This window comes from Dermacentor andersoni, chromosome 11, assembly GCF_023375885.2.
Source record: "Dermacentor andersoni chromosome 11, qqDerAnde1_hic_scaffold, whole genome shotgun sequence".
In the NCBI taxonomy this organism is placed as follows: Eukaryota; Metazoa; Arthropoda; class Arachnida; order Ixodida; family Ixodidae; genus Dermacentor; species Dermacentor andersoni.
Window position 1 is genome coordinate 94,809,102 of NC_092824.1, and position 144,179 is coordinate 94,953,280.

Genomic DNA, 144,179 nt, shown 5'->3' on the forward strand with positions numbered 1-144,179 from the left:
TTTTCGTTCTTAAGTGTCCCTTTTAGATATGCTCCTCTTGCCGATATTCCATTAGCGAGGCTGGCCTTGAGGGGACACAGGCAGACATTACATCAATTAAGCAAAAAGATTTGACTATTGCTCAACAATGTCAAAAGCGCCACCTTTGCGATGAGTACAATTTGCACAAGCGAGGATGTTGGCGAAAACGTACGTACCATTTAGCACAGTATAAGCTTTCATACCGTAATATTCATTTTTTAGTTTAACTCGGTTTACTGCGCTGGCTTGCGCATGAAAGACAGGTTGATAGTTGCGCAGTAATGTTGTAAAGCGAATGCTCTCGTAATGCCGCCTAGGCCCCAGTTGAAGAATTTTTGAATGCAATTAGTCACTGGACATAAACAGTCGATTACATAGAAAAAAAAAGACGTGTAGTGTCGAGAGTTTGGTTCAATTTTTTTTTTTTTTTGCGACGTTCGGTCTCGATGTACAGGCTTTCAAGGTTGTCGCAGAGGTAGACTGTTCGTCGCGATTTTCTCAACAACTCTTATCTCTTAACATAGTACAAATGCTGCGAGCTTTCCGAAAAGGACAATCCACCATTTTAGTTTGATTCAATGCTTGCCTTTGATTTCCCCTTTAGGACGTCCCGCCATATCACTCGCCTTGCTCATAGCCGCTAGCGTCGCCGCCAAGCACCGGCTTTGAAGGTGCGTGTGCAATCACGGGGCCCCTGCAGTGGTTATTAAAGGGAAGCTGAAACACCTTTCGAAAAAAAAAAAAAAAAAAATGAGTTCCCAGCGGCATTCTACAGTTTTGAGTCCACTGAACACGAATATCTCGTTTAAAAAGGGCGTAAACAAACGCAAGCGGCTGCTTTTTTTTTTCAAGAAAACGCGCACCAGCGCCTCAGGGCATCGCGCGAACGCCGCTGTTGCCCGTGATTGGTCGGGACCACTGTAACGTCATTCACGGGGATCGCCGGTCGGCGCCGCCGTTTCAGAGCGTAGCACGCTGTTCTGGTCTGGCTTCACAGCTGAGTTGTAAGCATTATGGAACGTTCTCGCTGTCTCGGGCAGGTTGTACTTTCGCCGTACATGTTCGAACCGACAGCCGATACGGAAAACGATGGCGGCAACGGCGATGTTGAGTGTGCCAACAGCGAGAGCGATGTGTGCACCTTCTCGCGCGTTGGAAATCTTAGCTGGTACGTTTTTTTAACGTAGCTGCACGTTCCAATGACGGCAGAAAAAAACGCGCTAGAGTGTCACTGGGAACTTGCTGCTGGAAGGATGCCGAAGCACTAACTTCTCATTAGATTGTATACACGGGTGCGATTCCGCGATGTCAAGCACCTTGCTTCTGCTTGTCTAAAGTCCCGTCCCGTGGTTTTATGCGTGTTGATACACGATCGCGAACATAAGTGCCGCGTTTCAAAGCGCGCACATACAGTGCTGCGAGGTACAGTCATGGAAGTTGCTTATCACACACATCCAGAGACGGCCTGGGGGATTATGCGTGCAATATTCATACTATGGTTCGACGACTTTGCGATTGTGGCTCGATCAAGAATCGGCGGCATGCGTGCAGCATGCTAGTGTTGACATAAAGATGGATGGATGGATGATTGAGGCTCAACCCTTCAAATCGGGCGGCGGCGCGCGCCACCTAGCTTTGAGTGGTACTATATGCATGCATACTTATGTATTAGGCATATAGAGTTAGGCATACCCAAGATATTGGGCAGTTTTAGCACCGCCGTGTGGTAAACACGGTAACATTACGGTAACTGCAACCGTACGTCGAATGTCGCTAGGCAAGCCTATACTCCATTTCATACCTCAGGTGCAACGCTGTGGAAAGCTACGCAAGAAATCCGGTCACCAAAATTTATTACTCCGCGCGTTTCCGTCTATGCTTCGCAGCGTGCCAGCGACGTTTGCTCGCGCGAGCATGCATGTGAAGCTGCCGCGACGGGCTGCAATTAAAAAATACCGAAATGCAAATTGATTTAAAACAACGTGTTAGCAGCCGTATAAGTACACGGATTGTTTCTATGGGTAAATTCTTTTTTTTTTCATTCGTAACTGAGCTTATATAACGAAAATTTTCCCAAAATACGGATCAAGAAACACTGAACTCTTTCTAGGTGCGAATGCAGCCACTGCAAGAAGTATCTCTAGCCTCCACAGCGTTGCACTTGATGTATGAAACGGAGTATAACAACGCTAGCAACAAAGCGTTTCCGCATTTGTCTTAAGGCTATCCGGCTACGCTAAAACTGTGTTACCAGACGTTCATGGCTGAAAATGTTCGCATTTCTCGAGTGCATCAATGTGGGCCTAATCGGGCTTTCATTAAACTAGGTGTACCTGCATGTGCTGCGTATTGGTGGAAGATGAAGAGAACTGCTTCGGTGCTGCCAGGAGGTGCAAGGGATTAGGAATACAGAGAAGCGCGGGCAGTGCGTAACAAGTTCAAGACTATTCAGGACTGTGTGCCTCAGCAGGGCAGTACTGGAAGTAGCACTTGCCCAGTGTTACGTTTCGCCTACGACGCGCGGTATAGCCGGCGCGGATGCAACGGACGCCGGGGCTTCATTCAAAGCGGCGGACATTTTGGCCCGTTCAGCGCCGCCGATACGCCTCCCCGTCAAGCGCGTCCAGGCATGTTTCAATGCCACGTCTCTTCGTGTGCGCGTGTGTGTGCATGTTGGTGCCCACGCTTGTCAAGGCGCGGCAGCCGGGGAGAGGAGCTCCCCAAGTGTGAAGCGAGGAGGTCTGACCGGCGCCGGCCCGGCGGATGCGTCACCTTCTAGTCTCGACGTGCCCGAGCGCCGCCGTCACGTGGTCTCATCCAGAGACGTTCCTTCTTGCCCGCGAAAGTATAAAAGCAGCTGCCCCCGGACGCCAAGAGAGAGGCTCCGATTTCTTCCGTCGAGATACGTGCTCTCCTGTCTCTCCACTTCGGTCGATCTGACCGGCCGTTCTTTTGCGATGCTAGAATAAACAAGTTGTTCTGTTAGCAGTCGACTCATGCTTTGCCAGGACCTTCGGATGCTTGCAGTTGTGCCCCAGGCCGCCAGGCCAACGCTACCCTTGGGGCTTGCGACCCATTTGCAACAACGGGTGTCAGCGCTGAGATTCCAACACCAGAAAGGAGTCGAACCGGCTGGACAAGGCAAGAAGTTTACAAACAGGTGTGAAAATTATCTAGCCAATGGAAAAAGAGTGAGGCATAAGCAATTTTTTTACAGGAAGTTGAGGTATACAGCATACCGCTGCCAAGCAGTGTGCTTGAAGTTGTTCGGAAGAAATACCCCTCCAGAACTGGCTCATGTACAGGCTTCAAACATTTCTGCGATTCCATTTAGGCGAGTGCACATAGATGTGCTAATGTATTAATGAAATGCTCTACAAAATGCAGGAAGTTAGTTTTTCTCTATTTGAATTATTTTGCGTGTTTCCAAAGAGCATTTCATGAAATTTTTTCCATTGCCATTATGTATTCATCAGAGTACAACTCTTTTTTTTCACTGTACTTAAATCTCCCAGATATGAAATCATTTCTTGTATGTGTAATAACAGCAGCTGATCAACTTTGCTTGCACTAATGCGCTATGTAGTTCTGCTTTTTTAAATACAAGTGAGGAATAACATTGTTAGTATGCAAACATCAATATGGAGCATTTGCTAAACTCAGTGTAAGTTGTCAAAATTGCAGCTTGAAACATTATAACAGTAAGCATCATTCAGTTTTGGTAGGTGCGAACAAAGCTACTAATGTTGCTTGATATTTAGTCTTTACTGTCTGATTACAGATGGTACCTGGAAGAGATGCCTCAAATTAGAGGAATTTTGCAGAAATAAATAAATGAGGACTGCCAGGATTGTCAGGACTGTAACCGTCGTCGAAATCAGAAGCAGGTTCACTGTCACTTAGGCTGTCACTCTCATAACATGGCTCTGCCACATTCATCACCTGAGTGCAACATCTACCATGAAGATGCCCCCAACCTGGACACCTGAAAAGAAAAAAAAAAAATCAATTCTTGAAACGTTCATGCAATTATTTCATAGCCCACTATTATCCCACCATCATTCTCATAAGGTCTAGAGAATGTCCGGGAACCCATTCGTTTCAAATTAATTTGCAACTCAGGCTATTACTGAAAAACTATGCTGCACATTCTTATTCATAAAATTATCTTCATGAAAACATGAATTGCTTCAATGTGCACAAAGAAGCAGACTAATGTCAGGTGATCTTACCGACAGGAACACACCGAGGCTTTGTCTGCGTCCCATGTGAAATGAAGTTGCGCTTTCTTTTTATGTCTGCTTGTGATGCCCTGAAAGATTTGGCTGGTTGTATCAGAACTTGAACGCTCTTGTCTGCAGTTTCGGGGCAATTCTGTTCAACACCAGCTGCCTGTGCCACAATGGCTGCTTCAACATCTTCGATTGGCGATGGTAGTGGAACAGGTTCATCAGGGGCTCGGTTCTCAAGGAGCTCTGCTAGTACCTGAAAGAGTGCAAGGCATGGATGTCATGAATTTCAGCATATCAGCATACATGACAGCAGTTGGATTACTTACAATTGAAATACTTTTTCAGTAATTTATGTGATGGATTAGTTGTGTAGTGATTTAGTAATGTGAATTATTTTGTAATTTCATGGCTAAAGTAATTTATTAATTGCGTTAAATATGCGCCAGTAAGCTGTGTACGGCGCCAGAACATTGGTAGTGTGGTGAGGCGTCGTGGAGAAACATGGGGGGAGGGCATGAAATGTTGGCAAGTGTATGTTACCTTGAAGAAAGGTTGGCGTCCCTTTATACTTTGCTTTTTGCTTCTTGTCTGCATGAAAACTTTTTGGAAGCAATCGTTAAGTAATACCATTACCTTTTTTAAAGTGGTAATGTAATTCAAATCAATGAGCGTAATAAGGCAGTAATGAGTAATGTAATTACTTTCAAATAATAATTTTACCTTTCGTTATGCATAGCTAGTTCTCTAGGTGCGAGGGCAAGAAAACATTTTTTGTCCAGCAGCGATGCCTGTATTGGGCTAGACCAACGCTACTAGACTAGCTTCAGTTGTAAAACTCCCCGCCCGCGCGCTTACAGCCGCTGTCGCCACTTCTGTGACAGCCGCCAGATGGCAACGCTGTTCCATCAGGCTCCACTGCAGACGCCTCGTCACAGCCTTGAGCTCGTGCGGACGGGCAGTTTGCGCATGTTTCGCGCTCGCTGGCGTTCTCCCTTGTCCGAAATAGTGATACCACGAGAAAGCGGTATCCACCTACAGCAATAAGATTTATCACGCCAGTTCGTTAATACTGAAAGAAGGGTAAACTGCACGAAAGGAAGAAACACATACAGCGAAGCGCAGAATCTGCGTTTCTAAATGTCGTGTGTTTCTTCCTCTCGTCTTAACATTTCGCGCAGTTTAGGCTTACGAGCCTGAATATCTGGCCAAAGTGCGCGACTGTAGGATGATCATCTTCCCCACCGAAGCTTCTCACCACGCCAAAGAATTAAGCGCTACAGAAGAAAGATGAGGTCAGTCTTTGTACACGCAAGCCCCAGAAAATAAAAAAAAAGTCGAATTTTTATTCCGTGAAGATAGGCTACAGTTCCACGGATGACATGCTTGCTGAAATTCGCTGTCAACAACGAATCACGGAATACACCAACGCTGCACTGCGTGCTTAATCCGGCCCGCCCACAGGCCCGCCCGCGTAGCCGGCTAGTGTAGTGAAGCCGGGCGCGACTGCAGCGCCACGAAGGCGCGGGCGGGTGGCGGTTCCGCGCAACAGCGCAGAGTTTTAAAACTGAAACTAGTCTAGTAACGTTGGGCTGGACCACGTCGAACGCTGACAAGTTGAATACCTCACTATGGTGGCTAGACCCATAACCTCACAACTCCATGCCTCACAACGTTACTTCATTATTTGAGCCCGTTCGCCTTGCCACGGGCGCGGCTGTGCCGACGCTCGTTTTTGCGGCATTTCGCTGCTGGTAGCAAGCTGTGAGTGCGAAATCTATGGAACGAAGTTTTTACACGCCGAGTTCAACTACTCTAACGCGAGCATGAAAATATTACCGTAACACCTGATGTCGCGCGATTTGAACACGAATGCTGAACAGCTAAACCTGCGGGCACCGCGTGGTAGGACGAATAACAAACATCGCTGAATGCGCAAGCGTACCCCGGCCAGTTATTTCACCGTATCAAGACAGCGCCGAACAAACAGATGTAGTACAATGTTCCGTGACAAAGCGGAGTGGCAAAACAGTATGAACACGGCAAGCACTTTGCACGCATGTACAGTACATATTCCCGGCTGTGTCTCCACCTCGCTTCGTCATAGGCCGCTGTAAGGCCGTTTGTTCGACACTCAGGTGATCACTTGTTTAAAAAATTGCCCGTGTGCACATTAAACCCTTACCTCAAGCTTTCTCCTCTTGGCGAAGGCCGCTCTTGGAGGTGGCGAGGTGTTTCTATTGTGGGAGAATATAGACGGAACAACGCCGGGCTTCAGTCGCGCCGATTTAACGGGAAAACCGAGTGCCCGCATCGTTGTCAAGCTCCGATAATAATCACTGTCGCGGAAATGGTCCGAGCACAGCACAGTTGATTTCGTCGGCACGAAATTATCTCTCCTCACCGCACGGACCCACTGCGCTGCAAGCTTCTTGTCCTTCGGGAACAAGTGAAACACCACATCGTCTCGGCCGCCTGTGTTCGCGCAGCCGAATGCTGCACAGAACGAGGGCATGTTGGGCGCCTTTGGCTGTAGGCACTCACGCAGCACAGAAAGGAAGAACAGTTTACGAAAATCGCAAAAGAAAACAAACGTGAGCGGCGGCAGATCTCTCGTAGCGTCGTTTAGTAAAGCGCAGGGCAGAAAGAAACATGCCAGCACGCCGGTCCGGCAGCGCGGTCCCCGGGAATGACGTCACTGTCGCCGGTTCTCTTCGCCGGCTGCCTCCTCACCCGGCGCTCCGGGAAGCGACGAGGGCGTTTCCGTGGGGGGGATTTAGAAAGCTATTTCCGCCCCTTATATAACCAAACGAAGAAGAAAAAAAATTCATAACCGTAAATTTTGAGGCCTGTTCTTACCAACCGCAGCAATTCATGGAAAATGAAAACCGCTTCAGCTTCCCTTTAACACCGAATTCTGCAACACCACTCATCGAAGAAGCCATGTTCAAGCACGTGTAAGCGATTGCCCCTACCTTGTTCCATCTATTCCGGCGACTGCGATATATCCAGTTTGATCCCCCGATCAAGCCATGATCTGAATATGTTGATTGAGAATAAAGCCGCATGATTTTCTTTCGTAGCTTTGTGCAAGTTCTACGAGGATTCCAACTACCTGTTTTGCGACGTCACTGGGAAGCGGGCATTTACAAAAATAATGAGGCAACACCTTACAGACAAGGCATGTCAGGAAGCTTGGAAGTCAATTTTAGATGACTTTACGACGTGGCTGAGCTAGGAACTATGACATCCATGGTAGATAAGGTTAATCTTTAGCCTGTCAAATAATGTATTATGGAATACTTTTTACATTATAAACAGATGCTACCACCTCATGACGTCGGCCACAAGGTAGCCAGAACTATAATGGCAACGACCATGTGCTAACAACCTGGTGGTGCAAAAGCGTTAGCAGCAAAATTGTTTTTATCACATTGTAGTTGGACAAATCATAAGATGGTGCTACCAGTGCTGTTGCCATTTCTGGTGCTCCAGACTTCCGCAACATGCAATGTGTTTACGGAGACCATAAAGCTGTTTAATGTGTACTGACGCATGCATTCCCTGACAAGGTGTGTTGCCCGAGATTTCGAATCACTCTGAGAAACAAGCAACAGGGCGAAGCTGTTCCCAGTATCACCTTTTGTTTACATAGTGAACTGAAGCTATTCACTAAGGCATGCAGTTAATGAAAGTTGTGCTGATTTCTCCACTCTTTCCAATTTTTCAATTCATCAAAAGTCGCTCTTGCCTGTATCAATGCATGTTGCGGAAGAGACAGAAGGCCGGCGTAGAAAATGGAATTGAATTGGGTTTTACGTGACAGAACCATGAGTTATGAAGCCATCCGTACTGGGGGACTCCAGATTAATTTTGACCAGCAGGAGATCGTCAATGTGCCCTCAACACACAAGACATGGGTGCATTGTAGAAAAAGGATTTGACACAAGAGTCCCTGGACATGTTTATTGGATACACTACAACAGACACGAGCCAATCTTGTGGCACAAGGAGGAACACGCAGTTATTCGGAGCAGCTCGTATCTTCGTGCCTCTGTGGGCTTTTTCAACACAGCGAGTTCTTCCCAAAACTGGGATTATTTTTTACTTTTTTCAAAGTTCCTGAATGGGCATAGTGCCATCTGTGCGATATTCTCCCCTCTTTGGTGACTGTTATGACAGCTAATCAGAACATATTCTTCTAGCTGCCATTCAATTCATGAAAGTTTTGCACCGAGATGTCAAAGAAAAGGAAAAAAAGTGGCACAGTATACACCAATGACAGTTACCCCCCGCATGCCACCTTCAGGGCATGCAGGATGTTTGTAAAGATCTTAACAATCAACATTCCAGTATGAAAACATAGTAGGCAATATAAATAAATCACTTCTAGCTGATAAAAAGGATTCATTTGATCAAACAGCAAAAGTCTAAAACTTAGAAAGTCACTAACTCTAAGGGCAAATAAATGGCTTTGTAGAGAAAGCATGTAGAAACAATCCACGATTTGTTCTATGAGCAGCAGAAAAAGCGCCACTACTACTACTGTGAGTTACAATAATGGAAATAATAATAACATTGAAAAAAAAAAAAGATGCACAATGAAAGATGCTTCTGAAGACCATTAAAAAATGCAAGAACATAAAGATAAGGACACAGAAGGAACTCTCTCAGATTGCTGGCCACCAATTGGTAGTGCGACGACATAACCACATGCACACGAACCTGGCAATCGCCACATGTCTCGCACTGTGTTAAGCTGCACAAATACACAGTGGCACTGAATTCCCGTACGACACGCGTCCGCAAGGCATGTGAGTTTATATAGGGCACCACAGTTTTCTCCCAACGACTTTTCACCACACACTGTTGACGAGCACACGGTAAAACGAAGATCCTATTCCTTTCTCGGCGTAACACACTTATGTCACAACCTCGTTTTCTTTAAGTATGTCAGTGCGTAAGGGTCGAGGATGCTATGGGTCGGCCGCTGTACGGAGCCGACGAAAGAGAAAACCACTACGTGATGATATGTCCCTAAGAAGAAGCTCTCGGAGGCCGTGACATGCAACCCATGATTATGTGTTGGCTAACCGGCAAGTGTCTCCAACAGACCACGGAGAAGCCTGATTCCTCCACGGTCAAAGTCGATTGGGGGGGGAGTTGTGTTGCACAAAGTGCAACAAAGGGATGCAACCTTGAGAGATGACTTCGTCGTGGTCAGCTGCCACACACAGCAGCGCCCAAACACTACAGCTCTAAGTCACGTGCACAGTTTATGTACAAAAGAGCGCAGGCCAGCTCGTTAGAAACCATCTCCTCTTTTCTACTTTTTCTTCCTTGATAATTGAAACGAGCGGGCGCAGAAACGCAAAGTTAGCGGGGAGCACACGCAAGTCGGTAAAGCTGTCAAGGTGTCTCCGCCCGCTCTTGGCGTGACGCAAACTAACGCCGCTGCTTCTGGTAAAAATAGCTACCTGGTCGCAACTTACAAAGGGCTTCTCTGTTAATGTAACAGAATTGCGCACACATACAAACCGGCTTCAGACGCAAAAGTACAAACACAGCTTCTCTCTTTCTCCCCTGCACACCACAGGCATGCTTTGCAAAGATACAAGCGGGGCTTATACCACAGTTTCGTGCATATAACCCACCCTTTGCATGCAATGGCACAAACACATAAATTCCTTCAACTATCAAAAAAAAAAAAAAAAAGAGAGAGAGAGAGAGAGAGAGAGAGAGAGAGTGGATTGGAGAGTGGGTCGGGAATGCTTACATACTTCTGCAAATAACTGCATACAATGATTCAATCTTCGTCAAAAACAACTCGCAACAACTAACACAAAGCAATGCTCCAGAAACAATATATTTTTATAATGCTCAGTTATCACGACATTATTGGTGCTCAGCATTGAAGTAAGAACCAGCTTTGCATTGCTTTAATGCCACACCATGAGGATAAATTCACATACTAGTCGCACTGCCGCTTTGTACTCAAGTTTTTTGAATTTCTGGTGTGGGTAATACGCACGAAAATGTAGTATGCTGTGCTAAACGAAAAGGTGGGGCTGAAAAACCCACACAACTGTATGTTCACAAGGCAGATGCTAAAAAAAAGCTGCAACAGACATAGCAAACAAGTAAAACGAAGTGATGTGCCACATCTACAGTACGCAGAAAAAAATGTGCATTCACACGCATCTGCACTCTGTGCAGGCCATAAAAGTTCATTCTCATAGAAGACTGCTGTAAAAGGCAACACAAGAGAGAAAAAATACTAAAATGTATAAATAAGAAGAGAAATAAAACACTTGTAAGGAGGCTTTAGCCTCACAGTAAGAAAAAATTTGCTCATCATAACTATTCTGTCCACGCACACACAGTTACAGCAAGCAGGCTGCCTAAATTGAAATAGTGACCTAAGTAAAAAAAAAAAAAAAATACGAGTGCACAATTCATTCCAAACAAGACTTGCAAAAGTGCAGGCCGCTGCCATATCTACATGTGATGTGGCACCATCTATTGGACTTTCAGCAAAACAATGGTTTCATGCTAGCAGCACCATGTTATATAACTTGGCCAGAGTGACACTTCGAGCTAGTCTTTAGGGATCAAGTTTTATAGCACCTGATTGTTACGGTGAAATACAATGGCTCGTGAGGCATGTCATCACGAAATGTGGCAGCTCAGAGCCTTTTTCAAAATTGTACTTTCAACAGACGGCGCCGCATCTACTAACAGACACTGCAGCGGCGTGCCCTGATCAATATTGTTTAGAACTGCGCGACAATCCAGGCCTTTGTTTACCGATTTTCTGTCCACCCTCAATGTTTCGTGGAAGTCAACCTGCACTGCAAAGTGATCCAGGGTCTGCAGAGTGCTCATCAACTCGTGACCATTCTCGTTTCCACCATCGAAAAAACCGCAATGTCCTTCCCGCGGCAACAGTTCTTGACCACGCGTGACATGGGTGCACATGACTATGTACAGAAAATCATACTGAGAGACACTCCCACGCTCTCAACACAATATAAACATATACCAGTGTGAGTGTGTGATGCGGTATGATACAATGAAAGATGACGACGTTAAAGAAAAAGCCTATTGAACATTATATTAGCTTGGCGCCTTGCCGCATGGCTGCAGTTTGTGCTGCGCAGGCTCCACATGGAGGAACCGCGTGCTGATAAAAATAAAGACGTCAATGTGGATGCCGAAGGAACGCTGCGAAAAGAAGTAGACGCAGGGAGGCGAAGAAGAACGGTCAAACTTGAACAGAAGTCTAAAACGCTTATTTTCTGCGCCTTAGCTGACGGGGTTGCTGACGAAATCTCACTGCTATTGCCTTGATGAATATCTGAGCAACAAGGGAGGGAGGGGGAGGGGGGGAAGGAGGAAAGAAATAGAAAGGAAGAAAGAAAAGCACTGGCTTGCAGAGGATGCAAATTAAGGTGACGTTGCCTTGAGGTAGGGACGTCAGGAGGGGGGCTCGCATTTTTTCCATAACACGCCAGCAGCTTTGGGCCGCGCCCCCCTCACACCATTTTGCTCCGACCAGCTTGAGCGCTGTGTAAAACATTTGTAGAGGGGCATTGAAGAGAGAAAGACGAGTCCTACTGGAGGGCTGTTTTCTCTCAGTTTCTTCCAGCCTCTTCCCTTGAAATGCAGAAAGTGGTTAACCTGAGTGACTAGGAAGCCAGACGACACTGCTCATCTTCTATTACTCATAGATTGCCGCCTTCTCCGACCATTTTGGATACATTTTTTTCCCTCTTTTGCTTTAGCCTGTGACACAGCAGTACACCTGACGGTGCTGGGGCACTCTTTCCCTTGATGCTTCTTTTGATAGTGAACACAGTGGTGTCGCGAATATCCAATGTCACGTGCTAAGCAATTCTGTTAGTGCCTTTCGGGTGTGGGCACGGGTGCGACGACAGCAAGACAGGCTTTAAAAAAATGAGATCGTACTAGTGGGTGCTCTAAGAACGGCAGCAGTTGAAATACTATCGAATTTAGGAATGACACGTATGCTTCCCAGGCATGAAACCGAAATGTATGCTCAAGAAACCACACCAGGCAACACGTTCCACCTCGCTTCAGGACAGATCCAAATACGAGCTTGTCAACATAACCCCATTGAAACATTTTGTATGCCTCCCAGCAATGTGTACGTTTTCCATACTCTTCTTGCGGAAATGATGTGGAAGCGATGCGGAATCCACAATTTCTGTGTGAATGAAGCAGAAATTTGTGCGGAACAAGTGGAACATGAACGGAGACGTTTCAACAAGGAAACTAAACGTAAAACTAGAATCTCGCAAAGGAGCAAGTGTTGATTCAGTGTGTGCGCGGTGTGAAGAGGCATGCCCCCTGAACTGCGCCAGCACTTTTCCACGGCACATCCAGCACGCACTTTTTTTGTCCACACAGCAGTACGTGCCGAGAGTGCACGGGAAAGCATGGGGAGGATCATTTAGGTATGCGGGCCTTGGAAGTCCGCAAGGAGCTCAGCTTGTTTGCAAGGCTCTCCGGTTCAATTTGCATAGTGGTCAAAGCTGCTCATGTACTCCAGTGCAGCTCTGTAGCAGAACTGGTACTGATCCTGCAAAAAGAAAAGAAACATCCTGTTCAGTCAGGTGATACCCTTTGCGACGAGTTGAGAGCTACAGAGCATGTGCAAGTCTTCCATTCAGGCAAACATAATAAGGCTCAAAATTTTAATTGATGATGTTAGCTTTCTTGCAAGTCCAATCTGACTCCCTCATAAATGTCTTATCAGTCAGTGCAGCTGACTATAAGTACAGTAATCTATTGAGAAACATGGAGAGGTGCCCGACCATATAACTCGTATTATATGCGGATAAAATTATTTTTTTTTTTTTTTGCCCGTTACGCGTCCCAGTAATCTAAAGCCTCGTACTATATGTGGGTTCGTATTATACACGGGTTTTTATGGTAGTACATGTTAGAAATCTATCAAAGAAAACAAACGGCTTTTTCTGACTTTTTTTTTGTGTGCGGTGAAATATACGACACACATGTGGTTTCGGACAAGATTACATGAACCAGTGCAAAAACATGAGTATAAGACGGTATCACAAGGTAAAAAAAAAAAGCAAGCCCAGCATTGCATATAGACAAGCAGAATTGAAATGAAATACAGGGTAAACCAAAGTTAAAAGGCACATTGCTGTCATGCTGGGAAAGCGTTAAGCCACAAAAAGCAGACGTGACATTAAACGTCTGCACAATGAACACATGTGACACAAGTGCAAGTATGGAACAATGACTACAAGTATGGGACACTGACCTCACTCTGGACCATGCCCGGGCGCTGGGTGCGAAGCGTACGCACTGTCTGGAATATGTCTAGGACACCCTCGCTTTGCAGGCGCTCCAGTACAATGCTCAGCGTGATAAACACGCCTGTCCGGCCAACACCCGCACTGGAATGAGAAAGTTGGAAAAATACATTTAGGAAGGCGGGAACGAATGCTTTCAGAGCTCTTCCAATTAACCAAAAATGAAATTAAAGAATGCAAAGCAATAAAAAAAAAAAAGAAACTGGTGAAGAAAGGAAAATGTCTTCTTGCCCCCCATCCCCACCACCACTGGCTGGCATGATGTCAAGCCTTTGTTACTGCCTAATCCCGGCCCCACGCTGTAATGAGTGATAGGAGATGAATAGAATTTAAGGAAAAGAATATAGCTCCAGGAATACCTGCTTCGAAGTACCATACTTCTGCATACGCAAGCTTGTACACCCAAACCTTGATACAGTAAGCTCTCATCAATTCGATCCCAGCCGAAGGTTCCGGCCTGTGTTCATTTATTTCTATGAGCTCAAAATTTCATTACTTCGATCCTAAAATTGGACTTTGCCGGATTATTCAAACTTCACCCCAACTGTGACCTCAATAGCAAGCAGTGTCTGTCTCCGCAGAGCTTACAGGACAGTGACACACGTCAAAATCTCCAGTCGGGGGGAAAAAAAAAAAAAAAAAAAAAAAAAAAAAAAAAAAAAAAAAGAGAGAGAGAGAGAGATGTATATTCGGACTGCCCTAAGAAGGTTTTCAAGCAATAACAGTAGCTCCCAATGTTCGATTACAGAATTTGGCCTATTTTCAAGTGCAACTTTTAATTTTTTTCCCAAGTAAGTTAGGCTGAAAACCGTGTTAGCGGCATTCGTATGCCTTGCCTCATAACACAGCTGTACTGTGACGAAACTGCCTTTAAAGAAAACTGGCCACCATTGTGCAACGCATATTAGACCCTTGCCCATATTTCTTGCTAAAAAGTTGGATGCCTGCTGGATTTCTGGTTTGTTTAGGAACTTTAATGTTATTTCTGTGTTAGTTTTCTAGTTCGGACAAATAAGAAATGGCTGCGCATTTGATTCGGGCAAATACTGCCAAATGAATCAGTAGTGTGTTTTGACGTTTTTTTTCTGCATCTTATCTAAATCATTTTTTTTAAACTGTTCCTAATGTCTTCCTATATTATTTGCACTGTACACATTGCACTTATGCTTGCCCTTTTCCCCCCCCCCCCCCCTATGTAAGGCCCGAACGGGCCGTGAGGGTACTAAATAAATAAATAAATAAATAAACAAATAAACAAACAAATAAATAAATAAATCAACCCACCAGATAATTCAATCAATTTCGTCAGTCCTGTCAAAGTCAATTTAACGGAAGTAAACTGTAGAACGAACATGGTTATGTTGAACTATCAGATGTATAAAGGAAATCTAAAACATTTCTCGCCGATATCAGGATGTAATGAATGCATACTTCTAATGACTCCTATACATAACGAAGGCACTTTCATATTGGATCTGACTTCGTTCAACTGTAATGTCAAGCCAGGTAAAGGAATGGGGAAGCTATCACAATACACAATCGCTTACCTGCAATGCACCGTGATCGGTCCCTCCTGTCCAAACTGCTCCTTGGTCTTGTGCACCTGGCCGAGGAACTCGAGGTAACCCTCGGATGTCTTCGGAACACCCTGCTCGGGCCAGTCGGTGAAGTGGAATTGCCGGATGGTCCGCGATTGGCCGTCCTGCATTGTAAAGGCCGCAATGAGACCAGTATGAAGCAGCCACCACCGTATAGACCTGCTAACTTTAACATTTGAAAAATTAATACCGTCGAAACCAAAAGGTACTAAAATTTGGTGATAAACACTAAGGATTGTTTCATTGGTTGTGATGACGACTGATTATTAGATATTTTGCAGACTGTTCTGTAGGAATGCTGTGAACAGGTCCTCTACCCTATATTCGCAAGAAGCATCAGCGCCACTAACAGAAATGTTCATGAAATTTATTAATGAAATATTCATGTAATGGCAACCGAAATTGTCGTTCGATTATAAATTGGTTTTACACATTTGTGCTGCTGCTGCACAGGTACGTCTGTATAATCAACAGACCCGAAAAAATTTAGGCTATATGATATTGGTAGGTGACTGTGTTTGTATATTTTGGAATAAGTTATGCCTTAAAACAGATGCAAATGAAATATTGTTAAATTATTGGTGCAAATACGACAATTACAAACAAGATCTAAAAATTGGGCATCTTACGAAAGAATGGTAAAAATTGGCTGGTAAAAATTGGCAACTATCACTGCAGTACTGGCATCCTATGCAATCCCTCTCTTTCCAAAGATTCTGAAGCATTCAGAAGTTGTCACAGTATTTTTACATAATACCACTGTCACCTTCTCAACTTTCATTTCTGCTTTGAATACCAACATACGAATGACTTCAGTGGACAGTATGGTTCATACTCAGAAGGAAACAATAATTAGTATTCAAGTCACTTCTTCGAATTGAACTTCACAAAACTCAAGCATATCAATAGTAACTTCATTGCACACTATGATTCAGTCTTAAAGAGAAGCAAGAATTATCCAAGACAGCATAGACATTTTTCTTTTCAACTTCACTGAGCCAAACGGATGTGATTTGTTTGGTAGAGACACAATGGTAAAATATATTTCACCAGGCCTTCATGTAAGGTCTTACCTGCTACAGGGCTGACATATTAGTACGAACAACATCCAATGTCTCGGACTCCCTAGGGTCGGGGAAAACGTTCAAAAGGTAGGGCAGTCAGGAAAAACGAATGCATGCCTTTTACTGTCCTTAAAGGCTCTAATCGCTACAGCGACAAAGTAGTCTGAACGCCTGCCATTGCACTTATTACGCTCTTCTAAAGCTGGTTATCGTGCCATCTATTACTGTTTGAGATTCCCGACACCTTGAAACTTTTGACAACAGCCTCAAACGAAACTGCACGCCCCGTATTCAAAATTCGTGCACGCGTTGCTTGCAGCAATGCCCGCTCAATGCGCCCACAAGCACAATGCAGCTAAACCTGCTAAACAGCATGCCTCAGCACGACCGATACCATTTAGGCATGCTGTATCTATGCTATGCAATTGTGCTCTAGTGGTATACGATGATGATGACGATGCCATTGTTGGCGGGAGAGTATAAGTAACCAAAATATGGGCGCGGCCTCCAAGATTGCAGGAGAAATCTTGTAAGCCACGCACGCGGGTATGCGCGTGGCACTTAGTGAAACACTTTTTCCAAACACAGTTCAACATCAATATAACAAGCTTCAATATAACAAAATTCTCAATATAACGAAGTGCATTTGTATGCGATTTAAATACAGTCAAACCTCGATATATAGAACATGAAGATATCGAATTATTGCACATATGAAACACTTTCTATAGCACCTGGAAAATTGCATGCATATAAAATTTTTTATTTCGAAGGGGGTCGGACGTAAAATGGATATATCGAACTCCGACATTCCAGATCATGTGCGCTCTGTGGAAAGGTGGTGAGCTTTCCCGCAATGCCCTCAAAAATAGCGATGGGCATTCTCGAGTGCTGCGCACTATAGCTTGAGGTAACCTTACTTCCAAATGCTGTTGTTGTAGTATACAGAGTTGTTACTCGATAGGAAATGTTGCACATAAAAAACAACGCACAGCAAACGGTGCCAAGCGAGACCAGTGTGACGGCACTACATGTGTAGCTTGCACACTGTTGCTTGGTAAGTGTAAAACAGAGTACAGCGTGTTTCTAGGCTACTAGACTTATTAGCAGCTCATTTCCGGGGGGAGCAGAATGCAGGGGAATCACCTTGGCGTCGGTGACTTTGAACTCCCTCAGGATGTACTGGGGCATGTTGTACTCTGTTATCGGGTCAACCACGTAGTAGAGATACCGTTGAGAGTGCTCCGACGGCCAGTACTGGTGGCACTTTTCCTGGGGGCAAAAAAAAAAAAGAAGAAAATAAGGTCAAGTACGGCCAATCGTGAAAAGAAACAACCACATCAATCCCACAAAGCTTAAACACCATTCCACAACAAGGGAAAAAGAAATTGTGCGGAACCCACACATGTGGGATTCGGCATAAGTGAAGCTTTGGTGAGCCAGAGAAGCAAAATGGTGCATCAGGACAAGAGATGCGCGGCAGGTTTCAGTGACAAACACCTGTAACTTCTATCTTTATAGTCAGCTAGAAGATGTAAACACATACTCAGACATGCACCTTGATAAGAAACCTTGATACCAACACTTCTTTAGAGTTTATTATTTCAAAATTGAAAGAGACACTGAAGAGAAAGCCTAGGTATGTTTAGACTGACCTAGCATTTAGGTCAGTTAGTCAGTTTCCAATGCTAAGTCTGTTAGACTGACCAAGCATTTCCTATGCTAGTCTGTTGTGCAGTAAAATCTATTGAATCTTAAGGCACGTTCACACCGAAGGCGGAGCGGACAAGCGAACAAGCAGATCCGGCCAAGCGGCCGTGGATTTTCCGCTTTGTGGAAAATACGCGGCCGCTTGGCCAGATTGCGCCCAGACCGATTTTTTCCGCGCGGACAAGTTGGCCGCATTGGCCGCAGCCAATCAGAGCCCGACACTGCGGAAGCGCTGGTGAACGAATGTAAACGAATGTCTTTCTCTGGGCTTTTCGCTTCTGTTCTTGAAAAGCGTCAAAACGGCAAGTCCGGCCAGTTGGTTGGGATTCATAGTAAGGTTTGTTACAGCGCAACACAAGACAAGGACAAAAGAAGGTATAAAGCTATGACACGGCACCGTGCCGTCGTTTTATACTTTCTTTTGTCCTTGTCTTGTGTTGCACTGTAACAAATCTTGAAAAGCGGCTAGACAAGTGGCGAGTAAAATGCCAACGATCTCGTCTTCTTCGTCTGAGTTCATCATTTTGTAGAAGTAGATAGCGGACGGGAGTGCGCCCAAATTGCTGCGAGATGGAGGCACGTCCTTGACATTGCTCAAGAAATTGCGAGATGCCCCGCCTTCCCGGCGGCGTGGGCAGCCAGACAAGCCGGTTGGTCTGAACAGGCGCTCGCGCCTGTTCAGACCAACCTTAAATTTTTGGCTTCTGTAGAATACAATCTTATCCATCATTACAGACAAATATATTGACTAGCCCCCCAACCCCCTTGCAATAAGACACCATTATTATCTGTAACATAATAGCGAGGTGGTACGGGAACGTCAAGGAAGTGTCTTCACCTGTCTTTCATTTTTACGTCTTTTGTGGCCCATGAAGCTTCATCATGTGGTAAGGGGGGCTTTCTTGGTATTGCAGTAGAGTAATTTACTAATATAGCTCAACCTCTAGTGTCTAGGGTTAAATCGGTCCGGTAGCTATCACCGAGGGTGTGCTACAATGACTTACACGGCCCATCTCCTTGAGCTTGGTAAGCATGACAATGATGTTGGAGTTGTGTTCCCAGACCATCCGCCAGAAGTCGTCTGCGGTCTCTGCCATCGGTCCCTGCGTTGCTATATATGCATTGCGGTACCGGTAGCCCTGAAATCAAAATAAAGACTGTGAGGATACTGAGCCCACGCCAGGTGGCAGAGCCTCATGCACGTGCAGGAGGCAGACAACCATGGTTTGAGCGGGTGGCATGCACTGGAAGTCTGTGGTGCATGCACCTGGACCGAAGATGGTGCAGCTTATGAGTGAAGTCTGTTTGCAAGGAAGCGGCCTTGGCGAAGTGAGCAGTGGGCGGTGCGGTGGAACGGGACCTGAACTATGTGTGTGGGTAAGCCCCGGAATCCCACCAGACTAAACAAAATATATGTGACAAGACAGTCGAAGGGCAGTGTTGTTGCAAGCAAGGGAGCCAAGCGAAGGCACACAAAGTGAGATTTACACTTCATTACAAACACACCATTTGTACATGGTTGGAGCTGTGACAAGGGGGGTAGGGGTCGCCTAACTTTGCAATGAAAAAATTCAGTGCCCTTCCACTTTGTGAAGAAGGATGACCAGCGAAGCTGTGTATGGGCCCCTCAATGCTGAACTGCACCTCCGTTGTGGGTTGGCCCAGTATTGCACTATATTTGGGATTTGCCCATGTATGGGGAGTGCTTAAGGCCTGCTTCACCTCCGCTGCGGGTCGGCCTGGTATTACACTATCTTTGAGATTGGCCCGCACATGGGCAGTGTTTAAAGCCTGCTCCACGCCCACCGCGGGTCGGCCCGGTAGTGCACTATTGTCATGTGGTGGTGATGGTCAAGAAAACAGTAGAAATAGCCACAGCTACCATACAACTACTGCATACTATAAATAGTATGCAGCTACTCGGACGGTCCCGAGCCAGTCCGGGACGACAAATCGAAGAGCACCCACTGCGAACTACATATGGAAGACATATGGGGTGACGGACGTGAACGTTTAAAGTGGGGGCAGCAGCAGCTGCCGCCATGTTGCGTAAGCAGGGAGGCAGCTGTTGGTGGCGCCACCGATTCCTTGACCGCATTCTTGTGCAAGCTCCTGCTGGTGCTCGGGACGAACGGATTCCATCTTTCGAAATGGCGCGTCGCACAGAAACACCTGCCCATTGCCTCTCCTCCTCGCACCCTGCGCGGCCTCTCATCAGTTGCCTCCTCCTCCTTCACCTTCGCTTCTCTTCTTCGGGAGAAAGCACCATCCTAGATCTGCCCATCTTATTGGTGGATCGGACACTGATCCCGCCGGCGCATGCTGCATCTCTCAACTAGCAGTGCATGTGCTGGTCAGAGCATAGGTCATCGCTTGGCACAGTCAATCCCCCACTGCGTGCCTCCTCACCCAAACACCTGTGCTGCAGTGCGCGCTCCTAGCTGTTGCCTCTCTATGTCTCGCCTGGCCTTTCCTCCTCTCCACTTCAATTCGAATAGCTGCGCTGAGTTTTCAGCGGACGCCGGGCACAGCTGGAACTCAAGCTTAAACAGCTGCTGCAAGACACGTTCGTTGGAACATGATCACCATAATAGGCCTGAGATACCTTTACTGTAGAGGCATGTGATGCAACATTATCCTCCGATACCAGAACTCTCACTACCAAGAATCAAGACCCTTAACAAAACAGCGTGACATGGAAACATTATGAGACTGTGACTGACGCAATCTGTTTTCATGTTAAGGACTCCTACAGTAAGATACAAGAAACAAGCTTGACCTGAAGGAACCTATACACTAAAGAAAGGAAGTAAACAAACTAATACAGTCGACTTACATTATTTTAAAAAGATCAGAACGCATAGCTCATTCACTTAGCAGTATTTGCCCAATTCTAATGTGCCTCCAAATCAAATGCGTGCCTGCTTTCGATGTGTAAAAAGTGGACAACTAATGTAGAGATAACATTAAAGCTCCTAAAAAAAATTAGAAATCAAGCGAATCTGATTTTTTTAGGAAGAAAAATGAGGAAGGGCCTAATATGTGCTGCACAGAGGCAGCCAATTTTCTAAAGTTGGCTTCGCCGCAATACAGGCGTGTTATACGCTGCAAATGCGGGTTTTGGCACAATTTTCTAGGAGGGAGGAGAAGAAAAAGAAAGGTGCGCGTTAGAATCGGGTAAATGCCACAATCAGACAATGTGTGCTACCGTTATTGGTTGAAAAGCTTCCTAGGGCAGGCTGAAAAAAAGACATCTTTTCATGGGAGATGATGTGTGTTCCATGAATTCACTGCTGCCAAAGCTCTGCCAAGACAGACGCTGCCAGGTGTATGCATGCTGACTGGTCAAGTTTGAATTATCTAGCGAAGGCCAATTTTAGGATCGAAATAATGAAAGTTCGGGACCATAGCAATAAATGAGCACAGGATGGGAGATTTGGTTGGGATTAAATTAACTGGAGTTGAATCAACAGAAGTTTATCATACTTGAAGGAAGGGTAATCATAGAAGGGATTCAAGGGTCAAGGCCATCAACAAGTTGGACATCCTTCAACTTACATCAATGAAGCTTGCATTGATGTAATCTGACCCGTCCACACCCCTTATAGGCTGTAGACAGACCCGGGTTGATTCATCTGCAATGTACATGAAAAACAAATCAATTGTGAGAACTGCCACAAAAAAAAGGTTTTTGATTTACTTGCAAACAAAGACAGCCCCCTGTAGTCTACTAAACCCCTTCCAACGCAATAATTTCTCCTTTACAGCCATCAACAAAAGGACTGGAGCATACAGTATAGTCCATTATACAAAGGAACATCTAGCTGGTAATAAAGATAACATAATTGGAACACTTCTGTTTTATTAAAGGATAGAAAAAAGGTTAATACAGTGCATATTAGGCTTATATCTATGCATTAAAAATAGTAATCTGATTTCCTTCTGTCACAAAAAGCTATAATTGGGTCCAAAGTAATATTTGAGTGTTCCCTTATCGAGTGAGCCATACTGTATAGCACAATGCTTAAAAGATGGTGCAATCAAGAAGCTTAAAACAGTCCTTCAGTTGTCATGGTCTTTGAAGATGGACAAATATGAAGTTGAATAAAAACATGAGAGCCCAGTTACATCTATGTATTTTAGGCTGTTGAGATGACAAGTGGAAATGACATTTAATTTTTTTATAAACTTTTGATGTCTCATTGCCGAATCAGTGAATTAAGTAGTGATGCCTATGCACAGTAACCCAAGCGTCGGCGATCACGTTACATTTCCGATTAGAGTACCTGATTTCTTAAACTGGTGCATGCAAACTCAAAACCAGCATATAAAAGAAATTTTTTTTTTAGACCAACCATCTACCTACTACACAAGAGCACCTCAGCCATTTTAGGATTGCAAGACAAAAGCAGAATCATGGGAACTTACAAGGCAGTATGTTCATCAGCCGGTTCTTGAATTTGTTCACGGGGAGGTTTGCACTGACAAACTTGTTGGCTTGCGTCTTCATGTTGGCCAACTTCTGTAATGACAAAACATAAAACACAATGAGAGATACATGGAAGAAACTACACACAAGTATTAGATGTCAGTCTCCTATAGGTCACCCCACCAGGTTCTGGCATTGCAAATAGCCAGTCATGGTGCATGAATCATGCAGAGACGATCAGTGTCTCACCATGAGGGTCACAACCCGTGTGCGGCCCAAAAAACCGCTGATAATTATAATGAAAGCCCGCAGATTCTTTTCATCAAAGGAGCCAATTTGGTGGCAAGTGAGATTATGTCATGTGCAGGAATGTTGGTTACGAGCACTGGTCAAGGTGACTTGGAGAGAGGCTCCTCGAGGGGAGGGTAGCTTGCCACCTTGTACCACTGCTCTATGATATTTTCTTACTTTTATCTTGGCTACTACTAGACCCCTTTTAAAATGATTGTAATGGAACACATTTGCATTCATTCGAATCTAGGCCGATAGTCTTTTCATCAAATAATCATATACCAAACTCTAGGGTCGGCTTAGATTCAAGAATTTAAAAAAAATGCGCCAGTTTGTAATTGAAAATGATAAATATGGTGCATAGCTAGTGTCATCTAGAAAGGTCAGTATCGCAGCTGCTACTAGCCATGTCAGTAGCCAACCGAAGTACACAAGCCACGTAACCATTTTGACCTGTGTCGTATCGCTATGGTGGCTAAGTACCGACGTGCAGCGTGGCGTTATCATAATGGCACCAAACAGGCGATACCTCAAATGAAAAGTTGTACTAGCAGTAGAGGCACTGTCAAATGTTCAAGCTGGGCGGGACATCAGCATCGATGAGAAAAACGTCCGTCGTATGAGGGGGCAACGGGAGACGCCTGCAATGGGAGCAGCTGTTTACGCGGTCTATGCGATCTGGGGTCAACGTCTCCCTCCGGGCCATAACAATGTTGCCAGCCGTCGAAAACAACTTTTCACTTGGTACACTCATTGCTGGAATGCCTATGTACTTCATGGCCATCGTGCACAGTCCTGGGAAGTGTGGCTTGCCTGTTTTTTTCCAGAATGCTAGAGGGTCTTGGTCCTCACTGCAAGTGGTCTCTCGCAGGTGCCGCTGAAACTCCTCAATGTTGGCTGTTTAGGGGGAGTGTCTTCTTTCTGATGACGCTTCCGGCTTCTCAATGCCGTCCCAGGCACTGCTGATGCGCTCCTTGTGAGCTGTAGATGTTGATGCTTCAGTACAATCACTTGATGCTTCTCCTGGAAAGCTCTGCAACTCAGTTCTTGCAAGCTCCAGTTTCCTGGAACGTCTGAGCACAAAAGAGGTTCTTAAACCTTGGGTCACAGGCTGTTTCTAACACACTCCTTTTGCTCATCCTGTCCTTGAAACCAAGTCCTCATCCTATTCAGCAAGTTCCTGCAAACTCTGAAGTGTCATCATCGGCAATGCAGTCTTTCAGGACCATTTGTTTTCCATAAAGAAATGGTACTACTGACGACGAAGTTGCGTACTTCTGGCCACTGAGACCTTTAGTTGTCAATGCGATTGGTTCAAGAGCTTTGACGAGCCCAGCCACTGCGTTACACTCCTGTGGTGTCAGGTTGGGCACAGTTGTCTCAGAGGTGGCAAGCTCTAAACAGACGGCTTCTTTCAGCTGCACAAGTTGTGAGAGCATGTCGTGCTCACTGTTCCATCTTGTTTCCACGTCTTGAATAAGTTCCAAAACTGAGAGCTCCATCCGTCGCTGGCAATCCTGCAGTCTTGCCGCAGCTTGGGCACTGTGTCTGTGATGACCAACAATTGCGTGACACTTCTTGAGAATGGCAGGAACTCCTGCTGTTTCTTCCTTGGCATCATTTATAGCTAGTTGCAGCGTATGGCCCGTACACTGCATTGGGACGCAAGAAATGCCCCTAAGAGCCGCACGGAAGTTTCGTGCATTGTTTGACACCACGCAGACTGGCACTTCCCTGCAGCGGTAGCTCCGAATTATCAGCTTGCAGATGCTCCAGGATGTTGCAAGCAGAGTGGCTCTCGGTCACGCTCCGGTTGTCCAGTGCAATGCTTCACATCTCGAAGATGCAGGTCAAGTAGTAGCAGGTGAGGCTGATGTAACTTTGGTCAGACCTCGATGCCCACATGCCACTAGTAAATGAGATCGACTCTATGCCTTCCTGGAAGTCCGCATGCATTCTCTCCTTGACAGCCGTGACTGTGTCCCTATACAACTCTCCGGGATGATTGTCCTCGAAAATGTTGTCCGGCTGGTTATCTTGTACAATGGCTCCATGTGGTTCATCAGCTCTTTGAAACCTCGATTTTCAACACAGATGTAAGGCTGAAGGTTGAGCGCCAGCATTCGGGCAATCCTAGTGGTTATCGCCGTTCTCTCGCACTGCTATAGGTCCTTGCCAGACTTCAGCACACTTTTGATGAGTGGCTGTGCATCGTCTAGTCTTCCTTGCTCCCTGCTGTCTCAAAAACACACTGTGCAAAGAAAAATGCTTGTTCTTGAGATGGTTCGAAAGATGGTTTGATGGCGTTCAAAGTTTCATTTCACAGCTTTTGCACGTTGCCTCTTGGGCCGAGTTCTTTACAAAATGTCTCCGAATGCACTTTTCGTTCGTTCAGTCATGTCGCCCCTGACCGAGAACAGAATCGTCGGACTACATTTTCCGACAGATAACGCAGATGAAATTCTGGAGCAGAACGCGTCGACTAGGTTTCTGATAGCGTCCAGGGACTTGGTGGTTTCGAATTGCCCGGCGAAACGATGGCAACGACGCGGAGCATGCCAGGAAAACGGGGGAAGAGAAACCGGCGCCACCTCTATCTCGCTTTCAAAAGCAGGAGGGAAATTGGTTGGCTCTGCAGCCGAGAGAAGGCACGGGTGCCGCCCGCACCGGCCATGCACCAACGCGACACAGCCAACGCAGCACGCTGTGGTTTCTGTGGGGCCGTAGTGCGCGCTTTCACGGTTCGCAATGGCGCGCTTTCGTTTTGTGCTCGCAAATTGCAGTCTCCGATTCCTCTCAAGTGTATCTACAACTTTTACTTCTGAAGGAAATGAGACATGGTGCAGCTAGTGCGAGCGGCGCAGGCAAAAGGCTGTTTTAGTTGAGTTTCACGGTTTGGCTGTGTCACGACCACAAATAAATCTACATGCTATCAGGTTTCCGGCATTCAAACTTTGTGTATTTAGAGTTTGTGCGCTACACCATGATGCAACAGTACAACCGAAATGTGTTTCGCATATTACTCGCCAAACAGGCTCGCCGAATATATAGAATATTCGAGTAACCGACTACTACAGATTCGATTCGCGAATCGAACAATTCAAGAAGTTACAATTAGATTCGTATTCTCATATTTGCGTATTCGCACACCCACAAGAAAAAGTGTTGCACAAGGGTGAGTGGTTTTCTAAAGTCAGCTTTGCCAGGCGATTTTTAAAAGACAGCTTCGCCGCAATACTTCCGTGTTAAGCAGATAAGCATGCAAACATGGCGAAAGTGGTGTTGGTTTTGTATGGCATGCAATCTTCGGCCCAATGAAATAAATTTAAAGAGAGAGAGAAAAGAAAAAAAAAAGAAAGACACATAGAAGAAAACAAAAAGAAAGAGAGGTGTGCATTAGAATGGCTTATATGCCGTAATGAAACATGAGGAGCTACGGTTATTGCTTGAAAACCTTTCTAGGCTGCGCTAAAAATAGGTGTTTCTGAGGAGGGATGGCATGGGTTCAACACATTTACTGTCCCCTAAGCTCTGCTGAGACAGATGGTGCAGCTAAAGGGGTCGCTATCGGAGTTACCATAGGGGGTCAGGTCAGGCGTGTGCGTGCTAACTGCTCCAGTTCGAATTACCCGGTGAAGGCTAATTTTAGGATCGAAATAACGCAAGTATGGGCCCATACAAATGCATGGGCACCAGTCGGCCTCTTTGGCCGGGATCGAACTAACCGAAAGATCAAATTAGTCGGAGTTGAATTAATGAAAGTCTACTGTATTCTATTCTCCCCATTAAGTCAAACTAGACACGGTGTCAGGAAGACCGCGTCACGCACCTTAAACTCGAGCTCCATGCCCGTGCAGGCCTCTCCGGGCACCAGCTGCAGCAGGGACTGGAGGTGGGCTGCCAGGGCACGGGCGGGAACCTCCGTGTTGCCCGCCAGCACGGCCTCCAGCAGCGCGTCGTGGATGAACAGGTACTGGTCCTCCGTCTGGACCATGTAGTTTCGCTGCGCTCGCAGGCACGTCACATGCCCGTAGATGTCCACTGTGCCCTCGTGCCGCATACGCTCCAGCATCGAGTCGATCACCACGAAGCAGCCCGTCCGGCCAACACCGGCACTGTTGGAAGCACGGAGATAGCGAGAATTGAGTCGTTGTCTATCTGGCGCACCACCCCTTGTCATCAACGTTATCGATGGTTGATTGATTGACAGATGCAGTTTGACCACTCAAAGCGACACCAGGGCTGATGAGCGACATTGTTCGGGGTTGATTTTGGCCACCCAGATTTCCTTAACTACCCGTTAACGAAGTATGCAAGCACTGTATTGATTACGCCCTCAATATAACGCGGTTGATACAGCCAGGACTCGAATCTGTGACCCCATGCCCAGCTGCATCATTAATGATGCAGCTAAATACAATGAAGAACAAAGGCGTTTCCTTCTAGTCGATTTGGTGCCACACATCGCCACTACGCCTGCAAATGGCTTTAGGTACCTGACGTGTTCGCAGTTTCCCACCATGTAAGTAGACTGAAAAGCTTCATGATCGTGACTCTCATGATTGAGCTGCTCCTGGACCATCGCGCAGAAACATCCGTGTGAGGTTATCGCTACATGAAGCTGCTGCGGGCACAAACAGGAGAAGTGCATGTAGTGTCGCCACATTACCTGCAATGAACGATGAGGGGACCAGCCTCTGGCGGGTTCATCGTCCTCACGCGCTTCAGGAACATGAGGAACGGTGTTGGGTGGTCGGGAACGCCGTGGTCGGGCCACGCCGTAAACTGGAACTGCCGCACTTCACGGCGCTCGAGGTAACCGGACTGGTGGGATCGAGATGAGAACGACCAGTGAGGAAAGCAGCCAGCAAGTAAGTAATGTGGGGTGAAAGCAAGAAAAGGCTTTAAAATGCTCAGCAGTACACAATTAAGAGCTCTCAATTGTCAAACTCAATTGTCAGACTGAAGGCTGAAAGGAAGGCGTCGATCATCCTCTGCGTCTCTTGAGCATCTGAATGTTTTCAGTGACACAGATGACGCACTGAATGCATGAGTGTTAGTGAGCAGCCGACTTCCCAAAACATAACATCCAGCCCTCTCACAAGCTCCATTACATTCCATACTAATGGAAACTATCTGCAGCATTACCCATGCTACCCACTTGATGTCCACCACTGTCCACAGCCAACAATAGCATAGAACAATTGTTTTACCCTTGATATTAGACTCACAATACACCCTAAGTGGCCTACACACCAATTTAGATGACTAGAGAAATAACAAAGGTTATTAAAAACATCATTACCAGGTGCCAGTCAGCACTCTAGACGCAAACGTAAATTAACTAATGGGATAGCAGGAACAAGCTTAATGTAACTGCAAAGCATCCAAAATATCTATTAGTTTACTAGCAGTAAGAGAATACGGCGCATGTGTACATAAGCGGTAATCACTAGGGGCGTGCGAATATCGAATATCATCGAATCGAATGGAATAGCAAACGTTCGAAAAAATTTATTTGCCAATTGCATCTACTATTTAATTTTTTTTGAATATTCAATATATATTCAGTCTAGAGGCCTGTGCAGTACCATATGTCGCATGAGCCACTGAGCCTCTCATGCTCGGTGCTGCCGAAGCGAGCGTCTCACTTAGTTTTTGGCACAAAAAGAGCGCCAAGGGCCCTGTGGACAGGCCGCCCCGGCCGACACAATAGCGGACTTTGTCACTGTGGATGCTCCCCAACGTCGGCCAAATGCGGGGATCACACACCCAGTGCTCGAATGCCGCAAGTCGCAGAACGGCACCGCATCGGCCGGGGCCGCCTCTGTTGGTACAAGCTCCATTTGGGTCGACAGGACCAATTGAAATGATAATGCGACACGGAAAGAGGGAACGGCAACAAAAGCAGCGCATGTTTTTTAAAGTGTGAAGATTGTGTCGATTACAACAGGCACGCAGATTGTGCTGGATACATGGCGATGAACTTTGCACCACTTGAACAGCCGTCAATACAACCTCCACGCATGAACCTCGGGACCGATAACATGGTGAGCCACCCGTATAATCATACTAGCAGCAAGCATTCTGTGACAGCTTGTGGCCGATTCCCACATTGGCTGGCAGCGAATATTTGTCACAGCCACACCACGGACGACTCAAATTGGTTGCGAAGCTTCGAGCAAAAAGTCCAGAATCAATGTTAACAATGTTAAGAAAAACTTCTTTTTAATGAAAAACAGGACAGAACTTGTATTTATTCAATGAAAGTAAAATTATAATCAATTTCGTACGATGTGGTGAGCACGGAAAATAATTTTTCTTGCTTTACAATTATGAATGAACACCTGTTTTCTAGCACCTGCTAAAAAAAAAGGAGATAGATAGATAGATAGATAGATAGATAGATAGATAGATAGATAGATAGATAGATAGATAGATAGGGATGTTCCAATGCAATTCAGATGGTATAGCATGCAGAAAGGTGCGCTCGTAGAGTTCACTGCTATGCGCTTCTTTCACATGTTGTTTTTCTTGTCAACGTTTGTCTTGAGTTCTGGTGGCGTTGTGCTTGCACGTTGTGTTTCATCGTGGTAATGTGTTTAGTCACAAGTACTCGGTGATGGGCGCAATATAATCTTTCACTTAGCTACGTTCATGCAGCTGTGCTGGCCAATGTGCTTGGCATCTGACGATGTGATGAGTACTGAGCTCCGAAAAACTTTCTTCTGTCCACAATGAAACAATGCTCCCTACAACGGGTGTGATTGTGACACCTGTATGGGTGGTGTTTCGCTGTATTATTGTTTGCCGCGCTAGACCCTCAAAACGGCCGTTGTGTTGAATTGTGAGACATTTGAAAATACTGCCCTAACCGCAGGCCACGAAAATAAATGTCCCACCTTTGACAACTAAAATGACGTCACATCCTTTTTTAACGGACATGGCACATCCTTATTTTTTCTCACGCCGGATGTGTTCCCTTGTCGCACAGACGGCGCTATGCCCCACGGACCACTGCTGAACCGCCACATATTGAATATATGGGCTTCTATGGAAGCTTTGCTGCCAGTTATAATTTACCTTGGCCACGCTGGCTTGGCCATTAGGCCTAATCAGTGCTTCTACATTAGGCGTCGTCGATTAAAGTTACGGTTTGGTGCATAAGCCAGACAGATCTATTCACAACAGCCGCATGACACTCGGAAACCTGAAAAACCACCTTGCAAACAAAAGCGTGGGCACAGGATGGGAACAAAGTTGTTCAGGGCCGTCATCTTCATGACACATCTCTTGTTAGCAACGCCACTTCTGCGTCACTTTTGTGTCGTGTGCTAAACAGGGGCTGTATTTTGAAATGACAACATTCGGTGATAATATTGCCTTGGCCACGCCTTCGCCATAGGTGCGCAGATTGGCTGGTTGAGCACTATGTACCGTATTTACTCGCATAATGATCGCACCCCTGAATTTTGTCGTCAAAATTCGATTTTCTTTTATTTCCCGCGTAATGATCGCACCCCGAACTTGCCGCAGCGATATGTCGTGTGCCAAGTCTAGCTAATAATGATTGCGCTTACCATCTGTTAAATGCTACGCGAACGACTATTCAAGACGAACCAGGCGGTCTGCACGCACCAAACACTCTTAAGTAGATGCCTCATTTCATTACTTTCATCACTTTCCGCACTTCCATGACAAAAAGAGGTACAACCAAAATTTCCTTTATTATGTGTAGGCTTTATAATGGTTGTGGTCAACAACAAAAAAGGCGCCTTTCGATTCTTCTCATCTGCACTCGTGGGCAAGCAACAAATCGCAAGCGGCAACGATAGTAGCCACGTTTACACTGATACGTTAAAAGTGTACCTTATTCATACGCCAACGCTTGTAACACAGCTAAGATATTCGCCCACCCTTAGCGCAAACGTGCGGTATTAGGATAGTAGTGAAGACAGATGCCGCAGTTTCCGCAGCATGCCCGCAATGTGTTTCTATGTCACTGGCAGCTAAGCGCGCCCATCTGTTCCTGCCCCCTCAAAGTGGACATGGCTATGTTATTGCCGCAAACTTACCGATATTAACGATATTATTCATTACTGATACGGAAAAAACTGTTTCAATGCATGTAATGTACTCACGAGAAAAAAAAAAAAAAAAAAAAAAAAAAAAAAAGCGTTCGGCGCTTTCGGCTTGCTCAGCCGGCCGCCATTTTCGTTTTGGTGTCCCGCACCCACATCCCGCAGCAAACGGGGGACGAAAAAAAATTTTTTTTTTCGCGGGAAATTTAACCCGCGTAATGATCGCACCCTTGAATTTGCGTCAATTTTTTCTGACAAAAAAGTACGATCATTATGCGAGTAAATACGGTAATCTGATCTTGCTCAACCAGACTATCAGTGTGCGCCTGATGGCCATACTATCGCCTTCGTGATAGTATTGCCGATATGGATCGTTTCAGAATACGTCCCCTGCTTCGCTGGTCATTCACCTTCACAGAGTAGAATGGCTCATGTTTTTTTACAAGGCGGGCACCAAAGTCTCATGATGTGGTTGCATGTACTGGCGCTGACGGCGAATACACGAGGGAGGAGGGAGTGTCGTGCAAGCCTGCCGTGACCCTGTAGATTTTGGAACCTTTGACAGGTGACAAATCACACTAAACATGACAATGAAACAGCGAGCATGGCACCTACTCTCTACTGTCAGCGCTGGCTACTAGAGTCATCTGATGTGTGGCCCTTTGTCTGATGCACAGATTGGCCTAACCCATAGAGTTTCTCACTATAACACCTAGAGGGAAATCTGGCGCCACCGTCTATGGGAGTTTCTTAAAGGGGCACCGTGCTGTCATGGGAATGACGGTATATGTGTCTGCGAGGCTCATGTTGGCTGGCTGGTGTTGTACGAGGCTTCGTCTAAAACGTGGATATGGCTACACAAATAACGCGTTCTCAAAATAAAATCTTCATAAAATGTTTCCATTCACGCAAATTGCTTCTTTACTCACCTACAATGCACGACCAAGCGAAGAAAAGCAAGAACAGACGACAAACTGTTTCAAAGCGAGCGCGAACCTTGTCGTCTGTCCTACAACTTTAGCGGCCCGCTGATACTTTTTACGTAACATATAATCGTACATGCAATAACAAGTTCTCATAGTTAAACAAAACATGTTTTTGCGGAATAATAAAACCAAAACAGCTTTTCACGTGCTGTTTTAGTAGAAAATGAATTATTGTGACAGACGGAACGGTGCTTGCCAAGCGCGTCTTCAAGGTGTCCTGTCTCTCCGAGAACGATGCCAATCCGAAGTCACAATATACCGGCCTTCCCATGCATACCACAGCACAGCAGCGCCAGATTTCCCTCTAGGTAATGTAGTGAGAAACTCTATGGCCTAACCCAACTGCCATCAAGTTGACATAGCCCTGCATTTTGGAGAAGAACTAAAACAAAACTTTCTATGCAATAAACAAAAGATTGCTGGGAAACACAGGTCTACAATTAAACTGAGAACTTCAAAAGTATTTCTTACAATAGAACGTCACTCATTCAATAGTTTCGGAGGAAACAAAGCACTTACAACTTTTCAACAGAAATTCTATCAATAATAATAATAAAAAAAAATCTTTCAGGCCTTCACATACTATGACTGAGCTATAATCAGTGCCAACATACCAATTCGGTGTTCCCCTGAACAAGAGTAGATCATACTGAATATCTTGATTTCTGAGTACTTATGTTACTCATAACTTGCTACATTCTTGCTATGCGATTGCTAGGAGACTCCCGAGCAAGTGTAACACTGTATTTTCTCACCCAAAATTAGTAATCATTAAATTTTGTAAAAAATTTTGTGCTCTTTGATATTCAATTAGATATTGGGCTTTTTTTCTTGATACAATTCAATATTTGATTGAAAATGTATTATTTGGTATTCAAACACCCCCTAGGTATCACGACCAGTAATCATGCAGAAGAATAAGAGGGGGGGGGATAGAAAAGAAATGAAGAAAGATGATAGCCAATGAAGACACTCACTCTTTTTAGGCTGAATGTCCGAATACAGTATGTTGCCAGCTCCTGAACATCCTCTAGGGTCACTTCCATGAGGCCATAGGTTTCAGAACCTCTAGACGGCCAGTACTGGTCACACTGCAATGAAATGGTTTGTGCATGCAAACACATGTACGGAAAAAACACTTTGCAAGCAAGGCAAATGAATTTGGAAATTCCTCAGTCATCTCGGTTGCTTCTGAATGGTGCAGAAACAAATGTTAAGTACCGTTATCTGCCCTTGTTTCCTGCGCTCGCAAACTTTCATGGCTAAGAAGCGTGACGAATCCGCACTGTTTTTATGGCTATGTTTGACAGGTGAAGTGGGATGACATACCGTATTTATTCGCGTATAACCCGCACCAAAATGTGAAAAAACGCGTTTAAAAAGTGGGGGTGCGGGTTATCTGCGAATTTTTTCCTTGGGAGGGGGGGGGGGGGGGGGGGGGTCGGCTTCACCGCAATGTGCGGCGGCCTCCCCGTGTAGTCCGCCATCCCCATCGTCATCGACGCTTGTCAAGCCGATGAAGGGCCAACGAAAGGCCAGCATTGTTGAGCCTCGCGTTAGGCGCTGTTTAGTGTACTTACCCCAGTTTGCACTGTTTGCCTGCTTTGTTTTGGCATCATGAGTGCGACTCGACGGCAGTGTTTCACAGCGAAAGAGAAGCTAAAGATTATAGCCGCTGCCGAAGAAATCGGCAACAGAGCTGCTGCAAGACAGCATGACGTCGACGAGTCGTGCATTCGCGACTGGAGGAAGAAAAAAGAGAGTCTCGAAGCAACGAACCGGGACAGGCGAGCGTTTCGGGGTCCGAAGACTGGCGCGTACCCCCACCTCGAGACGCAGCTTGCGAAGTTCATTGAGGAGCAGAGAAGTCGTGGCCACGCTGTTTCGACTGAGATGGCGCAAATGGAAGCCCTGAAGTTGGCCCGGGAATTGAACATTCCACGTGAGTTTCGTGCAAGCCGTGGATGGCTTCAGCGCTTCATGCGAAGACATGGATTTTCTATGCGGCGGCGAACAACCATGTGCCAGCGGCTTCCTGAAGCCTACGAGGAAAAGTTGTTGAACTTTCAACGATATGTGATCGCACTTCGGAAGGAGCACAGCTATTTGCTGTCTCAGGTGGGAAATGCTGATCAAACACCTGTGTACTTTGAGATGCCGATGGACACGACCATGGAAAAAAAGGGCTCCAAATCAGTCAGCGTGCTGACCGGCGGAAATGCCAAGCTGCGCTGCACAGTCATGCTATGCGCTTTGGCTGACGGCACGAAACTGCGCCCGTATGTCATTTTCAAACGCAAGACGCTACCTAGCATTCCACTGCCCCCAGGAATCGTTGTGCGTGCGGAAGAAAATTCGTGGATGAACAGTGGCCTAGTCGGTGACTGGCTTCGAGTAATCTGGGAGCGAAGACCAGGTGCCTTGCTGGCACGCCGGTCGATGCTCGTACTAGATTCCTTCAGAGGCCACTGCACTGATGCGGTGAAGGCTCGCCTTGCCGAGACCAGCACCGACCTCGTCATAATACCTGGCGGCATGACGTCCATGCTACAGCCACTCGACGTGTGCCTGAACAAGCCGTTCAAGGCACACGTGAAGCGGCTGTATGCCCAGTGGATGGCCGACGGCATTTACGCCCTCACACCGACGGGACGCGTGCGAAGGCCTGATATTCCATTGCTGTGCCAGTGGATCGTGGATGCGTGGAAAGCGATACCGGCCGATTTGGTGCGGAAAAGCTTTAAAAAATGTGCGATCAGTAATAGTTTGGATGGTTCCGAGGACGACTACGTCTTTGAGAGTGGCGATGAAGCCTCGGATGGCAGTAGTGAGAGCGGCGACGATTAAGAATCGGATAACCAGTGACGTGGTGGCGGTCGTTTGAATAAATGTTCTGAAAACGAAATGATCACTGAGTGTGAGTTGCATCTTTCTAGCGCTCATTTTTTTTTTCAGGTAAACGTGCGGGTTATACGCGAGTTTTTTTTTTTTTTTTCCGCCGAGTTCAAAGTTAGGGGTGCGGGTTATACGCAGGGGCGGGTTATACGCGGGTAAATACGGTATTAACTGCCACTCAGTTTAGAAGAATGCGTGAAGTAACCTTCATGGCACTAACAAAAAAAGAAGGGGGGGGGGGGGGGGACACGAAACACTGCTCAAGCAAGACAATCATGTAGAGACTTACTACCACCCTTTAGATTTTTTTTTTGTAAGCCTGTAATAGTCCTTGACAGGACTAAAGAAAACTAACTGCCAAGAAATTTTCGTCAAGGTCTAGCAGCAGGTCCAGACATCAGCATGTCTTATGGCTTTAGGAAAGCACAATGGCCTCTGAAATCGTACCTGCCAACCTGTGAACATTAAAATTCGTAGACATCCCATGCACACACAAAAAAAAAAAAAAAAAAAAAAAAAAAAAACCAGGAACAGAGGGACAAAGCAAAGATTTTTTTCCCCCCTGATCACCCACCTTTTGTGGGACATGAAGGCACTTTATTAACAATTATTTACCTCTAGACACAGCACAAAAGAATGCACAAACTTGGAACAGCAGTGACTCGCAACCAAGATGTTCACTTTTTCAACGATTGCACTGTAGCCAATTTGCCTGCTTCAAGAGGAGGAGGAGGAGGAACTTTATTACTACAGAAGTCGTTGCGTGGTTTATTCCCGGGTGGTTCGCTCTGACAGAGCTCCACTGGCGATCGCAGCTCGCCGGGCCTGGTCGAGGGTCGCCAGTTGGCTTCCCAAATCCAGTTCGGAGAGTCTCGCCTCCCAAGAGCACGGAGTGAGTGCGTGTGTTGTGACTCGTGGCGAAATTGCGTCGCCCGGACGGTCGGTGCATTCGTGTGTTACGTGCGCGAGTGTCGCTGTGTGGTTGCTACACCAGGGACATGTCTGGGACGTATATCTGTCTGGGGAGGTTGCGTGTAGATGAGACAAGTGTGGGTACGTGTTCGTTTGCAGGCGGCGCCAGTCCCTTGCCTGGAGTTTATTGAGAGCTTTGTGCGGAGGAGCGTATTGCCTTCTTTCAAGAACTTGTCAGAATCAACTAGCCCGAAGGAAGTGCCCCTCTGTATCTTTTGCAGCGACAAGAGGGCAGTGCCGTTACCCCCACAATGTGTTTCTTGCATGCATATATGCCCCTCCGTCTTTTAAAACCCCCCTGAAACTTTTTGAGAACAGCAATTATTTTTCGTAAAACTTGACCCGACATTCCTAAAATCGTAGAACGAGCCGAACTTCGTAAACATTATGAAAAAAATTCGGGAGAGTTGGCAAGCACGTGAAAAACTTGCGCTTCAATTGGAACTGGAACGTCTTGTGCCTTTGGCGTTCACGAATGGTTAAGACTCTGCTCACCTTGACCCTCGTTCGTTCCTCCAGCTTGGTCATCATGACTATGGTGACACTGTGCTGCTCCCAGACCATGCGCCAGAAGTCACTGCAGGTCTCGGGCAGCGGGCCCTGGGTGGCAATGTAGGCGTTGCGGCGGCGGTAACCGTCGCAGTAGTTTGCGTTGATGTAGTCCGAGCCGGGGATGCCGTCGATGGGCTGCAGCACCACGCGGCTGTGGTCGTAGGCGACCACATTGGCGTACCGGTTCTTCGGCTTGTTCGACTCCAGGTTCGAGTGCTCCCAGGTAAACTGCTGGCCCGGGTCGATAGACTATGCATGTGCAAGAGTGAAACGTAAGCAAGAACAAGGTATTCTAAGAGTGTGTGCGAGTAACGTTCCTAGGGTCTGATGCTAACGCATCCTAACTTTTATTTTGCTCTTTCAATGTGCGGCTTACAAACACACAACAGCTGAACTACACTAAGCCGAGGCGCACAATACCCCTCCCATGGTTGCAATTGCACAACTTGACACTACTCCTAGACTACAAACTACTCCTGCAAACGAACTACTGCCCAAATCCGGCATCCCTTAACAGCATATATCCCGAGATTTATGCGAATTGTTCTTGCGTGGCCTGTGGTGAGGTTGCTACTTTGCCTCATATGCTCTGGGAGTGCGGGTCGCTGGGCCCAAAGTTCACCAAGGAAGAGTGGGACGCGCTCCTGCGAAGTCTCGTCTTTGAGGGCCAAATCCTGACCGTCCAGCGTGCCCGCGATCGGGCCGGCAGACTAGATCTGCCAGTCCCGCCGTGGGATTAGCCGGGTGCGCGTTTTATCGCGTTTTGTTGGACCAAATAAAAGTTTATTCACTCACTCACTCCTAGACTGCAATGTACTGACGACAGTACCGTCTCTAGAATGAAGTCATCACTGTCGTTCGATAACACTCTACATGGTTACTTGAGAACTGAGCAAGCAAAAGGGGATAAGGGTATGACCGGACACCCCTTGCACAGCGCCTCCTCACCTATTTGTGCAATGAGGAGCTGCTTAAAAATTATGTCCAAGCTGGCAATTTTTGACAGGTGCCTGAAGTGCCGCATTATTTCTAGCTCAGGAATCAGTGAGCAACGTTAGTGAAGTAGTGATTAGCTTGAATTGATAGCCTTCGTCGTCGCCATCTATTTAGCAGAGCTCAGCAGTTGCATTGTGCTGGTGTAGTACACTTACAAATGCAGCCAACAGACTCAACAAATATGTATGACATCACTTTTTCCCTTTTCTTGCTAAAACCGTAGCGAGAGTGCTAGACAAAGAGTAATTCACAACTTTGGCTAAATTTTAACATTTACGATGTCCCTTAGGAACAAACAGCTTTCCCGCACCTCATACTCCTGGGAGAAGCGCAGGTTGTCGTTTGCCTTCAGTGTCTCGATGTGCCCCGCCAGCTGGCTCACAGGAATGGGCGGGTGGCCGACCATCGCGGGCGTCTGGTAGTTGAGGCGCCGCAGCTCCACGGGGTCCGCACCCGCTCCCCCGACTCCGCCGGGGTGGGAGGATGCCAGGTCCCCCGAGTTCATCAGCAGCTTCATGGTCGTCTCCCCCGCAGGCGCCTTGGCCTGCTGTCGTCTCCTGCATAGCGATCAGTTGACTGACTAATCCATGGCGTTTAACGTATTTAATGTAATGTGGGGCAGTGCTCTGGATTTTGATCACCTGTTTCTTTATTGTGCACCACAAGAGTTTTTTACTTTCTCCCTAACCGAAATGCAGGTACCACGGCTGGGGATCAAACCTGCAACCTCACACTAGGCTGAAGAACGCCGCAGCCAATGGGCTACTATTCTGGAGTCTTGTGCCGAGGCTAGTAGCCAGACGACAAGTTTAGCAAGTGGACTTTTATGATGGCACCAATGGCACACGCAATCCCCGTGATTTGTCTCTGAAATGGCCCCTCACCAGGCCCCATCGAAAGTTTTGCTTCTGCACTGAAACTTGTAAATGGCTCTCTAGGGATAGTTTTACCGTAAGCACTTTCCAAACTGGCTTCAGGCCTGATCCTGATTACCCAATTGCAATTTTGCCTCTCATTGCTTCCACGAGGCGGGCTCCACTGTACACAGACAATCCCTGCCTTTATCTAGACCACCGTCTGGAAACGAGCGAAGCCGAGGGAGGGTGTCAAGTTTACGTCACAAGTACTATTCTCCCCTTTCTATTTCTTCTCTTCGTTTCTTATTTTTGCTGCACGGCACACTTCCAGTGGCAGGGTTGCACATTCTTCATTGAATGGTTTACCAAAGTAACGAGCCACAATCGGTGACGTTGCAGGCAGCGCAGTGCTCCTGAATTCTTAAGAGGCGTCTATGCGTGTGAACTCGGTCCTGACCTTTTCATGAGGATGAAAAAGAGCGTGAGGAAGAGGGCCATGAAGACAATGAGCAGCACGGGGCCGACGATCCAGCCCACGTCGGTGCGGGCACGCTCGATGTGTGACACGTTGGGCACGTCATCGGCCGAGGGAAGCCGAACCTGGGGCAGCATCTCCAGGCTCAGCTCGTCCGAGAATGGGCTTGTTGTGAACAGGTTCTGGGAAAGCCAGAGAGAGATTGTTCATACAATCACGTTTGACATGATGTTGCTCCCCTGATGCAGACAATCAGTTCTGAATGGTTATATTTACAATGTGCTCACGTTAGTTCTAACTTGTAAGGATGGCAGAATTTCGTTTGAATTATCAGAAGAATGAATTATTTAACATTGGATAAGATACACTCTTAAATATAATGTTTGTTAAATATATAAGTACCACACTCAGTCATATTTTATGACATGTAGGGATAGAACTGCCCAAGGTGCATGACCCAGTCACTGGTTGCTGACCAGGTCACCGATGGCCACAGAGATCGCTGGTGACTCAGTCAATGACCAAAGACTCATTCACTGACCAGTTACCGGGTCCATCAGTGGCCATAAATTACCTGGTCAATGGAGTCATCAAGCAGCCCAAGACAACATACATGTATACAAAGAAACCTGGATGCTTAACATCTTTTCACTATTTATGCTCAACGAACGTTTGATCATGGCTTGTACTTGCCTAAGTTGTCCTGCCTTAAGTAGGGACAATCAGCTTTTACATCGCGATCCCCCCCCCCCCCCCCCCCCCCCCTCAATAACGATGCGGAAAAAAAAAAAAAAAACCTTTCTGTAACTCTTTTTCTATGTTATCCTGAAATATCTTACCTAAAAAATACATAGAAGTGCTTTAAATTTTTTTTTTCTATCACTTAAGGCGGTGAAATCTCCCACAGAAATTGCGAAAGAACGGCGTTTTTCAAACCTCAATATTTCCCTGTCTTCAAATTTGCAGCTTCAGCTATCCCCTCCATACAGACACAAGTGCAAAAAAAGCAAATTAATGAAAGCCTGCTCTGGAGTCTCCAACTGGCTGCGCCCGCCACGTGACTTCAACCTGTTTCGCTATTGGCCCGGTGCTCGCTCTGTAAGGGCAGCATCGTCTGCGCTTTGCACCGCGTGAGCTCTTGACGTCTCAACCAGCGTGATCTCAATTAGCACCGAAACGGGTGCAGTGCAGCTGATCCCTCCGTTTCTGAATGTCTCAGATTCGTGGCCAAGTGTTCTGATCACTGGTGATGGCGCAGTTAAGCCTTTCGAGTATCTGTGCTTTGAAAACCGCGTACAAGTACGTTGCACACGCAATTTTCGGATCCGGGGCTAAGCCTTTCGAGTCTCGGTGCTTTGGACGTCGCGCGCATACTCTTTAGACCCGCAGCTAGGCACTTCGTGCATCAGTGCCTTGGTCTCAGCAATCGAGCACACTGTGCCCCGAAGTCGGGCTTTAATTTAAATTTATTTATTTATTTTTCTTGGTCATGGTTTTTTGGGCTACAGTGTAGGTCAGGACATTTCAGCTTTTTCGGCCTGGTTATTTCATTTAATTTGCACCTAAAGCGTGTATCTGATGCAAAGGTGCCAAGAAAAATGGAAAGTGCAAATTCGAAAAAAATAAAGGAGAGGGGGGGAGGGGACCAAGAACGTCCCATTTAGCTATGCTCACAATATTCAACAAACTTTCCACTGCATTTCATAAGCTCTCCAGGCCCTTACAAAGTTCAAAGGAGAAAGGTCTGTACGATACAATGTTCTCAAGATATGGTAGCTGGTGCAAACATTAGGCTGCAAAAGCACAGGGTAAACCCCCATTGCTGCCATGTGCCATCCTTAAAAGAAAGAATGAAAGGAAGAAGAAGACGAAGCTGCTGAAAGCCTTTGTTTAGTCACTGGTCACTGCTACAAAAGGACGCAAATGGGCCACTGAATGCGACAGAAACCTTATGTGAGTGATGTCGTCAACAGGCCAGTATGCAAATACAATTCTGGGACCTGCTGTGCTTTTGTGGGATATTGCGCAACATTCGGTCTGCAACCTGGCCAACATGCTCTTCACAGGGCAAACAGAGAAGGATGTCTTGAGCGAAAAAAAAGCTAATGCAAAGCACTTCAGGCTAAAGGCAGGAAACTCCAGAAGCCCTGCATCTGATAAGATGTCAATGACTACAACCCTGACGCCTTTTCATAATGTAAAGTTTAAGGCACAACTTCGAAACTAATTTTCTCAAAACTGCCTTTCTTGCCTCCTGCTCATTTTCCCGCTGATTTCTTCGAGACTGCTAGGTCTATGTCAATTCATTTTTATTTTACTATGTTCTTACTATGTACTAAGTGTTGTTCAGGGTGTGACATTTTCGCTTTTCCAGTGTGACTTTTCCTGAATTAACGATTCAACTACTTGTTGACAGTCTAGATGCCTGTTGTACAGTCACCTTATAAAGAATGAGCACTAAGAAAGTCATGCTGTGGAAAAAAAAGAAAATATTGTCACGCCCTCAACCATTCATCTTGGAATGCACATAGCACTTTGAATCAATGTTCTGTCACATTTTGTAAGTGATTCAGGCTTAGGCAAAGTCCCCCCCTTCCCCAAAAATAAATTATATTTGAAAAACATAAATAATAATAAACGGTTTTGGAGATATAAGTTTGAAGTGCCATGATAATATCGCACAAACCTTACCACTACATGTGCCAATTTCCCTCAAAAGTCCATGATGAAATAAGGCAGCTGATTTTGAAAGCCACGTCCCCCTTTAAATGTTGCCCTAAATTATGAATTATGTAACCTAAGGAATTGCTCAAATTAGTCAGTTTAAGCATGTCTTAAAGAGATAGCAAGTCAACTAAGGCTCTGATGCTTGCTTGAATTAACTAGACATACGCTTGTAAGGTTTAAAGTCCCAAAATGGCATAGTGGGCTACGAGAGATGCCATAGTAGGAAGCTCCGGATGAATTTTGACCACTTGGAGTTTTTCACCATACACCTATATCAGACCACAGCACATGAGCGTTCTTGCACTTTGCCCCCACCGAAATGTGACTGTCTTGGCCGAGAAATAAACCTGTTATATTGTGCTCAGTAGCAGAGTGACATAACCACTGAGCTACCACCGCGGGTAATTAACTGGAATTTTGAATTACCCAAGCTTCAATTAGCACTTTATTTTCAAGCATACAAGATGATCATGAATAAAGGGAAAATCAGACATCCACCCGTTCGTAGCAATTGCTACAAAGGAAACCCATACAGGTTCCTCGAAAGAAAAGCCTCATAGTTGAAGAAAAATTCGTCCTGGTCCGGGACTCGAACCCGGGACCACCGCCTTTCCGGGGCAGCCGCTCTACCATCTGAGCTAACCAGGCGGCTAGCAGATGGCAGGGCGAAGTCGAATTTGTCGACAACATGAAGCAAAAGCGAGAGTTTGACGTAGTAGTTCTGCGGAAACCCGCAGGGTGGAGAGAAGTAATGAATAAAGGGAAAATCAGACATAAAGGGAAAATTCGACTTCGCCCTGCCATCTGCTAGCCGCCTGGTCAGCTCAGATGGTAGAGCGGCTGCCCCGGAAAGGCGGTGGTTCCGGGTTCGAGTCCCGGACCAGGATGAATTTTTCTTCAACTATGAGGCTTTTCTTTCGAGGAACCCGTATGGGTTTCCTTTGTAGCAATTGCTACGAACGGGTGGATGTCTGATTTTCCCTTTATTCATTACTTCTCTCCACCCTGCGGGTTTCCGCAGAACTACTACGTCAAACAAGATGATCATGAATGCAATCTGGAGGGCAACTTTCTGGGCCTCGAACAGGAGAATTCTGTGTTCCGACAGTCAACAGGTGACTGTCGGATATAGCCATGACGGCCAAGGTGTTAATAATACAAAACAACGAGCAGACGCTAGCAAAGAGAAGTTTTTTACAGAAAGGCATGCTTCAGTCACCTCCTTGTCGCAATCTCACCTTTTGCAGAGTGTCCACAACGGCTCGTACGAAAATTCGGTACCGCCGGTACGGTTGTAGCTTGCGGTTTCGGAAACCACCGTTCACTTTCATGTCTCCCAGAACAAACCGTTCAGGCATGTTCTGGCGAACGAACGCTGCCGCTATGTAGGGACCATCTTCGTCCAAAGGTGTAGACATCAACTGCAGGACAAGGCCTCAAAGTTACACGAAAATCAAATTATGGGATTTAACGTGCCTAAGCGAAGCACACGAGGGCAAGCCTCACAAGAGTAAGTACGTAGTTGGTGCATTGTACCAGTGCTACATCTAATAAATTACATCAAAAATAAGGGGTGGGCATATACCGAACACCAGTAGATCGAATCAAAAAAGAAAATCTGAATATCGAATATTGGAAAATTTTATCAGAACATTTATGCTTTCGAACGTTGTGCGAGAAACACAGGGCTTCACATGCTCAAGACGCTCATCCCGTTACTTAACAAGAATCTTGCTAGCTATCAGTAACTCAGGCACCTATTAACCGAGATGTATAGTATGCTTTACTCCTATTAAAGGGAACACCAAATCTGCATGCCAGCACTAATAACAACTCAGTTCGTGTATCAAGGTCTCGAAAATGCTTTTATTGATAGAATGTCTGTCAATAAAAATTAAGCGCTTTTTTCCCCCTGAAACTGAGGAAATAGCAAAGTGCCTAATGGCAACCTTCAATTGCTTAGAAAGTATTGCTTTCCAGTTTTCTTTCCGAAAACAGGAGGGTCTTTCCATCTTTATGGCAGGCAGTTTCTGTCGGTTATCGTAAGCGCTAGTTAAAGACCAATCTGCACGACACACAAAAGGCATCACTCTGCGGGCATCACGTCACCAGGCATCACGCTGCGCGGTCATTGGCACCGCAAAAGCATCGACCGTGGTCGGCGTCAGCAGTAAGGAGTTTTCAAATCGGGAGGCCCACGGCAAGTTCGTGCGACACCCCCCCCCCCCCCCCCCCTATTGCCCCTTTATTTTTTCGTCGGCGTCCATCTGTCGTATCATTAAATGTGTCGGCAGCAAGGCATCTGCAGCCTGCCATGTAAGGAGGCGAGAGCAGAAGTAAGAGAATGAATTCTAGTTAGACCTAGCATGTAAATATTACAGATTGGTGAATATTATAGATTTTCATCAAAATAACTATGACATGACAATTTTGTTTGGCTGCATTCATCCTGTTGTATATGCTATAATAGACCATAACCTATATTTACAGAGTTGCTTCTTCACTTTGGCACAGATGATGGCTTTCGATATGTTACAATACTCTGCGGCATTCACCTTGTGTTACATTCTTCGATGGACTTACTTAGCATATCACCAACTGCCTGATTGGTGTACAGGTACACTGTACATAGACGAACCAACTGGATGCTGTTTGCAACAGTCATTTTCGAAATAAAATCAACAGAATCATAATTTGCACTTCATTTTATAAAGATAGTAAAGTGCTTTCAAGAAACGTCACATTTATGGGGTAGCCATCATTTTGTTAAAGTGAGGCCTTCCTCCATACCGGAGGGCCTTCTTCACAGGAAGCTTCCCTCGCAGTTTTGAACCACAGGACCTCACTCCTCCAGTTCTGTACTGCTTGATAGCGGATTTCAAACTGCCACGTAAAAGACACAGCCAAGCCTGGACATACCTCTTCTATCTTGTAATCGTCCGGCTCCTTGGTGGCAAACTCTGAAGGGACGACGACAAGGTAGTACTGTTTGATGGGACCATACTCTTCCGAGGCTTTGGGCAGAATGACGGTGATCTCGTCCCCATTGCTGATTGGCCACAGAGCATCCGGCTTCACCATTGGTTTTGGAGCTACAGAAAAGACAGCCCAAATGTCAGTTCATCCTCACTTGAAGATTTTCTGAAAATTTTATAACATTTTTTTTTTCTTTTTTTTCCTGCGAGGTATGAAGAATAAAATGAAACTTGTTAGCCTTGATGTAGTTATATGTGCATTTTTGTAGCATCCAAACGTTTCTGGTCTGCACCAATTAAAAGAAACACTTCAGGCAGTGTAGGAAAAATAGCACGTATAGATTCTCAGTTTTTACGTGCCACAACCATATTCTGATCATGAGGCAAGCTGTAATGGAGACTCCGGATTAATTTTGGCCCCATCCGAGGTTCTTTAGCATGCATGCAATACACAGTACACGCATTTTTGCATTCTGCCGGCACGGTCGGAATCCAAGGCGCAACCTGGATCTAAGCAGTGCAATGAGCCATAGCCACTGAGCCACCGTGGCAGATGGTGCATGCAAAGATACACTGTGTGCCACCATAGATAATGTTAAGGTATTACTTTCCATTTTTTGTTAACCTCTTATAGCCTTAATTCTTAGCCTGAAGAAAAAACATTTGATCTGCAGATAAAAAATACTGTGCGACATTAGAACATCCCAAAATCATTTTCACGCCATTTGGCGAGTACAGTCGCAGACTGATTTTCCGGGCTCCAAAAATTCGGACATGCCTGATTATTCGGTCAGCTTCGTGACAGCGCCATTCTCCCCATAGACCACAATGTATAACAACTGCCGAAAGTTCGGACACCTTGCAACCTCTCGTCTGATTTTTCGGACACTCCTTGAGCCAACTCGATCGAGAGCACCATGCACCGACTCTGACCGGTGCATGGTTCGACTTGCTGAACGCCATTTTTGTTTTGAATGGAGCCTCCTTGCTGCCTCACAAAGTGGCGCTACTGGAAATCCCCGCTCATCATCATCGTTTCTATTGGTTCGATAGAGTGGCTCTACAGCTCTATAGCAAGACAATCCAGCAGCTGATTTGTTTCTTCACGCACGACGATGCGAGCAGGCCACGTTTTTCGTTTGTGCGACTGGTGTCGGCACGGTGGTGTTTGCTTTGTGCGCTGCGTCGAGGTTTCGGTGATCCAATGCGGCATACGGGAACATCGTGTCATGTGTCTAATGGCGCCGACAGTGCCCGCGCAGACTGCGCTGGGGAATGCCGGCAAGTGGGTGCCGGGAGGCCTAGGATTTGTCGCGTTCCGATGTGCTCCCTACTGACGCGGAAAATGTTCTGCCGAGACCTGCGCAGTGGTTGCATTGCGATTCCAGACACCGTCTCATTTGACAGTTTCACAGGTGCTGACACTGCTGTACTGAAATGTGCAGAACTCGACGACGGCGAGATCATTTGTCAGGTTTCTGCTGCACCATCAGACGATGAATCTGTCGGAAGATGACACCCCATGTGCTACGCTGCCGTTGCATGCGGAGCGTGTACAAGCAGTGACTGTGCTTTCAGCCGCCTATAGTGACTGTACGACCCTCACAGAGATTCAGACTTATTTGATTGCGCGTAAACGGAACAGCGTGCAACGGCGCATTCACGATTTCTTCAAGCCCACTGCCGAGCGCGAATAAGTGCATGGAAATTAGGGATTTCGTTTTTTTTTTCTTAATCTGCTTTTTCGGACACCTGTTTATTCAAACATTTCCGCAGTCCCCGTGAGGTCCGAATAAACGGTCGGCTCCGGACAGGCCGCCAATGGAATATGAACCTCCCAACGTTTAACGCTAAAACGTTATCTAGTGAGGCAAGTCTAGCAGTGCTATTGGAGGAATTAGAGGGCAGTAAATGGGATATAATAGGGCTCAGTGAAGTTAGGAGGCCAAAAGAAGCATATATGGTGCTAAAAGCGGGCACGTCCTGTGCTACCGGGGCTTAGCGGAGAGACGAGAATTAGGAGTCAGATTCCTGATTAATAAGAGTATAGCTGGTAACATACAGGAATTCTATAGCATTAACGAGAGGGTGGCAGGTCTTGTCGTGAAACTTAATAAGAGGTACAAAATGAAGGTTGTATAGGTCTACGCCCCTACATCCAGTCATGATGACCAGGAAGTCGAAAGCTTCTATGAAGAAGTGGAATCGGCAATGGGTAAAGTCAAAACAAAATACACTATACTAATGGGCGACTTCAATGCCAAGGTAGGCAACAAGCAGGCTGGAGACAAGGCAGTGGGGGAATATAGCATAGGCACTAGGAATAGCAGGGGAGAGTTATTAGTAGAGTTTGCAGAACAGAATAATATGCGGATAATGAATACCTTCTTCCGCAAGCGGGATAGCCGAAAGTGGACGTGGAGGAGCCCGAACGGCGAGACTAGAAATGAAGTAGACTTCATACTCTGCGCTAACCCTGGGCTAACCCTGCGCTAGCCATCATACAAGATGTGGATGTGCTCAGCAAGGTGCGCTGCAGTGACCATAGGATGGTAAGAACTCGAATTAGCCTAGACCTGAGGAGGGAACGGAAGCAACTGGTACATAATAAGTCGATCAATGAGTTAGCGGTAAGAGGGAAAATAGAGGAATTCCAGATCAAGCTACAGAACAGGTATTTGGCTTTGACTCAGGAAGAGGACCTTAGTGTTGAAGCAATGAACGACAATCTTGTGGGCATCATTTAGGAGTGTGCAATAGAAGTCGGTGGTAACTCCGTTAGACAGGATACCAGTAAGCTATCGCAGGAGACGAAAGATCTGATCAAGAAACGCCAATGTATGAAAGCCTCTAACCCTACAGCTAGAATAGAACTGGCAGAACTTTCGAAGTTAATCAACAAGCGTAAGACAGCTGACATAAGGAAGTATAATATGGATAGAATTGAACATGCTCTCAGGAACGGAGGAAGCCTAAAAGCAGTGAAGAAGGAACTAGGAATTGGCACGAATCAGATGTATGCGTTAAGAGACAAAGCCGGCAATATCATTACTAATATGGATGAGATAGTTCAAGTGGCTGAGGAGTTCTATAGAGATTTATACAGTACCAGTGGCACCCACGACGATAATGGAAGAGAGAATAGTCTAGAGGAATTCGAAATCCCACAGGTAACGCCAGAAGTAAAGAAAGCCTTGGGAGCTATGCAAAGGGGGAAGGCAGCTGGGGAGGATCAGGTAACAGCAGACTTGTTGAAGGATGGTGGGCAGATTGTTCAAGAGAAACTGGTCACCCTGTATACGCAATGCCTCATAACTTCGAGCGTACTGGAATCTTGGAAAAACGCTAACATAATCCTAATCCATAAGCAAGGGGAGGCCAAAGACATGAAAAATTATAGACTGATCAGCTTACTGTCTGTTACTACAAAGTGTTTATTAAGATAATTGCAAATAGAATCAGGAACACCTTAGAATCAAGAAAAAGAAATGGGCATGGGCAGAACACGTAGTGAGGAGGAAAGATAACCGATGGTCATTAACCCTTTGAGGGTCGAATTATTTTGAAAAAAACTTTCCCAGGTGGTCAAATTACTTTATAGCGGATCTTGAATGTACAAAATGTATTAAGTCAGGGATAAATAGTCAAAAATAATTAGGAACAGTATTTTGGTGTCGGCATCACTCAGAACTGCAAAATGTTCAATAGTATTTCCGAGCATGGTACTCCTTGAAACACGGGTCTACGCACAGTGCCTTATCGCAGCCTGCACACCTAAAATGCGTGTCTGTTCTCTTGAAGCGAGGAGTTGTGTTGGCGCACACATGCCATCTCTGCGTGCGGCTGCCTTGGGCAGAGGTCTGAGGCACCCTCTCGCGTAAGCGCGTTGCCGCGGAGAGCGAGAATACCTCGCGAACGGCGCTGATAAGCAAGTGGTGATAAACAAGCTAAGAGCAGTGCCACTCAAGATAGAAATCAACTTCCGCCGCCCCTGCGAGAGCGTGCCGACAAAGAGAAAGACCACGTTTCGCGCGCCTCCGTTGCGATCACGCGTTGGAACCGAAACCGCGTTGCCACTGAGAGCGAGAATACCTCGCGAACGGCGCTGAAGCAAGCTAAGAGCAGCGCCAATCAAGATAGAAATCAACTTCCACCGCCCTGCAAGAGAGTGCCGACAAAGAAAAAAATGACGTTTCGCGCGCCTCCGTTGCGATCACGCGGCGAAACCGAAACCGCCAAAGGGGCGTTGCCGCAGTCTGAGTGACGCGCTGAAGCTAGCAATCAGCTCTGTTTATCTCCCCAAGAAGGTAGCACCAATTTCAAACGCATCTTGTAAGTGCTAAGAGGTGGCAGCACCTCCCGATGAGCGTTCATCGTCATTATGGCGCGAAATTTCAAACGGAGGGTCGGAACCGTACCCGTACGGCGAAGACCTTGCGGGACAGAAAACCGCCGCCGTACATGTACGGCTAAAACCTTCAAAGGGTTAAGAGTTACGGAATGGATTCCAAGGGAAGGGAAGCGTAGCAGAGGGCGGCAGAAAGTTAGGTGGGCGGATGAGATTAAGAAGTTTGCAGGGACAACATGGCCACAATTAGTACATGACAGGGGTAGTTGGAGAAGTATGGGAGAGGCCTTTGCCCTGCAGTGGGCGTAACCAGGCTGATGATGATAATGACTGTACAGTTAGTAGGCACGTTAAGAGAAACTGAAATGGGTGTTTAGCACGAAAGAATGCCGTATTATTCACAGGTCATCGCACTGTAGACACTGAGTGGTTGCAGTATCTCGCATGTTATGGCAGCCTCTAAAACAGCCAGTATTGCAGAGACGACAACCACAATATGTGCACCTGAATGAATAAATCTGCACGACTCTTTTGGAGTGCTCATCATCATTGGAAGTACCAAGTGCAGAACATTGTTTTCTGAGTGCAGTGCTTCTGGGAAAGGGGGCTGGTGGGAAGGAGCAGCGTTTATGAACAGCAAGTGTTGCAATGCGCGCTTGTTGGTTCACGAACAGTGCCGTGCCTATGTATTCATGTGCCTTCTATTGTCAACGTCTGTATGTATTACACTACTAGCAGAACGAAGCATTGTTCCCATCCAACAGCTTCGACTTTATCACCCTAAATCCCTCTACTTTGTGGGGGTTTGGTAGTGAATGGGAACAATATATTACCCCTCTGTGACTAGGTTGTGGGGTGTCCAAGAACCAAGAAAAAAAAAAAAAAAATAAAAAAAATTGAAGGATTTTAGGAAAGCCGGAAAGCATGCCCCTTGTGCCTATTTGGTGACATGAGACAAGCGATAACATTTTGGAGGGAAGGGCAGGATTGCCCCAATCGCCAGTCACCCTCCCCTCTGGGACTGCCACTGTGACATGCTCACATATTACCATATTTACACGATTGTAAGTCGACCACTTTTTTAAAATTTGTAAGTCAGAAGTTGGGGGGTTGACTTACAATCGAAACCAAAACATGGCTCCACCAAAAAATCGAGACCAACGGGAGCTACAACGTAGTTACAATTTTATGTTTGCTCTATGGCCCTACCCGTATCTTTTCGCTATCCCGCGTGTTTGTTCGCTTTCGGAAGGGTTTTTCAACATTTTTGAGACCTTTACAGTGCATGCAACACTCATGGCTGGGGGGGAGGGGGGGGGGGTCGATAGTTTATGGAAGTGCCGCTGTTCCCATTTGCGGCGGCACCCTCAGAACAGCGGCGCTTGCGGGGAGTATCGGTAGTTCATGGAAGACAGAGCAGACACCGCTCACAGGTTTCTCTGTTGAAAGGCATTGGCATTGGTTTGACACGTTCCACTTGACTGCCGGCTACGTGCTACTTCTATGCTTCCTCAGTTGTCATGACTGCTTCAGGCCTACTAATCGTTAGGCACTCGTTCCCAGCAGCGTTCAAGAGGGCTGCCATCCTTTACGCCGAAGAAACAAATCACTGTGCAGCAGGCCACAATTTCGATGTTTCTGAACGGGTGGGGCGAGAGTGGCGAAGCGAAGAAAACTGCAGCGAAGCGAAATTTTTACCTGTGATGGCAAGTGAGAAATTTCCCACATGCCGAAGTCTGGACGCTTTCCGGAGCTGTAGGCTAAGCTTGCGGCTTATGTCACTGAAATGCGTGATCGGTCCCTGCCAGTGAAGTGCGACATGGTCATGAAACAAGCCCAGACCTTCGCGTTAATTTTAAGGCCCTGCTCCATCGTGAGTACAAGTGGCTGGCGGCAGAACACCGCGAAATTACGCCAACCAGACCTGTCAAAAGAACCTCCCTGACGGCTGAGTGTGGTTGGGTGCAGTCGGTGTGGGCTGCTGTTCCACAAGATGTCCTGGTGCGGTCGTTTGCCAAATGTGAAATTTCGCTGGACCACGACACGCTGTGGGACCGCAGCAACGATGACGATGGCAGCACTAGTGAAGACAAGTAGTCCAGTGACCATGTCAGCTACTAATAAATTTTTGTTATCGAATGCACCCTCGGGTATGCTATATTTTTTTTTTTTTCCTGTCACGCGATATGGGGGGGTCGACTTACATTCGAGTCGGCTTACAATCATGTAAATACAGTATTGTTGGATGATGAAATGACGTCAGGATACATGATGAAACATGACGTCAAAATTCAGATTCTGTATGTCTCAAAATTGTGACAACAGGCTAGAAAAGTTTGAAGGGAAAGGGGAATCCAAGAGCAGCCACTTCCAAATACATTAAAATAGAAACCTGTCTTAAATGTAATATTTTGGCATTATTTTGATGCAAAGAGGACCCTAGTTAAGGTAGAAGAACTTGAATGTTTAAGTAAAGAACGAGTTGAAACGTATGTTGCAACACAATGTGCCTAGTAACGCTAAGGGGCTTGCAGTCTGAATGTGACTATGATAGACATTCTCTAAAATTAACTGCCACATAAATTGAACACTTTTCGGACCTTTTTCTAGCTTCTCAGATTAATAAATTCTCTATTAGCCCTTTAAGGACGAGACATACAAATACCAGAGAAAAATGTTTATTTCCCACCTAAATGTGGAAGACATACCAAGAAAATTTTTTCAGCAGTAGAGGAGGAAGGGAGGGGCAACACTAGGCAGAAAGCTGGAATCGGGCCTCACTCCAAGCCATCTATGGCTTTGTTTGGAACTTGTACAGACGGCTCTTCACATATGCAAACCATAGGTGTACATTGCATTTGCTTTACATTACATATGATACTACTGCAGCCGGAGATCTTTTGCATTGACCTGCCTCCACTGATCGTGCTTTCAGAAGAAAGCGATTTGTGTGCCGAACTTCTCTTTCTCATAATGCGTCCTTGCCTAAACTGAAAAATGGCACTTCCTGCCTATTTAGCCAGAAATTCTGTACTCTATACTGAAACTTGGCAATATATATATATATATATATTCTTTTTCTGGTGTGTTGCCTGTAGGTAACACTTGTCCATTTCTCAAGCTTCGGTAAGAACATATTTTTACGAAGAGTGGTATCTACTGGAATTAGGGCTCATTCAAGCTGATGACCGACAGAGGTCGTGTGACCAAGTTGGTCGCCTTTCTTCAAAAGCAACCATTTAAGGCTAGTCGCTCACTGCTCAATCATTTCAGTCGGAAAACTGCTGAAACTATCAGAAGCGCAGCAACAGGACGTCTGTATATGCCGACGCTTATATTACATGGTGATGGCATGGTGAGCAGACATGAAGCGCATATCGCGAGACATTTCAGTGTGGTGACTAGCCGCTCGCACTTGCCGGTGTGGACATAGGTCGCCTTGAGTCGTTTTTAGGTTGCCAGTCGCGACTGGTCGTGTGACCTCCTCAAGTCGTAAGTGTGAATCAGCCCTTATTCATTTCAACTTCAGGAGCCCCACTATACCCAGTTTCACCAACCTGATGCACCGAAGAACTGTTTGTGTCACTCCTGACCTTACCAAATTCTTGCCGCTGTGTTCCCGAAAATGTGCTCACTTAGTTGGGCTTTTGCAGGCTGAAGTTAAAGCCCTTTGTCACTCCAGCTCTCCATTAGTCCATACTGCATCAAAGAAGAAAGCAAGCAAACCAAGAGCATCGAGAAAGGACCAGTCACCGGCCATGGCTGTGGTGACCATAATCTTGGCAGGTGGCCGGTACGACCCGTCCCGTGGCACGGCCGTCAGGTTGACCTTGTAGCTTGTGAATGGGATCAGGTTCTCTATGGTGTAATTTGTCGTGCCAACGTCCAAAAGTACGCTCTGCGGCGGGATCGGAAGCTCCTGCGGGCTGCCTCGGCTATCATAGAACTCCTTGTGTGCGCTGTATGAGATCTGTGGGGACGAGACGTGAATAAGCACTTGTCATATTTACTCGACTCTACTGAGTACTTTTCTTTTTTTTGTGGGAAATGATGTGAGCGCTAGAATCTAGAGCGTAACCGAGAGCTGCAATTGTGTCAACCTATTATCACTGGCATAAAAGATTGCCATAATTCAATCCCCATGCTGCTGCAGGAGCTTCAGCTGGTACGCACTACAGAAGTTTGTTAGGCTGCCATGGTCTATGATGTGTTTCAAAAAATTCGGTACCTCGAATACTCTGAACAGCATTGGAGACTAGATCCTCTGGGCTGTTGACGGTAATGACAAGTTCTCCGACAGTGACGATAAGTGGTGGCCACACTCCTCTGTGACTTAGATGCAATAAGCTTACTGTTCCAAGTGAGACCAAATTGTCATTTGATTCCTTCTCTTACAATAAAATTCTGGTGAATTAACTATCGAAAGTATTACATTTTTCATTTCTGGCTGTGAAAGTCTAGTGCGTGCTGCAATCGAGGGCATGTTAGAATTGAGCAAATGCGGTATGTGCTAGGCCTGAACAACACCTTTGATGCATACATTCATGCGAACTTGGATTACAGGTGAATAACAAGTGAACATGAAATACAAAAAGTCATTTCTGTGCTGCATTACTGAATGTATGGCAGGTTAATCTGTGCCTTCTACTATGGCTGATTGCTGTTTACTTCGTGCATATTCTAGAGTTGATTGCTGGACTAATATTTGTATTATGTTTTGCTTTGATATTTGCACAGAAAGCTAACCTACTTAACATAATTAACAAATTAGCAACGCCACACCCCAATCCCCATAATGTCGAATATAATTAGCATAATTAATGACATCAAAACCTAATTACCAGAAAGAACTCCACAGAGCCTGCTGAATTATACTATACATTTATGTTCGCCAAACAGAATGGGCATTAGGACATATACGCCATTACTGATACAAATGTCCAAAAGTGTCCTCAAATGCACATTGAAGAACCACTAAATGCTGTTAAAAAAAGGTACCCATCTCAGAGAAAAACAGAAACAAATTGTGGAGATATGTGTCCGACTTGCACATTCTGCACCCCATCAGAAAACCAGAATTGACAGCAAGGGCTTACGTTAAACTTGATGTAGTCCAGACGTGTAGGAGGTCGCCAAGACAAAATCATGCCATGGGTGGTCACGCCGTACGCTCGCAGCTGCGTTGGAACATCTGGAAATTGTACAACACACAGTGCTGTGCGACGCATTGCAAAACAAACAACGCTGTTTGCAAAGCCAACGTAATGGTTTCATCACAGTAACCGCCACACAATGCCTGAAAATGTAAGGGTAAAACTGAGAAGCATTGTGTTAAGAATGCCACGTGCACATAAACATAGTTACTATAATGGTTTGACTAGATTTCCTTTTGCAAAGCCGCCTTGAGTAATGAGAATGCTGTACACCCAGCGCTTCAATTTGATCTGGACCAATGCAGGGTTCTTTAGTATACACCAGAGCCTCAAGCTGGGCTGGTAATCTAATGCGAAAACTGCGAGAGTGGCACTGGTGGTCTACTAGTGCAGTGGAATAAGTTTTCAATGAAGGAAAACGAAGTCAACAGTGGCAGAAGATTGGACAGAGCAATGCCATTAGGAAATTTGCAAACTTAGGATTGGGTGAACTGATGCAACAGAAGGGTAGCAGGAAAATTTCTGGGAGAGATATTTGTTGTGCACTGGGCTTTAACTGAACTGGCTGGTGATTCAAGCCTTAAGAGGAAGCTTTAGCTCGGGCCCAACTCCGACGCGGCCTATTCAAATAGATGTAAAACGCAAAAACGTTTTTCTGAGATAACCCTTACACCGATTTTAATGAAATTTGTTGCATTTGAGAGAAAAAGCTAAATTCTAGTGACTGTTGGAAGCGGAATTTTGATTTAGGGCCTCAATTTTGTTAAAAAGATTATCACAAATTTGAAAGTTTGAAAAAAATAGATGGACGAAGTTTACAAATTCATAGCTCTGCATCAAGAACAGATATCACGGTTCTGTGAACGGCATCCATTAGATAATTGAAAGTGGACAAATTCAATATGTCATTTTACATCTTACGTGAATTTGTTACATTGTTTACAAGGGTTCTGCAAAAGCTGTATTTCCATATTAATAAATTTTTCGACATTCATGTGTAACATAACAATTTTGTCTGCTTTAGATGCACTATTAGATGAAATTCACAGAATTGTATTATCATTTTCCATTGCTGAGTTACGGAGTTGTCAACTTGATAGTGTCGTTTCTTGAAAATTTTCAATTTTTGCCAATATTTAATAAGAAGTTGACGATTTAAACCAGAAATTCGAAACCAACAGTCACTAGATTTTAAGTTTTTCTTTTAAATGCAATAAACCTCGTCAAATTTGGTGCAGTGGTTGCCGAGAAAAACGAATTCTCCTTTTACAGGTATTTAGATAGGAGCACTGGAGCTAAAGCTTCCTTTTAATATAAAGGCACATTTCACTCCGGTTAAAATGAAGCAACTTCAGCAGACAATCAAACCCGTCAGCCCATGCTACGTAGCAGAACACCACAACAGCTATGCCACTTCAGCGGAACTTAGCTTTAAAAACCCGAGTATTAGCAGCTTGTGTTCCCAACTAGTATATCACCTTTCCCAACAGGTCTCTACAATGCGCACTTATAGAAAGCTCAAGACCTCTCATGACTGTAGCTTTTATTGACTTGTTGCAAATGCACATCTCGAGCACTTTCTTGAAATACCAATGTAACAGTGATCACCTGCATAACTTGCCGGTCACAAATAAGAGAATAATCAGATGGCAGGAGTGCCTTTGAATTATTTCTTGTCGCATACAACTCGTCTACTACAGCAGCTTCATGGTCTTCCCGACGACTGCAGAAATACACAAGAATGTGCAATCCTGATACTGATGCAACGACAAGCAAGCCTGAGGCTCGCGCAATGCATGACCGACCTGTGGGTGTGACTTTCACGGTCACCAGGTCAGAAAGCTTGCCCAGGGATTCCCGTGTGTAGGCGGCCACTCTTATGGCGTAAACTGTGTGGCTTTCAAGGCTTGTCAGCTCGGCTGACCACGTGAGCGGCACTTTCTTCACCGCCCACTGATCCAGGTCTTCCACGGCCGTCTGAGCATACAGCACCTGCAAAGAAAGAAACAAAAAAAAGGGGGGGGGAGAGGGGGGTTAGACATGAGTCAGGCCACAGAATAAAAATTACAAGCAGCTAAAAGACAGTGGTGTTCAGTTCGGAACACCTTGAAATGACATAAATCAGACACACCATAAGCACCTGTCCGTCTTCTTTATTGAGCACTTGTCTCAAGGTGTTTGCGCTAGCATCAATTTACGTGGTGTAGGCCATAACTCAATACAGTAAAACTTCCTTATAATGTAGTTGACGGGAGAGCCAGAATTACTTAATTACATCCATTATTGCATGTACTGCATTATCGTCTCTGAGGATTTCAAGGCAAATTTCACTTACTTTGTTATATTCATTATTTTGTTATATCCTGTTCCTTTATGATGAGATTTCACTATACTTGCTCAGCTACAAGAGAGGTCGAAGATGGGTTTTTGTCCCACATGATGAACCGTGATGAAATAAGACTAAGTTGAGACCCACCCGCGGTAAATATGGGAAAGCTTTTCTGCACTTTGGAGAAAAACGGGAAAACAAAGCTATTTATGCAATAAAAGATTGCCATAAAACATGGGTCCACCATTAAATTGAGAACCTTGTTGGTAATCAGCACAACATATTGTCACAAGTTTTTTTAGCTTCAGAGGGAGAAAAAGCACTTGAATGTATTGAACAGACATTCTATTAAGCACAAAAAATTACAGACCTTCATATAGTAGAACCAAGGTGTGTGCTGGAATACTGACTTAGAATTCCTTTTAGTCAGAGTAGACTTTACTGTATATCTTGACTTCTATGCACTTAAGTTACTGCTAGCTTCCAACATTTTCATTATGCAACGCTATGAGACTGCCAAGCATGTGTAGCACTGCGTTTCCTTGTCAAATATTAAAAATTTGCAAGCATTAAACTTTGCGACAAACTTTCTGATATTTGACATTTCATTCGATATTTTGGCTTTTTCTTTTTCCCCTGATTTGATTCCATGTTCGATTCGAAAAATGCACACCCCTGCTTTTGGGACGTATGAACACGATTTAGATAACAGGAGGACTGAATTATGAAATGTTGAATAATTACAGCGGTCTACCGTACACAGTAAATTTATTTATCTTGTGTCATAAGACACTAAATAGAATGAAGTGCCATGATGAGGCAAAGTTAGGCAAAGACTGCTGCGAAATCATGCAAACACAAGAGACTACTCCACCTGATAGCCAAGGATATCTCTGAAGTAGGGCATCTCGTCCCACCAGACCTCGACTGACTGGTCAGAAGTGGCCACGGCCTGGACGTTGGTTGGAGCCGACGGAATGTCGCCCGGAGTGCTAGCCGTCAGGTTTTCGCCCCAGGGTCCGCAGCCTTTGGCCGTGCAGGCACGCACACGCATGAAGTAGTCCGTCTTCTCGTCGAGGGAGCTGCGGCAGTAATTGAAGGTTGCAAACTCTTACTGCAAACTAGTAGTGTAACCAAGTCTCCCTCCGCCCTGGCCTCAAGTCTATACCATTTCCACGTTGACTGTCAATGCATTATGCACGATAATTGCACACCTAGTGTTACTGCAAGGCTAGACTAGCACTAGATCATGCTCACGGCCACATGGCATTGCAGATACTCACTTTCAAGGTCTTCTGTTGCTGCTGAAAAAAGGTGCCTCCGTTCATAGAGCTGTCATTAACGTCATTTTACTCCATTGCTATGTAATGTGTGCCATTGCTATTACTTCCTTCCAACCAACCTCCTGTTCAAGATGTTCATGCCACGCTAAGTATGTAATAACATTGAATTAGGATAGTGATTTGGCCAAGTTGGTCGAAGTTCATTATATGAAAGTAGTACAAAGAACTGGACTGCAAGGAGATAAGTGTGTTTAGTGGAACTAGGTACAAACACAAGCACCAACTACCAGAATAATATTATTGGTTAAAGAATGTGCACATAGGAACATGATCAGAAGGCGAAAGGGTCATCACACACAGTATTGCAAATGTGTGGCAACATCGGCAGATCCAAGAAGTAGTTGAACCGTTTTGAAAACACATGTATGGCAAAATATGAATAAATAAATAAGTTAGTTTAAACCATTGCAAATTGAGGGGCACACAGGCAAAAAAATTTAATTAAAATTCCGGTGTAAATGATTTTGTGTAAAATATTGTGTAAATGATAACTTACACAACTGCCAACCCATTTTTTGCTACGAAAAGCACTGGAGATTTCACCTGTATCTTGATTATGATGTGAACCTGACTTTATATATAGGAACTGTACATGTTTCTATGTATAGGCCCTTCAATCAAATAAATTTCATTTGGTAGTTAATGCCTGCGTTTGTACCTCTTTCCATAAACCACACAACAATCTTCCTGCATTTGGTGCTTAGCACCACATTCATCTCATGAACACAATGACAGCAAAAAAAGGTGTTGCATGAGAAGGAGGTGTGCCTGTGGCCTCACCTGAACACAACCCGAGTGTGGGAAGTGTTCCGATCATCGGCGCTGAAATCCGATGACCGTCGTCGGAACTGGACGCTGTAGTGGGTGATGTGACCGTTGCGATGCAGGGGGCTGGGGGGCTCCCATGTGAACACCACGGTGGTGGGGCTTTGCAGTCGGAAGGTCACATTCTGCGGGGGTGACGTGGGCTCTGAAAGAAAGGTAGGCAGCGCACATTCACTTCAGCTATTCAGTTCCATCCCTGTGCAAATGCGCTAGGAGTCAAGACGGAAATGTGCTAATAAAATCACCTGCAACTTTCAGTGAATAGTAAAAGTTCGGTGCTCTCCAAAGAAGTTTGTTCCAAAACAAAAGCAAATAATAAAACAAAGCAGGCAAAAAATCTGAGCAACATTCTTGGAAAAGAAAAAACGGTGCAGATCCTATGCACACGAGAATCTATGTTATGCGACAGCATTCGCAATTGGGACACACTTATGTAATTTCCATTGTCATCAATGTCATTGGCATGCCATCATGATTCGCAACCTTGGCATGCCTTCAGTGACGTCAACATCACACTTTTGTTGTAATGATGCCGCAGCCATTATCTTGCCATCGTTGTTGCTCGTGCTTCATTATTATTATGGCTCCTCGATGGGGTTTAACATGTCGGAAAAGCATGAGAACGCATGAAGAAAACACGGAAAAAGTCTGGACAGGAGCACGCTATTGTTTTTTTAATTACGAGAGGTGGTCTTGAAGAAGAAAGAAACAAGGAAATGAAAATGACAAGCATGTGCGAAGACGTCTGCATACCTCCTTCTGGTGTGCTGACAAACGTGATGGCTTCTTGTCCCCATCCGAGCAAGTTCCTGCCTGAAAGGCGAAACTCGTACCTTGCCCCTCGTGCTGGAATGACAAAAAGACACACTGAATTCTTTTAAAGGAATACTGACAATAGCTTCGAAATAGTAGAAACTCTACCACAACCTTCTTACGTGTAGAGAATGACACTCAGCAAGTATCAAAGTTGAGAGACACCCACATTTTAATTGGATAATAAAGCTGGTTTTGATATGCTGGGCCCAACACCACCGACATTATCATGACATCATGACGCAGAGCACAATTTTATGGACATTTCTTGTAAAAAAAAAAGTTAGGGGAAGTGCTGCAAACATTTCTTCCGGCTGCATTCTCAAAGAATGTCACTACCTTTGCTAACACTACAATTACAGTATGTTCTCTGCAAGCTCCTCGTACCAAGGTTCTCAACGGTGATGTGTTGGTCCATGGGCTCAATCTCGCGTTCTTCCAGAGCACCCCCATCCATGCGACCATAACGCAGCCTGTACTGAAGCAGTTCTCCATAGGTGTGGTTTGGCCGAGACCAGTGGAGCTCAACACGAAGGCGTTGGTCCTCCGTGTGGATTCGGGCTGTAAGCTCCGGGCGAGTAGGGACTGCAATTGGAATGAAGACATTCAAATTCGTTAGGAGCTCACGCCACCTGCATACCTGACAACCTGTGACTTAAAAAATCTGGAGAAAAAAAAAAAAAAAGGAGGGAGCTGATACTGAACAATTTTTAATTTTTTATTTTAGAGGTTGTCCTGGGCACACGTCTTTTCGGAGATACACACTTCATTAAGGATGACTGACGTCCTGACACAGCATACAAGGACCATCGAATTTGGCACAGAAAATACTGACAAGGAACACATTGTTTTTCAATCTCACTAGCTTTTTCAGCGACTTTGGCATGGGTAATTTCACTTGAGGAACTTGCCTGCATGAATTTACACGAAGCCAGTACCATGTCTGGCATCCTTTATGCGTCAGAAGATTTCAAATGGAAGTTTCAAATTCTGCCTAGCTAAATTTTTTTGTGAACAGGATTTTGCAAGCACGACAGTGTGCACTTGATTATGCTCCTGAAAAATTATGAAGGCCCTTTGGAGAGATTTTCCCATTTCCTTATTCCCAGAGGGGAGCTACTACAGTCTTTGCTACAATCAGTCGGTGTGTTAGTGTATTACCAGCATATCACTGAAAAAAAAAAAAAAAAGTCACAGTGTACCAGTCTTCGAGGTAACGGGAACATATCAAATCACAACACCGTCACAAATGCTTCAATAGTGAAAGTGGAAGTTCCAGCATGCAGTGCTTAAAGAAGACTCTCTGGAAAAATAATAAGTGTGATGCCAACGCATTTCACCACATATGTAGAGATAGTTGTTTAGAAACTTCGATACCGACTATGCGGACGTGATTTGAGCCCTGACATGCTTCAACTATGCAGCTATATATATGTCTGCTAAAGGAATTATTTAAAAATTAGTGAATTTTTTTATTTGAATAGTTCATCAGTGACTGCTGCATAATTTCTAATGACTGCAGGTGTGTGGAAGAAAATGGACTTGAGGGTTTTGCCTATCATCCAATCTGGCACGGCGCTGAGCGGTAGCACTGGCTCATTCTCACCTCCGCCGTGAGTACGGGCCATCTTGGGACGGCTGCGTGAGCCGTCACCCTTTCGTGTGACAGCAGCCACTTGGACAGAGTACTCGGTGTCAGGCTGCAGGCCCGTCACGTTGTACTCCTCGGCAGTCTCGTCGGCGACGTCATATCGCAGGGGCTCATTGATGAGGTCCCCGTGACGGTTCATCTCCTGTGTGGGAATGGCGATGGCTTGCACGGGAAACGGGTAACCCAAAAGAAGACTTTGAGCCCTGCTCAACGTGTCACAGAACTTCAGAAGGGTAACGTGCCAGTTGTGTAAAATTTTGCGCGTGGCACTACAGGAAGCACAATTCTATGCACCGTCAACACTCTTGTTGTGTTTGCAAGCATTGCATGTGTCTAGACTGGTGTCGCTATTTTTATGCTGAGAGGCTCACTGGGTTTTATACTCCACACTAATTGTATTTGCTAAATTGTAAAAGCTGAAGCCATTTATACTCTTAAAATTGCAAAAGAAACTTGAAACTAAGGTTCACGTAATACGAGTGAATGATTTGAGAATAGGGTTCTAGCATAACTCTAGTGTTACAACTTTTTGTCTTGACTACTTCCAGCTTCCTCTTACCAGCCTTGACAAACTGCCCCGCCCACACATCTGGCCCGGCTTAGCTATGTCACATGCAAAGCTGGCAGGTGGTCAGCATGGCAATTGTAGAGCTGAGGTGGAATGCTAAAACTCTCTAGTATGGCATTCAGTTTCTTTTAACATTTAATTATGACTAATGTAGAGTTTACAACGACAGGCAGCCAGAAAATGTGCTAAACTATTACTTCTTACTAATTGCTGACAAGTTGAGCACACTTCCAGGGGTACTCAGGAAACCGGCAGTGCCCAAACATAGGAGTTCAGTTTGACTGCAGAACTTCACTATTTGAATGTCTCTCATTAGAAAGACATAGTGGCAAGAACCCGCACTGTAACAAGCCATGGGAACAAACGTCGAGCTGTGCTTTGTTCTCATGCTTCTATGCCGGTGATCAATTTCTTTTATTTAATATATATATATTCCTTCATTTTCCATAACTACTTGCTCTTCAGATGCACACTTATGTGCACACTGTACCAAGTACTCAAGCCCGCTAGATTGGTTATCGATTAAAGTACGCCACCGGCTAAATTCTCACACGAAAGTACTCGCAGGTATATACTCTGAATGAAATGTTTGTGGAATTCTCCCAAAAAATGTCTCACACATGCTTTGTGAAACACTCGAGATTCATTCAATGCGAGTGTCTGAGGGATATCATCAAGTGAGAGAATCCTCCAAACGCTATCGCATTACAGCTCTTTAAGTATTAACATGACAGGTTTGAGGAAATTCTTTCCTTTATATATTTCATCCCGCCATTTTTGTCTGTTCATTTGATAAAACAAATGCTGCGGCAAAGCTTGCGATGAAAGTTCCCAAAATTTCCAACACCACCAAATAAACTGATCAGAAATCAATCAGATGGTGCATTACGAAAGAGCGCGTGTCCACAAAGTGTCAAAATGTGTCAAAAGATTGCCGATGAGTCAAGTGATTCATAAATGAATTGCCTCCATGGCTCCCACCTGCACGTGAATCTGGTAGCCGCGGATGAGCCCATTTCGATCCCGGTTGGACGGTGGCTTCCATGAGACGGCCAGTGCCGTGCTATTCAGCGCGGTCACTTTCACCGTCCGTGGCTCTCCAGGAACTGCACAGACATCGAAGTGCGCGGGACGACAAAGCAAAGATATTAAAAGAATGCATACAGGCAGGTGCGTTTTTTTCCCAAGCGTGCATGACCAACCGCATGTTGCAGCGAAATGTAACCTGCTCGTGTGCGTGAATTTTTGAAGCCTACGAAAACAAAACCTTGGGTGGGTTAAGGACTAAACTGCACAAGCTAGATGAAAACATAAGACGAGAGGTAGACTGGATGGTGTACCTCCCATCTTGAGTTTTGAACTGATTTCCAATGGTTGGCCTCCCTGAAGCTGCTGTGGTTATCACTGGTTTGGTCAATGTCGTTAAAAGCTAGGTGCCGCTTTTGCAGAGAGATTAACGCTATTCACTCTGCCTACTTGGGTATATCTTTGGCTGACATTCAGCCCTTACTGTGACAGGACACTTATTGAGCTGCAAGGTGTTGCTGCAGTTGCTATGACCTGTTTAACTGCTAATATTTCCACTATTCCAGCTACTTTGTTGCACCCACGTATTTAATTAATTATTCGTTTATGCATATATTTGTTGCATACTGAATAAACATTTGTTTATTGCATACTGCAGATACTGCACAAAGCCTCGTCCAGTCCCCGAGAAAATTGAAAGCATAATGCCTAAGGGTGTCAGCTTGAAGCACAATCTCATGTTAGCAAATGCAGTTTGATGCGACAGGTATGTCGTGTTGTTGGTGGTGCTGCACACACTGTGTAGAATCGATAGCAAGTGTGTTTTGAGAATTGAAGACAGGAATTTGAAACAAGCTTTTCCTGCATTTCGTGCATAGATACACGAGGTTTTTGTTAGTTAGAAGGAAAATCACATGTGTAGTACATCCAGAGTAAATGAATTAAATGGCTTTCCTTTGCAATTTTTCAAACTCTATTTCACTGGTCTGCTGACACCCTCTATTTCCCAAGGGTTTCAGTTATTATTAGTTCCTGTTTTGTGTCCCAGCAGCAACGAAGTCTTCCAACGATTTTCTTACATGTCGTGTGATATCTGCTACGTTTCAACTTATTGGCAGTAGACAAATGCTTTGCTGAAGGGACGTCCAAATTATGCACCTTTGCCAGCTCAACACTTCTTCCCTTAGTGTCATAGTATCAAGAAAATTATCTTACAACTTTGTTGCATGTTGTATTATCGCCGCTGCATTCCAATGTACTGGCATGTGAGAAGTGCTTTGTTGAAGGCACATACTAATTGTGTATGTTGTTCAGCTCATGTTTTTTTTCCCCTTAGCATTGGTTACAACTGCCTGACAGAGTGAATTGACAGAACATTCAGGCACCCATGCAAGTATGTAAGGGAGCTTCATATAGGGGAGTGATAACATTTAAGCCCGTGGATGCCATTTGTTAACTGTCAGCTCATTATTTTATGAGCTTTTGATTTTGCATTGCCGAAGAGATAACAACTCGATCACACCATGTTTAAAGGAAGAAAGTTATCTTGCAGATATTGGATGCGATAAGGTAGGCTAGCCATGGCAAACTTTTTTGTACGCACGTCTGAAAGAAAATTGCCACTGAATGTCTTGTTCCCAGATAAATGTGCGCCTCGTAAGGGTTAGGGCGTCAAAATGGCAGCCCATATGAACTCGCACAACTGAAGAGTTATTTATATGCACGACATAGATACCACATGAGATAGAAGTGTCACAGCTTTCAGTGACTGGTGCCGCACTATAAATATCATAACTGTGATAACAAGATGGCCTTGATAACTATGGAAACTGACATACTTTAGTGCGAAATTTGAAAAAAAAATTGTAATAGAAAGAAAGAAAGAAAAAAAACAACAAATATTTGTTTTCCAAAACCGTTTTGCACACCTTAAGCTCAGCCACTGCTTATCTAAGGTTACGACTATTCAACATTAGACACAGCTACACCGCAACGCTTTATTTGACAACACTCCCAGCTATTCTTGTGTGTGAAGGTTGTGTTCCTTCATGAATCATTGGCCTGTTCTCACGATCGACAAGTCTGCTACAGCTGGTATCTTTGTGGAGTTAAGCCTGGTAAATGAACAAATAAGTAGACGAAAGTTTATTCTTGTTTGCATGCAATTTTAGCAGACTGCAGCCGCACAACTTGAATGATGCAGTTTGAATCGAGACGAGACTCTACCATCTCCAGAAGCAGTTTTTTTTTCTTAGGCTGGAAATGGAAAACTTATTCCAACAACCTTACACTCACTAATTCAGCAAAGCAATATCTACTCTGAAAGCATATCTGAAGTGATGTTGATCAAGTGTTTGGATGCCCAAGCACTTGGTGTAGCTCTCCTAGATGTATTTCAAACATACCATTTTGGCTTTCCAATTTAGCTTTAACCATAATGAGTGCATATGAGGGATGAAGGTGTGAAAAGATAATAGAATGCCTAAGATTGTCGATTACAGTGGCGTAAACGCATTGCAGAAGGTAAGAATTTTTTTTCTCCAAATTCTGTTGTAACAAAATGACTTCTGTCAAATAATAAGACACAAAAAGCAGTGTCTTGCCACTGATACAAGTTGTACGTGACAAAGTAAGGAGAAAAAGGCTTACACCACACCTCTCATGATTTGAACAAATTGACTTTTCCATAGATGCACGTTCATGAGCATACGTGCCCATAAAGTGTCCCTTTAATGTTAACGCTACTTATGTGCAAGCTGTAATGTAGTAATATTAGCTCTAGTTAGGCTGCATTTAAATATGCCAGACTGTGCTTATAGCACACGGAGACGTGCTTAGATGGTCTGACAACTTGAAAATTACTTCTCATATAACCCAAGCATGCATGCACTCTGATTTCACAGAGATGTAACCTCACTAGTGCGTTTGACTCGTTTTCTTGGTAATGTATTTGGTATTTTGTACTTTCTTGATATGTTTGAAAAGTTCGGAGAACAATTACTGATAAAACCTGGCCACACAGGTGAAAGTAGTACTTAATGCTAAACAGATTGATTTAACATATTTTAGTAACTGACTGATTAAAGTTGCTTGTTTGATTGATTAAACAAATGATTGATTGACCAATTGGTCGGCCCTGCTGCCGAAAAAATTAGAACGCAGGCATCACAAACAAGTCACTGGTTCAATATTTCACCCACGAACGATAAAAGTTGTCTATTTGGTTGGCTCTGCTTGACTTAGTGTGGCTGAATTGCAGACAGGTATGTACTCCACAATGGTTTCCCGCCACTTCCAGATGGGCCAGGCAGGTATTTGCCCTCACCAAATAAGTTAGTGGGCAAAGGTTAGTTGCCAAGTTACCAAATACCCCCCTTATACAAGATCTGAGTGCAAGCAAACTACAGGTCTCCAGAAAGATTTTTTTTTCAAAGTTTTCAAGCCGCAACTACATAACTCCCTGTACACAGAATACGCTGACAATTAATTCAACAATGAATGAGATGCTCACGTTCTAAGAAACACCTAAAAATGTTCACAGGGGGCACGTGATGGTTGAACATCGACAGTAACACTGAACAGAGCGATTAACAAAATGCGAGATGAAGTGTAAGAAAGAGAGCAAGAGTTTTTGTTCTTTCTCGCAAATGATATGAAGGCGGGAAAGGAATTCGGAGGCGAGAGTCTGGAAAAAAAAAAGAAGAAGTCAGCAAAGAAGATGGCACTATAAAAATATACGTGTAAGAGCATACAGCAGCAAGATATAGGAGAGCAGAATGCAACACAGGGAGTGTTCACTGAAGAAAGGTCAAGACAGAGATGCCTATACAAAGTTCAGCGTACAGTGGCCAGAAAATACAGAGCATATCATCTCACCAATGCAACCAGAAAGAGAGGTCAGCTGCACAGCGTACAGTAAGGAGCAATTAGAGGCTATGTACAAATACAGCTATGGTTACATGCCCGCTGTGTACATATACACGAGAAAGACAAAGAGTGTAAAAGAAGAATAGGACAGATAAATAGAAAGAGACAACCACTTTCCCGAAAGGGGACGTGCATCAACTCTGTCGGCATGCGATGTGGCAGACCTATGCATGAGTTTGACGCTGCAAATACAGCGTGGCAATCGTTTCAGAGTTCAGTGTTGGGGTTGCAGAAGTACTCGCGCAGTTGGCTTCTTCATGGTAACCAGCACTTTTTACTTTACTCGTTGAAGATGGCAATTGTTGCACCAGTAATTACAAAAGCAGAACATATTCACTGCAATCTACATAGGGTGAAAAGGGGGAAACCTTAGACTGGAGCCAACATTTCAACAAGCAGAGACATTGTTAGGGCTACAACTGCCCTAACAACAACTGCCAAAACTACAGCCTTGTCATGACAATCACAAGGCCCCTTGTCAAAATGTTGGCTTCTGTCCAAGGTGTCCCTTGTAAGGCCACTGTAGATATCTAAGCCTCCCTCTTCCTGTGAACGCTTTGTATTGTTCGAAACATATTTGCTATGTCTATTCAAAGTTATTTTTATAATTTTATGCACTCATTAGACAGTGCTGACATGGTCACTGCCCACGACACAGTGACACTGTAGGCTGAAGTGTATCGCCGAGAAGAACTGCATTACACTAAACATAGACCCCATTCCTAGACCTGTATACTGAAGCAACCTTCAGCCATATAAGGTCTCCAGTTGCTTGTTCAAGCCCCCGTTCGCCAACTATTCTGGCTTGCACTACCATGCTACTGCTATTGTTTGCTTGTTACGATGAACCACTAACATGAATGTTCTGCTCGCTATGATGATATAGTACTTCTTTATAGGCCACGAAATTGGTCTTGAACAAGACACACCTTCTCTGTAATATCCAATTTTTTGCAACCTTTCCTAGTGCCGAAAACAGAGTGCTATGGCTAATTTCCAAATAAGGTCTGCCACAGCACCCCAAAAGAGTCATAGTGAAGCAAAGACGTACTAGTGTCCACATATAGTACATCCACCAAACAGAAGTCAGCATACAAAAGCGGTGCTTGCGTCTTCCTTGTATGTAAGGTGTGAACTTATGCCTAGCATACGTGTGTTGTCTGGTATGACGGTAGCTTTGAGCAGTCAACTGAAGACATGCAATAAGAATGTCTCAATCGCCAGTCTGGCGGCGCACCATAAGAAACCAACAAATTAGAAAGAGAACAAAACCGCTTCAAAAGCAATTTCCTTTTTGATGGGAGTTTTCTCCAGTCTTCATATCTGCTGTGACATTAACAATGTACAAGAGAGCTTTAGCCTGAACGTATGGAAGGAGGATCAAACAAAACACAATGACAGCAAATAAGCACTGCACAAATCTTCAAGGCAGGGAAATCTTTCAGAAGAAAAAAGAAAATAGCATAGGTTTTCTTCTTCGTAGCCTCAAGCTACTCTTAAAGTCTTACTCTTAATCGAATCAAAAAGATGATGATGATTTGAAGCTAACGCAGGGCTGTTACCTTTTGGCTATATGCTACGTATGTATTTGTAAGTATAATTGTAAATAGCCTCTCATCTGCATATTTTTTCACCTAACACCTTGGTGAAGGTGTGCGTTCCCTGTCCTTATCACGGAACTTCACAGCAGACGCTAGCTTGAGTTTCACTACGACTCTAGGTGAAGAAATCTAGAGTAGTAGGTTTCTTCACCTAGAGTCGCAATGTTGGAGCCTCCACAATAACTCCAACACTGCGTCTGCACCTTTCTGCCAAACAGTGTGGTGGTTTAGGACTCTGAGGTATAAACTATGCCTCTCTGGGCAGTCCGAAGTTTTCTTGCTTCAATTTTTTACATCATTTCTTGCTTCCAATGGTATTTTTTGGACCCCTATGTGCTTAGTTTGTCGAAGAATCCAGCCAATGGCCCCAAGATACACTCGACGCGGCAGCCTCATCAAACCCCCACAAAGGCAAGAATACATTAAGGCTAAAACTCTCTCATAAAGAAAGGAAACTATAAAGGAAATAAACGGTGTGACGCTGAAAACATTCGAACACCTTGTTGTGGTATTGGAAAAGCACCTGGCTATGTCTGGAATGTGTTTAGAGAGAATAAGATGGCAAAAAAAAAAAAAAAAAAAAAAAGGAAAGTGAAGTGAGTGCAGACGTCACAGCAACTCACTACGAATGACAAACATTTGTCACGTTCAAAATTGTTCACTCCCATTTGCAACCCGCACACATGATGAGACAGCTGGAGCAGCAAGTACAAGAAGCACCAAAAAGCAAGAACAAGCTGCTTGAAAGTGAAAAAAAAAAAAAAAAAGAAAAACAGATAGCAAGAGAGTTGGGCACAGTAGACAAAGCCACAGACAGAGCCATGAAGTAGAAGACAAAGACAAAAAAAAAAGGACTTGCAAGTGGCAGTACGTCTGTGGTGCGTCTGCTTCAAAAGACCCTCTATGCCTGAACCCCCATGTCAGACAAGAGACAGGCTGAAAGAGGCGGTAGAAAAAGAAAAAAAACTTCAAGAAAAAAGAAGTGTGTCAGTTGAAGAAGCACTGTCGATGAAGAAGAGCAAGAAGCTGTCAGTGAGGAAGAAGAAGTAGCAGAAGGCTGGGCCAAAAAACACGGCCGCGTCATCGTCGTGAGCCCCTCCTGTGGGGAAGGAGTGGGTCGGTGAAAAAGGGGGAAAAAAAGGACGGGTTTCCGGTGTGTTTGCTAGCTGTGCATGGTGTGAGTGGTGTGAGAGGATGGTGGTAACTGCTACTGCTACTGGAAATTGCAGGCATGCTTCGGGGAGGAAGACATCAGACGACATTAACATGCAACCGCAGTGCAGACGACGGAGGCGTGCAGCAATGCGAAAGGGCAGGGGTACACAGCTAGCAAGTAGGTCAAAGTGTTTTGCATGAGGTGCTGGACTGTTTTATCGTTCAACAATGTTGAGAAGGTTTCTTTCTTTCCATTATTTGCAGAGCTTGACATACGATATTATAGAATCAATGTGAGATCAATGCAAAGGGATCATTTTGAAGACTTGTTTGTTTCACAAGACATTCAGAGAGTTGGGCACAGCAGCCAAGCTCGAGACAAGGCCAAGCTTGAGCCGAGGCCAAGCCAGAGCCAATGCCAAGCCAGAGCCAATGCCAAGCCAGAGCCAATGCCAAGCCAGAGCCAAGCTCAATTGAAGTGGCACTGAAGCGATGGAAAATCCCATTAAGGCCTTTTGGCTTATTAGAAAATTTGCCATCACAGGGCATGTCTTAAGTGTCGACTATTGTATTAAGCTCTCACACCATGGATAATTCAAGAACTCTGGCGGTGCTACACCAGTGCCAAACACTTTGACCAAGGTATATTGTGGCCACAGAAGAGACAAGATTTAGCCAAAGACAGGTGAAAGGAAGAATGGATGGGACAAATAGAGAATGCACAGTGGTAAAACTAGGTGTGAAATCAGTGGGGTCATTTAGTTTCCTGCACTGTGAGAGTGACAAAAGTGACAGAAATTTGCAGTCTTCTGTGTCATGAAGATTTGGTTACATTTTTGGTTCAAGGTGCTTAGTTCGAGGCGAGATTGAGAAAAGATAGCAATATCCCATGGTGAATCGATAACTGCCCATGATATACCCATGATAGAAATGCTTCTCGAAGAACACCTTTCCTTTGGCAGCAGCCTTGCTGCATCATTGCTGATGAATCCCTTGCTGTCTAGCACCAGTTAGGCTGGCAAAGAGAATGATTCAGCTTTCTCATAGAAACATACCTCCCAGTGTTCTATCTGTCCTATCATCTATCAAGGTCAAGGCCAGCAAAGTTACTTATAAAAACAACTAGCTAAATGAAAGTTGCATAACCTCCACGTTTACAATGGATGCAAATAATTTACTGGGCAGGAATATGGACAGATGGTTCAAGATGGATAACATATGTATTGAATGTCTTGATGTTTTCAGGCTTTAGTCCTTGTATAAGACATTTGTGATAGGATATAGCATTTGTGCATTTGTGATAGTTGCAAAATTTGCAATCAGCATTGCGCTAAATAGCAAATGAACTATGATGTAGTTGTTAAGGCTTTAAAAATATTGTGCCACTTTGTGTTTACACGAACCACAACTTCAACAAGGTAACTCTGTAACCCTCAGTGGTATCAATGTGTATTTGATACTAGTACAGCACCATGCCGACGGGTAACCCGGAGCCTAGTCGCAGCTGTAATGCCTGCCCATTTACTGGGTAGGGTCAAGAGAATCCTGGCTTGGCATGGTTGAATAAGAGACACAAAAACATAGCTGAGCATGAACAAAGACACAATTACAAGTGACCATACAGATGCAAGCCAACATAGAAAAAAGAAAAAAAAAAAGACAAGGAAGAACTGGCTCAAGACTCGAAACAAAAAAAAAAAAAAAAAAGAAACACGTGGCAACAATTACAGTTCTTTTTATGAATTCCCTTTTGATAACTTGATACACTTGTTAACTTTTCAAGGTAAGGATAACATTCCTCAAGTATATTCCCCGCGTCCTAATTCTGTCGTCTATAATCCCGAATTCAGGACTGAATAGATTTCACACCCAGCTGACCATTGCATACTCCAAAAAAAAAACGGAAGTAAAAACTAAAAGATAGCAGAAGGCAGTTGTGAAAGACATGGTCAGGAAAGAAAGGCTGTTCAACTCATAAAAAAAGGGGCAGGAGAGGAATAAGGGATGTAAAAAAACAGAGAACTAACATCTTTTGGATCAGAAGTGAGTGGAAATAAATGCCCAGTGAATGAAAAGGCTTGGGACAGTAAATCAAGAGGTGAGAAAAGTAAGATAAAAACACAAGAAAAAACACGTGAGCACCTAAAAGAAAAAGGAAACTGTTTAGAAAGAGCAATGAAAGTAGACAACATAAGAGGAAGACATCTAAAAGGAGAACAAAAATAATATGACCATCTGCAAATGACCAGAAAGAGTGCAAAAAGGAAGTGGAAAAATAAAAAAAAAAAGGACAAGAATGCTTTGAGAAAAACAGGAAAGTAAGCAGTGAACAAAGAGGTTCCAGAACAAATCAAACACTTTTGTATAACAAGGTGAATGAAATGATTTCATGAGAGAGAGAAGGCAAACTGAAAAGGAATGAAAGCGCAGCCACCGTCAGACTTTACCCGTACACAGGATGGCATCTAGCAAAGAAATGCTGTTTTACAGCTATAGATCAAAGCGCCATCGTTCCTAATGAGCGAATGAAAAAGCAGTGCGAGGATCTTTTCGAGCAAAATTTAATTCAAACACCATGAAGCTGCTAAATGCAACTGACTTGCTTCACTTTTGGCTTGCACCACCTGTCTGGTCCAAAGTCCAAAAAGAAGCTATCTGAAGGTGAAATTCGAGGAGCTTTTTTAATAGCTTTTCCTGGAATTTATGGGCTTTCAAGACATAAAAAGGATGTTTTGATATCAAAGGGTTTCCAAGGGTCTCAAGGGCTGCCGTTAACCTTGCAAACGATCACAGCAACCCTGTAAGTGGTTGTAATGCTCCTTGGCAATTCATACATTGAGAAGCAAAAGGCAAGAAGGATAGCTCGGAATGAACAAAGGAACATTGCTGAGCCCCAGCAACTACTACTCCTCCATACTGCCTAATTTGCAGTTCTGAGGTCTGGTTTGAAAGTAGAGGAGCGTATAAGAATACAGAGCTAAACTGTGTTTGTGCAAAGTATGATGGAGGCTGCACCAATGTGGAAAGGCCGGTGAGCAGTGCACTTGTGAGAAAGGGCACAGTGAGAAAGAGTGATGCAAAGGGCAGGAGGTGTAATAGCCTTGGGAGAGGGTTGAGGGTTGGGAAGAAATAATGAAAGAGGGATGGAGGTGCCAAGTGAAACGAAGGAAGGAAATGAAATAAGGAATATAGTATGAAGGCACTGTGAACGAAAGGGGAAGAAAAGGTTGGCTAGAAAGCGAGGGAAGTTATTCAAGCAGGGTAACTCACAGTTGTCCCCAAAAGAAAGTTTAAACAGAGAAAAGTTTAGGTCAGAAAAGCAAGCAGGAGAGAGAGAGACAATGGGGTGGTTAAAGAGACCAGCCTTTCTAGCAATACTGTCACTTAGGTTCAGTGCAAGCTCTGCATAGCTAAGCAATAATCAGAATCCCAATTGGTCTTCCCGCAGATTCGCCAAGGTTCACTTGCCAACTCAAGTACATGACTGACAAATTCTGAATGAACTTCGGTATCATTTTTTCATGTACTGGAACATGGAAACAACTGAGTGCACTGAGCTCATACTTTGTACTTATTGAATGTAAGCGACAGCTTAGCTAACTATGTTGCATCTGCACAATCAACAACGGAAAAAGGCAGAGCTGACTTGTTACCTGTGAAAGATGCATGAAAGAAGCAAACAATGAGAAAGGCTGGTCAGGGATGGCTTTCTCTGTGAACCAGTCATAAAGCTTCCACGTGAGACTTGGCTTTTTTGTGCACACTGTTTGCAATACCCTGATCAAAAGATGGAGCGATGTCTGTTGCTGAGGTTTTGAGAGTGCAACTCGCCAGATTTAATATTGAAGAGCGTTTAATTAAAAACAAATATGAATGATTTTGTGCCTACACACTAACAAGTGTGGCACACCAATTCCGACGAGCTATCGAGTGCTTCCCTAATAATTGAGCATGCCACCTATTCGTGGCTCACTAGTTGATGAAATGTATCAGACAATGATTGATACGTCTAGCAGCGTTTCATCTTTGCACTGGCACGCACCAAACACGCTGAAGGTATGCAGCATGCTGAAGTGCTAAAGTAAAATGTTCCAGCTCTTCACTTAACACTGCTGCTCTGTGCTGTATAAGCTGTACAGATAAGGAAATTACTGGCGCCCGCAACATGGCTGGAAATCCTTATACGACTTTGGTAGCTGGCTTTGAGTGGGTTGAGAACTCCAGAGTATAAATGAAGTGATGAACCTAGTCGAGTCAGGGTTGTGTATGAGACACTAGCTTTAGAGAGCTTTCTGACTGGTAGCGTTGAGAAGCCACGAGGTCAAGAACGAAGAGAACAAAAGCAGAAAAGTGGAGAGCGTCGGCTTGCAATCAAAGAGAGGGAAAAAAAGAGGGAATGTGCAAAAGGCGAGTGAGGAGGAAGGAATGAGGTAAGGGAGGAAGGGAAAGGGGCGTCCCCGCCGGACGACGTACCGTCCTCATCGGTGCGCACGAGAACCTGCGGGGAGGCGGGGCCATCGCCGACAGATGTGCCGGCGAGCACCCAGACGCGGTAGGGGGTCCACTTGTCCAGTCCCGTGATGCTGTGCGACAGCTCGGCGGGCCCCTTGAGCGCCTCGTAGGGCGCCGCCCCCGGGGCCGCGTCGGCGCGGATGTACTTCACCTTGTAGTACGTGATGGCGCCGTTGTGCAGTTCGCGTGGCGGTGGCTCCCAGCTGATGCGCAACGAGCGCGAATCGAGAGCAACGCCGCGTACCTGCTGCGGCGGCGCACCCGGAACTGCAAGGTCCGTGCGCGTTGTGCCCCAAGAGGAGCGTTGGGGGGAAAAGGGGGAGGTCACGTGATGCAACGGGAAGAAGAAGGAAGTGCAGAGGAAGAACAGGCGGTCGAGAGTGCGCTGTGCGATGAGCCAAGGAGATGGATGACACAGTGGAATGGGGCCACGTACAAGACTGCACCCCCCCCTCAATGAGTTGTGCATAAAAACCATCTTCTTGCGCTTGGCTTTGCATCACTTTAGTGTACAGCCAAAGATCAGGGCTGGTAGTGCATGCTTCGGCCCGTTTCTTCACTTAAACGAACAAAAAGAAAGACGCGAGCCAGTTTCATCACGAACAGAGTGATTTCGGTTGCAACAAGTACATTTCTAGCTTCAAAATCTTTTCGGAAGTTAAGGTGCACTTACTGTGAACTACAGTTTAGGACAGGGTTCAGAGACCAGAATAGCATAAAAAAACAGCGAAACCTCCGATTAGGATGGACATTTCTAGTGATATAAAACAAATGAGCGAACCCTTCGAACACTGAGGAGTTTGCTCCCGTCGATAACTTCTGAACAGATGACGCACACCCATCAAACATGTATTAACATGGCAGGATGGGCTAGTTAATGTCTCACACTTTCAAAAGAATGGTGGAAAAAAAAAGAAGCCATGTATGAGGTAAGGGCATGCAACAAGAACAGTGGCGCGGACCGGTTTCGTACAGATCTTGTCGGCACTTCCTTGCACAGTTCACAGGCTACGAAAAAGAAGAGCATGGCCATGGATCTTCGAAAACCTTCGGCTTGCTGGGCTAGGCCACTAATCAAGACTTTGCAACCTAATGAGCACTGCCATATAAACAAACACACTTAGCGAGTTCATGCAAAAAAACACGACAGGAAGAAAGGGCAGAAAAAGTAACATGTTTGCTCATTATGTCCTCTAGCTAACCGCTCGGCACAAGTGAGCCCAGATAAGCTGCCCTAAAAAGATCAGGAGTGAGGTCCATTCAGTTCGCCCTGCACTTCGCAAACTAGTTCATGCTAGTTTAGCTGTTCATGCCGACGACACCATATGCCCTTGTTGTTTGTAAAACTAATAAAACTACTAAACCATTAAACTGGCTGGAATCGCTTGTGTGAACTCCACACAACTAATACGAGTGCAAGCAACACAGTGAACTTTTCCTGTGGCGCTGTATAAAATGAAAACACTCGAACCCCGATATAACAAAGCAACTAAAATTTGGTGGGCTTTATTTCGCAATGTATTCTATTGCTACAATGAAACTGAAAATGAAATAATTGAGACAAGATTGGTTACAGTGAAGCGAATATTTGCTTGCTCAGCAGCTCAAGTTACGTATTCTGGCACCGAAAATGTCACTAAGCATGAAAAAATTGAAGTCATACATTCTATTGGACATGCTGTTAATTTAACGCAGTTTATGTGCCACATATTAGCACAGCAAGAAGCCAATAGGTCATTAAAATCGACAGGAGACCCTCTGCAAGTGTTCCAATTATCGCCAACATTGTAGACAGCCTACGTTGACACCCAGGACGACAGCTTCTAGTTTGACGCACTGGAACACACCAGGAAGACGTTGCTGTGGCTTCACTCCACTCCACATTTTAAGAAAAAGCTAAAATCACGCATTATCTGCTACTGCTTAAAATCATTTTGCATGTGGAACTATGAAAAACACGATGTAGCTTACAATAAGCACATTAGAAAAAGTGACTGTTTTCTTGCACGCAGATTAATTTCCCATTGAGTTTTCAAGCATTCAGCTCAGCCACCATCTTGTTTGGACAGCAAAGTAGCCTGCATAAATTTTTTACTTCAATGCTGTCATCGCAAAGCTGTCTTTTTTGCCCATTTCTTCAGATCTGGAACAAGAATTAAGATAGCCACTGTCTACTATCTGCCTATTGAGTCATCTAAGGCGAGTATTGAAACACAGCCCCTGTTTAACCATCTGCGGCATCATGATTGCATTTCTTTTGCATAGACCCGATTTCAAACTTCTTTTTTCCCGCTGAAATCAGCATGTATGCTTACGACAAACACTGAACATATTGTTACGTTGCAGAGGTCACACATAACAATGTATTTACGAAATTTACGAGAAAGACAACAATGCATAAACAAGATGGCTGTCGAGACTGATTCCACCTACACACGTTAAATCGTCTTCTTCTGACTGGCTCCACTCTTGGTTGCACCGTAAGAAAATAAAGAAGCTGGTTTTGTGTAATCAAATGTAGCAAAGCTTAATCCTTCCCAACCAAGTTCAAGAAGTGCAGGTGAATTGAATGTGCCTGTGATCTTCACCAAACTGTCCCGACAAGGAAGCAAAAGTCTAACACTTTCTTTAGCAGGCAAAAAAAGAAAGGAAAGAGAGATCAAAGAGAATAAACTGGTAGGAAAAGAGCACTGCGGCACTACTACTCACCGTACTGGTCCGTCCGCACAGGCAGGGGTGGTGTGGCAGCGCCCTCGCCCGTGCCCGAGCGGGCCGCCAGCCAGATGTAGTACACGGTGTCTGGGTAGAGCCCCTCGAGGAGGAAGTTCTGGCCGTCGGGCAGGGAGCGCTGTTCCTGCTGCTGAGTGAACGTGTCGTTCCAGTAGAGCTCGTAGCCCACCACCATCTCGGCCGGGTCCAGGGGACGCGTCCAGTTTAGCTGGATGGCCGTCGGGGACACTGCCACCGCCTTCAGGTTCCGTGGCTGGCTTGGCACTGGGAGGAGCAAAATTGATGGCCTGATGAGTCTCTGATGCGAGACCTCAAATGCTTGGAAGACTATAGAAACAGCACAAAAAAAGATGGCAGGCAGAAAGGCAAAGGAAAAACAGAGAGGTTAACCAGAGACGACAGGCAGAGAAAGACACAACATGCAGCATCCGTATTGTGTCTTTCATCATCCGTCGTCATTCTTGCGCTATTTCTAGTCTTCCAAAAATGTACCGACTCGATCAGCTATCAATTCTTCGGCAAAATGTCAGCCGAGTTGAGTTCTTTGTTTTATTGGGGGCTATACAAGAGATTTTGATGTGAAGGGTCGAGGCCTAGTTGCCCTAATGATTTCGGCAGCGGCTAATCTAAATTAATTCTTGACATAAATCTCAAAGAAGAAACGCGAAATCATATGTCGTGGGATCATATCAATGAGGTTCTTCCAAATGAATCAGAGCCATGTTTTCGTGTTTTTTCTGCCCTGCTGCTTTCTTTGACCCACCAGATAATTAGACCAATTACCTCTGTCCCATCAGAGTAGAATTTATGGAAGTCGACTGTACTAATATCCTTGTGTTTATTATTCAATACAGCAGAGACCGTTTATAGCTAAGTTGCTAGAGTTGCGAATATCTGCACTATCAGTGGTACCACACTACAATCAATACAACATTTTCCAAAGGCTCCACGCATGCAAAACACGTAGACGAAACAGCTGCATGTATCTGAGATTCAAAGCACGTGACCTGGATGTTTACATTCACTTAAATAAATTTACAAATGTTGAAAGGTTCATGTTCGAGGACTGGCAGTCTTTGCATGAAGCAGACAAAGTATCGCAGACAAAAAATACTGTGTTTATTCGAATCTAGGCCGATAGTTTTTTTTCAAATAATCATATTCCAAACTCTAGGGTCGGCTTAGATTCGAGGATTTAAAAAAAAACATGCCAGTTTTTCATTGAGACTGCTAAATATGGTGCATAGCTAGCGCCATCTAGAAAAGTCAGTATCGCAGCCGCTACTAACCATGCCAGTAGCCAACTGTACATAAGCGAGGTCGCCATTTTAACCTGTGTCGTGTCAGCCGTATCGGTGTGCGGCGTGGTGTTATTGCGATGGCACCAAGCAGGAGATGCCACTACAGTGCCTGTTTCAAGTGAAAAGTTGTGATAGCCGCAGAGGCATCGTCGAACCTTCAAGCCGGGCGGGACTTCGGCGTCGACGAGAAAAACGTCCGTCGCTGGAGGGGACAACGACAGCAGCTTTCTGGATGCACCGCAACAAGGATGGCATTTAGTGGACCAAAGAAAGGCCGTCACCACGAAGTAAAGACAGTTTTGGCCGACTTTGTTCAGACGTAGAGAGCAGCTGCCCTTCAAGTGACCACAGAAGTGCTCCCAGCGAAAGCTAGGGAACTTTCAAGGGAGCGAGGCCTAACGCCAAAGGATTTCAAAGCCAGCTGGGGCTGGCTTCAGAAGTTCATGAAGCACTTCGGCTTCAGCCTCCGGCGCTGCACTTCAATCACCCAGAAGCTGCCAAGCGATTTCGAAGAAAAGCTGATTGCTTTTCAGCGCTACGTGCTGTGAAAGAGAGAAGCGGCAGGCTACAACCTTGGGCAAATCGGCAACGCCACCCAGACGGCTGTGTGTTTTGATATGCCAGTGGCGTACACCGTGAATGAAAAGGGCGCCAAGGAGGTGAAAGTGCGCTCTGCGGGCTACGAGAAGCAGCGCGCAACTGTGATGCTGTGCTGCACAGCTGATGGACATAAACTCCCTCCTTATATGATATTTAAGGGGGGACACTGCTATTAAATTAATGTTCATCATCTTTTTCCATCAATATTAATGAAACTTTCCAGTCTTGTTAAGGTTTTTGTGCTGATTTCAAATATGTAATTATTTTTCCAATAGGCCATTTAGTTCTGAAGATAAATGAAATTCATTGTCCATCATTTGCGGAAACAATAGAAAAAAAACTGCGCTACAAAAATTCATATTGGCACACGCCTAGGTACTAGAAAACATAAGAAACACAATGGTAGGAATACTTTTTTGATATATTAAATATTAGTAATTTTATAGCAATTCAATCTTCACTGTTCCAATTGTGGGTGCCCTATTGTCTGATCTAAAGTAGAACTGAAAAATTTTAAAGCATAAATTCCAAAATCGGTTCCTACCCCTGTGTGCTTTGTACACTCAGCTACGAGCCACAACAAAAATTATGCCTCTACCTGCCTTGAAGGCAGAGATATGGTTGCCGCAAATCAGCAAGAAGTCAAAAATCGGTGTTTTGAGAAAACGAGAAAAAAGAAGTGAAGTCACTTTTAATCAAATGTGCAGAAAAAATTGTGCACTATTTCGCAGTGAAAGTAGCTAAAAGCCACCAGGAATGTAGTCACTTTGACTACGGCCATCCAAATGGCGTTTCCTGAAAGAATTCTGCATGTCCGTAGTGGTCTTGCGCTTTTTTGCAGATGCAACTGCTCGACGGCGGTCCTTCTCCACCATGCGTTTCATGCTGGGTATACCAGGGTTGAGGTGCAGCTCTTTCAATATTGCTGCAGAGGTCGTCTCACAGCCAGCATTGAATTTCATGACTGCCTCAGCTACTGCGGCTTGCACGGTGAACAGTGAAGCATGCTGTTCCTTTGGAGCCAGTGCCCATATCAGGGAGTGGAGAGACTCATTGCTGTTCTGAGTACTGCCCCGTAGGCACCGCTCAAGGAGCTTTTCATCAGACAGGCGCTCATAAATGGGCAACAGGGCTTCACAGACATGAGGAGGCAAATTGTAGCGGTGCTTAGGGGCTGCCTCACCCTTAGCGCTTGCTGCATTTTGCCGGCACCACGAGCTTGGTCCTGGTGGACAGTAGCTGTGGTCCGATATCAAGTCATTTGATGTTGTGTGGTGATAAGTTGCCATCACAGCCCGTTTCATTCCTTGCACATCACCCTTGTGAGTCTTCAGGGCCCAGCCATAATATCGTGTCAGCTTCGTGACTAAGTCGTTGGTTAGTTTGCCTTTACCACCAAGGCTCTCCAATCCAGGTCCCTTATGCTTTGCAATAAGGTTTCGCAAGCTTGTGCCCATACGTTTCTGTACGTGGTTTGTACAGTCTTCCTTTTCCACTGAAATGTATCCATACACTCTGGCTTCCTGCAGCGCAAGGAAAGCGCGACTGTCACCATCTGAGAGTAGGGTGGTGTACCTCAGGTTATGCCGCTGCAGTGACCTTTGGAAAAGGATGAGGGCAGCTTCAACTTCCATTTCGCCGGCCTTCTTGGAGGTGTTTTTCTGACAGGCATGGCTCTCCTTCCAAGCTTTATAACTCGGGTCATTATCCTTTGGCCCATGCTCACAACCAGCGCAGAAGTTGCTGAGCACCACATAGTCGAGGACTAGCCCCGTAAACAGCTCTATGACGGCGCCTACGCCAATGTGAGACGAGTGGCCGCGCGTCATCCAGGAACCGTCGTATGACACGGCAATATTTCCCGGATTTCCAAGCTCCAATTCATCGTACAGTTGCCGAACCGATTGCGCGCACAGTGCCGTCTGCTTCTCGGCAGCAAGTGCCGCCGCGGGTGCCAGCTTCCTTTTCACATACCGCTGCCACGTTTTCGCATGAAGACCACGGTGGGAGATGTTCATTGTGGCAAAAATATCGTTCAGCGCCGTTCGCCGATTCCCGGTGGCTTGCATCGCGCGCGCGGCAAGAACGTTCACAACAAACGGGTTGCACTTCTGGCTACCGTTCACGCGGGACGAGCTCCACGCCGACGCGATATCACCGCAACACGCACACGCGATAACAATCTTTATGGCAAGGCCATATTCTCGTTCGCGTTTGCCTACTGTGACGCTACCGCCGCACACCTTGCACTTCACAAACGACATCAGTTCGTTCACGGCGCCCAAACAAACGATAGCGAAGACTACCTCCACGTCGACTGGTTCGGCCGCAACGTCGTCGGCGTGAGTAAGGGAATCCAACTTCCGTTTTGTTGCTGGCGTTGAAGCAAGGACTTGAAGTTTTCTTTTGGCATTCATATCCCTCTGCAGCAAATCCGCATGTTGCAACATTGCAGTGTCATGCCGAACGCGGCCGCTGTCCGTAACAACTTCACTCGTTGGTGAGCTGGCTAGGCCTACTTCGGCGTCAACCGCGGCTTGGGCAACATTTGCGGTTGGCGGCGGGCTATTCTCGATGTTTTCCGAAGGAACAGAGCGCTTCTGAAAGTTATAAGTTGTTCGCTTCTTCTTTTTACCGAACTTGTTCATCGTGGCGAACTTCCTCGGTGGATTGGACATAGTTCCGCACTTGTCACAAACGTACGACTGAGAACAACGAGGCGCACCGTCGCGTCGCCTGCGGAGTGGAGCAGACGACGGGAACCTCGCGCAGCCAACCACAGCACGCGTTTTTGGTCACGTGCGCTAGTCAACGAATCGGATCGCGCGTTCGGACTTCTTTTTCTCCCCGGATTTCAACGTCACTGGCGAACCGACGGAGTCACTTATGGCGGGAAAATAAAGAAGGAAGGCTCCTCTTTCCGACGATACCAAGATGGCTGCGATCGCGCGCATAGAAAAACAGCTACGCGCCGCGATAAAAAGGGCTGTTTTTGCGCGGAATTCAGCTCACAGTGATGTTATAAATTGATATTGCGGACGAAATACTCTTCCCTGAGATTCGAAACTTAGTGAATTAAAGGAATATTAGCTGTAGATATCGAAAATCTCATTTTCAAAAAATCGATTTTTTCGCGATTTTTTCGCCGCAAAGAGCCGTGTCCCCCCTTAAAAGGAAGACACTGCCTGCTCGAGAAACTTTCCCAATAAATGTCATTGTGCGGGCAAACCAGAGCGGGTGGATGCCGGGTGAGATGGTGGAAGAGTGGGCTAAGATTGTGTGGCGACGGCGTCGCTGCTGCTGCAGCGCTGAGCAGCATCTGTGTGTTGTCTTGTGGTGCAATTGTAGATGCTGTAGTTGCCGACAGCGCCAAGCAACATCTGTGTCCGTTCCCAAAGCAAGCAAAAAAATGCTATCGCTCGACAAACTTGGTTTAACCAGGTTCAACCATGGCAATTTTTTTCTCTGTTTCCTTGTTTGTTTGCTCCATGTCTCCTCCTCCGTCCCTGTGTTTCCCTCATTGCTCTACCATCCCATTGGCCGGTGCACCTCGTTGAGAAATGCGCTCGCTACCATGCTTCTGCGCAAGATTTTCTCGCGGAAGCCAGATTATAACTGGCACTCTGCCTCATACTGCTGCACTACAAGCACTATGTGGATATATGGATTTCTGTGGGAGGGTGAATGGGAGTACAAAAGGCTGCATTTTAGCCTGTTCTGCAGTATAAGCAGTCACATTGTAAGCAATCTAAACTGCATTATGTAAAAAAATAGATCTCCCTTTCAGATCGATTGATTGATTGAGTGATTCATTCATTGATTCAGTCACCAAGTTTTAACCTCCGAAATGTTGCAGTAGTGTGAACAGCCATGCTCACCGCCCTGCTGGGTCTTGACTTGCACGGGCGACGAGAAGGGACCTGGGCCGCGGCTGGTGAAGGCCTGCACCCGTATAGTGTAGATGGTCTGTGGGGTCAGATTGCTGATGGTTGTCAACTGGTTGTTGTCAACTGTTTGTGCATTCCATGACTGCGTCGGGATGCTAGGCTGAGTCGTGTAGTACACATTGTAGCCCTGCAATGAACGGCAAAGGCCATAGAGCTTTAGCAGTGTGTTCAATGGGGCTGGTTGGTTCATCTTTAGAATAAAAACAAGAAAGGCGCGACACAGAACGAGCGAGTAAAGAGCACAGGACAGAGCGCTGACTAGCAACCTAGTCAGCACTCTGTCCTGTGCTCTTTACTCGCTCATCTTGTCTTGCGCTGTTCCTGCTTTTATTTTAAATGCCATAGAGCTTTGCATAGGCTTACTGGAAAAGAGCTTGTTACAATCGTTTAACACTCAGAGAAATGAAAGCAAAAATTCTTATCCAGCCAACTGTAGCCCGAAGCTACAAAGTAGATATGTGCTACAGCCAGATGGATGCTGTAGTTGTAGCAGCTCCGTGCTGCAGTTGCGTGGATGACAAACGAACCACAACTTCGATTTTACCCGTCATGAAACTTCATGTGCTTTGCGGCTTCTGCAGCACAGATTCGTTAGGGGAATGGTGTGACATTCCCCTAACGTGGGGAATGGTATGGATTCGGATTGTGACACTTCACTAAGTCATTTGCCTTACTACTGATTCACGAGATCTGCTGTCGGATGAGTTGGGTAAACATTCCTATGTAAGAGAGTTACGCTGAAGAAGCAGACCTACACACGAAAGAAGGTGAACGTAAGGCTGTTGTCGTTACTCATGCCTGTTTTTTCAAGCTCAGCTTCTATGCAGAATGATATGAATTTGGTGCTTCAGCTCAGTAAATTTAGGTCTGCTGCTGCTCATGGTGATCGCTAACTTGTTTTAGTTCGTTGGCTTTGTTGCACAAATCTGTGTGTACATTTACTGATATAAGGCCCCTCACATGAGCGTGTGCTCTCAGATGCATGTCTATTGTGACCCCAAGGGAGGAACACAGCTTGTCTGAAGACACGTTGCCGCATTATGACTCATGCAGGGTGTCATGATAACTGCATCTAGGTTTTATGTTTGATATCTAGCAGTGAATTGGCCACAAAATCTGCAAAATGTATCCAAGGCACACTAATGAGCGAAAATTTAACTCCATGTGCAATGGGTTACACAAGTGAGCAAGTTCGTGAAGGACCTGTAAGAAGTTAAAGGGTCTATGACGGTTAAACACGCAAAAACTGCTCCAATGGTCAGTGCCTCAAGTGGAAGAGAACGTGCTGCCAAAAATGACTGACTGAGGTTACTGTGCACGCTAGCACTTCACTTCTGGATGTGATTTCCATCAGCAAAGTCACACCCACATCATCCACCATAATATACAGTGTAGTCCACTCATAACGATACAACATATAACAATACAGTCGCCGACCGATTTTCCGGACTCCAAAAATTCGGACATGCCCGATTATTCGGTCAGCTTCGCGGCACCGCCATTCTCCCCATAGACCATAATGTATAACAACTGCCGAAAGTTCGGACACCTTGCAACCTCTCGTCCGATTTTTCGGACACTCCTTGAGCCAACTCGATCGAGGGCATCATGCACCGACTCTGACCGGCACATAGTTCGACTTGCTGAACGCCATTTTTGTTTTGAATGGGGCCTCCTTGCTGTCCCACGAAGTGGCGCTACTGGAAATCCCCGCTCATTATCATCGTTTCTGCCTGGTTCGATAGAGTGGCCGTACAGCAGTTCCGGTTTCAGCTTAGTAAGCCATGTCAAGACAATCCAGCAGCTGATTTATTTCTATCGCACGCGACGCTGCGAGCAGGCCACGTTTTTCGTTAGTGCGACTGATGTCGGCACGGTGGTGTTTGCTTTGTGCTGTGTCGAGGTTTCGGTGATCCAACGCGGCGTACGGAAACATCGCGTCAAGTGTCTAATGGCGCCGACTGTGCCCGCGCAGAATGCGCTGGGGAATGCCGGCAAGCGGGTGCCGGGAGGCCTAAGATTTGTCGCCTTCCGATGTGCTCCCTACTGACGCGGAAAATGTTCTGCCGAAACCTGCGCAGTGGTTGCATTGCGATTCCGGACACCGTCTCATTTGACAGTTTCACAGGTGCTGACACTGCTGTACTGACATGCGCAGAACTCGACGACGGCGAGATCATTCGTCAGGTTTCTGCTGCACCGCCGGACGATGACTCCGAGTCGGAAGATGATGCACCATGTGCTACGCTGCCGTCGCATGCGGAGTGTGCACAAGCAGTGACTGTGCTTTCAGCCGCCTATAGTGACCGTTCAACCCTCTCCGAGATTCAGGCTTATCTGATTGCGCGTAAATGGAACAGCGTGCAACGGCGCACTCACGATTTCTTCAAGCATACTGCCGAGCCCGAATAAGTGCGTGGAAATAAAGGCTTTCATTTTTTTTTTTCGTAATCCGCTTTTTCGGACACCTGTTTATTCGGACATTTCCACAGTCCCCGTGAGGTCCGAATAAACGGTCGGCGACTGTATATCGATTATAATGATGGGTCGACATGAGAGTGTCATTTTATGCATTAGGTCTATGGGGAAAAAACCATTTATAACGATAGGTTATTCACTGAATATCGGATACAACGATCAAAATTTTGCCGTCTGGACGGCGTTTTCCGTGCCAAATAATCGTAACATTTGCGTTGCTTAGTTCCCTGAAACGAACTATGTTGAGACGAGGCGATGTTTACCTCCGTAAGTTCGTATCTGCCGCCATTACCACGCAGCGCGTCCCACCCCGCACGCGCTCCGGAGAATAGCCGAGTAGGCGTAGCGCGCCACAAGATGGCGCTAGCTGCTTCATGCGCGTCGGCCACAGTCGCTCCGAAAGAGAGAGAAAGAAAAAAAAAAAAGCGACAAGCAAAGCGTCTCTCTCTCGCGATAGCAGGCTGGCGCCACCGAAGCAGCGTGCAACCAACGGTTCAACCCAGTTCGAAGATGGCGCTGACAAAGCGCAAAGCTGTGTCGCTTGACACGAAGATGGATGATGATGATATGTGGTGTTTTTTGGCGCAAGGGCCAAGTATGGCCAAAGAGCGCCATGCTAAAAGGTAATATTGACAATGTATTGTGAATGCAGTGGACAGTGGATTCATAATGTAAATGTGAATGAAATGTAAATGTGAAGATGGATATTTTGCAGGTCTCTCGATGTGGCTTCAAGGTGAGTGCCCTTGTGAAAAAGTATGAGCTCGCCCAGTTAATGATATCAACCATCTCGAAAACCGGGAGCACCGCGATTGTGAAGGCAGGAGCTATCAGCGGCCATGCCGATCAGCGGAAAAGGGTTAGAGACCCTTTGTACGCCGATGTTGAAGAGGTGCTTTACCAGTGGTTCATCAACGATTGCTTCAAAAAGTCGGGCTTTGTGCACAAGGACGAACTTCCCCAACCCACTGAGACCAACACCTGAGACCAACACGGTGGAAGCCACTGACATAACCGAGCTCTGGGAGGTTGTTCCTACTGGTGACAGGTGGTGCGTCGAAGGAGGAGTTTTTGACTGCAGACAGTGCTGCCTCGTTCTGCAATGAGGTCACCTACGAGGCGATCGCCGAAGATGTGCTGTCTCGACAGACGGAAAAGTTGTGTGACGGTGGCGATGGCAGCAGCGACAGTGACAACGAGATTGACAGTGGCTCCTTGACCCCGACCTCGATGTCCACGCAAAGTGCACTGTCATCGATCGACTCCTTAAGGGGGGACACGGCTCTTTGCGGCGAAAAAATCGCGAAAACATCGATTTTTTGAAAACGAAATTTTCGATATCTACAGCTAATATTCCTTTAATTCACCAAGTTTCGAATCTCGGGGAAGAGTATTTCGTCCGCAATATCAATTTATAACATCACTGTGAGCTGAATTCCGCGCAAAAACAGCCCTTTTTATCGCGGCGCGTAGCTATTTTTCTACGCGCGCGATCGCAGCCATCTTGGTCTCATTGGAAACAGGAGCCTTCCTTCTTTAATTTACCGCCAAAAGTGACTCCGTCGATACGCCAGTGACGTTGAAATCCGGATAGAAAAAAAGCCCGAACGCGCGATCCGATTCGTTGACTAGCGCACGTGACCAAAAACGCGCGCTGTGGTTGGCTGCGCGAGGTTCCCATCGTCTGCTCCACTCCGCAGGCGACGCGACTGCGCGTCTCGTAGGTTTGTTGGCACCATGCCCAACGATGTCCGATCCACCGGGAAAGTTCGCCACGAGGCACAAGTTCGGCAAAAAGAAGAAGCGATCAGCTTATAACTTTCAAAAGCGCTCCATTCCTTCTGAAAGCATCGAGAGTAGCTCGCCGCCAACCGCAAATGATGCCGAAACCGCGGACGATGCCGAAGTAGGCCTAGCCAGCTCACAAATGAGTGAAATCGTTACGGACAGCGGCCGCGTTCGGCGTGACACTGCAATGTTGCAGCGTGCGGATTTGTTGCAGAGGGAGATGAATGCTCAAAAAAAACTTCGAGTTCTTGCGTCAACGTCAGCAACAAAGCGGGTGTTGGATTTGCTCACTCGCGCCGACGGCGTTGCAGCCGCGCCAGTCGACGCCGAGGCAGGCTTCGCTTTCCTCAGTAGGACCCCGTGAGCGGACTGATGTCGTCAAGTGCAAGGTGTGCGGCGGCAGCGTCGCAGTAGGCAAAAGCGAACGGTAATCTGGCCTCGCCATAAAGATCGTTATCACGTGCGCGTGTTGCGGCGATATCGCGTCGGCATGGAGCTCGACCCTCGTGAACAACCTCGCCGCGCGCGCGATGCAAGTCACCGGGAATCGGCGAACGGCGCTAAACGATGTTTTTGCCGCATTTGGGTGGCCGTGGTCAGAGCGACTACATTCCTGGTGGCTTTTAGTCACTTTCACTGCAAAGTAATGCAAAATTATTTCTGTACTTTTGATTAAAAGTGAATGTATTCCTTTTTTCTCGTTTTCTCAAAACACCGACTTTTCACTTGTACACAATGTAGGGTCAGATTTTGGAATTTATGCTTTAAAAATTTTCAATTCTGCTTTAGATCAGACAGTAGGGTAGCCAGAATTCGAACAGTAAAGATTGAATTGCTATAAAATTACTAATATTTGATATATCAAAATAGTATTCCTACCATTATGTTCCTTATGTTTTCTAGTACCCAGGCATGTGCCAATACGAATTTCGTAGCGCATTTTTCCCCCTATTGTTTCTGCAAATTATGAACAATGAATTTCATTTATCTTCAGAACTAAATGGCCTATTGGAAAAATAATTGCATATTTCAAATCATCACAAAAGTCTTAACAAGAATGGAAAGTTTCATGAATATTGATGGAAAACATCATGAACATTATTTGAATTAGTGTCCCCCCTAACGAAGCGAAAGTTTCATTCTTGCCTGGTTGGACCCCTGTATCATCCTTGATCAATTTAGTATTCAAGCATTTGCCGTAATCACTATGAACATGTCCTGAAATGTTTTTCTCGTTTTCTCAAAACGGCATTTTTGATGGTAGTGTAGTTTTGGAGTGACAATATCTCTGGTTCTACTCATCTTATTGCAATAATTCTTTTTTCATCAGAAAGGTGGACAAATTGGGAGTGCAGTAGGCCTAAAATGTGAACAAATATCATTACAGAAATTTTGAAAAAGTAATAGTTTCTCCAGGGTTTCAGTAATGCCTTCTGCTTACAAAAGCTTGACATGCTGTAACCTCGGCATAAATCAGTTTAGAACATTCATTCTTGTAGCACTGCAACCTCTGATCATTCAACATCATTTTGATGTGCCAGTCTCCTTCATTAACAGCCAGCATTGTAGAGAGAACTTGCCTCCAAATTAGTCCATACAAAAAAACATGAATTGCTTATATTTTGAAAAGTACTTGTTGCATGGGAAAACCAATTGAATATTTGAAATCAGCATGTCAAAATACATAAGTGATGGAAGTTTTATCAAATTGTGGCCACAAATAAAAAATAACAATTTAAGTGGGGTGTCCCCCCTTAATTGATTTTATGCATGCTAAAGGATTGCCGCCAGTGTTCGCGCAGAAGCTGGAATCCATGCACACCGCGGTTGTGAAGCTGAAGCTGCCGCAAAAGCAAGTGCAGATTTCGGACTATTTCAGCGCACCTAACCCTTGACACGGTCATTGGTTCTAGAAATAAAGTTTCTTTTTCACAGCCTACTTACTACATCATCTATTCTTTAGAGCAAGTAGCGAATTCAAAGCTGCAAAGGTATGTTCCGTGTTTTTTTTTTAAATAACTGCAGTCCAGATATAACGATCATTGGTTATAACAATCATATTTTTCATCTTTCTAGATATTGTTATAAGTGGACTGCACTGTACAGTTAAACCTTGATGTAACGAAGCCGGCAAAATCGGCAATTTGCTTTGTTATATTGAAATTTCGTTGTATTGAAATTCAACCTTTTATGCAAGTAGCTACAGTCGCCGGTAGATTTTTCACACAAAATAAGGCCACAGAATTTTCTAAATTATTGAACAATCGAAAAAAGCAAAATTTGAATGAGAAAACAATTCTTTTTGGTGAATTTTGGAGTCTGCGACAATTGATACGGCTTCATACCACGTCGATATCTTCACATCACCGGTACGAATTAAGAGAGGCCAGCCACACTTTGACGTGCAATCAGCTCCAACGGCTGGTAGCGTCGCCCACATTGGGAAGACGCTATCCTGAAAAGTGCCGGCAGCGGAGAGCGAATGCTTTGTCTGCCGCTCTCTCCAATGGGACGCCGAAACTCGAGATTACGCAACCTACAATACTAAATGCGCGGGAAGATAGCTTACATGATGCCACGGCGTTTTGGCATGCCCACATTTTGCACACGCGGCAGATTATTTTTAAAGCAGGGTGTGCGGCTGCGTATGTGCTCAGCCACGCTTACAGCCATGCGCCAGAAACCGAGACGTGCGCCAACTTGTCCCCCACTCTGCTCCCGACCCCCTCACCCCCCATCCTTGCATGCGCTTGATCGCATTACCGCGAGCTCGCTCCCCTCCCCTCTTTCCCTGTTCTCGCGCGGAAAGGTGGCACTTGCGAAACCACCTTCTTTCTTGTCTCACCCTCGCAAGCTTTCACTGGCAGCTAAAGCACACAGAGCGCGGGGTGCCATAGGATCTTGTCACAGTTGGACTTTAAACGGAACAAGCTGGGGCTCCATTTCAGTGGTCGCTCCTCTCACAGGGCTCACGATTTGAGAGGCACGTTTGTGAGCAGCTGCTTGCAATGAAATTCTTTCACCACCCGCGTCCAAGGAAGTTTCCGTATATTGCCTTCGTATTAGTTTGCGGCAGCAGTAAAATTTCGTTATACTGAAATCGCATACAAACACACTTCTTTACATTGAGGTTCAATATACACAGTGTTCTATGGACAGGAGGTTAAGAAAAGTTAAATACTTCATTACATCAATAATTTCATTATATTGACGTTCGTTTTACCGAGGTTTAACTGTACTTCTTTCCATGTCAGTATCATGTTTCAAAGAATTGCATGAACCTTGGCCACAAATACTCACCATGACCTGGCCATTTGGCTCCTTCGGAGGGTCCCACTGAACGACCACAGTACTTGAGCTCAAGGTTCGTGCTTGTAAGTTTCGAGGTGCGCTGCCGGGCTCTGAAAGTCAAAGTGGAAAATGGTCGGCTGAGGAAAACAAGTTAGAAAAGAAGCTCACTACAATCAAGTTAAATAGCCCAACAGAAAAGTGAGCTCGTATCCTTGTCTTAACTTGCGAGGGTTCTTCTTTACAATTGCAATTTGGATTGACTGATGGTGACTACAGGTCACTGTTCAAAAAAAGACGAAGTACAAGCTGTGCATGCTACTACTTCGCTTCTGGATGCGATTTTCATCAGGGAAGCCATGCCTACATCATCCACCACATTACACTTCTTTCTGTGTCAGTATAATAGGTTTGCAGACCGCGAGATCTCAGAAAATACTCCATTTTTGAGCAGTTCGTGACCATAACCAGTAAAACCATGAAACACTAAATGTTGTTTACATAATATTACAGGTTGGAAATCTGTATGCGAGTCTATGAAAATACTAATTAAGCTTTTTTTTTTTTTAGATTCCATGGTTCGCAAAATTATGATGCTGACTGTACATAACCAATCATTTATGGCTTGATTCATGGGGTTTAACATCCTGAAGCAACAGCAGGGCAAAGAGACATGCCTTAAAGGAGATCTAGAGGTTATTTTGATCACCTGGGATTCTTTCAACGTGCACATCATATAGGTATGTGAAAATGTTTTTGCGATTCCATCCACATGGCCAGGAATAGAACTAGCTAGGCCTTATTCTTAAAAACAATGAGCCACTGTGTCAGCTCCAATACTCCAAAATTTTGACTTTTGCACTACTCATCATAAGGTAGGCAATATGTCTTGTAGAAAAGCTGGCTTAACAGTCATGCAAATGATCTGTTCTAATATGTTCTTTGCAAAGCTGTTCGCAAGAGATACCACTTACTGCTCTAAATTTTGCAACTGGATGCTTGTACACAGTTCCTGCGTGTTCTATGCAAATTTCTTTTCCCCTGAAGAGTCTAACTGGATTCGTGGACTCTATGCAAAGGGTTATACTATGCATAAAATTACAGTTTTATATTCAGGCAATGAGAAACTGTTTAGGATGTTCATAGAGAAACGTCTTCTAACTCGCCAACTTTGACAACCAACTACTACAGCATACAACAATGTTCCACTGAAACACCATGAAATAGTCTTGTGTGACCTTTACTTTTACTGGGAGGAATGATCTGACACTTAACTTTGAGCATCAATCAGTCCCTGAACAAACATTTCAAAAAATACAGCCAATTTCAGTTTTATGTCATCACCACATAATGTACAAGCAAGAGTCACAGAATTGTAGCAGCCCACCGATTTCCACATCCAAAAGATTGTGGATAGAGAGCATGACCAATGTAGGCTTTTTGTTACTCAATACAGCTGAGTCAAAGAGAAAAATTAATGTGAATGAGGAGGAATTAGGAACAACAGGGATATAGAAGCAGGAGAGGAAAAGAAAAAAAGAAAAGAAATCCACATGGACCTGGGGCTAAAATTGAAGCTACAGAGTAAACTTTCTTTCTTCTGCTCTTTGAAGTGCTTGTCGAAAGTGTGTTCTAGCACAGTGATAACATACCAAACGTGCACCAGAATATTGAAAGACGTATCAGGAAAAGCAGCTCTACTGGCCCCCATCTTGACACTGTGATCAACCATAATGTACTAAATACATTCCTGTGTCACAACACCAATACCTTCGGAAAAAGAAGGTGTGAAAAATTCCTTTGGGGGGATTGTGTTCCCATCGACAAGTTTACAACAACAGACAAGTAGAATCTGATTGCGACAACGGCTCTATGCACTTCAGTTAAGCATAGTTAGTTAAGCATAGTGCCGCCATCAGAGCTACTCTTTATGTGCACATTTCCTGGCATAAGTCTATGCTGGTATCTCTCCACCGTGCCGACACAATCTATGGCCCCTACAATATGCTTTGTTTTTTTGTCTTGCTTCTTCTTTTTTCCCTGACATTTCTTGTCATCCTGCAATGCATTAAAGTTCTGCCAAGAGCTGCTTTGCAAATATGAGCTGCTTTGCAAATATGTAATTGCAAGAGTATCTTCATTGCTACTCTAGGACAGAAGCCATTCACCGCAAATTTGCGTTGCAGATTTTCTATCCTCACCTACAGGCAGTGACATCGCTCTATTTTCTTTTTTTCTTGATCCATACCATCAAACGTTGCAATTCTCCACCAGACAATGTTGTGAAGGTCAGTCATCATTGGCAATGTTGCACAGATTAGCATATCACAGTGATAACCGAAATCAAAGGTGATGCAAGCCGTCATAGCGGCCCTTGGTCAGCTCAGCAACAACTAGCATCGAGAGGAGCAAAGCACTAACGCAGCGATTTTGGGGCATGCATCCTCCTTCGCACTGCCTGCCGTGCACCGGCTAGGCCCTGCTAAAGCTATCCAGCGCTACCCTCGTAAAAAAACAGCAAAGAAAGAGAAATGGAAGGGGCTCCAAGGGAATAAGGGAAAAGGGGGAGGAGGGATGGTTTGAGAAAATGCGAGACAAAGCATCTGGCCCAAGCAGTGCTGGCACTTACTGCTCCCTCCAGCCAGATCCGCTGATGTTTACGGGAGGCGAGGGAGAACGACAAGGCAGCCAACGAGACGAGAGAGGGGACGAGGACACAGTGAAAGGGGGAAGCGAGAAAGAGAGAACGGAATGAAGGCGCAGTCATTACGGCAGCACACACACACAAGCAGAAGCTAGCTGCAGCAGCGGCAATGGCGGCAGCGGCAGCAGCTTCGCGCATCAGTCACTCGGCACAACCGACAACAGCAAATGAAAAGCAGTGCTTTAGATCCTCTGAGGCAGCAGCAATGCAATGCGGTGTGACTTTTTGAATGGTCGACAGTGGCCAAGCAAAGAAAGCCTCAAGGGCAGAGCCACGGTTTGAACAAGGAAACTTGTCTTAGGGCTACACTCCAACGAAGACAGGTTCCCTTGTGATAACGTCGACTCCAGGCTGAGGCTTCTCTTGTTTGGCCACTGCTCCTAGTCACTTCTTCAAGCCTCCAACTTCCTGTGAACACTTTTATCTTGTTTGTATGACTTTCAGACAACACATGGAACCAGAGAGGCAACAGGTCTCAAATGCCAAAACACAAACATTAGTATGGGAGCTCTCACAGAAGAATGAAGGCAAAAGTCAGGATTGAGGCTCTTCTATAATATTGTTCACTTGCTATGAAAAAATGAAGAGGTCACTGGATCACAATGGGAATATAAATATAGGGTGAACCTTCTTAAAAGTAATCTTTCCTAAAGCAACCTCATTTTGGAGCTTTATCGGCTAGGGTCATTAGCTAAAAGAAATCGCTTGTGTCATATTTCTTTCTTTTTTTTCCTGTTTGGTTGTGACTTAAAAGTTGTAACTCAATGTAAATGCAACACTTTTGTATGATTTGCATAGTAAGATTGTGAAACCATATGCTCAATGATTAAAAATAAAATAATGCAACTTTTCAGAGTAGCTGGTGGTAATCGGTACATGCAAATGTCATGTGACTGCAGCTCTGAATTACATGACATGGACCACTTCAACTTGCAAGAGCGATAAAAGATTTTCCTAGTTTATGAAAGCTGACCAGGTTGAATTAACCAGTGCTTAAGAAAGAAGCAATTAACACAAGTGGGTTATCTCAAAATCAAAGTGGACTGTGCCTAATTCTGATTATTATAACCAAAGACCAGACTATGGGCAGCAACACACAAACTTGAATAGGAAACCGGTCGATGCACACAATACTGACCAGAAGTGAACCATGCATTATGCGCTCTTAAATATAAGCCATTCCATTCCATACTTGTCAGGTTAAATTCTTAAAACCCCGCTAAATGCTCAAGCCTCTACTCTTCGATTTGCACAAAGGTGTCAGGTAACAAAATTGACTAGTGTTATCACAGACAGCACAAGCATTTTCCGTGTCATAAAATGTTCAACACTATCGCACAAAAGCCAGAGAATGAACAAACTAGACTTGAAAATACACCTCCATGCAGATGAAGCAATGAGTAACCCAAACCTTACATGCTCTAGCAAAAACTGTTTTACATAATTAGTTCACACCAGCTTGGCGAAATTCTATTTTTAGCACATTAATAATGATACATAAAAATGCCTGAAAAAAAAAAAATGCTTATTTTCTGTCTAACTGTGCAAAACACGTCAATAATAAGCATAATCAATGAAACGAAGATGATGTTCTGAAACTTATTCAGCAATAGATGGAAAACACCAGGAAATAAAACTAAGAGTGACTTCACTCCAAATCACCTATGGCTCTCAAAATTTGTAGAGGCAGCTCTCGCCATAAGTGAACCATAGGTGCACATCACAGGTGCGACACCACTGCAGCTACAGATCTTGCATCGATCTGTCTCCTCTGACCATCACAACAAAGCAAGTCGCGTGCCAAACTTCATCCTTTTCCTGTGTTCCGGGAAACCAACAGGTCACGCTTGCTGCCTTTCATTCGGTGCTGGCCGAAGACATTTAGCCAGAAACTTCGTACTCCATACCCAAAATCATCAAGAAAAAATTTTCTGGTATGTTGCCTGTAGGCAACACTCGTCAATACTAAAGGCTTATTGTTCCTCAGGCATCACAAGTTGCATTTCTTCTTCTACAAAAGTAGTTTACCAAATCGCCATGTGTTACAAAAGGCATATAGTGCATGAATGCACGGTTGCTATGTTGCCTGTGAACTTCAGTGTGTAAGACAGGCAATGGCTCACCTTTGCTCTGTGCTTACGGCAATGCTACTGGCAGCACGTCACATATCCTGTTACACCATAATCTGTGTAAGACAGAGTGCAAATCACTCAAGCCTCATCTCCATAGACAATGATTATGACGTGGAGAGTGCTTCACGACTGATTGTTACGGAAGGCTCTAGGTTTGCTCGCAGAAGGTGTCAGGGACACTTTTCTCACGTTACAGAGGACACAGGCCTCGAGTCCAAATGGTAACATGATGCACCTTCTGTATGGACAGAGGAACATGGGTGGGGCAACTGCCTGCATGTCTGCTGGGCTAAATTTTCCCATATGCTACTAGTATTACTACACTAAATGCACGCACCTGCAATAAATGCCAAAGTTTGGCCTTATCAGCAGCCTCTATGCCAATCCAATCACAAATGAATTCCTGCCAAGTCGAAGCCATTCAAAGCCAACCTGTTTCCCCCGTCGTGACGGTGACGGGTACGGTGGGGGAGCCCCGACCCAGGTCGTTGACGGCGATGACGTAGAACTCGTACTCCGTGTAGGGACTGAGGTCCCTGACGTGGTGATACGGCATGGTGATGCCACTCGTCTCGCTGTACTCGCGATTGGCTTGACGTGGCTTGTATTGCACCACGTAATAGCGAATGTTGTCCGAGCCGCTGCCCTCGTATGACCACGACAGCCGCACTGAAGTGGCTGTTACGTCGGAGACGGCCAGGTTGGTAGGTGGCCGGGGCAGTGCTGATGTGGGAAGGAAGGAAGAGCAGATAATGAAACAAACTGATGCCTAGCATGGCAGAGCTTGAGGGGAGACAACGCTTGAGTGACATTACAGCCAAACGTTGATATGAATATTTAACAAAGTAAATCTATTACACTCGTTGCTGCTATAAATGCATACTGAGTATATGCTTATAGCTAATAGAAGATATAACGAAGGCATTTTCGATTTACGTTACCAGTGAATTACAAATGGAACACAAAGAACAGAGATCATGAACACTGGAAACCACCACCGCTGTTTGTGTTGTCTGTATTTTACTCTTTGTGTTCCATTTTTGCTGTGCTGGTAACACGAGTCAGGAATCTAGTGACCAACTAGCTCGATTAACAGCATTACCAAGGTAAATGTCATGTCGGAAGTTACTTTATTATAGTGAGGTTTAACCGTATTTAAAGGGACATTAGAGAGGAATTTCAAGTTAATCTCTGTTATTAAATTACATTTCTGCTATAGAAAAACAGCCATACTTGTCATGAGGGGAGGCTTGGCGAGCCAAAAAGGAGGCAAAAACCAAAAACTAGTGGCACCGCAGCTTTGAAGTTCCCAAAGTAGCTTACTGTCGATTCAATCGATTGCAACAGCATCTAGCCGGGTCTACTTTTACTATTTATTGTTAAAGGAGGACCACATTTTCACATTCTCGAGAACTCAAAGACCCCAACAAGCAAGTTTAGAAAACCTTTCCTGAGCTACAAAAAAAAAAAAAAAAAAAAAGGAGGACGCTTAAGCTTCACCTTCAAGAGTGGAACGCGACAGCGTTCCCGTCAACCCGCCAAGGGGTGTAAGACAATGGGCTACGGTGCAGCGACTACGCGCCCCGCATCGAACGCTGTGAGCGTCGAGCAACGCATCGTTCGGCGCGACAACGAAATGTGCGCCTGAGCAAGCGACGCACGCCTGAGCCTTAGAAACAGCTCGTTTCTAAGGCAACACCGCGTTCACTAGAGGCGCTTTTGTACCGCTTTGAAGCATCGAACTCGTGGCTCAGTGGTAACGTCTCCGTCTCACACTCCGGAGACCCTGGTTTGATTCCCACCCAGCCCATCTTGCAAGTTGTTTTTTATTCATGAAGTGCCTGCTGGGATTTATCGCTCACGACCAACGCCGCCGACGCCGACGACACCGGCTTTTCTGCGACACGAGCTCCTTAACGCTGTCGGGTAAAAAAAAAAAAAACAAAAAAGGAGACCCAAATGTGAGAAAACACTTTGAAATCCATAACATCACACTGACTTATCAGGCACAGAACGCTTGACCCGACCTTCACGAGAGGAATGTTTGGCCTTTATGTTTAGCAGTAAACAACTAACCTTTCTTTTTTCCAGCAAAATCAATGAATGAAAGTAGGGTTTTAAAAGAATGTTTTATCAGACTAAATTGATTTAGTGTCTTTTTCTATACTTAGTTTCGTACATAGCTGGCAACTCTGTGAAAGCTAGGTATACTTCTCTCAGTACCAACATTTGCAACCAAGACATAGTGCACCACCTATGAAAGACGTAGGTACGGCATCATGTAACTTGATGTAACATTAGGTCTCATACTTTTAATTAATTATGGGGTTTTACGTGCCAAAACCACTTTCTGATTATGAGGCACGCCGTAGTGGAGGACTCCGGAAATTTGGACCACCTGGGGTTCTTTAACGTGCACCCAAATCTAAGTACACGGGCGTTTTTGTATTTCGCCCCCATCGAAATGCGGCCGCCGTGGCCGGGATGTCTCGTACTTTTATGCCACAAAATATGTAAGTTGAACCCTGATACATCTAACCCACATATAACGAATTATTGTGTAACGAAAAGCAGCAAAATCCCCTTGAAATATTTTGTATGAAATTTTTATTAGATATATCAAATTATCTATACATCAAACTTTATTGTGACCCCCTTCAGATTCTATATATCTGGAAGCGACTGTAATTACCACATTGAAGGCATCCCAAGTCCGAACCTATCTGCCACTGCATCAGCAGAGAGACATTCCTGTGACTTGCGGCCACAGTGCACTGGTTGCACTAGCAACTAAAATATATAGTAGAATCTCGAATATACGATTATGGTTGATCCGAATTTCATGATGATACGAATTTCTGAGATGTTTCGGACCGACTATGTTATATAGAATACACTACGATTTGGGATCACACAAACAGTTTCTCAAGCATTCGCGGATGATACAAACGTGACAATGACCGGCGCACACAAGCGGGACGACGCGGCTGCTCTCGGAGAGAGAGCGTAGCCACCGTGCCTAATGCTCAACCGATGTCCCATTTCACACCTACTTCCCTTCACCTACAGCCTCTGCTGGCCAAGCGGCAGCGGCCACTGGGCCTCCTCTCCACACCCACGTCCCTTCACCTCAACATCTCCACTGCCAGTTATGTAGCGTACATATTGCGCTCGGCACGGAACCTGCCAAGCGTGAGCCAGGGCGAGTCACGCGCTTGACGAGGCTACGTCACCTATTTCTTGGCAGCTTACTGGCATACGCTACCTATTTTTTTAAAACCTTTTTTATTGCTACACCCCGCTTTCGCGCAGAGTGACCCTGTGCATTTTCAAGGTATAAAAAAGATTTGAATAATTTCATTTAGCCGTCGTTTGGTAACTCAACAAAAGTTTGTGGTCCCATAGGGGCTGAAATAATGAGAGTTGACTGTATCTGAAATATTTCTTCCAAAGAAAGCGTCACAGATTAAATACAGCTGCCCTAAAGAACATGTGAAGTGAGACTTCTGTGACCGCACTACTTGAGTGGCTTCCAAAGTGTTGCATGCCAAGCACGAAACGGAGCACAGAGTCCCTTCAACTCTTTCCTTACCACTAGAAATGTGCTCATTCTTAGTTTGTTTATATTTCAACGCTTCATTTCAAGACGTAGTAGTTGCAACGTATACTGTGATATATGGAATTATAGCGTGATCACTGGTATGTTGAATACATGTAAAGCAGTTGCAACGTATACTGTGATACATGGAATTATAGCCTGATCACTGGTATATCAAATACATGTAAAGCAGTAATAATTGCTCAAACAGTTCTTGGGAACAGATATGTGAAACTTCGAAGAAGCATCTCCAGGAATATAAAAGAAAGCAATTAGCTACTATTTGAAGTATAAGTACAGAGAGTAAAAAAATCTGAAATGCACAAAACATGTGCCTGGCTCCTAGTTTCCAACTTTTACTAGCCATAGTGATGCCCACGAGATGCGGGAAAGCAGTAGCTTCACAAACGGGAAATTGGGTAAGTTCCTAATGTGCAGTGAGCATTCGTTTTTAATCATTGCAGCAGGCAGCTGGTTCGTTTTTTAGTGCATTCTTTATGTGCACGAAGCAATTGTCGTTAGGTGATGGAACATGCAGAATGCTCCTCATACTTGATTACGGCGTTCAATCAGTTTTCCTGTGCAAGCAAGCTGGTCTACTGCACATTGAACTGGTTTTGAAGCCTCCATGTGCCTAGTTCAGTTTCTGTAAAGTAGTCCACAGTAATGTGGAGTGTTGCACAATATTGTAGAATAATGAATAAGGGCACTTGTACAGGCGGTGATTAAAATGTAAGAAATTAGAATGCTAGTCAAGTTTCAGTCGAAAGTTGGTCGAAAATCTACTGCACGTCCTTGTGTGTCTGAAAACTTCACACAATGGGAAGTAGCGTTTGTAATATGTAATTTCTGCATATGCTGTTGAAATGCTGATGGATAAAAACAGTCCCCGAGGGGAACAATAAGATTGTACTTGACATTAGTCGAATGCAATTATCAAAATAGCACACGTTAATGAGCACCTACTGTTGTTTGAAAGATCGTTAAAACAGCCTAGACGTCAGATCGGAAAATTAGGCAGTCCGACAGTATCATTTGTGTCTTCACTAATGTTGCCATTTAAAAAAAATTAGGTGGCTGAGTCGACCACAGCGAAAATTTTGCATCGTTTGATTTCGGAAGTGCTAGGGACACTGGAGGCTAGTTCCAATGATGCCTCCAGCCGATGTTTTATTTTTCCAGGCTACCCCCCCAATCTGCCAAATATTGTCAGACCTGAATAGTTCTATCGTCATTTCAGACATTGCATGATGTTGCTTGTAGAAAAAATTTCAATGGAAATGTTTAACAACGTGTACAAAAATTCTCAATCAACTTGATCGATTTATATAGGACTGGTAACCAAAGTGTTAACGGCCTCACCTTGGACGAGCACTTGCGAGACATGTTCAATGCTGCCGAGTGTGGAGCCAGCCACACAGGTGTAATTGGCCGACTCGCGAATGTTTTCTAGCACCAGGACGTTGCGGCCCACGGGGACCTCGCTGTCGGAAGTCAGGTCAACGGAACCCTTGCGCCAACGCACAAACGGCATGGGGGATCCCACGGCCACGCACGTCAGGTTCAGCGTGGCGCCCGGTGACACTTCATAAGTAGACTCCGGAGGGATCGAGAAGTATGGTGGAACTCGCCGCACTGCAGGGAAACGAAAGCGTGCGCAGTGTGAACTCCTCTTACAACTTCTTCCTGATCATTCCTTGAGTACAGCGCTCACGAAGTGTAATTCAACACGGAAACAGTGCAGGCATAGAGGCCCTCCTCATATAGAAACTACAGTTGTGGCTTAGCGAACACGGCACACGTGAGACAATGCATATCTGTTTTATCTGTTCATAACTTGGCAGCCCTTGGAGTCCTCTCTCGAGTAGAGTGAACGTCCGCTGCAGATCAAGGGTAGCACACTTTGGGCACCTCATAGGGTCTCCGGGAGTTGGACCGCAGGCCCAGGTCACTGAAGGTGTTAGGGCCACCCCAGCCTGTGTAGGAAGTCTCCAGAGAGAGACTTCCTCCACACGAGAAAGATTATGGGGCAGGGAGCAGACAAACGGAGAGATTAAGGAATGTGTGTCCCAATGGAGAAGGAAATTTTAGGCTAAAAGGATAGAGTGGGGATTGGAAGAGCGGCCATTGGGGAACAAGTCTACTTACCACGAACGAAGAGGGTTGCCATGGGCGAGATGGCAGTGCCAACGCTGTTCTCTGCAATGCATTCGTAGTTGCCCTGATCTTCCTCCTGGGCATCAAAAATCTGCAGGGAACCTGCAAAGCGAATATTACAAGTGGCAATGTGAGAATGAGCTGTTCGTCATTCTAGTAGTGCAGATAGTACATTATGCACAGAAAAGAAAACAAAATAGACTGGACAATCGTTGAGCGTCAATTGAGTTTTACTATTGCTACAAATATGCATGGAGGCATGAACATCTAAATAGACAAGATGTGGACATTTTAGACAAATCCCTATGAAAAAAAGAGTACCAATTCAAGCACATGAAGCATTTGTCCCAAGTACTATGACTCTCTTTGAGTGCCACTGACGTCAATGCCACTGACGGAGCACTTAAGCTATAGCAACCAAATAGCTTGTGTTTCCAATTTTTCCCCTTGATAGCTATGAGACTAACAGCCCATTCCTCTGGACCACATAGTGCATTTCCATCTCTTCACATTGATGCAATGCCACAATAAAACACCACTTTTCATGGCTGCCACAGCAAGAAAGAAGATTAAATAAAAAGGAGCAAAATCCTTGAATGCACAGTAACCAAAGTTAAAAAAGCCATGTGTTCAAGCGGCACCCTTTTCCAGCCAGACCTGCCATATCAAACACTTTTTGAACAGCTGACAGGCGATGAAGCATTGAATCAAAGTTTCACTTCCTTGCTCACTGGTGGCGCATCAGTCAATTCAGTAAAGTTGAAGGCAGGCTTTCAGAACTCTTGTGACTGAGTAAGTCGGTAGAAAATGACAAACCATTATGTTTTGTAGTGGCAACCATTACTGCCGTTCTTCCCGTAACCCTAGAATGTAGCGAGCAGACCACGAAAATTTTATGGTGTTCCAAGATTCCAGGCGTGGTGGTGCCCAGTGATCCACAGCACTGTAGCCTGTAGCTCGCAAGGACGGATGTCTCTCAGCTACAGTCGGGGGACAACCCAAGAATGCCACTGTCTGTCTCAAATAAAATTTGTCTAGATGAGTCAGTCAATTAGGTTTGTGCTCATTTCCATCAGGTTAAAGCAGAGTCCAACTATGGCATAGTTCTCAATGGTATTGCAAAAGTTCGATGCCTGAGACATCTGAGACGTTCTGAGACGTCGCCAAAGCGTACTAAATACGGGCATGTTATTTGCACTTAGTACTTGCATGAATTCTCGCGTCACTCGTGGCCTGGCAGAGAGGAGACAGTGGGTTGCATAGGCAGCTCCAGTTACTTGTGTGATGCCAGTCAAATTCTTCAGATGCTTAATGCGGCGTTTGGGACACTGTATGCGACGAAAAAAGCACCCCGGAAATTCTGCAGCACCAGTCAGAACCTTGCTCAAACATCTTTCATTACTGCCGTCCGCTAGAGAGTACGTTTCGGAACATGGATGCTCAGAGGGCAAGTGCTGTGTGGTTTTGTGGGCGGAACTCGTACAGAATTCTTAGGTCATCATTGAGTGTAGTACGAGTATACTTAGTAAGAATTACGAGGTTTCACTGCCACAGCGTGGACTGCTGATCTACCAAGACACAGAGACAACTTGCCAGCAGCTGCGAGGGAGTAGCGTGGATTGGACATGTCAACAGGGATGTCATTTCGTAGCCAGGACAGCTTGGGTTCGGGGTCTCCCTCGGCTTTGCAGGGAAGCAGCGCGCTGCGGTTGCGCTCCACGCCTTGAAGGTTGGGCAGCAGCTTGAAGTGCGGGAAGCCTGGTGGGATCTGGTTCTCTGATGAAGTGAAGAAAAAAGGAGAAAGAAATAGTGAGCCATTGCACAAAGCCAAACATAACAAAACAGCTTGAAAAGCAAAGTCAGGCGAGCCTGGCAAAAGACAACAAAGCAACAATTCCTGCCAACGCAAACTTCTGTAAGATCCACAATCCCAGAACTGCGAATCCGAATATAGTGCCAAACAAAAGCAGGCAGGTTTAATGTAAAGGTTCTTTTTTCTGCCCATAACAAGACGATCAAAATTTGCAGCAAGATTGATAGGAAGTTGGCAAAGGCTGCCTCCCCTCATGCTGGGAAAGGCTGAACTCTTAAGCTCCGCCTGTGCACTGTAGAATGAGAGTTGTTTACGAGCTCCCATTTTCCTGCGGTCCCGTCTATATCGGCCAAAGAGGTCGATGCCTGAACATCAGATTGTCAGAGCATAGGCGCTCGCTAACAGGTAATGCCTACTCAAATGTCGTGTGGCATTACTCTGAGCATGGGTGCATTCCAATCCATGAAGACATCGCAATACTTTCCGCGCATAACACTCAGACTACGAGGAAGATTATTGAGGCCTACTATATCAGGAAAAAGAAGAATTGCATTGTGTAAGCATGCCATCATTAAATTTGTATGACAGTGAATCTGAATTTTTAAACCGCCTCATAGTGTAGCATTAGATTACAGGGTTTTTGCGTTTTTTGCCTGTGCACTGAAAATGGCGCCATCGATGGGAGAGCACGTGGGTATGGGTTGTAGTATATAAGTTTGTATATGCCTTCTAATCAAGTTAGTTGCGAGTTCAGCGCTATCCTGTGTGTTTCCTGCCTTTTGTCTTAGGCGTCTTGTGCTGCCCGTTGAAGATGGCATGGCAAGCTGGTGCAGGAATTCCAAGGCTTTGTCGCCTACCACTTTTCATTTTTGGTCTCTTTTCTTGCTTACCAAGCCTCTCCTCGTGGCAAGAACTGGTATTGTAGAACATATTACAGGTATGATAAAAAGTGATTCACTAATACTGCTGAAACCACTCTTCTCTGTAGTGTCCTTTAGAAAGCCATCTGTCAAAAGTACACAGCATGACCGACCCTCACCTTCAAGCACAGTGAGCGTGAACTGAGCCCTAACGGGCTCGCCAACACCATTTTCAGCGAGGCACTCGTACGTGGCATTGTCCTTTCCGGCGCGGACAGGGTCGATGCGAAGCACCGACCCGCCCGTCATCTCGGTCACCGTGTAGCGGTTGGTGGAGACGCGTTTGCCGTTTTTGCGCCATTCGATCTGTGGGCGCGGGTTGCCAACAGCCGTGCAGACAAACACCGCCACCCGTCCGGTCACCACCGTCTGATCCCGAGGAAAGATGACGATGCTTGGCGGGTCTGTAAAAAAATGCGATAAGAATTCATGAATCATCGGAAGGTTACGCGCATAAAGCATGTAAGCAAGAGGAAAGAAACAGGCTTTCTGGAAATGCGAGTTTGGGATGTTTGTACGAATGGCTGGCGTAACAGTGCGAGTAAGACTAAAACAGAAATGAGAGAATGACTGGAAAAGCACCGACATTGAACATCAACTGTTATGATAATGTCAATGCTTGTCGGGTCATCTGCTTGTCCCTGTTTCCATCGTACTTGTGCTGTTAGGCGAGCGAAACGTACAACACAAATGCCGAATGTCAACTAAGAGATCACATAACGGTGGAAAAAAGAAGACAAAAACTATTTGTGAATTCTTACAGGAAGGCAGCTGAAACATGTCAATCAGGGGCACGCATGGGTGCTTTTGACAGATGTCAGTTCTGACATGAAAATTCCTTTGTGTGTGTGCATGCGTGCAGGATAATCGAAGGCTGGCTTATGCGCATGCCACTACAATTACATTAATGCCGAATCTTTCATCCCACAAGTACCTACCAACTTGCTCAGCTTTCTGTCCTCTAAACCTTCCGAAGCTGCACTGCAAGCTACGAGGAAAACTGTAACGTAAAACTCCCATTTGATTTTGATCACATGATGTTCTTGAATGTGCAGCTACATCTAATTATACACGAGTGCTTTCTGCATTTTGTCCCCATCGGAATGTGGCTGCCGCTGCCAGGAATCGATGCCATGACATTTTGCTCTGCGGAAGGATGCCATGTGCCATCCCTAGGATAGCAGTTGAAAGGTTGGAACTTGGTTTGCTGTGTCCATCTATCTGTCCGTCCGGTGTAAGCCCAAGATGCTCTTTGTAAATTTCATATTCAGTTTGTCAAGAGTTACTGTTACGCACCAAGACGAAGAAAGTATTGCGGGCCATTTAAATGTACGAGGACAAAGTGGTTCATACGACCACATGGTGCAGGGTCTCCATATGTTAAAGGGGCCCTGAAACACTTTTCCAACTAATCATAGTATGACATCAATATTGAAGTACGTCGCCTCGCGAATCTCCTACTGCAAACATTTTTCGAATCCTTAAAACACAAGTGAAGTTAGACATAGTTATCCAGCTAATCAGGGGTTTTCGCGATCCTTTCATTTCCTCCAGCACGCTGGAAGCTACGCAGGGGAGCCAGCAAGGGGGCGCACGGGAGCAATGCCCCACTAGCCGTGGCCAAAGGTTGAACATGAGACGGCACCTGTGGAGCTAAGCTTTTCATCCCGGAGGCCACTCCCAGCAGACGCAACAACGCGCAACTGTCGTGTTTAGACTGGCAGTGCAAAAATGAAATGGAATCTCTGTCTTTTTGAGACATATATATTTTGTACTGATTTAACTCAAACGAGCTGTAATTGCATTACCGAGAAGGCACTCGCGATCATGAAGTCAGCTAATAGCTGTTGTAAGTATAGCTGCTTGCGATGACACCCCGTGATGACATTGTGGAGGCCAGAGCAAGCAATATTTCACTGCTTTTGACACAAGATTGCAAATTCTCTGCTGCGTGCAGCGCCACAATATTTGGCTCACACGTTCACAGGAGCCTTGTTAACTGATAGGCAACATTTTTTTGCTATGTTCAAGAAGTGTTTCAGGGTCCCTTTAATGTAACGTAAAAGTCAGTGATGTTATTAACAATATTCATGGCAGTCCCCCACATTAACAAGTAAGTGGAACCAGCTAACACAAAACCAAGATTACTTTCCTCCAAATAACTTTCACAGGTAAGAAAAGCTGAAAAGCCTCTCTTCAGAACTTGCAGATCAGTCAATTGAAGTCATAGTGCACATCCTGTCGTCTTTTTTGTCTGTGTCAATCCAGTGCTATGGCGTCAATTGATGCAACGAACCAACTAGCCCAAAAATCTCCACTCCTGGATTGCAGATGAGGCTGACAGCAAATAAAATTTTTTAGGTTTCTGCGTCTAATATTCACTTTCATCACAACTCTCCTAACCCTTCAATGTAGTCTGCTTTGGAGGTTTCTTTCCACCCATTTTCACACGAAAACAGCTTTAGTCGTATTGTTGCAATTTCTGCGCAAAGTGACTTAACTGCAGTTTCGAGCATGCTCCTACCAAATTGTAACACATGGGTGTTATGCTACAATTTGTGAATTGGCAATACATTCTCCTGTGCAACTAAAAACCAAGTAAAATGAGAAACACCAATAAATTTTGTTTCTGTCCAGTGGTGCTTTCACTGCATGTACTTCAACCAGAAACCAAACGAACTTTGGCAGGTTTGCCAGCAACTTCCAACCTTATTCTGCTGACTGCATAAGGTTAAAACATAATGCCTTCGTCTTTGTTCTTTATGATGATTGTATTGATGGGTTCCTTATGAGAAACATTCCACAGGATATCGCTAGTACAATAACCTTCACAATATAACACACCTTGAATGCAAGATGCTCTCATGGAATGTTTAGAAATAAATGGGAATCAATTTTTATACCACTGCAAATTTTAACGTTGCATTTTGTGCACTTCGACAAAGTGTTCAGGATATCAATATATTTCTGCTAGGCTGTTCAATGTCCTTGTAATGTCAGAATAACAAAGGACAAACAGCTGTTGCCAGCTTGGCTATATTGTGGTCATTACAACCAGAAGGAGACTTTCAGATGCCCTGCGTTAGATATCACACAATGCAAAACATATGGCTGAAGGCTTGGCATATTGATTCAATATGAATGGCAGAAAGAAAGACAGAGAAGAAAACAGTCCGTTTAGAATTACTGCAAGAAATGATTTCAAAAGTTGTAAGGAAAGGAAGACAGAGAAGAAAACTTCCGTCTTTTGAGTCTGCATGCAACATCTGTGCCACATCCTGTATTCACCCGGCATGGAGGCCTTCTAAAGCCAAATATGCAGCAAGCAGACACCCACGTTTTCCGCCATACAGCCACGCACTGGCAAGCATGACTGAGAGTGAGCCGCATAGTTGAGTACTCAACTCGTGACCAGTCAAGCGTGAGTGAGGTTTTAAAAAAAACCAGCAGTAAACAACACGTGCCGACTGCCAAGGTGTCTGCCAAAGCGGGTCCAGCCGTTGTGGAGCTATATTTAGTGCAACATGCGCAGTGCCAGAACCAGCTCGAAGGCCTTCGGATAAATTTTGTAAAGACCCACAGCAGCGCAGAATGACCCAGCAGAACAGGCATGCATAACTTAAAAGTAATCTTACGTTTTCAGCGCACACTCCTGTTGCTGAGGAAGTACATTGCACGATTGTACAGGTATATGTGCAAGCCCTCTAAGTGATACAAGGCAAATAGAAAAGTATGCCTTATATCGCTGAAAGGAGCACAAGAACAGATTGAATTGACGGACCACGCAATCCATCAGTTTCTTAAATACTTGCTAAATACATATAATGAATTACACTGTGCAGCTAATACAGCGTCATTACCCTGTAGCGAACAGGTAAGTGCAGTATTCGCTTGTTTTTAGCTCCCTTTCAGCGTTCGACACGAGCGTTCGAGGCAACGTTCGCGAGTGTGCTGATGACCTTAATGCGTAAAACGTGCAAGCGCTGTAAGTACACGCAACACAAGATGACAAATAATGCGGAACTCAAGAAAGATGAGCAACAGAAGAACAATGCTGGCCATTGTTTTAGATAGCTGTGATCATTAACGCGCCCGGCGATGAGGGGTAGTGAAAATACCAACAAGTTCATAATTTAGCGGGTGTAATGGCAGCACAGTATGATGCGCGGAACTTCGTAATTTCTGTCACAGTGACGCGTTTCAACATTGCGACAAACGGCTTTACGTTAGCACCGTAGGAAACGCAAATGTAGCGTTAAGAAAAATAGATAGGTGTACTAAAAAGAGAGAGGGATGAAACGGTTCTGATGAACGATGAAAGCAGCGACGTAGCAGCGTGTCGGGTTGTTTCTGGTCGACTCGCGTCCTCCACGGGATATTTGTTTACGTCGGCCACTTTCAGCGCAACGTACGTCATGGAACGCGTTTCCGTGGGTTATTTTATCATTCCCGCTGCTGAAAACACTCCTGTGTAGCCACCGATAAGAAGCCTGTGCTCGGACATCGAACAGTTTGCCCACATCTGTTCGGCGCAACCGGCGCGACTCCCAGATACGGCCCAGATAACAGTACCGTGCAGTGCGACGTAGACTACGCCCAGCAAAACTGCTCAACGCACGGTCCGTTAATACAAACATCGCAGATAATTTGTTTTACTTATCAGGAGGCAAACAGTTACAAGAAAACTTGTAGTGGACAGCGAGCAGGCGTAAGCAATTGGCTTGGTGGCAATTTGCGGTGCGAAAAGATACGTTCACCCCCAAAAGAAGAAGAAAGAAAAAAGCGAATTTCCACTCGAATAAACTACCGACTGCAAGAAGCCAGTTTGAGCTAAGGCTTCTACTCTCTTAATTACCGACGCAAAACCAAGTCTGGACCGGCGCTAACACAGAAAGCGCCTGTATAAGCCGTAGCCGTCATCGGCAAGTGTCAACCGCGCGCAGCTCCTGAAAGGTGCTCCGCGAAAGCGCTCGGGGGATTTACGGGCGCCACATTATTGCACCGTAATAAAGCAACGAGCATGTATTTATATGTGCGTGCATGCGCGCGCGGCAACAATCGGGGACAAACAGAGCGCAACGATGGCTCCAACACCAGAACCGTTCGCTTCTTTTTCTTTCTTTCTCATGTGCGCGTGCGGTGTTGCTTCCAATGGCAGCGGCCGCGGCGATGAAGGATGTCCCCAGCGCCGCACGGACGACAACGTCTCAAAGGAAATCGAAACCGCGAACAGACGCGTGACACAACGCACGGGGTTCGGAAAGGCCATTCGAGGCCGAACTGACCTTCGGTGGGCAGGACCGCGGACGCTACTTGCAGCCAGACGAGCGCTTGGAGGAGATGCCAGAGCATAGCGGACCCCTCATCCGAATAAACGTCCACATCAAGAGTCCACCGCGGCAGTAGTACTACTACGACCCTCCACGCCGACACACCGCATTTCTGGCAAGCGCTATCCTGCGTGCACTCCTAAAATTTCACATCGCTGGCTCTCGGAGGTTGTACGAGGAGGTGAAAAAAAAAGATGGTTCGTTCACGTCGTCACTTTGATAAGGCATACGCCTAACGCTAGCCGCGCCAGGGCTAGAGGTGCTGGTGGTGGAGGGGGTGCCGTTTCAGGCACTTTTTCTTGTGTGGATATTTTGTCCCCACCTCACCTCCTCCAAACCAGCAGGCGAACAACCCAGGCGGGGGGCCGGAGAGAGACGCCGAACCCCCGCCAACGCCAATTGGCGGAAGGTTACGCGAAACCCAGGCGACTAACCGCGGTTACACGGAGGCAATTTTTTCCTTTTCAACGACGGTTAGTGCGAATCGTTTAGGAAGCAATAATAAAGGAGAGAGGTACGGTTAGACGAACTTTACGACCTCTTAGAATGACGACTGAGATTGCACTCTTTTGCCGCTCGCCGGAATCAATAAACAGCCGGCGAGCACCCTTCTGCACAGGGTGGCCATTCGCCGAGACGGCGTTTTTCTCTCGCGGTTGCCAGACGAAAAGAGCAAAGGACCTGACACTGTCCAGAAACGCCCGCTGAAAAGCAATCAATAACGCTGTCACGCCCGAGTCTAAGGGCGTGTGTGCTGTACCCTTCGGGGCCGGCACGGCGTGTAGCGGTGCATATTTGATGACGGCCGCTTCAGTGCTCCGTAATTGCGCCTCCGAGCTCTTTTCTGGAAGCGCCCGAGCTCACGGCTCGTTTAAGTGACCATCAACGCGCCGTCGGTCGAGTGCTTTCGCATTTGTTCGGGTATGGCTTTTAAAAATATATGGGGGTCACGGCGAAAGGAGGCGCATAATGCAGGAATAACAGAACGTGCAAACGACACTTTTTTTTTGTTACGAGCTGAATGCAAATTGCGGCCTGCGATCATGCATATAAACTAGAGGAGGGTGTGCATGCATATGGACTTCTCTCCAAGATCTCGGGCGTGCAAAAAACGCTCAGCTCAACATATATGCTTTATTTTCGTGGCAGCTATTTCCATAAAGTTCCATATGGCAAACACTCGTACCACAACGTCGTCCACCCGTAGAGAGTAGAACATACATGTGTATGTATGTATACATATGTTACACAAGGTCTGTCATTATAATCACAAGGCGAATAAGATATAAGGGTTACGAGAACGGTTTTCAAGCTTGACCCTGGCGTCCTAGCGATATCAACGTTAAGCTGTGACTGGTCTAACAATTTAAAACGCTACCCCCCCCCCCCCCCCCCCCTCCATATCGCTGTCATTTGCACTTGAACTACGTTCATTTGAAATATTTACCGCACATTCAGGTTATTTTTCAAAAATTTTCAACTCGGGTGACTACGCTTGTGGTTAACAAAACACGACGTCATGTTTCCAAATCAAGCCACATCCTCCTGCTTATCTTTCTGGCAGGCGTCTTTGCTGCATACCAAATGGAGAATGCAGTGAAGCCAAGCTTAAAGGCAAGATTAGGCGCGCGCGCGAGAGAGAAACCTTACTGAGAGAATAATCAGAGCTTTTGTGGGTGGCCACCGAAGAAGACATCACTATTGGTCGGTACCCCTAGTTCAGGGCTCCGCTGGCTCTCGCCATCTTTTCCGCTCTCTGGATCAGCTTTAGCCGATCTGGACAGCAGTGCCTCCCATTGCTCCATCGTGGTACTCCTGTCGTGGTGCTTTATGTTGTGTAGCGCGTGCGCTCCCACGTAAGTGTATGCGGTGTAATATGTGTAAGGTTCGCGTAGGTGCCTGTCTCGAGCCTACGCCACGAATCGGCATGCTCCGTCCTTAGTTTTCGATGGAGTGGTGGATAATACGGTAAAAACAACGAAGCGTGTCGTACCCCAAAAGGTTCACTGCCCTTCCACTCTGTGAAGAAGGATGACCAGCGAAGTATGCGGGCCCCTCAATGGCGAACTGCACCTCCGCCGCGGGTCGGCCCGGCATTGCACGATCTCCTGGATCGGCCCACGTATGAAAAATAGTTGGCCTATGTCCACAGAGACTAGATCCGCCAGAACCTAGCTATAAACAGTTTCGCTGTAAAATAACTACGAACAAGACGGCAGCTGTCAAAAATTACATTCAGACAAACGACGTCTCATTAAAATTTCGTCAGGATATCGGATCGATATCCAGTCATCGCAAGATTCTAGAAAAGCACCGCCAGGGAAAACTCTCCTGTAAATTTCGAAACAACTTTGGCTGCATTCGGCTGGAAAGTCGCTTTCACACATGCATCTTCATTCCTAATCGGAATGACCACATCTGACTCGACCGTGGATGTAAAACGAGGAAAACGAGCCACTCTCCTCTATTCCACAGGCGGTTAGCGACAATCTATGTCTGCTGGTGAACAGGCCGAGAGTGGCCTGCTTTATCCCGCCACCAGCGCGCCTATCTCAACGCATCGGCCGCGCATGCCATTCAAGTTGCCCCGTGACGGAGGCCAGGCTCCTTGCGTTCTGCACGTGCGCCTTTGGTCCGCTGTTACTTCGCTGACTTTATGCTCCTGTTACCTGCCCGTCAATCTTTCTTTCTTTTTTTTCAGAATGTAACAGTTTCCTGAGGATTACGGCCTCCTCCCGACTGAGTGCCGGGTGGGGAGGCGGCTAAGCGGTAACACTTCGGTTACTAATCCTAAGGCAAATACAGACCGCGTCACTCCTCGCCCCCGCAATGCTGCACGTGCTTCACCCAGAGCTCTATCCGAGTGGGCTGTGCGGTGTTTGTGCAGCGGGTCCGGCGGACCAATGGCACATCATGTGGGACTGTGCCAGGCTCCCGACGGCAGCTACCTCCAGGACTTACCCGCCCGAACTTCAAAGTGCACTGCAGTCTGCAGGCAAGGACTTACAACTATATGGGCCGTCCAGCAGGCCCGGGGTGCTCTCGAAAAGCACAAGCCTCATGACCCACTATAAATGGGCCCAACTGCGCTAGTACAGAGTAGGGTATAACCCCGGGTCGACGCTTGGCCAGCGTCACGACGCGTTAAACCGTCGTTTGCCGGCACCTTATTAAAGTTATCCCTATCCTAACAATTTCCTGCAATGCTGAAATTTTGTGGTTAACACTGTTCGTTATTTCTGTGTATACGCAGCTTAGTCATAGGTCCTGGAGAGCCGCTTAATTAAAGGCAGAGTAACGAGAAATAATTTGACACTTCAGACTGGTAAAGCATTCTTTCAAGCCTCTATATTAATTTATTTTGGGGTCATAGGAATCACCGGAAGACCAAAGACAAAGCCTTTTTTTTTCTTTTAAATTTCGCGTCGACAACTCAGCCCCGGTACGTCAGTGTGAAGTCAAAAAGATTTCAAAGCTTAATTTCTCGTATATGGGTCAACGTTACTCTGTAAAAGCTTGAAACTTGCTATATTCAGTCTTTGGTTATCTTAAAATAAGATTCAGCCCATCTTTACCGATAGCAAAATTAACTAGGCCCGAGAACATGACGTCAAGGTCCGTTACGTCACGGCGGGCTTGTGCGGGAACGTGAAGGCGGCCTGGCTACTCGTATTTGGTTCCTTTTTAGTATTTTTTCTATTTTCCTTTTTGTACCTTACAAAGTCTCCTCTCACAGTAAGAATCATTTTAGTAAAACTTAGTAAGTTCATTGCGCGTGATAGGAGCGTCTCTGCGTCCGGGGAGAGAGTCGCCCGATCCGAGGGCAGACTCGTTGACGTTCAGAGGAACCCCCTCAGTCGCCAAGACGTGGGCAGGGAACCAAAGTATGGAGTGTATGGAGGTGTCGCCGTGTTTGGCGCCTTTCAGAACTTGAATTACCTGCCGGGCTAGCCGGCCTTTCTGGAATGCCCTGACGGCCGCTTTCGAGTCGCTATACACCCGTTCTCTCCGACCGTCTTGCATGGAGAGGGCAATGGCCACTTGCTCGGCCACCTCGGGGTTCGTCGTCCGGACGGAAGCACAGTTGATGACTTTGTCCAGCGTGTCCACGACGGAAACCGAAAAAGTCCTGCCTTCTCGGTATGCAGCAGCGTCCACGAAGCTTGCTTCGATCTTGTCCTTGCTTATTTGCCTCAGTATATTCAACGCTCTTGCATTGCGACGACCTGCATTGTGAACGGGATGGACGGTGCGGGGAAATGGGGCGACCACGATCTTCTCCCCTATGTCTCTGGGGATCTAGGTGTTTTCAGCCAAGTTCTGGGTTGGCGCGAGTCCGATCTCCTCGAGGATACGCCTGCTGGCCGGCGTGGTGGACAGCCGAATTAGCTGGGCCCGTTCCTGAGCTTCGGCTATCTCCTCCAGGGTGTTGTGTATGCCGAGCCGAAGGAGGTCCTCGATATGCGTTCTGACGCGCAGCCCGAGGGCTCTCTTGACACATTTTCTAATGAGGGCATTAAGCTTTTCCCGCTCGACTCTCAGCCAGTTGTGCATAGCCACCGTGTAGGTGAAGTGACACAGCACAAATGCGTTGAGTCGAAGCAGGTTGTCCTCCTTGAGGCCACGATGTCTGTTAGTGACCCTTCGCACGAGGCGAAAATCATTGTCGGTCTTCGTAGTTATCTTGCGCAACGCAGTGCCGTTGCCGCCGCGTGATTCGATGAACACACCCAGGACTCTGATGGTGTCGACCCTGGGTATCGGGTCACCGCTCCGAGTGAACAGGTGAATGTCACTTTCCGAGACCGGTTTCCAGCCCATGGGTCTGCCGCCTTTTTCTTTTCTATAAAGCAGAAGCTCAGACGTGGTCGGGGAGCATCTGAGTCCGGTGGGTAGCAGGTACTGCTCCGTGACGTCTACCGCCTCTTGCATGGCGCTTTCCACTTGCCCTTCGCTACCGCCAGTGCACCAGATCGTGATGTCGTCTGCGTAGATGGTGTGTTTGATGCCTTAAACTTGGGCCAGATTCTTCGAGAGGGCGACCATGCAGATGTTGAAGAGAGCAGGCAAAATGAGCGAGCCTTGCGGCGTGCCCCCTGGGCCCAGGAGCACCTCGTCGAAGACAAAGTCGCCGATCCGCAGCTTCGCTTTTCTCCCCGTCAGGAACGAACGGACGTAGTTATATATAGTCTGGGGTCCAGCTCGACGTCTGCGACGGAGGCCAGAATGTATTTGTGGAGAACGTTGTCAAAGGCTTTCTCGAGGTCGAGTCCGAGCAGGGCTCTGGTGTCCCTGGTACTGCCGTCGATGATTTGATGTTTGATGATCTTCATGGCGTCCTGCGACGAGAGGCCGGCACGGAAGCCAATCATGATGTGAGTATAGATGTTGTTCTCTTCGAGATATCTGTTTAGTCTGTTGAGGACGACGTGCTCCGCGACTTTCCCGACGCAGGAGGTGAGAGAGACGGGTCGGAGGTTGTCCACGTTCGGAGCCTTGCCGGGCTTGGGGATAGGGACGACGTTGGCGGTCTTCCATTGCTCTGGGACGCTGCCGTTTTTCCACGTCTCGTTGACCTTCTCGGTGAGGTATCTGATCAAACGATCGTCAAGGTTCCGCAGCATCTTGCTGGTGATTCTGTCGGCACCTGGCACACACTTGCCTTTGAGCGCAAAAATGGCTTGTCTAATTTCCCCCACGGTGAAGTCTTCGTCCAATTCCGGACGCGCTGGGCCGAGGTAGTCGGGGAAACCGGTCTTCCTCGTCTCCGTGCTTTACGGAAAGGTGCTTTTCCATGAGCTTGGCAGCCAGCTCGTCCCTGGAACAGGATGTGGTAGCTTAGTGCAGGGCTCTGGCGAGCATGTGTCTCGGACTTGATCTGGTGCTGCCCTCGTTGAGGAGAACTGATGTTTTAGCATGCCCCAGACATGCCGGTATGGCCAAAGACCATCATGACAAATGGTAATGTTATCGATGAATTACAGATGGCGTGGACAATGAATTCCTGATGGTAGATGTGACATCGGTGTAAAAGGGCCCAAAACCTGTCACTGTAAATGGCGTAAAACATTTAGGTACTAAACTAATGCTAGGAAATGCACAAAGCGTGATTCTAGATCACCTTGACTCTCTTGAGGCTGAGTCTGCCGCGTCTATGAATAAGAAGAATATGCAACTTACACATACTAACCAAACGTTCCGTCGTAATTGGCGACCAAAGGGAATATACAGCAAAATCAGTGCTCAAAGTCACGCAGTGACGGCTCCGTGTTTCATTCTGCGGAAATGCGACAGACCAATATATCAGGGTGTCTACCAACCGGAAAAACCGGGAATTCTCAGGGAAGTTGAGTAGCCTGGAAAAAGTCAGGGAATTTGTACCTCTATCAGGGAAAATTAGCTGTAATTTTATTGAAAGGGTCGAAAGTCGCGGTAATGCTGGCTCGAGTAACAGACAGGAATCGTAATGAATTGTCTTTGACGCCCGGTCGTCAACTGGAGGAGTTGCCAGTGTACAGTCAACGACCAACTTTCCGGATACCTGATAATTTGGACAGCTTCGCGGCACCACCACACACCCCATAGAGTCAATGTATCAGAACGAACGAAATTTCGGACGCAAGAACCCTTCGCCGTCCGATTTTCCGGCGCTTTTTGCTGTGACCGCAGGTCTGAAACGGCATTAATCAAAGCTACCACCGCGGCTGTTTTGATTACCTCACCGCCTCGAACCGGCGCACTCGCACGCAGATCCGCTGGCACCGGTAGCCACCACTGCGGCAACGCTAGACCTAGCTGCTTCGACGTGCGCTATTAAACTTCTTGCCGTTAAGTGCCGTGTTTTCCATTGAAAGAATTCGCTGCTGTCCGCAATGGCACCGACTCCGCCTTTGTGGTCCTCGTGATTGGCTTAGAAGCTTGGAAAGCACGGTGAGTTGCATCATGCCGGCTCCCGAGAGTCAGCTTCGCCTTTGTACAGGAATGTTACTTGGTGAAGCATACGCAAATGTATTGCAGTGAAGCATAACAAGCATGGGAAGGGGCTATTGCCACGGGGCACAGTACGTGTTCTTTAATTATACACGCGTGCACCCGTTATCTCCTGTCACAGTACGAACACTGATATGCCTAATACATGTACCGACAGGCCTTCAGACCGTTTTAGAATGTGCCTGGGGCGGTTTGAGCCCTTAAGGGCAGTAATGACATGAATTTATTTTTTTCCAACTGAACGATTTTTCTGACGCTTTCGAGGCCACTAGGGAGTTAGAAAAATCGGTCGTGGACTGTGCAACTGACCAAGAAGGTGCTTCAAGTGGTCTGTTGGGCGAACGAGAGGCGGAAGGAGGACAAGAACAGAAAGGGCCCACGAATTGAGGAATGAACGAGAAAGGAAGCGTGCTGCCACCGTTTTGAAGGAGCTTGAGCTCAAAAACAGTGTTGGCTGATGCCGAGATGCAAGTGTCCCTCATCAAAACCAAAATAAACTCTTTAAAGCAGTGAAACACAACAGCGAGGCGTCGTGCACGGGCTGAGAGTATGTCAGGACAGTTGAGGTTGACTTACGAGCTGTTGAGAGAAAATCTCAATTGTGACAAAGTTCGGGCCTCATACCACTGAGCTTGCTATCAGTTGATAGAAATAGCTTGTATTCGAAAATATTTGTTTCTGTATGCATCTCATTTTTATTTGCATTTGAGAATGTCCGACTCGACTTGCAATTTTTTCCGAAGACATTTTATTTGCTGTGCATATTACTAACACCTCCCTTCTATTCTCTTTTTGAATAACGTAAACACTACTCCTTAGTATTCAAACTGGATTAAGTGGTTTTTTTGTTTGTTTATCGTATGCTTACTTGAGAGTGACGGCATCGGGCGACATGGATTCAGCCCGTCTTGACATAAAACATAGTTCTGCGTCACTCAGACAATTTTGCAAAGGCACTCAGGGAAAACCTGGAAAACTCAGGGAATTTGGAAATGTCAACTTGGTAGACACCCGGATATATATATGTACAAAGAACTCTTGCGCGCAATTCGCTTCACCAATGACAGTTTTCCTTTTATTTTCCGCCGAATGAATGCCGAGAAAACAGCGCTTGACTTTGCCGCTCTTTTTAAAGGAATTCCGTATATATTGCGCTTACAACGCGCCTCAAAAGCCGACTGCGCAGCGGGATTTGTTGCTGTGCACTCTCGAGTCCGAGTTTTTTATGGTGATCGCATTCCGACGGGGGAACAACAACAACAACAACAACAACAACAATAATAATAATAATAACAGCATAATACTAGCAGACTTCGGCTGTGAAGTGATTTTTATCTACTGAGACAGCAGTTTAGTCGAGTCGGTAATTGTAGTCCATGTAGGGCGGGCTCTGCGCACAAACAGAGAAGGAAAACATACGAACACACGTGTCTGTCATGAAGCACATGAATAACTCCACTAACTACAGCATCCCCGAAATTAGGGCGTAAACCAATGAATCAATCAATCAATCAATCAATCAATCAATCAATCAATCAATCAATCAATCAATCAATCAATCAATCAATTGTTGTCCCTGCGCGCTTGAGTGCGCCAACAGCGCGCGCTTTCTGAAAAGTGTACACCGAAGTTGGCTTCTCCGCAATAACACCAATTATGTGGAGAAACTCACCTCACTCACTGCTTTCGTCGCACGGAGGATAAGCATGTGCGTATTTGAATTACCTACGTAGGGTTAACTGGGTGGTCAACTAGAGAGCCCTTTAGAAAAGCATGACCGGTGCTGCTGCATTACATTTCTACATGTTACGTTTCTGCAACGTGCATTAAAGAAACAGACAAAGAAAACGATGCGCCGGATTTACAATCATGATATGAGCCAATCGATAAACTACTACGGCACACGCAGTTATAAAGGCGCCGAGAAGTTCGAGGCAATGATTTATTCGGGGAATCCTCCTACAATCATTCCAACTTGCGCCTTAGTTTCAGGACTAGGAAAGACCTCTGGCGAAGCTACGACGCAACGAGAAATCGATCGTACGTGCAGGTGCGCTAGACTATCGACAGGTGGCGCAACACGTTCATGAATGAGAGGCGGTTGCCCAAAGCCTCCGCGATGCGTTAAGCGCACTCGCAGGTCTCGGAGGGCATAATAATTATTACATAGGGTTGCGCTGGATTTCAGCGTGGACAGTATAGAGTAGCGTTGCGAAGGACGGCCGCGTGATGTAATGCTCTTCCCTAGCATATTTCCTTCCTCTGAATTTCAGGCCCTTCTACGGGACTCTACGGGAGCGAGAAGTTTGGATATCGGTAAACATGCTGAATGATGGTGAATACTGGTATCTGGAATGCTGATGGGACAAAAGTTGCGCACTGTAGAACGTGTCCAAGTGTACAACCGTAACAGAAGACCCAAGCATGCTTGGAAACTATTTCAGTTTGTCTCAAGAGGTCTCGTCAAGCAAATTATGTGAGTGGCGAATACAGAACTCGAACAAAAATTTATATTTGTATGATATTATTCTCGGAAAAGTGATAGTAAGTGGGGAAAATGAATATACCTCCAATCACTTAGAATGGTCCGAGGTCCGATAATTTTAACGCGAAAACATTACCTGCCCCAATGAGCGAAAATTCGTCGTAGTCAGCGTGACCGAAAGATGGTACCAGAATGGTCGACGGCGCAAGGAGTAAAAACACGTCAAGAAGTGCTCGCATTGTCGTCAAATTTCTCAGGGAGGTTTCCGTAAACAAAGTAAATTACCTGACTTGAAAAGAAGCGTTGGTAAGTTTCGGTCTGGGTAGGAGTCGAACTCGGGCCTCCGGGACGCGAGACGACGCCACGGCAGTTCTGACTGACTGAAGGTGCGGCCTAGTGCGTGCGTCAATGGGCACGTGACGGTTCAGCCAATGCGGAGAAGGTGGCGCCACGTCACGAGTGTATAACACGAGCGCGTTCACGGCGTTCCAACGTCTACAAACGGTACAATGCTTTCGCAATTCCCACACGTAAGCAGTCTTAAGTGTCTCTGCCGAATTTTCTTTTTTTTTTGCGCAATTGTAGAGCTCAGAGAATAATATCGTGACACGCAAAAAATAAATTAACCTCCTGAGTATAACGGGCAAAGAAATACCACAAGAGACGTCGACAGGGGTAGATGTAGCAATTCGTAAGCCTTCGGGATGGTGCGAGAGAGGTAATTCGAAGAACAACTCTACAACACTGTGTAAAGCGGTGATGAGTGAGGGTGTAAATCTGTCTGTAACTCACACACGTATGTACTTCTTTTAGGGGGGGAGGGGTTAAGGGCGTGACTTATAGACCAATTTACACCCCCTGTTGTCTTTTATGGGTGTAAATTAATTTACGGTTTGGGTTGACGGTTGGCGGGTACGCTCGCTGTCCAAGTCCACCGGGCGCTTCCCTCGTCGGGGTGCGCCGGTTCGCCAAGCTTCCCGGATGCATGGCACAGCTTCGCTTAGGCCCGACTACGCGAGACCTGCTCGATGTTAAAGCGAATGGGCGCGCAGGAGCAGACGACCGGAGAAGAAAGCGCAGGCACGTAGCCGTTGTCATGCCGCCGTCGCGATTCGGTCGTCGTCGTATATACCGCGTCTTGGTCATGACGTCACGGTCGTCTCATTCCGTCGCCGACGTCACGCCGTACGTCGTCGTGGCGCTGCATGCCGTGCCATCTGTTTGTGCCGAAGCACGATAATCAAAAACCGTTGTCGACACCACCACCGTACTTCCGAAGTATGCATATAGCGCGCTCATTTCATCTCCACAGTCCGCAGAATTATAAGCTAATCGTTTACTTTGACAATATTCTCCAACGGCTTCTGTAACGTTCGTTTTCAGGCGTAAATAATAACGAGGAAACACCACTACTAAGGGACGTTTTACTGCCTACAGTGAAAAGATTCCAATGAACATAGCGCTAACGGCAACCCCTGTGCAAATACTAATGCTAAACCTTCATAACAGCTATAGTTACACCATAGAGAAACATATTGTAAAGGGCGGACACTCCCGTAGGGCCCTGCGGCCGAGATACTGCCCATTCCGTCGGCGTACTGAGCGGCTGGTCAGACGGCCAATACTGTATTCCAAGATTTGAGACTTGTGGTTTAGCTTTGTTTTGGTTTCGGTTTCGATAACAATGCTTTCGATTCCGGTTTACCTTGGGCTGCAAAAATATTCAATATGTCGTCTCGAGTGGATCGCAGTGGCTTTAATATTTCATTTTAAGCGTGACGGATGTAATAAACTGGCGGATCGCAAACATCTTACTGCAAAGGATTCTATGCTAGGCGCACAAAATACGCTCACCCAGCATGACAAACGTCTCGCTATAACAATGTTATTAACGCAAGAAACAGCAACATTGTCTCTGCAGAGACAAGGAGACACCTTACCGCGCGCGCGCGGCGGCGCGCGGAGAAAAGCGCGGTAGATAGAGAGTAAAACATCTTTATTAATAATATTTGAATGGCGCGAGCAGTGTGGGAGGAACCTAGGGTGGGCGTATAACCAGCGGCAAACGACCGGCGCAGCATCAACGCCCCTATGGCAACGGAACGCGTGGACGTAACCTCATAGACGTATGATAAGTTCTATACCCTTGCGGTAAAGTGGAAGCACAAATCGCTACGCGGCCTGGCGGGTGGTCAGACCCTTACCTGCTCGGCCGCGAAACGGCTCGAGTGTCCCATCTTTAGGCAGGTATGTTTCTCTATGGTTGCACCAGGATCCTTCATGTCTCTCTTTTTTTTTTGAGCCTCGCCACCATAAGGCTTTCGTAAAGAATATTTCTTTGAACAGCGCTGACAGCAATTTCAGCACCCGATAAACTGCAATATTTGCGCAGCTTGACCAGTGTGCGTGCCCCTCAAAAAGCTTGCATGCAAAAAAGAGACATCAGTCAAACTTCTTTGGCTGTGCGGAAGGCGTAGTTTAGAATCTGCCTTTGAACTGTGGGTCCAACTAGGTTGGTCAGAGCGGACGATGTCTTAATGACGGGCTTCGAGAGCGTCGCTACACTGTGATAGAATTGACAGGGTTTTTTTTATGCACACTGTAGAAATTGCATGCGTAATCAGGAAAACGCCGCAAAAACGGTCACGTGTAAACCGGTACATAATATGCTCGCTCAATTGTCGGCAAAAGTCGTAATCAGTCAATCCGCGAGACCATCGAAGCGGAACTGATTGACAGGTGTGGTGACACGTGCGTGCCGAAACCGTCTATCGCCCTTTCCAGCAAGGAGCTATCTTTCTTGCGTAGAGATGGGGATTTTCGGCGGGCGGTGCACAGGCGATGTGCCACAGAAGTTGCCATAGACATGGTCACCTTCTTCGAAATGAAACACTGTTGCAAGTCTGCACTCCTGTGTCTTAGCCTCTTCTCTGTACGACGAAGAAACAATGTCGACACACACACACGATATTACGCACAGCACACGTGCAACTGTATTAACCTGTATCACCAACGGACAGCGTGTTGCGAGGCAACTGCAACAGCAGCGCGCCCGCAGCACACCATTATGCTTTCCGTTCGTTGCTTTCGTGTGAGTGGGCGAACGCCTCTGTTGCAGGTTTGTTTCCTCGTATTCAGAACCACATCAGGGTGTCTACCAAGCTGACATTTCCAAATTTCCAGTGTTTTCCCGGTTCTCCCTGAGTACCTTTGCAAAATTGCCTGAGTGACACAGAACTTTGTTTTATGTCAACACGGGCTGACACGATGTCGCCTGATGCCGTCACTCTCTAGTAAGCACGCTAAAAAGAGAAACGACTTAGCCAAGTTGAATTGCAAAGAGTGGTGTTTATTTTATTCAAAAAAGGAAAGAGACGGGAGGGAAAACCCATTGCAAATCGAATCGAACATTCTCAAATACCAATAAAAAGGAGATGCAAACAGAAACAAATATTTTGGAATATGAGCTATTTCTATCAACTGATAGCTAGCTTATTGGTATGAGGTCCGAGCTTTGTCACAAATGAGATTCTCAGGATCTCAGCAGCTGGTAAGTAAGTGAACCTCAACTGTCCTGACATACTCTCAGATCCCCACAAAATGCCTCAGTGATGCATTTCACTGCTTTAAAGTTTATTTTGGTTTGAATGAGGGTCACCTGCGTCTCAACGTCAGCCAACACTTTGTTTTTTTGAGCTCAAGCTCCTCCAAAGAAGCGGTGGAACGCTTCCTTTCCTGTATCCCTCAATGCATCGGTCATTTCTGTTCTCGTCCTCGTTCCGCCACGCGTTCGCCCCACGGATTATTTGAAGCATCCTCTTGGTCATTTGTACAGTCAACGTCGGATTTTTCGGACTCTCTATCGGCCGCAAAAACGGCCGAAAAATCGGGCAGTTCCGAAAAATGAAGGAATGTCTTTTACTGCCCTTAAAGTCTCAAATCGCCACAGGCACATCCGAAAAAGTTCCGCAGGCCTGCCACGTACACTTATTAGGCATATCGATCCTCGTACTGGGACAAGAGACGGCGGGAGCACGCGTGTATAGTTAAGGAATACATACTGTGTCGCGTGACAATTGCCCCTTCACACGCTGGTTAAGCTTCACCGCAATAGTTTGCGTATGCTTCCCTGCGTAACATTGTTGTATTGTGGCGAAGCTGACCTTCGGAAACCAGGATTGTATGCAACGCACCGTGCTTTCCCAGCTTCGAAGCCAATCGGGAGGACCACAAAGGCAGAGACGGTGCCATTGCTGACAACGGCAAATTCTTTCAAATAATACACGGCACAGAATCGCACGAAGCTTAATAGCGCACGCTGAAGCAGCTAGGCTTAGCGTTGGCGTGTTGGTGGCTACGGCTGCCAGCGGATCTGCGTGCGAGAGCGCCGGTGCGGGGCGGCGAGATAGTCAAAGTGGCGGCGGCGGTGGCTTTGATTAATGTCGTTTAGGAACTGCTGCCGGACGGTGAAGTGTTCTTGTGTCCGAAATTTTATACCTTCTTATGCCTCTGTGCAGTACGTGGTGGTACCGCGAAGCCGTCCCAATGGTCGACGTCCGAAAAGTCGGTCGTTGAGTGTTCACTGGCAACTCATCCAGCGGACGACACGGCGTCAGAGACGATTGGTTACTATTGCTCTCTGTCACTCGAGCCAGCATTACCGCGACCTTCGTTCTCTTTCAATAAAATTACAGCTAGTTTTCCTGATAGAAGCGCAATAAAATTCCCCGAGTTTCCCCCGAGTATTTTCACTTTTCGAATTCCCAGAAAATTACCGGTTTTCCCGGTTGGTAGACGCCGTGCGTGACATGGTCACAACGGATGCGGCAGACCAGCCGCGGTGGCTTAGCTGCTATGATGTTGCGCTGCTAAGCACGAGGTCGCGGGATCGAATGCCGGCCGTGTCCCGTGCATTGGGGGAGCGTTGAAGATTCCCTGGTGGCCAAAATGAATCCCGGATCCCCCGCTACGGCATGCCTCTCAATCACTTCGGGGTTTTGGCACGTAAAAAAACAACAACCCAGAATTCAGTCATTCGACGGATGTGGTAAGCGCGAACGCTTCGTAAGCGCCACATCCGGGAGCTTTCGTGGATGTGCTACACAGCACGCAATAGAGAGTCACGTGCTGTCACGCGACAGCATGTGACTCTCTAGCCAAGAGCTGGCGTCCGCCGAAGAAACCACTCTGCAGCTCCGTTACATATATAGCTCTCGGGCGCAGAGAGCGCGAGGAGGTGTACATAGTAAAATGAATTATACCACTACATGTTAAAAAGTGTGCAGATGTGTCTATAAGTGGCACCCTTAGGGTGTAAGTTGTATAAATCACACCCTAAGGGTGTGAGTTATGCACACATTTACACCAGTTTTCACTTTTAAGGGTGTAAATTGTTTTACAGTGATAGCTGCCTACCCCAAATTCTTCCTCTCCGCGGTGCTGAACCCTCACTCTCAGTTGGGAAACCCGGCCGCCACCCAACCAGTAATCTGGCCGGGTATAGTCAAAGAAAGCTACTCGCTCGAAAAGAAAGGGAGGGAAAGTTCAGGGGGCTCGGACACCTTGAGCTGAATTATTTTTTTTTCTTTTCCTGACATTGTTTCCTTAGGAACGCCCTCTCTTGGACGTTGCCATATCCCTAGGGACGCTCGGTCGGTCGTTTAAGGATTCCTGTCCATTTCGGGCGATTTTCTCGATAAACACTTAACACTCGTGCATTACGTTATTTCTCGTTTCGTTGATTTTCCCCGTGCACTTGCGTTTTCTAGTAAGACCTAAACGTCTTTTCTACTGACATCCGACTCACTTGCGCTCACCCCGCGTAAAAGGGGAAGTTCATAACGGCGCGCAGTAATAGTGCAGTGCAAACAATCTGAAGCTGTCCGGTAGGAAAACCCAATAAAAAGTTATTTATCATGGTGATCAGTCAGTGATATAGTTTTCTGGAGTTTACCGCAACGTTAACATCGCAGTTTAAATTTTAAGCCGTATAATGCCATAGTAGCGCAGCGGACATTTAGAAAGAGACTATCGGTGAGTTTGATCAACAACGGCGATGATTTCTACGGCAATTTTTCCGCTCATCGCTGCTTGACAATCACGATAACACGCACGTCTACGACGTAGACGGTGTTGCTTCTTAATCCTTGGGCACTGCACGTTTCTGGTCAGATTTCCCCCAGGTGCCTTAGAGGGTTCTTAGTGTAAAGTTTATATCATAAAGTCGACGAACCGATTCTAGGCGAAGTTTCCACATTTTCTATAGAAGCACTAAGTACGCGTTTCGGAGGCATTTTTAGATAGATTAATTATTCGCACAGAATTGCGGAGTATGGATTATTTAACAAAGTGGCAGGACCCTCGTGTTCCGGGCAGTAATTGTGCTTGTGCGAAAACCACTTCGCTGGTTTCCAAAAAAAAAGGTAAAGTATTTGCTAATGTTTCAGAAACTGAACGCTGCGTGTCCCTGTTTGTCTGTCTGTCTCCTTCTCTGCCTGTGTGCGTGTGTGTTTGTTTGTTTGTTTTGGCGGTGCTTGCGCTATCATCGGCAAGTAAAGCAAAACAGTGCAAACCTCCGCAGTTTTGCTCCCGCGGCGACCGTGAAGAAATTACTGAAGCAACTCGCTAGCTTTGTTCCTTCGTGCACACACGAAAAAGTTCGGCTACGTGAAACAGCAGCGCAAACGCCTCTCGGCTAAACGACTTCTCCATGAAATGAGGCTCAATAACCCATCGCTCCTGCTACACGTCGTGGAGAAAACGAACGGTAATTTAGAAAAAAAATATGTAACTTGAACGTCGAATGCGCGTGCCGTATCTTTTTCCTCGCTAACAAAGAAACAATAAGGCCGAGTTAACATCGCGGTTCGTTTTAATTCGAATTCCCCGAGCGACCGACTACCGAATGGCCGCAAGTTAAAAGAACCGCACTCACGACCTATTCAAAGGAATAAACAATAGTAAGAAACTCAGTTCGAAACTTAATCATCTTAAACGACCGAGCGCTCTCGCCGTGTGGTCTCTAGAAGGTGAACGATGCCTAAAGATGCGAATTAAGCGCGCAGTCAGCCGACCTCTTCCAAATGGAATTAAATTTAACGACCGGCAACACCCGTTGCGTTTATAAGGCAACGAGTTACATTTAGGCTGCTGAAAAATTCAGCCTGTCGCACTACGAAGGCAGTGTCGGATGAATGCACTGTCGGCCGCAAACCGCGACCGCGTGTTGCCGACCGGCGGAGGGATACGTCATTAGGCGAGCGGTATATTTTAAATGATGAAAAACGACCACGCACCCGGAACGCGAAAGGAAAGCCTCGACGCCGCGTCTAATGAGAAAGCGAGGAGGAAGGACATCGAGAATAGGCGATGCGGGGAAGGGGGGGGGGGGGGCAGCTAGCGCTCGCCTCTCATGCATAATGCAGTGCTCTTAAGGAAAATGAACGCCATGAAGAATGAGCGCTTTCCTTTCGAGAGACGCATGCAGAGACGGCGCGCGTAGGCGCCGCAGGTAGCGCCATCTGTCAACAGCTGGCGGAAGAAAGAGAGTGCGCGATCTGGGATCGCGTGCTGAAGTATAGGAAGAAAGCCGAACTCGAAGGAGCTTTTGTTGTATTCTTCTTCACTTGTTTTTTTTTCTTTAATTTGTCAAAGTGGGGCCCGCTGAAGGTGACAGCGAATGCGCGGTTTTGAAACGCGAGGGAGCAACCAAGAGAAAAGAAAAAAAAAAATGAAATGACGCTCACGAGACCGCGAAAGTGACAGCGATGCAACGATACCTTGCATGCGCCGGCAACAACAAAAAAAAAAAGAAGTCACTGCAAAGTGAAGAACTGTGTACGCGTTGAAATGCACATATATATAGAGAGAGAAAAAAAAAGAAGAAAGTGTCAAGGAAGCGATGGAAAGATAGCTTGTGTGAGAAAAAGAATTCTTAGCGAATGCATGACTGTGTCAATATTGGAAACTACACAAAAAGAAGTACTCACGTCTAAGAAAGTCGACGTAGCCTCTTTGTCGGTAAGGTCCTGCAATATGAAAAGAAACATGAGACAAGAGTGAACAGGAGAAAAGTAGAGCAAAGAGATAAAGAAAGAAAAAAAGTTAAAAGAACGTTCGAGATGTGCGACAACAATGGCATGTAATAAAGGCCACTTCCATTAGAGAATCGAATGTTTCCAGAATTAAGCCAACCTCTATAGCGGCTAGCTCCACTTTATCTGTCTCTGCGCTCCCCTTAGTCCTCTTCCCCTTCTTTCGACCCAACCATTGTCTATCCTGTTAAATTTTTCTGTTCTTTATTTTGTCGACACAGCTAGCTGCCCTTTTTTTGCTATATGCATTTTCTTGCAAGTACAACATGACCGGGCTTTACACCGCACGCGTTTCAGAAAGTTGTCTTAGCGAATTGTAACAAGAGCACAAAGAGGCGGTGGTCATTTAGCGAGCGCTCCATTAGTGGAGGGTGTGCCTTCTTTTCGTCGGCCCCCCCCCCCCCCCCCCCCCATCTCGACCCCGACCCACTCCACCGCAAGAAGGAGCTCTCGATTGCTTTTAGTGCTTTAGGGTAATCACGAAAAGTGGTTCGTTTGCACAATTGTTCCTCGGCGATATCGCCGCTTTTGCATAGCTTGAACAAAAATGTGGAGCGAGAGAGATGTGTACAAAGTATGCAGCTCTGGAAATTAGTTAGCTCTGCATCGATTAGCCTTTTGCCAGATTTGAGCCGGAGCCCGCCTTTACGGCGTTCCTCGTAGCAAAGGCGTTGCTTAGCGATGTAAATCAATCAGTTAGTGTTTTGTGCATACACATCTCGTGCCATCCCTGCATACTTATGTAAATTGTCTCGGCCACATCCTCCTAATTTACATATCCCTCATGTACTTGTACACCTTCAACATAACGTATGTGATGTGACAATTCGATTAAGCGTAACAGTGTGTTTCTATTCGTGCAAGTAGTAATATGTCTGTGGTGGGGGGGGGGGGGGGGGGGGGGTCCGGTCGACTCGAACATTTCTCTGTAAACGTGACATGTATATAGGGCGTTCCAGCCAACGTTAGCCAAGCCATTCAACGAAAAAGAAAGGAAAATTGAAACAACAAAGTGCAAGATGCGATCTTAGGATACGCGATGTTTGGTTTTCAGACCTCTAACAACGGAACACCGTAGGTTTTATAATTATATATTTCACCGTGTTCTTAAAATCTTCTTCTTTTTTTTCGTTGGAGAACTCGGCTAACGTTAGCTGGGACATACGGTAGAGCGCTCAGTTCTTTGAATGTTACCGTACTGGTGGTATTAGAGACTTTTAGCGTGTCCGGTATTCGGGCAAGCGCGGGCGGTTTTCCGGTTTAGCGGGGGCGTCAACGTGAGCGGCCAGATTGGTGGCGCCAGCTGGTGGCGCAAAGCTCAACCACACAAACACAGAGCTAATTACTATATTCTGCTTAGCTGCTGGCGTAAATTTTCGACAGTGGCGTAATCGTGTTCACAATTACGCCGCTGCCAAAAATTTGCACGAGTGGCGAAGCAGGATATGGTGAGTTACTGCAGTTTTAGCCATGCGTTTGTCTGGTTGAGCTCTACAACACCAGGCGGCTTCACCACTCACGTTTACGCCCCGACCATCCGGTAATCCGCCCAAACCGCTCCCGTTTACCGGAATAGCGTACAAGCTAAATGTCTCTATTGTGCCGTCATCGTGACTGAGAGTGTTCGTATCGTCAGTGGTCGGAATGAAGGTTTTCTAAACACAGTCCATCAATTAAGCAGCATCAGATGGTACTGGGGTGTCAGTCAGTAATAGCAAGTCAGCTAGTAAACTGCAGAATAGATAAACGGGTCGGTCCGTCCGGTCACGGTACACTATCCACAACGAGCCAAATAAATTTGCGCCGAAAATTATCTCCCTCGGTAATCTAGTTATTCGATGCTATCTTTTGATGTAGTTCGCACTGTGCTGACAATTTTGCACGCTAATAGGTTGTGTTGCGTTTATTTATTGATGCAGTCAGCCTCAAAAAGGCCATCACAGGTTCGGATTATATAGGTCTAAGTGGGCATTGTCAGCGCATCTATCTATCTATCTATCTATCTATCTATCTATCTATCTATCTATCTATCTATCTATCTATCTATCTATCTATCTATCTATCTGTCTATCTGTCCATCTGTCTATCTATCTATCTGTCTATCTGTCCATCTGTCTATCTGTCCATCTGTCTATCTGTCTATCTGTCCATCTGTCCGTCTGTCTATCTATCTATCTGTCCGTCTGTCTGTCTGTCTGTCTGTCTGTCTGTCTGTCTGTCTGTCTGTCTGTCTGTCTATCTATCTATCTATCTATCTATCTATCTATCTATCTATCTATCTGTCTGTCTATCTATCTATCTATCTATCTATCTATCTATCTATCTATCTATCTATCTATCTATCTATCTATCTATCTATCCGTCTGTCTATCTATCTATCTATCTGTCCGTCTGTCTATCTATCTATCTATCTGTCCGTCTGTCTATCTATCTATCTATCTATCCGTCTGTCTGTCTGTCTGTCTGTCTGTCTATCTATCTATCTATCTATCTATCTATCTATCTATCTATCTATCTATCTATCTATCTGTCCGTCTGTCTATCTATCTGTCCGTCTGTCTATCTATCTGTCCGTCTGTCTATCTATCTATCTATCTGTCCGTCTATCTATCTGTCCGTCTATCTATCTGTCCGTCTATCTATCTATCTATCTATCTATCTATCTATCTATCTATCTGTCTGTCTGTCTGTCTGTCTGTCTGTCTGTCTGTCTGTCTGTCTGTCTGTCTGTCCGTCTGTCCGTCTGTCCGTCTGTCCGTCCGTCCGTCCGTCCGTCCGTCCGTCCGTCCGTCTGTCTGTCTGTCTGTCTGTCTGTCTGTCTGTCTGTCTGTCTGTCTGTCTGTCTGTCTGTCTGTCTGTCCGTCCGTCCGTCCGTCTATCTATCTTTTTCAGCAAGAAAGAAACGACCTATTTACTGGGGAAGGAGGCAGCATCTAGCGCAGCAGCCAAGTTAAATAAAGTAGAATATGAAATCTGCGCCGTGATATCTCCTATGAAGCGGAAGCGAAACGCTGGAGCGTTTCACCTGGCTTGTGAAAACTCAGCAAGTACGCACACTTTCCCGGATGAAATCGGCGTAACTGGCTCTCGCAGTGCTTTGACCAGAAGATGCGCACTCCTAGCAGAGTTAGGCGACATATTACGGAGTAACTGATGGGAGGGACTCGGCTTTAAGACTGAGTGGAAAGGCCCGGTACCAGTTCATAGTGCAAGAAATTCATAGTCAAATCTTTAACACACGGACACGCTTCATACGCCGTTCAGTACCTTCTCGTGCCAGTATGGTAAATGTTGCGCCGTTTTTTCACCACGAATTGGCTTCAAATTTTGCTTCAAGAACATTTTTCTTCTTTAACAGTGCGTAACGAGGGAGGAAAGAGGCAGTAATTACTTGGGAGCAACGTAAGGACAAGAAATACACGAGAACAAAAGCACTACCACTCATGTTTTGATCAACTTACAGACACAAAATGCACAGCGATGCTGTTTCTCTGTACTGCAGTGTTCAATCAAGGAAGCAAGAAATAAGTAAAAAAAGCGAGTAAATAGCACACAAGAACAAAAGCATAACCGCTCACGCTTTGATGAACTCACGCAGGCAAAACGTAGAGCGACGCTGTTTGTTCGTACTGCAGGTGCTCAAGCAAGAAAGCAAGAAAAAAGAGAAAAAAAAGCTAGTAAAAGCGCGCAAATCAGTTACGAGGACGAAAGCTACGCACCTCTGCAGTAATGCGACGCTGTGCCGCTGTAACGTGGACAGCCCACCAAAAAAAAAAAACGATAAAAAAAAAACACACATCCTAAACCGACTTATCTGGCCCGGCCAAAGGTGCACAAAGCCCGCGTACTATACGGACCTTCCCATTCCTTCCTCTTCCTCGCTCACTTCACGACGCGCTCCGCAATAATTCAATCCCCCTGCGGACTGGGAGCACCACGAGGGAGTCCTCTCGGCAACCCCCGGCATTGCAAAAACAAGCTAAAAAATAAAACTAATAAAAAAAAATCACGATGCAAAGCCGTGTTCTCCGGCCACAGATAGAACATGCTTTTACTTCGTCTCACCTATTCCATGCAGTACGGCGAAAGTGCGGCGTCGGCCATTCGTCAAAAAGAACTGGCTAGCTGAGCTTCAGAGAGAACTTCTCTCTCTCTCTCTGAGAAGCGTATCACGCACTGATTAGCGGCACACAATAGGCGAGCCGTTGATCGGAACAACGGCTCACCCATTGTGTGGCGTTAATCGACACATCGGCCGTCCGGAAACGAGATCGGGCTGCGCTTCACGGAGCGCTTCACGTGCGGATTAGCGGCACGCAATGGGCAAGCCGTTGTTCCGTTCAACGACTCGCCCATTTTGCATCACTAGTATATACGTGTTCTTTCCATACAACCAGTGTCATCCAAGATACATTAGCCAAGCAAAAGGAGAGAATCGTTACTGTTGTACTCTTTCTTGATTGGATAGAGCTGCTTCGCATAGTTCAAGAAGTTAAATAGATAGTTTCCCTTTTCAGGTATAATTCTTCATGACAACCCTAGAACTCATGTGAGCCACTCAGAAGAACATGCGTGATATGCTGGCGCATGTATCAAAACTGAGATCGTGCTTTTCTTACAGGTGATCTTCCTTGCGAGGAGTCTAGGAAGCTGCCCTACCGCGTGTGCGTACCTCGCTACAAAGCTGACTTCGCCACTACAACCCGCATATTGAAGAGAAGCCAGCTTCACTGAACCAGTATACAGTCTAGCCCGGTTATAACGAAGCCACTTATAGCGAAATAGCGGTTATAAAAAAGGGATTTCAATTTCCCATTCCCATTTTTGCATTTTCAATACATATTGGGTCCGGTGTTAACGAAGTAAATAAGAGCGCGTCAGCGGATATAACGAAGAGATTTAATACCAACCGAAAAACAATCTGTCAATCAACACATTTTTGCGTCCTTGAGGCGATTTTTTCCGCGAAAATAAGAGCAAAATTTGGCTGACGGCGTCCTTTCGTGGCGTCGTCTGCTCTCCCGCGGAGCGAAAGGTTGCTTCACTGCATCGCATGGCACGCCAGTCTCGTGTTGCGCCGTCCTTGAACGGCGTCACGGCGTGGAGCGGTAGAGCACGCCGCGCAGGGGAAAAATGTAAAAAAGGAAAGGGACGATTTTTTTTTTGTTTCCACCGAGGACTTCACGACTGAAGAAGTTGCCGGGAGTGTCATGGAAGAGACCTTGGCGGAAAGCGCCTCCCACAGCGAATGCGACGATGCTAGTTGTGCCCCTAAGCCGGTCACCTCCGCAGCGGCCATCGCAGCTGTTGACACGCTACGGATGTACCTCGGGAGTCCGGAGTTTGACCAGATCTTTGGTTCGCAGTTGGATGGTATGGAAGCCGCAATCCTGAAGTCCGAACTCGCGAAACGTGTTCAGGGGACGCTGGACCACTTCTTTCAGCAGCAATAAATCGGTGTACCCATGTTTGCATTTTTGTTTCATAGTCCACATATTACGAAATAGCGGATATAGCGAAGTGATTTCCGATTCCCGCCGACCTCGTGATAACCGGGCTAGACTGTATGTATATATATATATATATATATATATATATATATATATATATATATATATACATATATATATATTTTCAGAGGGAGCTCGTATGATTGACGTATTTAAGTTCATAAGCCACAATAGCAAAAAGCATGCCACGCTTAACCTTCATTAAAAGCAGGGCAGGCGGTGAATTTCACCCGTAATAAATTTAGCCTCAAGACGGGCTTGCTCTGAACGTAGCTCATTGTATTGGAGGCGGAGAATAAACGTTCGGTGCGAAAGCGTCAAATGGCTCGTTGAGAGACAAAACCGGCTTCTATTGTATGGAGCAGCAAGAGAGCAGCTGCATTCCAATCTGCTGCGACGCCACGTCTAGAGCACGCCTCAATGGAGCAAAGCTGACGAGAGGGAACACCTGCTGCCTCGTCAGCGCGCCAAGTGTTGCGCGAGGGGAAAGTCTATCGTCGCGCAGGACGTCGGTGGCATGCATCGTTGGTACCGCAGGCTGCTGCTGCTGCTGCTGCCTGCTGGCTCGGGAAACACGAACCGCTATGGTACATTACTCGCAGCGCAAAGCTCGATCGCTCATCGGCGTTCGATTGGAGGGTAATGCTTTCGCTTTCACAACTCATAAGAGGCGCTCATGTGCCCTCGAATTTTATCGAAACGACGGTTGAAACCTTGGCAACCTGCCGTCCACATTGCCCGGTCTAGAAATTGAACGGATAAGCCGCTACGTATTATCCGTTCTGGCACGTGTTATTGAAGAGAATTTCTTTGTTGAGGAGTTGCCGCCGACGAGTTGAACGAACTTTTTCTAAACGCGATAGGATTTTATTCGTCTACGTAGCAATATACTTCTTCAAAACACGCACACACACACAAGCCTTTCAAGCATAATATTGTGTCCGGTATGAGAGATCTTGAAAGACTACCAGGCGATCTTTCTAATTAGTTTAGGAAACCAGCTTGAAGTAAGGCTACTACACTTTTACTCAGTAGTTTCTTGTAGCACTGTGGGCGCTGGAGGGCTTCTTAGCCAATAGGAAGGCCGAATGCTTCTAAACAGGAAGCTTTAGCTTGGGCCCAACTCCGTCGCGGCCTATACAAATGCATGTAAAACGCAAAAACATTTTTCTTAAATGACTCCGGGACTGATTTTAATGAACGTTGTTGCATTTGAGAGAGAAAGTTAAATTCTAGTGACTGTTGGAAGCGGAATTTCAATTTAGAGCCTGAATTTTTTTAGAAGTTTTAAAAGTTGGAAACTTTCAAAAAAATAGAAGCACAAAGCTTACTAAGTCATAGCTCTGCATCAAGAACAGATATCGCGGTTCTGTAAACGGCATCAATTACATCATCGAAAGCGGACAAGAGAGAATGAAGAGGAAAGGCAGGGAGGTTAACCAGATATGAGTCTCCGGTTTGCTACCCTACACTGGGGATGGGGGATAGGGGTCAGAAAGATGACAGAGAGGAAAACGCAAAAAAAATAAAAAAAAATACACGCACACATGGAGGCACACACACACGAAAGGCGTTCCAGTTAAAGTCGTTCACACAGGCCGGTAGATCGCAAAAAGCGCAATAGCGCTTGCACGGCCTTCTTCTGTGACGGTAGGTCCTTTCGATGTTGCAGAATTCTTTTTTCGGATAGCGCTTGGTCGTCCACTTGGTCAAGTTCGTGGCGAAGGCATGCCCTCTGTGTACTGTACTGCGGGCAGGCACACAAGATATGGCCAATTGATTCTTCATGGCCGCAGTGGTCACAGGTTGGGCTGTCGGTCATCCCTATGCGGAATGCATAGGCTTTAGTAAAGGCAACGCCCAACCAAAGTCGATATAAAAGCGTGGCTTCTCTACGGCGAAGCTGTGATGGCGCTCGAAGACTTAGTGTTGGATCAAGTGAGTACAGTCGCGTGTTTCTTAAATGTGGCTCATTCCATTGCGACGCGGTGCACTGCCGAGCAAGTAGGCGGAGCTTCCGTGCTGCGTCAGTTCTAGAATGAGGAATTGGGACGTGGCGCTCCTCAGTATGGGCTGAGCGGGCAGCGTGATCCGCCCGTTCATTGCCGATAATCCCGCAGTGACTTGGAAGCCACTGAAAGGTTATCTCATGGCCTGCTTCACTTATATGTTGCAACGTCTCTGTAATATGGAATATTAGTTGTTCGTGTGGTCCGCGTCGTAAAGGTGACAGTAGAGACTGAAGTGCCGCCTTCGAATCGCAGAATATTGTCCATATATGTGGTGGTTCATCACCAATGTGATGAAGGGCAGTAAAGAGCGCTGCGAGCTCTGCTGCCGTCGATGTTGTCGCGTGGGTCGTCTTAAATTTGATTGTTGTAGCTTTCGCTGGTATGACGATTGCCGCCGCGGAGCTACTTGGAAGGACAGATCCATCAGTGTAAATATGCGTAGAATCACGGTAATTCTCGTACAAATGTAGTAGCGTGAGTTGTCTAAGGGCTGGCGATGATAGATCAGCTTTTTTCGAGATACCAGGTATTGTGAGGTTGATTTTTGGCTGAGCGAGGCACCATGGAGGAATCGAAGGTCTCGCAGCCGGGGTGAAACAAGCTGGCAATGATTCATCATGTGCGGTTATCGTCCGGCTGAAAGATGTGTGTGGTCTGTCCGCTGTTAGGGAGGCCAAGTGGTGACGAGGAGTCCTGGTCAGATGCCTTATATGGGTCCTGAGTACTTCAATTTCAATGTGGGTCCTGACAAGATGATCTCCAGCGATTGCTATCGTAGCCACTGTTGAAGCACTCTGAGGCAGGCCTAGACAGATCCGGAGCACTTGGCCCTGAAGACTTTGTATTGTGCGTAGATTTGTTTTACCTGTGTTGTTTATTGCTGGCAAGCTGTATCGCAGAAATCCTAGGAAAAGCACCCTGTACAGTTGCAACATCGCACTTGGCGACATTCCCCAGGTCTTGCCAGCGAAAAACTTGAAGAGGTGACAGATGCCTGTCAACCGTTTTTTCACGTATGATACGTGTGGGCTCCATGACAAGTCCCTGTCGATTATGACACCTAGGAACTTGTACGATCGGACCCGTCGTATTATTTGGCCATTTATCATTACATTGTAGTTGGCCGTGGGTTTGCGCGTAAATGGCACTAGTGCGCATTTCTCTGAGGAAATTTCCAGGCCTCGACTACGAAGGTAGAGAACAGTTTGTGTGGCGGCTCTCTGAATTCTCGCTCGCAACTGTAGGCGTGTTACTGCAGACGTCCATATGCAGATGTCATCCGCGTACATTGATAGCCTGATTGTAGTTGGCACGTGCTCAAGGAGAGCCATTAGTGTTAGATTAAATAACACAGGGCTAAGTACACCGCCCTGGGGGACGCCGCGGTAGCTATAATGTAGACAAGTATGGCCTTCTTCGGTGCTTACAAAAAAGGATCGCATGGATAAATAACTCCGTATCCATTTAAACATCCGACCACTCACTCCTACCTCTGCGAGAGCAGAGAGGATGGCTTCATGCGTAACGTTGTCATACGCCCCTTTAACGTCGAGGAATAAGGAAGCGCAGAGACGCTTACGGCATTTCTCATGTCGAATGTAGGTGACCAGGTCGACGACGTTATCGATCGATGATCGACCACGTCGGAAGCCCGCCATGGCATCTGGATAGGTGTTGTGGTACTCCAAGTACCACTCCAGGCGTCCTAGGACCATCCTCTCCATTACTTTCCCCACACAGCTCGCCAACGCGATCGGGCGATATGATGAGAGTTCCAACGGCGACTTGCCAGGCTTCAGCAGTGGAACAAGGCGACTTGTCTTCCAGGTTGTTGGTAGTGTGCCATCTCTCCAAGATTCATTGTACACCTCAAGGAGAACTCCTCTAGCTCGCTCCCCCAGGTGACACAGAGCTCGGTAGGAAATTCCGTCAGGTCCTGGCGCTGATGTGCGGCTACACAAAGCTAATGCTGCCTTAAGTTCGTGGATCGAGAATGGTAGATTTAATAATTTAATAAGTCAATTTATATCTGAAGTGAATTTGTTACGTTGTTTGCTAGTGTTCTGCAAAAGTTGTATTTCCATATTACAAATTTTTTTGAGATTCATGTGTAACATATCAATTTGTCTGCTTTAGATGTACTATTAGATGCAATTCACAGAATTGTATTATCATTTTTCGTTGCTGAGTTACAGAGTTGTAAGCTCGATAGTTTCGTATAATGAAAATTTTCGATTTTTGCTATTTTTTTAATAAAAAGTTGACAACCTAAATAAAAAATTCGAAACCAAAAGTCCCTAGATTTTAGGTTTTTCTTTTAAATGCAACAAACTTCGCCGAATTTGGTGCAGTTGTTGCCGAGAAAAGCGAATTCTCCTTTTACATGTATTTAGATAGGAGCACCCGAGCTAAAGCGTCCTCTTAAGATTTGTTCATCCGAACCATGTCGTCTGCTCAGAGTGTGCTGGCTTGCCATACTGTCGATATATGCTCCATGGCTGGTGAATTGACGCGACAAATGATTCGGAGTTGTAACCACAAGCTGCGTTTACGTGAATGCGACAGCGCGGCTTCACTTCGCTTATACGATTTGTCAGAAGTTCCTTGCAGCCTTGGAACTTCCAAACAGCAGCCGCAGTTCTTTGCAGCAAGCGTGACTTGGATATCTGGAGCTTAATGTACGGGAACGAAAAATGTAGACGTAAGCGGGCGTTGCATCACCTGGTGTCATTGTCTAACCTGCCCAAGCCAAGAGAATCCATTAGCCCTAACGTGACATTTACATGGCGACTTGCCTCGTGAGGCCTACGGATGCCAGATTAGCGGAATGACTTAAGAAATGGGAGGGGCTTGCATATTCAAGTGAGTAAAGTGTTCCTTTACGAGAGCAAGGCCTCTACTTTTGCGTATGCTATTCTAAGCCCGTCTAATAATTTGTCGTCGTTTCAGCTCACAAACCTCTTATCGTAATTTCTTGAAATGAATATTTAATGCATTAGCATTCTGTCCAAATTGGGCCGCCATGAATGTACCCGGGTTGTAACGAAGGCATGATCTGGAGGGTTGGAGTCACGAGAGATAGAGAGAGAGACAATTTTTAATGGCAGAAAGGTAGAGAGGTCGGCCTGAGTGAAGTTCCTCCAGCCTGTCGGAGTAAGAAGGTCCTCACAAGGTTTCTATAGGGGGTGGCTGAAGCCTGCCGTCTATGAGGTGTTCCAGGCTCTCAAATAGCTTCCGGCGCACGCAGCTGCAGCAAGAAGCATAGCTTTCGAGATTTCTTTCAATTACGTAGGGGGAGCCATTGCTGGGGGCGTGGATTTGCACACCCCCTATCAGGCAAAACGTGACCTTCGGCTATGTAGGGAGGTATGTCTTCAACGGAGCAACTGGATGGGGTGAGAACAATGGATCCGGAGAGAAGGAGCAGCGGAGTGATGTGACGCAGAGATTCACGTGACAACAGCAGCGGCGGCGGCCATGCGGTAGGCACGCTGTAATGCACAATGCTCTAAACCACACTGCTGCTCTGCACGGAACTGGTTGCAACAACGCTAAAGCTGTGCTTCGCATGAGTATATGTATGCGTGCACGGTTATATAACGATAGGTACGGTCAGTGTGAGTGAGTTCTAAAACAAAAGTTGCATGGTTTGTTACGTAGCGATAGCTGTGGTGTTTAGAGGCATCGTGGTTATGAGTAGCGAACAGAAAACAGCCCGAAGTTCTGTTGTGTACAGGTTTATCATAGACAGATGGAACGACCTCTTTAATCAGCCCGGAAACTCTTCACCCTGACCATCCCTGACCACCTGGATCATACCTGATCATCACCATACGATGGTGATGATCAGTGATCACGTACGGGCGAGGAAGAGGATAATATACAGATGAAGAAAAAGTGCATCAAACAGACAGACACACACGCACACAAATAAATAAATAAATAAATAAATAAAAAAATAAAAAAATTAATATGTGTGTGTGTGCGGTGCGGTGAAAGCCACAGCAAATTCCTTGGCTTCACCTCCAGTGCACGGTTTTGCAGAGACAAAGTACAGCTTTTCCGGAGCCCGCTCCACCTTCCCCCTCTCCTCGGCATCTTTCACGCACTTCGTCATACCAACTCTTCGCCGCAGCGCTTTTTTCCCACTTTCACATCTTTCATTTCTCCCACATCGTCTTTTTCATTTCACCTCGGCTCCCCATTTTTTCCCCCTCTTTATTTCTTTCTTCGCACCGTTCCGCTTGGCTTCTCGCCCGTGCAAGCTTGTTTCGCCGTATCTACATTGTCCCTCTCCTCCACTCCCTTTCTCTTCCTGTTCCACAGATTACAATGTTGCTGGCGATGTTTCGCCGAGTTCTCGGGATTTAGCGGTCTATCTTTAGTTTTGTAACTCTTCTCTGCGCTGCTAACAATCTTTTTTTTTTTTTCACACAGTGTTTCTAGTTCCTTGCCTCACTTAAACTCCCCACCTCCACGCTCTGTACTACAACGAGCTTAATGTCCCCCGCTTGTCTGAATATGTGAGAATGGCAGCAGGAAAAAAAAAGAAAGTAAGTTTGGTGTTGGAGCGGCGCAGAAGAAAGGAAGACAAAAGGACCGAGGTAAAACGGATTTGAACGCCGTCATCGGGGTAAAGAGAATTAGCGAGTTGGCGCGTACAGAGGAGAGATGCGAAGAGATGAGGAAAAAAAAAGGAAGAAGAAAAAAGAAAAGAGACTAACTCAGGAGACCGACGCAAGGGGGAAACAATGACATTGCAGAGCTGTTTCGAAACGCGTGCAAAATGCAAGGAGTGCGCGAGGCTCCCCAATGAGGGCAGACAAATTTGGTGCGTGCCAGACTACGGAGACATCCTCCCTGCCTGCCGCACTGATGTTAGTGAAAGTACGGAGAGGAATAACGGGAGCGATTTATCCACTTATCTATTCGTCGAATAAACGTGAGGGAAACGACGAAGCATTGACCAATACGCAGCCGGAGTCTTGAATTTAGAACCTCCTCCACTCCACTCTGGAGCCGGGAAGGAAATCTAATCGCCGTTCCTTCGCTCAGGGCGGAATCCAATATAAGGACCCCACGCAAGCATCGAATAACTAACTCTCAGCGCATATCATCTTTTTGTTTCATTCTTGGAGGCTTTGTCCACGGGAAGGTGAACGCTGCTGATTTGAGCTTTTCACACAACGGTCAGCACAACCACGTCTTGTAGGTGCCGAACGCTAATTCGTTTAACTACAAAACGCTGGTTATTCTTAGAGCACGAAGTGCCTTTAGTTCCCAAAGCTGGCGCTGCCTCGTCAATTGCTGAAATGATGAATTCAGCAAGCCAATAAGGCTGGCGTTCTTCTGTGTCGGCGAACTACCTTCCTTTTTCTTTTTATGTGCTTGTTCGAACGAGTTCAGACAAAACTGACAGACACCGCAAGCGTTCAGTTAGCAATTACTAGTAAACACAGTTGTTTAAAAAAGGCCCGTCACTATGTTTGTCCATTTCCAACAGACAAACGTAGCGTATACGCCACGCGCTTACTATCATGTCTGCGAAGTATTACCAGCTCTGCGTCGTGCCCTTCTCCAGAAAATAGCTGACATTTCCAACCAAACACCGCACGCCCTTGCTCTCGAACAAGCGGCGCTCCTCAGCCAGAGTCAAGGTCGCACGCACAAATGCCGCGGTGCAAAATGCACTGCTAGTGACGTCACTAACCACGACGCGGGTCTTGGCTTGCTCATCCAATGCGGAAGGCGCAACGCGAACGCTGTAAGTGCGCCGCGCAGAAAAAAGAAGAAAGAAAGAAAGAGAGAGAGAAAGAGAAAGAAAGAAAGAAAGGAAAGGGAACTGGGGAAGAAAGGGAGGCGGGGTTTCACACCGCGGTACCTCCCTCGGCTCAGACGTTGGAGAAGGCAGGGAAGGAAAACCTCTTGGGAATGTTCCAAAAGGACTTCTTCTTGGGCAAGTTGGTGCTTAGATTTCCTACGCATGCATTGTGGCCCAAAATACATTTCTCGAAAAGGGACAGAAGAAAGTTGGCGCCTCACTGTTTTCCTTTCGTCTGTCCCTTTTCAAGAAGTGTATTTTGCGCCACAAAGTATACCAAGGAACTCTTGGGAATGCTATGTCGAGGCAGAAGGGAGAGAGTGTCTTCGTTGGCAAAGACGCTCGTCTTCTGGCCGGCAGTCAAATTTCTTCTGTCTCCTCCAATAATGAGCCCAGTCGAAAAAAAAAAAAAAAAACGTATTTGGGTAAAAACACTCCGCAGACAACGTTTTAAAGCTTCTACAATCGAACTCCTCAGACGGCGTTTTACAACTTCTAGAATACAACCAAAATTTCTAATGGGGACTGGTGATGGGCCTGTTAAAGAACCCCGTGCGGACGTGGTCAAAAATAATGTGAAACCTTCCGTTACAGCGCCCCTCACAATCCACCGTGCAACTCAGAGCCATTTACCACCCCATTTTTTTTTCACATCAACCGAAAGTTGCATTAATAAGGGACTGAGGTACAAACGCCCTTACGGGCTGAACCACTGAAACTTCTCCGCTGAGAATACGCGTATAGGTCGTAGGTGGCGTTTGCACTTATGAAAAATACCGTGTGCGGAGGAAATCCTTGTTTTCTCGTAAATAAACTACAGCTGCACGTTGCATGTGGCGATGCTGGACTGAAACCGTAGCAGTGAAACGAACGGGAGCGCCATCTATCTGGGTTCAGGCCAAACGCTGTGCGCGCAATGTTTCGCCATAACAGTGAAAGGTGGCGCCATCTTGCTATTACTGCAGAATTATACACTTTGCGTCCGGTGTCGTCACAAACGAAGCGTATATTCCTGATTTATTTTGGACGAAACGAATAAACACAGAAATAAACCAAACACACCGCAAAATTCCACCTTTTTGTGGAATTTGAAGGCGAACGAAACAACAGTATGGAAGAAAGAGTGATTCATACTTGGCTCGCTCACTTATTCCCGCAACACATTGCATCGAGGCATATGTAGATCAGTAATTCAGTTTTAGCCTGCTTATATGCGCAACGGAGTTTACGGGACATCGGAACGGAGGTGACGTGAACGGAAGCACGCCTTGTGGTGATTTGTTGAACCACACAACGTGACAGAAGCGTTAACGTGTTTCCTCCTTTTACAGTCGTAAAAAAATATCATTCTATGTTAACGACATCATTACACTGCCGCCGACACCCTAACGCTACCAGCTGAGTTGTGCATGTCCTCCCATTAGCAACAATTACTTTGCGCTCTCTGGTTGAATTCAACTTCGCGAGATGTCGCCAATGCGGTGCATGCTGACACAAACAAGCTATATCTGTAACGTGACAAGTTCACGTTAACCAAACTTGAGAGAAGAAATGGATCAATAAATATATTATCAAATTCCCGCACAATATAAAACGCGTGAATTATACGAGCAGGAGAAAAGACAGTGCACGATATCATATATTCATGGTCAAGGAATGTATTGTTCAAAGCTAAATGACAGCGCTGTTTTAGAGAAACTACGGTCAGGCCAACTCAGAAACGCTACTGCTATTGGAAAGAGCACATAGAGCTCGCGTTTTCTAATTTAATTTGTATGATGTCCTTATAGCCGAACGAAAATGTAAGGAACGCTATGAAAGCAAGTGGTATTAGTATTTAGTATTTTACTTATATTTTACGACAAGTTATGCATGCTGCTTATACAAACGTTTATGACAACTCAGTGCGAATTGTACAAACACAAACATCCGAGCGCGACATATATATATATATATATATATATATATATATATATATATATATATATATATATATATATATATATATATATATATCACAGCTTCACCATAAGGGCCACGCAATGACTGCGATAGCACAGCATATTAGAACATGACACGAAGTACAAGACTCATAGCCGTAGTGGAAGCATGAATTCCGTGACGTAAGTTAAGTGAAAACGAGTTGTCGTTCTAGAGGTCCCCTGTTTGAATCCTGTCATCAAGCAATTTCATTTACGTTCATTAATTGAAGCCGAAGCCTTTCTTAGCGACTTTACTACCACTCTCTCCGTATCAAGCATGTTTCAAACCTATTTCTTGGGCCGATCCTGGATGGAGAGTGCACAGCCGCGCTAATAAATTTACATAATTTTTCACGTTTGAGCTATGTTAATGTTTCGCACTTTTAATATTTAAGTCTGAAGAAATTTAATACAGAAAGGCGCGCGCTGTCGATGTTTTGTTTCATGACATTTGTTTGTGGGTTGACATTCTCGAAATTCTGAGGAATAATCTCGTCAGAAATGTAACACCTGGTATGAGCAACTTTAGAGATACAATGGTGTGGCAATACAACACGTATATACCGCGCATATCATATAGAATAGCATGACATATAGCATACTTATGCCTAAATATATAAGAAATTTCACAGCGACACTGACACCCAAAATTTGCTTGGAGTCTCCATATAATTGCAAAATATAACATAGAATATAAGAGCCGTATAATTTTTAATTATTAAGCTCCTTTCGTGCATGGCTGAGCGCCGACGTTCAAAAATGAGATCTTAACAAAAAAATAGAGGCAGACGACCCAAAACGAGACCTCGCAAACGTCTTTCTAGCAGTATAAGGAAGTATGGCAGAACCAACGGGAGGAGTGAACCGCACAAAAGGCAGGCCGAAACATGGCAGACAGGTAAAACCTAAAGCTATTCTAGGAATGTACACAAGCGCCGTTTCACAGAGGCCTGCGCGAGCAATATGCGTCGTAGCAGACGACAAGCTAAGACGGAGAACAAGCAGAACAAAAACAGACGAGCAGACGATAAAACACAAATGCAGCAAGGTGGAACGATATCGGCCGGCCAAGTCACCTTGCGCTATTTGCTCGCGCAAAAAAATGAAAAAAAAAAAATAAAATAAAAAGAAGTGGACAAATACAAGCCCGAAGCCGGCTAATGACGACTTCTTTCACGTTACGTCATTGCCGTGGCTGCACTTTCCTCCTCTTTCTTCCTGTCTGTTCCGCGACGGGGGTTGCGCAGCAATATCATTCATCTAGGTGCGCTTCAGCGGCAAGAGGAAGCGATCCGTAGGTGGGGCGAATCTTTCTTGGCCGTCTGCTCGCACAATATAGCAAAGCCATTGCAGCAGGTCGGCTCGGGTTCCGATCGGGTTTGATTTGCAAATACGATACCCCGCTCGGGGTCATGCGTGTGGAACCCGAGCCAGGCCTTTTCTCTTCAAACGGCAACGCGGCAGGCCTGTATTGAGGAAAATAGGGATAGAAGGAATCTGAAAGACGGTTCGCCCCGTGGCCCCTGCTGCTTTTCTCTTTCTCTCTCTCTCTTATTCTATCTTGTCGTCGTTGTCAAAGAAGTCGGGCGGGCGCAAACACGAGATGGGAGTGATTACCATCGATTGAGCGGCTCGATGGCGGAGACCCAAGTACAGAAACTTCAGACGCGACTCGTGAAATGGGTTAGACGTTTTATTTCTTCTAAGTTTTATTTTTTTGCGCTGAACTTCGAAGTCCAGGCAACAGAGGTGGATTGTCGTTACTCGCGACGTCTACTTTAAAGTCTTAGCACGTTGGTATTTTCCCTGTTCAATGAGCTGGGCGTCTTCAGAGCAAGTGAATATTGTATGCGCTCCCTATACTCCCAATGAGGGTACGAGAGAAACATTTCGTTGCCTCAATATCATTAGGATGGATGGATGGATGCTATGAGCACCCCCGTTGAAACGGGGCGGTGGGTTGCGCCGCTAGGCTCACTTTCTTTACTTTCTAAACTTTCTTAGCCACCGACGGGAACTTTGGTTTTGTACGCTCCCATTGTTTGCGATATCCCTACTTTTCTGCCACGAGACTTCCAATCGCCTCTTATTAATTTGCATAGCGGATATGTTTACTTGCCCACTGCTATCGCTGAGCCCAAGGGGCTCAAGGAGGCCAGGGAAGCCTAAACTGACCACTTGGTTGATACAGTCACCGTCTAACAAAACATGTTTATCGTTTCTCAAGGTTTACCGTACCAAGCACGTGCTTCTTCGTCCTTGGTGTACCTCGCTTTATAACTACGCGTTCGAAGGCATACCAATATCGTTTCGAAAAATAAGGAGCTTCCATATGAGGCATCATACATCGTTTCTCTCCTGATTTCGTTTGTTTATGAGGAAATTACTCGCAGCAGGTTTCTTTTCCATAGGCACCAGCCAATAGATTGTCACAGCCTCTCTCACTTTGCGTTTGGCGTTCTTTATTGCCATTCTGCTGACTACACCGGTCGCATACTTGCTGGTAAGCTTCCTAGTTCTTTTCCTCCACTCTGAGTCGATGTTTTTTCTGTACAAAATCTGAACTCTCACAACCCATTTACTTTCTTCTATATTCCTCAGTTTATAGTGTCCCTCTGTATAGTATCCCTCCCACACGCATTCAGTGCTTACTCTCTCCCTTTTTTCCTCTTTCTATTCCCCTTTACCCCACTCCCAGTGTAGGGTAGCAAACCGGGTGCTGTTCTGGTTGACCTCCCTGCCTTTTGTATCCTTGCTTTCTCTCTCTCTCTCTCTCCCCAGTCGCTCTTCATGATCAATTTTACTCTGAGCTTGCCTCAGTTGAAAACTTGTCCAGCCCATATCATCTTGCACAGCGTCATTTGTAGTCTTCCCGTGAGCGCCCCATGCGAGGCGTCCCACTGACTTTTGGCTGCCATCGAGCCGTGATTGTACCCTTGGCTTTAAGCTAACAACCTCATTTCCAAATTAAGTCCTGGAACCATTACACCTTTCCACATGCCCAAAAGCACCTGGTATACTGATTGTAC

General features: G+C 45.8%; 2 protein-coding genes and 1 non-coding gene across 4 annotated transcripts; all 3 read right to left on the bottom strand.

The window, feature by feature from the left end:
- Positions 1–3,767: 3,767 nt before the first annotated feature.
- Positions 3,768–7,202, bottom strand: LOC126538965 (THAP domain-containing protein 1-like). Of its 2 annotated transcripts, none has more exons than XM_055075179.2 (3): positions 6,436–7,202; positions 4,268–4,506; positions 3,768–4,006 (listed from the first exon to the last, which is right to left on the bottom strand). In XM_055075179.2, the coding sequence occupies exons 1-3, from the start codon at positions 6,763–6,765 to the stop codon at positions 3,829–3,831; spliced, it is 747 nt and encodes a 248-aa protein (XP_054931154.2). In that variant the 5' UTR covers positions 6,766–7,202; the 3' UTR covers positions 3,768–3,828. The 2 variants fall into 2 exon arrangements, with proteins under 2 accessions (XP_054931154.2, XP_050041606.2); XM_050185649.3 differs by having other exon boundaries at positions 4,254–4,506; positions 6,436–7,198.
- A 1,000-nt stretch (positions 7,203–8,202) lies between these two features.
- On the bottom strand, positions 8,203–108,611 carry Lar (tyrosine-protein phosphatase Lar). Its single transcript, XM_055075180.2, has 34 exons — positions 108,213–108,611; positions 103,047–103,331; positions 101,788–101,970; positions 100,186–100,296; positions 99,400–99,672; positions 94,872–95,162; positions 89,616–89,716; positions 81,981–82,176; positions 76,181–76,465; positions 73,433–73,738; positions 62,232–62,356; positions 60,638–60,824; positions 59,419–59,616; positions 58,972–59,064; positions 58,174–58,363; positions 56,925–57,132; positions 55,527–55,713; positions 53,665–53,759; positions 52,322–52,538; positions 44,165–44,337; positions 42,484–42,666; positions 38,501–38,700; positions 37,497–37,743; positions 36,134–36,439; positions 32,749–32,862; positions 27,374–27,528; positions 26,534–26,819; positions 22,413–22,506; positions 21,543–21,619; positions 18,989–19,123; positions 17,421–17,546; positions 15,160–15,314; positions 13,561–13,696; positions 8,203–12,852 (listed from the first exon to the last, which is right to left on the bottom strand). The coding sequence occupies exons 1-34, from the start codon at positions 108,277–108,279 to the stop codon at positions 12,784–12,786; spliced, it is 6,054 nt and encodes a 2,017-aa protein (XP_054931155.2). The 5' UTR covers positions 108,280–108,611; the 3' UTR covers positions 8,203–12,783.
- Positions 41,819–41,893, bottom strand: TRNAS-GGA (transfer RNA serine (anticodon GGA)). Its single transcript has one exon. It is a non-coding gene; the product is annotated as a tRNA-Ser (tRNA).
- Positions 108,612–144,179: the final 35,568 nt, after the last annotated feature.

Excerpts from the sequence above, each read along its gene's own strand:
- LOC126538965 (XM_055075179.2), bottom strand. The coding sequence starts at position 6,765 with ATGCCCTCGTTCTGTGCAGCATTCGGCTGCGCGAACACAGGCGGCCGA. Across the intron at positions 4,507-6,435 it reads CCAAGAGGAGAAAGCTTGAG|GTACTAGCAGAGCTCCTTGA; the intron begins GTAAGGGTTTAA and ends GCACTCTTTCAG. Across the intron at positions 4,007-4,267 it reads GGGACGCAGACAAAGCCTCG|GTGTCCAGGTTGGGGGCATC; the intron begins GTGTGTTCCTGT and ends TTTTCTTTTCAG.
- Lar (XM_055075180.2), bottom strand. The coding sequence starts at position 108,279 with ATGCTCTGGCATCTCCTCCAAGCGCTCGTCTGGCTGCAAGTAGCGTCC. Across the intron at positions 95,163-99,399 it reads CTCGCAAGTGCTCGTCCAAG|CACTGCCCCGGCCACCTACC; the intron begins GTGAGGCCGTTA and ends TTCCCACATCAG. Across the intron at positions 60,825-62,231 it reads GCTACCAGATTCACGTGCAG|GAGATGAACCGTCACGGGGA; the intron begins GTGGGAGCCATG and ends ATTCCCACACAG.